General features: G+C 37.9%; 2 protein-coding genes across 3 annotated transcripts in view; both read right to left on the bottom strand.

Annotated features, from left to right (window-relative positions):
• Window positions 1–14,258, bottom strand: part of lpar1 (lysophosphatidic acid receptor 1) — a 25,339-nt gene extending 11,081 nt beyond the window's left edge. Inside the window, exons 1-2 of one of the 2 annotated variants that reach the window (XM_026942578.3) lie at window positions 13,968–14,258; window positions 669–1,420 (exon numbers count right to left, since the gene is read on the bottom strand). In XM_026942578.3, coding sequence (XP_026798379.2) covers window positions 669–1,404 — 736 coding nt within the window. In that variant the 5' untranslated portion in view covers window positions 1,405–1,420; window positions 13,968–14,258. The remainder of the gene's footprint in view (window positions 1–668; window positions 1,421–13,967) is intronic. The other variant, XM_034312272.2, reaches the window with a different exon arrangement.
• A 56,089-nt stretch (window positions 14,259–70,347) lies between these two features.
• On the bottom strand, window positions 70,348–127,324 carry LOC113544058 (ephrin type-A receptor 5). The gene is made up of 17 exons (XM_026942673.3): window positions 126,989–127,324; window positions 122,983–123,047; window positions 116,401–117,064; window positions 100,021–100,176; window positions 98,767–99,102; window positions 88,942–89,066; window positions 87,223–87,382; window positions 86,586–86,688; window positions 83,332–83,399; window positions 82,563–82,688; window positions 81,984–82,169; window positions 81,569–81,630; window positions 80,236–80,445; window positions 79,435–79,584; window positions 75,879–76,072; window positions 74,793–74,948; window positions 70,348–73,332 (listed from the first exon to the last, which is right to left on the bottom strand). Exons 1-17 carry the CDS (start codon window positions 127,083–127,085, stop codon window positions 73,227–73,229), a joined length of 2,964 nt encoding a protein of 987 aa, XP_026798474.1. The 5' UTR covers window positions 127,086–127,324; the 3' UTR covers window positions 70,348–73,226.
• Window positions 127,325–144,179: the final 16,855 nt, after the last annotated feature.

Genomic DNA, 144,179 nt, shown 5'->3' with positions numbered 1-144,179 from the left:
AGTGTTTTTTTCAGCCTTTCAGAACTTACACAAGAGCAAAGTCATGTACGTTAGCTAGCATGGGAGCAATGTCGAAGTGATTAGCACTACATACTCCAGTAGTGTGCAAAAACTAAGAGAAACAATCACAACTTCCAATGTTAGTTCACAATTAGTGCCATAACCTTTGTTAGTTTAACTCAGTGAGTTGTTACCCTACCTTTTTTAATTGCTTAAATGTGGCTAAAATCAAAAAAAAAAAAAAAAAAAAAAAAAACAAGGAACAAAAACAAAGAAAAAAGGGAAAAATTATTTCTTAGAGCTCCGTTAAATATATGTAGGATGTATAGATTAATATGGTAATCGTGCTAAATTGTTGGAAAACCATCTAAAGTGTTTTGTTTCAGTTATATGGCTAGAAAACAAATAAAATATGGTCTTAACATAAACTAATAATTTTCATATGAAGGGACGTCCTACCATGAAATTGGGACAAAGTACAAATTCTGCCTGATTGCAGAAGTAGATGAACGGTGGTAGAAATACCATGACAGCTAAATACTTCCCTTTATCCAAACCTTAACAGTTTGGCATCAAGTTGTGTAAATACGAACACTTGATAATTGCATTTTTGGCAAACCTTCACAACTCAAACCCGACAGAACTGGTCAGTGAAGAGAGACACTTACCAAGGACAATCACCACTGTCTTCAGCAAGCTCATCATGGTATCCCTGTTGCGCCGCTGACCTGAGCTATGGCGAGACATTCTCATGGTGCGCTGGCGGACATACATGAATATGTGGGCATAAAGCACCACCATGACCACAAAGGTCACCAGGTTGAAGATGGCCCAGAAGACGAGGTACGAGTTGCTGTAGAGTGGTGCCATGTTGGAGCAGGTTTTGATGGCACAGATACAGTTCCAGCCCACGCTAGGGATGGCACCCATGACAATTGACATAGTCCAGATGATCACAATGACCACAACCACACGTCGGTTACTCATGCGCGTGTGGAGCTGCATGCGGAAGACTGTTATGTGGCGCTCGATGGCGATGGCTAGTAAGTTGGCCACAGAGGCCGTCAGGCTAGTGTCAATGAGGCCTTGGCGTAGTAACCATGTGCTAACAGTTAGCCTGCGGGTGTTGGGCCCCGTGTTAAACATCAAATAGAAATAAGCCAGTCCAGCGAAAAAGTCTGCTGCCGCTAGGTTAGCCATGAGATAATAGATGGGAAAATGAAATCTGCGGTTGATGTAGATGGCCACCATCACCAGCAGGTTAGCCAGCATGATAAAGATACATACTGTAAGCCCAAGTCCCATCACCAGTCTGCTGACAGTATTCCACTCTGTGGCCAGGTACTTCCCACTTTCATTGTAAAAGAAGGCAATGCTTTCATTGTAGTAACACTGTCCATCCATCTTGAAGGTTATACTTCTGAAAGAAAAAAAAATCAGACTTAAAATCAGACTATTTACAGTCAGTTCACATTTTGTTTTGACATTAAAGTGCCCATGAAATGGCTTTGAAGCCAAGATTTGATTCCAGATTTTGGAGAGGGAATGAGTGCAAACACACACACACACACACACACACACACACATATATATATATATATATATATATATATATATATATATATATATATATATATATATAAAATATTCCATCACTTCATAACACAAGGAATGGTTTGGAAAGAGGAGTAACATGTATGAAGCTACAAGAACAACAAATGTTTAATGCTAACTAGCAGCTATTGCAAAGCACTATCTACAGTTTGTTTATGGGGGCGGGACATATGCGTTACAAAGAGCATTTGATAGGACGCAAAGTGGACAAGTACAGGATGAGTCCTCAGAAAAATTTCGTAGTATTCCTGGAAATTCTAAACAGCAAAGTGGAAAAAAGAATATCTACAAAACACACTTTTGTCATAAAAAAGGCTTATTTGTGTCCAGGGAGTTTAAGATCATATGAGAGGTTTTATAAGGGCTTTGTGTTATAAGCTGATGCTTTTGGATTATGCATGAAAAATGTGCTTCAATGAAAGCTTTTTAAGATATTTAAGCTTACATTATAAAATCCAGAATCCATTCTGAAAGACACTGGACTACAGATGGGCATATTAACAAAGCTTGCATTATTTAGCATCTACAGTGACCACAAACAAACACTGTTGAACCCTGCTTTGAGAAATGAACTCAGATGGATATTAAACAGACACAAACATTTTGGCATCTGGCCAAACTTTCCTAGCGGTCCATTCTATTGAAAATAATGAAAGAGATAGCTAACCAAACAAATATCAACAAACAAATTGAAAGTTATCGCGCTGTCACTTTGTTATACTTTTTAAACCAAGTATTAGTCACATCATTGCTGGGACTCCTTTGAATTTGCTGAGTATCTTTTCCAAAACACTGCACGCAGGAAATTTAAGCACTGCATGGTTCTGCTAGCGTTTTTTTTTTCTTTCAAGATCTTTCAAGATAACATTTGTCAGCAAAGTGTCTGAAGTAGCAATTAGTCCTCTAATAATTATTTACTATTAGGTGGATATGGATTGATTTGCACTATATTGCCAAAAATGTGTGGACACCTGACCATAACACTCATATGTGCTTTTAGTATGTCATTCCATATTTATTCCCCCTTTGCTGTTATAATATCCTCCATTCTTCTGGGAAGGCTTTCCACTAGATTTTGGAATGTGGCTGTGGGGATTTGTCCATTCACCCACAAGGGCATTAGTGAGGTCAGGTGCATTCAGCATTCCAGTTCATCCCAAAGGTGTTCAGTATGGTTCAAGTCAGGGCTCTTGTGTTCTTCCACTCTAACCTTGGCAACCATGTCTTCATGGAGCTCGCTTTGTGCACAGGGACATTGTCATGCTGGAACAGGTTTGGGCCTCTTAGTTCCAGTGAAGGGAAATTGTAATTCTACAGAGTACAAAACACATCCTATACAATTGTGTGCTTCCAACTTTAAGGCAACAGTGTGGGGAAGAATCACATATTGGTGTGATGTTCAGATATCCACATATTTTTGGCCATACAGTGCATCAACCAAAGCATTACAAGTCCTATATGCAGGACACAAATATACATGATGCATATAAAGATAAAGGTAAGTGAGTGCACTGGCAGTTTTTCTTATATCCATCAGTGTAAACTTCTCAACTTAGTGAACATAAATGAGTAACGTTACATTGCTGTGTTTTTTGCTCTTGAGCCACTACTGAAAGACAACTTCACAACAGTTTCCAATCATGAAATCCTTTGTTGCTCGCATAAAACGTTTCATGCTCTGCTAGTTGCCTGTTATCAGCTGGTTAGAACTGAGATATCAAGTAAAAGTGAATAACCTTTTTTTTCTCCACTGCTTTTGTGTGTTGCCTCAGAAGTGCCAGTGAAACAGATGCTGGCATTGTGTACAAGTTTTATCGTATAGCCTCAGGCTCGTGGTTTCATTGAGCTGAAACCACTGAACAGAACATGGTCTGTGCTCTCATGTCTGTGAACTTCCTTCTCCCTCGAAATGAGTGCTAGGTGAAAGAGTATGTGTCTGTCCATCTAACACCCCCACCCCCACCCTTCCATCACACTGACGAGACCACCCAGCACTGCGGAAAACCACAGCTTTAGCATTTATCAGAGCACCCTTCGTCTATGGTTAAATAGGCGCTGAAGCAAATTTCAGTCAGGCCTACCCATCAGCATGATAACACTAGAGCCGTGTGGGTTTCATTAATGCTATGAATCATCAATGACCTAAAACATTAACATTTTAGGTTAACTGAGCTAACTATAAAGCGTATAGTCTAATTAAAAGTTTACATTCTCCTAGGTGTTAATAGTATGAATAGCAAACCTGGTCAGCAGGGGAGGCTTCCAATATTTCTGTGAAGGATAATCTGCTTGTCACCATGTCTATAATTATTTCAGAATATGGTTCCAAAGCTATACCTAAAGTTAGCTAACAAAGTTATATGCATATTGGTTTGCTGACCTAATGATATTCAGCCCTGTCAGTGATGACCACAGTGTTGTAAATGGTTTACAGTTGAATATTTTGATTCACAAGGATGTACTATTTAACTATTACATCATCTGATGAAAATATACGACCTGTTTTTCATTTCTTTTGCCTGGATTTTGAAACAACAATCAAATAACTATGTTCTGTTCATGTCATGAAAATAGAATGGCCAAAAAGTACACAGACCCATTTGGTATAACAGTATTGACATTTCATTTACATAACAAATTGGATGCTTTATTAAAATGGATATGAAAAATGGAATTAAAACATAGTACTGGACATGCATGGATATGTTTCGAGTGATTGTAAAACATAAAAGACTAGAACCTTGGGCTGAAAAAAAAACATACATGAGTGTAAATTGTGTAAAGTGTAAGGGCTGCAGAAAACATCGTTGTTAATAATTATTGCAATACATTGCAAATGAGCCCTTTGGCCAACTCCTAAACGTGTTATTGAATGCCGTGATGATCCTGAACAATCTCAGATGCAATAAATGAGTGTTCGTGTGTGTTTGGATGAATCATGGCACTGACGTGATCCAACAAATGGAAATAATTTTATGAAAATCAGGCAGACTATGTCGCATCAATAGTTTATATACTTCAAGGCTTATTGTAATGGCAGTGTATCAGTATGACCACAGTATGATATTGTTTCCATATCAAGCAGCCATTATCTACTTCCTCTCATCTGTGCATGTTGTTAAAAATAATAACCCCTCTAACCCTATATGTTAGCTATTTAAGCAAATCCTCTACTGGTATATTTGCTCCAGGGTCAGAAACTTAAGTGTGCCCTGAAACCTAATATCAACAAGAGGAAGTCAGCATGTGTAGCCAGAGTTGGCAAGCAACATCAAACACAGGCATCTTCTCCAAGAGTACACGCTCAGGTTGTGAGAAAGCAAAAGGCACAAAGCTCGAACCGTTTCAGCGCTGCCTGTCTGAGAACACAATGAGGCCATTGTTCAGGACACAGCCAGTAAAAAGTAACAGAAAAGCATTTCACAATGAATAAATTGTTCACATTTTGTGTACGGCCCTGGTGAGGCGGCACACGTTAGCGAGTTTCAAATAAAAATATGTGTTTAATTTATCCGGCTAATTAAGTACGTCATCTAAAAGCAGTTTGAAATCTGGACCAAGTGATATTATACATTTAGTTAGACAAGGTCTGTATTATTCCACACACTAATTCAAGGAAAGATGGCTTGCACTATATTTCTGTATGTCATAAGCGGACAAAGATACATCTCAGAAGATGTTTTATTCTTTTTTTTTAGATAGGTATTTTTCACTTTCCAAACAACAACATCTGTCCAATCCAAAATCCAAAACCTCCTCCTCCTTACTTCTCATGATATACCTTCACAATGACGATTCAAAATACAACTAGACAAGCATCAACGAATTTAAGTTATTTCAAGTTTGTGGAAAAACTGCTGGACTATTTTTGGCTGATCTCCTTGTGTAAATCCATCCTACTGAAAAGAAGCAAAATGCAAAAGCGTCTTTATGTGAAGTGTGCTGGTCAGATGTCACCATGGTTCAATTCTGGCACACTGCCAAATAAAACCCAAACAAACGAAAAAGACGAAAAATTGGGTTTTGACCAAAAAGTGGATTTTTCTGGCTTTAAAATATTATAACATATGAAATAAAATAAAAAATATATATATATTTCACCAAAACAACATGGAAACAACAACATGGCTTTTAGTTCATTTTATTTAATCTTGCCTTGGCGTCTGCCTGTAAAGGTCATACTGTTGGGTACGTTTAATAAAGCCAGTTTAACAAACACGTTGGTAAAAACAGTCAGTCTATTTAAACATGTGTGAAATCTTGCTAGCTACATATGGAGCCCCTGAGGGGACATGGTGATGGAAAAAATATGAGATGGAAGGAAAATGTATATTTCAATGCTTTTGTGTTCACTCGCTAAACGTTTGCATTCCCCCGAGAAACTTTGCCTTCGTTTTTGAGAGAGAGAGCAAAGTTTCTCAGGGGAATGCAAAGGTTTTGCGAATGAATGCAAAGTTTCTCAGGGGAATGCAGAAATTTCGAAATATAAATTTTCCTCCCATCTCATATTTTTTTCCATCACCATGTCCCCTTAGGGGCTAAGCAGCTACCTGCCGTAGTGAAATGGAAATTAGCCTAATTTCTTCAGTTTGTAACCAGACACTGACTATAAAAGTATCTGTGTTGTTCCTGCACTGCTATAACTTTCACAAAGTTGAAACATTTCAGTACAATGAAAGTCTCTAGTTTTCAGAACAGTTGAAAATGTCTAAATTTCCCCATGTAGAGGGTTTTCTCAGGCCACATTTTGTACCTTTAATAAACATAGACAGTGTGAATATTTCTTTCCAAGCAGAGAAATGACAAAAACTTAAAAACCTCATCAAAATCACACCAGTTCTTCAAGTCACCCTTCCAGAGTCACGGCTATTAAGACACCAAAATCTGAGTCATGAAAAACTCAAACTAAATTTTTTGGCATATTTACACTGCAAGAACCTATTCATGAGCTTTTCATGAAGGAGGAGCTTTTTTGTCACTTCTGTTATTTTACATTACAGCCACGTTCTCTATAGTACAGCAGAATTTGTACATAAACGGTATAGTTCATGTTCATGGTAGTCAATTCCTCAAAAGGAACTTCTGCCTTTGTGGAAGTGCACGTTGTGACATTGAGGACATCAACATCAACCTTTTTGGAGAAAAAAGGACAGAAGTGCTTATATCTGGAGTGCCTTAAATAAGAAGATTGACACAATTATTTTAAGAAAAATATGAAAGTAGAGGTGGAGGATATATCACTAATATTGTATTGCAATACATAAACATGATCTATCATGATAATTTAGATTCGCTGCAAGCAGTGCCAACCAAACAGTAAGAAAAATCTGTACTTAATGGTATTTTTATTTAACATTTAGAACAATAAATAATTTAACATTGAAAACAAGAAAAGAATTGCTCCAATCGACAAAAACTCATAATTCGGAATTTCCGACCCCTGACTAGGAAAAAAACTAACGAAACAGCCCCTCAACTCAGAATTCCTACTCGGAAACCTACTCAGAAACCCGGAAAAAAGTCTCCTCAACCTAGAGTTCATCAAGTGAAGTCAAATCAACATGCTCACAGCATCAACAGTAAACAAAGTAGCACTTCTTAACTGTAAAAGTTTTATGCTGTATATACAAATATATGCTTTAGATGTATCAATATAAAGATTTAGTAGTGTGTTAAATCTATAACACTGACTTGCTGTTTTGTGGAGGAAAATATACATCACTCATCACAATTAGCTGGATAACTTGTTTCTAATAAAAGACAAACATGGAGGCATCCATGGTTTTTTCCCTACTTTGTAGCTCGAATGCAGAGGTCTAAAATGACATCATTCAGAGTCAAATGCAACATAACAGTGATATAAAAGTACTGATGACATTTATGGTGTCTCATAAAACTTTACTGTATCATGATTCATATAATCATAATCATATTCAATAATACTATATTGTCATCTCACCCAGAATTATGTGGATATACATCAGGAATGGGTGTGAAATTCAGATATGAATATGAGTTCCAACTGCCAGATTTCCAAACTTATCTTATCAGGTCAATCGTGCCAACATTTGGCTGCCTGACAACTGATCCTACACTTATAACTAACAATACTGATTTCCTAATAAATGTCTCAGCTGGCAAGATATATAGCACCTCAGTTCAGTACTTGTTTATGCTTTTTTATACTATCTCATTAGCCAAACATGCTGTTTATTTACGTACTGGCAAAATCACACAGATGGAATGCGGCATACAGTGTTTTCAGTTGGAACTGAGAGAAAACAAAGGATACGAGCAAGACAGAGCAGAAAACTGCCAGAAGACCTGCCCTACATCCACATGTTTATTTCAAAACCAGTGAAGTGCTTTCCTTCTTTCTTTTTCTTTTTTTGCATAATCAGTGCTTGCTCAGTGAGAATGTCAGCCATTCACTTTCCACTGCTCCATTATGACCTCTTACTCAGCAACATAACTGTGGAAGAAATTTCCAACACATCAGTAACCCTCTGACTTAAGACTAATATCAGTGTGTCATACTCATACAGCAGCAGATACTCCGAGAGCATTTATTGTTTAAAAGCAAAGCACACAGTTTGGAAATAAAATCAGCACCATCCCCTAAAAATAATTACACGGTATGTGAAGTTGATTTCAAATCATACGTCATAATGACTATATTTATTCTAATTTATACCACAGTGCTGTTCATTCTGATTGGCCAGATGTTGATTAATTTTCCATAACAGCAGCTCTGGCAGTAGTGCAACTACTGCTGCATGGTAACATGGAACGCTGCTTTTTGTTTGTGTCATTAACTTCAAGAGAGAAAGAAGAAGGTGGTGACAACTGATTATAGCTGTTACAGCGTAAATGATAATAGGAATTAACACGTTTCACAGATGGCCTATGACTTAACCAAATGAAAAGGAAAAAATGTCATTCTTCAATATATAAAAATTTGCAATAATTGGCTAATTGCCGTGGCGTAAGACGAATAAAACATTTCCAAACATGCTGTTACTGTAAAATAATCAACTTCAGGGTGGTAACCGTGTTTCCGCTCTGCAACTCACTGATTTGTTTTTTCCCGACAACAGCACACCCCTAAGTATTTTATTCCTCAATACATTGTTATGTAAAAATAGGGAGACGAAGCAAAGTTTTATCAGATAGTAAAGCACTAGAGAGACAAAAGAGATGAAAAACAAAAAAGCAGAAATAACCCCACACCCCAAGTTTCCGGTGTTAAATGAGAAGCCATGCTGCGATAACAAGAAGCATCTTTGGAAATGCTTTTGTCGTGACCCAAAAAATAAAAACAGAAACTGCACACACATATGGACAGCAGACTCACACGCTTCTGATATTACTACACAGAACAAGCATTAGTTATAAGCAAGACCTAAATCACTTACTGAAACAAAATGCTCCTTTCCTGGACCATTAAACATGTCTTGAGAATTTATACCTAGTCAATCTCATGGAATGTGCAGCAGGATTGTTAATACACCCAGTAAAAAGTTGATTCATGCCAGTTTAGGATTCCTTTGTATTGACAGATCTAGCCCAAGTGCCAGACAACTGAGATTGAAGCAAGCTGTGAAAAACTATTTACCACTTAGGCTCCAGAGGTTCAACATCACATGAATGTAGCATTACAATTTTCCTTTCACTGGAACTAAGGGGCCCAAACATGTTCCAGCATGACAATGCTCCTGTGCACAAAGTGAGCTCCATGAAGACATGTTTTGCCAAGGTAGGAGTAGAAGTGTCCTGCAAAGAGCCCAGACCTCAACCCCACTGAACACCTCGGGGATGAACTGGAACCCCGACTGCACACCAGGCCTCCTCGTCCGACATCAGTGACTGACTTCACTAATGCTCTCGTGGCTGAAATCCCCACAGCTACGCTCCAACATCTAGTGGAAAACCTTTCAGAAGCATGGAGGTTATTATAACAGTAACAGGGAAATAAAACTGGAATGGGATGTTCAACGAGCACATATGGGGGTAACGGTCAGGTGTCCACAAACTTTTGGCCATGTAGTGTATGAGTGCGACAATGAACAATTCTGATCTGCTTCTGTAACAAATCAAACCTGAAATATCAAAGAATTGCAGCACAACTTAACATACAGCAACACAACAAACTTCACGAGAAAATCAGACTCGCATATCAAAATGTATACCCTGAATGACTTGCATATCAATATTTACAATCAATATGTAATCTTCCGTTACGCAAAAGATTTCTTTTATGATTGAATTCTACGCCATCTTGGTTGTCATCTTGTACAGTAATTCAGCGCAACTGTGTCTTTTTAACTGTATTGCATTCTGGAACTCTTAACGTCGCCGGAAAACGGTGAGTGAGAATATACTCTTGCTAGCTTTTGTTTTTAGGAGCTAACACCAAAACAATCACAAATATTTTAGCATAAACATTCAATGTCTTTTAGCGTGGCGCTTTAAGTTACCATAACAACCATTTGTGTAAGTCATGGTGATGGATATGTAGCATAGTAGAGTGTTTGGGCAGATAAGTGAAGTGCTTCAATGGAAAAAAGTGGTTACCTGCTATCTTTAAATAGGACATTTGCCTTAGAGCATCTTCAGGAACAAATGTGCACTCCATAAATGTGATGTGAATACAAAATATAGTTATGAAAATCAATAACTATAGGGATCATGTAAAGGACAGTACATCTACATTATATACTCACAGACATATATAGAATATGTAACGTGTCACATATTATAAACCTAATGCAGCAAAATTCACAGGATGTGGCTTTTGCACTTAACCAGACAGGATATTAAAGGAAGTCTAAATATAAGTGCACTTGCAATGAGCAGTAGTATAACAGATTATTCTGTCTGGACTTATCAGCCATTTATTACACATTCCAGATCCATAGCCGAAAAAAAAAAATCCCAAATTTAGCCATAAACATCACAATAAACTGGTTTATTTATACCCAACTGACCAAGCCTACACACACGGAGACCACACAACCACACAATGGAACAAACCATTTACTGTAGCAGGTTGTGACTGCATGGCCCGGTCCATAGGGACTCATTTTTTTGAGAGAGCGCCACTCCTTAAATTGAAGGGCACTAAACACATTTCAGAGTTTAATTTTTCCAGTCAGCACAGGACAGGAAGGGCAAGACAGCTGCACCCTACCTAACCTGGGAGGTGACAAAGAAATGTGTGTGTGTGTGTGTGTGTGTTTCTTTTCCTGCCTAACTAGCCCCTGACCACTTTCTCACCAAGTTAAGCCTTGAACACTAAAAATGACATGGTTATTCATGCTCACATTCAATACAATGAGTGGATTTTATTTGTTGCAGCATCGCTCTATGGAATTGTGCCTGTAACTAAGTACTTTGCTGGCGATTAATTCAACCTGTGATGCAATGGCTGAGAATATACCCTAAGTGATCTTTAAGCTGCTTACTTACAAGGGAGGCAATGTTTATAGAAGTCTCCATGCAATTCTGGTAAATTGCAAACACACACTGAAATCACTATGTTCCAGGAAAGCAAAAAAACTGAAATCACTATGTACCCACAAAGATCTACTCATTAGCCCTATCTAAATTAAAATGTCAGTCCTTCACTTATGTCCCCACCTACTTGTAAAGCAAAGTGAAAGGGTTTGGGCTTAAGAGTCTCTAATGAAGCTAGTCTGCCTCTTTTTTTTTTTTACATAATAAGAACCATGATAAAACTGAGCTGGAGCCCCTGGGTTTAATTGGAAGTGCATCTGTGGTGCAATATATCAAAAGATGATGAAATAGGAGGTACTTCCTGAAAAGCTGAAGGAGAGCTTAGCCTTGATGTAATTATAGTTAGTATTGTGACCAGATGATTAAAAAAAACATAAGCAATGATAACAAGGCTTGAATAAATGCTCACAGAGAGGCTAAAAATATGCAGGGGCATGGTCATGTGGGTGGAACAGGGAAGCAGGTACCACCCTTACACCCTCAGAAATAAATGTACCAAACTGCACTTTTCCTTGTTCCTGGGGTGGTGCTATCAAAGGCTCATCTTTTGTACCATTAGTATATATCTATTACATGGGAAAGTTCATGTGGTGAACCTTTAAATAGCTTTTAGAGTAATGCTTTAAAGCCTTAAGATCCAGTTATCTACCTTAAATGCACAACATAGTCACATTTCCAGGTTCATTCCCAGGAGCAAGGAAAAGTATAGTTTCATACCTTTACTTCTGTGTAAAAAAGGCCTCATCAGCTCAATTCTGGCCTCAAAATATACCTCAGTAGTCTAATTATTACATTCTTATATAGCTCATATTTTTAATTATCATTGTATCACTGACTAATCAGCATTTTGATCAAAACCCCTGAGCATTATGAAACTAATACAGTAATGCTATTAGGTGATCATTCCCAGATCATAAGTGATGCCAGTCTTTAGAGTGTCATATTTTGACTGAAAATCTGGCCACAGCATTGAAAGTGTGGCATGAATGATCTCCTTTAGAGAAAGAACACGTGATGTTCAGGCTTTCATGTATACCTGTGTTTGTTTGTAATAATAATGATAATAATAATAATAATAATAAATATAACTATATATTTTAAATATAAAACTAAAATAATATTTTAAATAGGCCTATCTCCTGTAATATTAATATTTTAATGTATTTCTAATGTGAATGTGTCCAAAACCCAAAACAGTTTCAGCTTCATTACGTGACACTGCTGTTAGGGGGCGTGGCTACAGAAGTGCAGTTGTCGCCAGGCAACGGCTTTTAACCAGCTAGATCAAACAGTGTCCATCTGCTGGAGTGGCCTTGACATTCAAAGTTAAATAATAATAATAATAATAATAATAATAATAATAATTATTATTATTATTATTATTATTATTAAAATATTAATTTAAAAAACTGGGGGAAAAAACTGCTGATCAAATGTACATTAGATTACTGGATTGAGCAACCTTGTTTCTAATAACATAACATAAAATAAGCAGTTAAAAACTGGACAAGGTGAGGAGCACAGGAGTATGGGTGTATGCATGAGGGGGATAAACATGTCTCTGGAGGGATGTGGCAGCTGGATGAGGAGTGCAGCCCTCCACCCTGAGTGTGCTACATCACTCTATCTAAGGCGGTCACTGGGCTCAGTCCAAAACCAGCACTCAGCCTTTAGCATATTATCACGCTGTGCGAGTCTGCCCTGCCTTCCACACTAGCAATTAGGATTTAAAACTGGAATAATCTGCAAAATCCTGTTGATTCCAAGTTTAGCCCTGTATCCTTATGCGGAAAGAGGTTTTTTTTTATTATCTTTATTTTTATTTTATTTTATTTTATTTTATTTTATATATATATATATATATATATATATATATATATATATATATATATATATATATATATATATATATTTTTTTTTTTTTTTTTTTTTTTTTTTTTTTGAGGGGAAAAGAGAATGACACTGGGTGTAAACACGGGATTTTTTTTTTTTTTTTTAAGGCGTCTCACACACACACACACACACACACACACACCTCTGGGGAGACACACTGGAGTTGTGATGCTGTCTCCCTCTCAGCGCTTTATTCATTAAGTTCACCGCAGGAGAGCTGCAGTGACGCGCAGCGGCCCAAACCGCGTCCCAACACATCAGACTTCTTCATGCATTTATTTATTTATTTATTTATTTATTTATTTGCATAGGCTAAAGGAACCTCTATCTGGAATTCATATCACTCTGCAGTTATGAGTGGTTAATAAAAGTGCTGAGAGTGACCAACCCCTCAGCACTGTTAAAGACTGCAATAAATAAAACTCTTTTTTTGCCTCTCTCTCTCTCTCTCTCTCTCTCTCTCCGTCTCTCTCTCTCTCTCTCTCTCTCTCCGTGCCACGCGTTATCACCACCACAGCCCAGAGGTTGGACTGTACTCCACTACCCTGGCCACTCCGCATTTTATTTTACACCCACCATAAAAGCAAAAGGCTCCTGGAACACTTTTTATGTGTTGTTGTTGTTGTTGTTGTTTTCAGGTTGTAAAAGTGGTGCAAAGATTCCCGAAACACGAATGATTCCTAAATGAACCCCAATTTTTTTCAAGAGCCCCCAAACACACCCCTAAACGATCCCTCTCACTTTTTACAGCATTACGCACCCTTTACGCACAAGTACTCAAGAAATCACAGAGCCGATCTGTCACCTAAAGCAATCAGTAGGCATCGTACAGGCTACTTGTGGTTTTTTGGAAAAAAAAAAAAAAAAAGAACACCAATTCTGAAAGAAAAGTGCTCTTGTGGTGTTTTTTTCAACCCCTAAGAGCTAAAGAGTGCGTTACTTACAGCTGGAACACTTCCAGAAAATGAGCCGTTTGATTATGTGAGTAGCTCCAAAAGTTTGTCCCAGCAAGATCAGTCGAGGTCCGTTTCTTCCAATAAAAAGAAGAAGAAAAGAAGAAGAAATATCAAGGACTGAAGGAAGGTTTTGCGTCGTAAAGTCCACAACTGTGTTGTATGTTCATTTTACATCCACGGAAATAACGCGCGTGAGACGCGACTGGAATAGTGATCCACCTTTCCGTTAGATTTACGCAGCAAGAAAAAAGCGCCGCAGTCGGGAGCGCGCCGAGTCTGGGCGTGACGTCACGCCAGCGACACACACACACACACACACACACACACACACTTTCTGCGTGGAAAATTGAAAACACATTGTCATTTGAGTCTCAGAGTTGAAAACGGGACAGACTTAAATGAACAGCTTTCTATCTTTAAAACTGTGAAACAAGAGCTATATTCTCAACAAGAGTTTTTTTCTTACAATAAAATATCACAGTGCAGCGTAATATGAAATTCTTAGTATGATATTATTGGTTATGCTGCTTGTGTAGCCTGTATGTGTCTGTGGGTGGGCAATCTGCATGTGTAATTCAAGCCAATGTTAACTGAAAAGGGCCTAACCTGTAATAGTCTAACCTTAAATCTAACTTTAAACCATAGCAAAGAAACACTGTGCAGTCCTCCTCTTTACTCTTTCATAAGAGGGTCGTTCGCTATACTGGAAATTGCTTTTGGACTATTCCTGTCATCACTGATGCATCAACTCAAGAATTTAAATAGCTTTGTGTTGGTCTTGAGGTAAGAAAAAGATCAGGGAGAACTGCACAAAAATAACACGTACCACCCGAACTGTCTGAAGCGAAGTGAAGCAATGGCCTTGTAGATAAAATAGTAAAATAAAAACTATGATTCATGTGTCTCATAAGTCATAAGTCAAGCACTTGAGGTAACATTGCAACCAGGGAGACATTTTTCTGGACACTTTCATCAATACAGTGTTTGTTTAAATATGACAGCATCAAGGAGAAAGTTGTGGAGAGGTGAAAAACCCTTAAACCGCAGAAAAATCACAAGGCTGCCACTACTGATTCAGTGCAGCACAGTGGTGTAGCAGATATTGTTGCTGCCTGTGCAGAGTTTCACGTTCTTCCTGTGGTCACATGGGTTTCCTCAGGATTCTCCAGTTTCCTCCCATCTCCCAAAAACCCCTCTGGTAGGTCCTGCTCATGTCCAGTGCTCCCATCAAACATCAGAATGGGGAAACATGATTTCATGACTTTGAGAGTGGAATGGTTGTTGGTGCCAAACTGCTGATTTACTGGGATTTTCACACATAACAGTCTCTAGAGTTTACAAAAAAAGAGTTGTGTGGAAAAAAAACAACACCCAATAGCAGTTCTGTGAGTGGAAACTTGTTTCTCCTGAATCTCCCGATGGACAGTCCGGGACTGCTGGCAACATCGGGAGATTGACATGAAACCAGGGTCTGAAAGTGTGAACTGCTGTGAAACATGTCAGGATGATATTATAGGGAGGTGATAAGTGGTGTCATAGAGCTCTCTCTCTCTCTCTCTCTCTCTCTCTTTCCCTCCCTCCCTCCCTCTCTCTCTCTCTCTCTCTCTCTCTTTCTATGTTCAGAGGAATACCCTTTAGGTGCAGGTTGACAGCTGAGTTGTGACTGGAGGAATTTGTGCTTATGAAGTGTTTTTTTTTTATTTAATCAGTGTTCAAATCTGAGTTCTTCACTGTACTCCATAAATTATTTCCCTCCATTTATATATTGGTTTCTGGTCTTCAGGCGTAAAATTAATCTGAAATCCTCTTGAGCTTTTGTGACACCCCAGCATGTTCTTCTGTTGTACATCAGCTATATTTCTTGAATGCAAATCATCTGTATTTCTCTGCTTATACAGGAACCTTGAAATTTTGTTTGATTTGACATGTATGCACCTCTTACAGCATAACATCAGCTGGAGCTAATTCAGACCAAACGTCCTAGAAGAATTTCTACACCAGCATGCCACACAGCTTATCTTCAACATCTCGTGAACCAAATGAAAATGCTGTAGGTGTCAAATTGACAAAAGTCACACTCGTGTTTGTATAGATTAATAATTTGTAGTTGATGTTGGTTTGAGGATTTTGTTGAGGCCAATCTCTTTAGTCTCTTTTCCCAATTTTATTAAAAATCAGACATCGGGGCATTTAATATTATGTCTGATTTTTAATAAAATAGGCGAAAAGAGACTAACGAGACTAAGGAGGCTTATGTTAAGCCTGTGTTTATATTTGGCCAGTCTCAGTAGGTTATGTCTGCCTTGTGATGGACTGGCATCCCATTTCAGGGTGTATTCCCGCCTCACACCCAGTATTCACAGATAGACTCCAGATCCACCACGACCAGGATAAAACACTTACTGAAAGTGAGTGAGTAAGAAGGATATTTCCTTTATTCGATAAAACTTAGCAACTGCCTCTGGTACTGGTCTCAGTCTGATGAGCATTTGTTATTTTAGCATTGTTTAACTGAACTATTAAATTGTCTATGTAATATTCAGTGGGGAATCTTCATAAATTTGAGTTGACCCATTAAGTACTTGATCAACCCACACACTCCTTCCAAATGTGTCACACATTACATGAGACTGTTGCAGTAGTTTTGGCTAATTCGAGAAGCACTGAGACAAACAGAAAATAACACCACATTAGTAATATCCTCAAAGTGAAAGTAACATTCTGTCATCTGCAGACAGCTAGTCTAACAGAGAAAACACAGCTGCAATATGTGTGTTTTGCTCCAAAATAACCAACAACACTTAAAATTCTTAGTTGATAATATATATTTTATATTTTAAAACAGCTTAAGAGCTGCAGAACAGAACCAAAAGCTCATAGCACATTTTTCAAGTCTCTCGACACTCCTCTAGGCTTTACATGACCCAACCTACTTCTTGCACTCAATATTACTTTTGATTTGCTTCTCAGAGCAAGCAGAGATATTTCTACACAAGCTTTGGGAGCGCTGGAGAGAAGCCAGGGGGGATTGAGTAATGTTTGATGGTTTCAGTATTGCTAGAACTCTCTGGCCTCTGAGCCAGAGTTAAGAGGAGGAGGATGACAGAGTGAGAGGAAACAGTAGATTCACTGGTGGAGAGACTGGGAATGAAGGGTTAAACAAGCACAGATGGAGGTGAGGAGTGTGTTGTACCAGTATGGCCACAATGTGAGAAACGTAATGACTTATCATTACTATTTGTGATGACGTAGGATTAAAACATTCTCATTATAATAAAATATTTTCCATTTTAAGGGCACTGAAAATATTGGCACACCGATGTGGGATGCTAATTGATTCATGTTTATAATCCCCTTTCCCTGGTTGCACCACTCCCAAAGCAAATGGCTTAAAATAAAATAGTAAAAAAAAAGTGACAATTATGTGAATGTACAAAAAAACAGCTTTGAGGAAGCATGTTAGCATGTGTAGGTCATTTCCCGCTCTCAACCTCCAGTAACTCCCACACTGAGACAGGCATAACGAGCTCATTAGATGGCAATAGGATGATGTCTCCAAAGATCTCCATGTCCATTAGTGGCTCTTTCAAGGGCTGGACTAAAGATGTGCTTGTATTGTAATCTGCTTTTAATTCTAAGTGCTTTATCTTATGGTGTGCATTAGCAAATTCGATCTAGGAACTGGATGTTACTCACAAACTAACCAAGGCAATCCTACAAAAACACTAACATCCTGAAATCATGTTGACTTGGCACCATCCAAAAAGCAGCTTTTTTTTGGACTCTTCTTTACTAGAGTGCATTTCTGCTTGCCCAGGCCGAACCTGAAAGGCACTTCACAATGATATGGAATGTGGCCTGTCACCGAAACCAGGGTGGCCTAAATGACCCTTTTGTTTTCTTTCCTAAATGGAACTTTTAGGAGATGAGCTCCTGGCAAGACAGGACTTCCACAGAGTCACTTGGCCCCTCACGGAGACCCTTTCTCCAACAGATGTTTGTTGTTGAGGCGGTGAGGTCAGTAATCACATTTTCCCTGGGTGTTAGCAATGCCTCGCCAGTGGTATGGCCTGGAGGTCAAGGGGATCGGGAGTTGCCTTTGAAGCCCTCAGGATCACCATCATTCCAGCTTACTCTCATTCAAAGGAATTTCAGAGTTAATGTCTTCCATATAGGAGAATGTATCCTGGAATGCCACAATATCACCTGGCTGCCTTTCTCTTTCAGAGAACGATGAATAAAAAAAATATGAGAGAACAGAAAATGGTGTCTTCAAAGACTTCAAAAATATGCTCTGTATTACTCCAAGTATCTAGATATCCAAATGCTTTGGATGAACAAGCCCATGTATGAAACTAGGTGCTGTGCAGCCATCCAATAAACTTTTTAGGTGGATTATTTATTGTTTGTACTGCTACTGATCACTCCTCTCAAGCTGCCATCCAATAAACATTTTAGGTGGATTATTTATTGTTTGTACAGCTACTGATCAGCCCTCTCAAGCTACCATTTGTTTGAGCCATCCAATAAACTTTTTATGGGGAATATTTATTATTTGTTCAGCTACTGATCATCCATCTAATGCTACCATTTGTCTGAGCCAACCAGTCCTGAACCTTTGAATATTTTCTCTGTTCTCTTGCATATGGAAAGTCAGTCAGTCTGTCGTCAACAACTTGCCAAATACTTCAGGTCTACCAGATAGCAAAAGTGGAAAATACTGCTTTTCTATTCATACATAGCTTCTGGATGGTTACAAAAACATACATTGATTACAACAAACACTGGTACAATTTTGTAAAGTAAGCAAGAAAACAACTTGACAAAGACAACTGTCAAAGGGCTGACTTAATATAGTAACATCATGACGTGATTTATGTCATATTAGATTTGTTCAGCTTATTTGTGGGAATGTTTTAGGGAGGATGAGACACGAAACCTAGGAATGTGAGCCACTGATCAAAACATCATCTCTCAGAGTACTGCTTAACACTCCATCAGTGCAAATGGGAAAGCCATTATTTGAAAAAAAAGGGCCCATTATGTAGAGATGAGTGCAGCTTGGCATAAGGAAGCCATTACATTACTATTCTGTCCTGACCCCCCCTGTATCCCACACCTCTCTCTCAGTCACCCTGGGGCGTGGCAGTGGGCATAACAGCAGATTCTAAGCATTAATGTATATACAACTATATGAATAAGCATTCTTCTTATTATTTTTCTCATATTTGATAGACAGTCTTCAACTAACTGATTGAATGGGGTAAAATTGGCGTAGACTTCATTTATTGGTTGATAAAAAGAAAAGGCTTGCCCTGCTTGTAAATCTTACCTAGATCTTCATTTTAGACATATTCTTCCTTGTCTAAAACGGAAGAGTTTATTCAGAAATTAAAAAAAAAAGTATTTTATGTATTTTCCCTTAGACTCTATCTTGTCCATTTCCCAAATATTTTTTAATCCTAAGTCCTGGGAGAATTATAAGAAACCATCAGAAAAGTGTAAACTACACACTCTAATGGCTTTTCAGTAGGTACTTCATTGTCACCTGTGTTTCAACCAGGTAAACATGTTTACAGCAAATGTGGCAGGTACAAGACTAGACCCTGCTCCGACCTCAGCTACTGTGACCATATTTCTGTTATTTTATTTCCAGCTTATACATTGCATACACATGGAAACCTGACCAGATTGAGCCATCTCAGCCTGAAGATTGTTCAGGCAATATAGCACCTCTAACTAGTTACATCAATGATTGTATAGGTAATGTAACTTCAAGACAGTGAAGGTGTGTGCTCTGCTGAAAAGTCAGACTACTTTTTTTGGGGGGTGACCAGGCAGTCCTCAGGACAACAAGATCCATTCACATGACTATAAACTAACACTGTGTGTCTGTAATGATAAAGTTTCCCTCGTACATGCTGAACTACTTCTATGAATTGCACAGAATGACAAGCCTGCAAAGAAGCCCACCCTTTCTCTCAATGACCAGATATTCTCTCTGTCGACAGATGATATCAGAAGAACCTTATTCACAGTTGGCCCATTTGTTGGACTTGACAACATACTTGGCAGTCTCCACAGCATATCTTTGAGCCAGATGGTCATCTGTGCATGTTTTGAGACCACCACCATCATCCCAGGACTGAAGAATTCAACTGTGCCCTATCTTCTGACTACTGACCCTTAGTACTTACACCAATCATCGTGAAGTGCCTTAAGAGGCTAGTCATGAGGCGTATAAAGACCAGACTCACCATGAGGCTAGAGCCTTTTCAGGTCACATACCAGCCCACCAGGACAAAAAGACATTTCAAAAGGACATTCAGTATCATGTTGCAGAAGCTGATAGGTAAATAAGTCTTGTTGAGCAATAACACCTTCCTCTGCAACTGAAGTCCAGCATCCTGGAATCCCTGTACTAGACCTCACTCAATCAGTCAGGGGTTGGCAACATCAACTCATAACATTGTTACACTGGATGACAACAAATATGCTGATGACACAACAGTGGTGAGCCACATCAGCAACATAATCACTATACATTGAGTAGATGGGGCAATCACTGAACCAGCAATCTGCTATCTAATGTGGACTCCCTCCTTCATTTTGGAAAAAGTCAAATGTTCCATGTTTCTTGGTGTTCATATTGCAGAAGAACTACTGGACCCTCAGCATTACTTTCCCAGCACAGAAAGGTCATCGGTTCTTGCAGAGACTGAGAAGCACAACTCTCCTTCCTTCCATCTTCACCACATTGTCCAAGGGAAGCATATAGAGCATCCCAAGCAACTGTCTGGTATGGGAATTTCAACATCTCAGACACCAAGAACATCCAACTGGCTGAGATCATCATCATCAGGGTCTTTAATCTTTTCTGCATGCAGAAAGCCATCAGACACATGAATAACTCTCTCACCAGTCATCTGGCAAAAGGAACCAGAGCACCTGGATTATTACTGCCAGACTATGTAATAGCTTCCACCCCCAGAAATGCAGACACCTTAACTCCCTGCTGTCACCACCCAATGCTGCTCTGAACAAAACTGAAATGAATTAAACTGAACAAAATAGCCCCTGCTCTTCTGTGTAGTTAGCCTTGTGTATTTATTGCATTGAGTTGCACTGGAACATTTGTTTTACACACTGTTTTTCCAATTTGTTAACATATCTTACACTGTAGTCCTGTGCACTGCACCACTATAATATATTTTATACGACATTCCTTGTCTTGAGTTGACCTGACATGCTGGTATCAGTGTGGGAAACATCAACATGGGATAATAATACTTTTTCACATGTGAAGCCTGCCATACCAGACCACTTCCCATATAGGAGTATATACACATGATGGAGAGTGCTAAGAGCATGACTATACCACACAACATTGGGGACACATAAGGATGAATTTCGTGGAAGAGCGACCACTGACATGCTATACTGCCCAATCAGAATGTAGTTAATTGCATTCTTCAAGCCATCAGGGGCCCAGTGACATAAAAACACAGCTGGAGTCCCATCTCCAGACATACCACAGCACTGTACAAGCGTATGTATATCATAAATGTCCTGAGATTTGACATTTCAAATTTGCTTCATGCAGTACACAGACATTTTGTACTGGCACTCTCTGATCAAAGTAATGTGAGGAAAGCAATCCATGACTTAATCCAGCTTTCCTATAACTAGACCAGAGAATCAAACAGTAGTCTATAAGGATAAGCACTTTTTTATTGATTTTTTAACTTGTCTTTCTGTGCTTTATATGAAGCAAAATTGTTAGCATGGGAAGTGTTATATATGCATGTGTTATATACTGTATATTCTTGCGTAAATTTGCGTATAAGTGCAGGCTCTTAACCTCTGGACATATGTCCTGCAGATGGTCCAGCAAAAAACACATATTGTATGGTAAAGTTCAGAAAAGAGATATGTGGAAAATTTGGTTGGGGGGTGTCTCATAAAGAGCCTAAATGCTTTCCTCATGGGCATCATGTCACACAGTCTAAATTTTACTGATGGGTCTGAGGGTAACCGAAACACTGGTTGAATGCATTTCCCCATTTGGTTTTTGGTTGATTCTGTCACTCATGGATCTCATTCACAACCCATAGCAACTGGTTACTCGGTGTCATCTCACCCAGGTTCAAATGACTGTGGTCCGCCTTGTGTGCTCAAAGGCACTCTCCACTTATAAACAGTCATTGTGGGCGTCAACTCCGTTCTGTTCTATTAAATTCTATTAAGTCAATGGTATATGCTGCCATGCACTAATTTTAGGTTGTACTATACAGTAATTTCCTAAACATAGTCGTTTCCTGTTGCATATGCACTGAAGACAGAAGTTAAAGGTCAGACTATATTTCAACTAAACAAGCTTTTGTAGCCTTATATTATCAGATATAAGGGGGGTGAGGGTGGGGGCTCAGTTTGGAAAATCACTTTCCAAAGCAGAAACATTAGATGTTCATAGCGATTGGCCAGTAGCAATGTATTAATGGGAGGTTTGGTGGATTAGTGGAAGCTCTGACTCTGCTACTGTCACAAAATGAACATGAAATGAAAATGTTTTAAGGAGAGGTTGTACAAAATTTAGTGTTGGGTAGTAGCTTGTCTACAAGTGACAGACCTATTAAATAAAATCTGTATACACAGTCACATTCTTTTATTCAGGTGAACATTATAGAGCTCTTTCTTATGTATTCAGTGAGTAGGGACTGTTTTTTTATAGAGTACACTTTGAGTAGGTTTCCCACCACTTCTCAGAAGATCTGATCCTATATTGTCTTCCTCAGATAAGCTTTCAACCATTTTCACTTATTCCATTCCCTTGTTTGATAGTCATCCTGCAAATATCTATGAATCTCCTACTATTCTGAAACAGTGGGTTGGGTCTCTCTTAGAAGCAATTCTGGCATAAACCAGGCTGTTGGAGAATTTAAGTCATTCTTGATGCAGTAAAATCTTAGACAGCTGGAACACTTCTCCTGTTGTTTTTTAAACATATGAACACATTTGCATTTAAACAGGGATTACATACACCCACACCCACACCCACTCAGCAATTTGTGAGTTTTGCCTGGTGTCTTACTATGCACCACTGCCAGCTGACACTTTTACTCCACTACATGCCATTTCAAGAATTTCCTCGAGCTCAACTTTTCAAGCACTGACCTAATTCAATAGTTGCATGTGAAGCATTAGTCACCACAAAAACAACACATGTAGTGAGCCGCCACTCTGGCCAAGCTGAAGAGAACAATAGGGGTTCATATATCTCAGTTGGATAAAGACTTGTTTGTTTAGTGACTCTTTGGAGAAAGGGAGAGGGAAGGATACAACCAACCACCTATTGAGATGCGATGCTGACTAAGTTGGCGGCAGTCTCCTCTCAGCTATAAAACTGTTGGACACACGTGTGAAAAGAGCTGTGGGATGCACGCATGAAGGGCGGAGGGCTTGGAGGGAGGGGGCCAATGAGGTTCACTGGGGCTTCTTTCCAGCAACTTTTGCAATCCATATGCGGATCTCCAAGACATTTACACCAGTTCTCTTCACTGCTGCTTTACTTGGATTTAACATTATGAATCCATACAAAGTCTCATATAAAAAAAACTTAATTTCTGATTAAATATTCTGATTAAAGCAGCTATTTTTTTATCTCTTACCCAGAAGTGAAGACGTGTGTACTTGGAGGTCAGTACGGCCGCAGGGTTATAAGTCACACTGGACTCAGAAACAAGATTTGGGGTCATTATCAGTGGAACGTTGTCTCCCCCACATTCCTGTGTGTTCTTGGACAAATAGCTGGCATTCCCTGGCTTGCTTAGAGGAAAGCTTAATTGTGTCTCTGCCGTGCACTGAGGTGTCCTCTGTTAACCTCTTTCAGCCTGAGCGACCTGCTGTGACGTAAATTTAAGACTGGCTCGTTGGTGGCCCTCTCTCTCCTCCTGGAAGAGACATGTCAAATGGATGTTTCACCAGAGAAAAGCCTTATTATTTAAGTACACAAGTGCTCTTTCTATTACTATCTGTCCTTTAGCCACTATGTCTTTCTGTCTCTCTCTTTTGGTCTCTCTTGATCCCATTCCTGCACTTGCTTGTTTTCTCTGCCCCTGCTTTGGCCTGCTTTAGTCACCCCCTCCAAAACCAGTTTATTTGATTTATTGTGGAGTCGCAAAGAGACTCAGGTTACAGCTTTGAAGTCACGACTGACTGTGGGACCCTTGGCTTACACCCGCACCTCCGACGTAAGCCAGTCCAGAGAAAGAAGAAGGACTGCCTTGTTATCCTGCTAAGACCTAAAGTTTGTGCTCAGGTTTTTCAGTCGTTTCATAAATGGAGATCTTGGCAGGCTGAGGTTTTATAAAACGTGGTCCGTTCCTGTGATGTGGACTTTGCAGGGGTTGGATCAAATGCTGGGGTGAAAAAGTTACGTTTGGAAACTTTTTTTCACTGCGGCTGAAGAGGAACAGGGATCCAAGGGGAGCATTTTTAGGTGAAGAAAAGCCTCTTTGGAATGGCTTAAGTACAATCATTTGTGCATGTCACATTTTATATCTCAAAATCGTATCCAAGTGTGCACAATCTAAAGCACATGGTTGCTGTGTCAGCCTCTGATGAAAATGGGAAATCCATGATCGTGATAATGACATGAGAATATAAAGTTTGGAAGTGCACAGTCATGGTCAAGATGCATTGTTCACATATTCACATATTTGCATTTCGACCAATGATGTTTGCAACCAAGAGGAACAATTTAGGTAAATTTGTAGTGTATTCGCAGCCCCGCCGTGTCTCATGACTGTACCAAGTGTCACAGGAAGTCGTTTAATGTCTAATCTGACACCAGGGGTGCTTGTTTGACATCAAAGCCTCGCACCTCGCACCTCTGCTCTAATAAGATCCTGGTGAGTAATGTAAATCACTGAACTATTTCAGGATGAAGACAAGCAAACATGGTGTATTTTCCTATAAATCTGACCTGTACCTAGACCCAGGGAGCATAAATCAATCTCTCTCTGTGTATTTCTCTCTCTATGCAGTTCCCTCTCATAATGTATAATTTTATTGTTCAGATCTTGTGATGCAGTTACTTCTATAAAACTAAAGACAACCTTCCCTTAAAACAAATTTAGTATGCATACCAACACATATACTTTCTCCAAAAGCAATAAACAGGTATGAAGCTATCTTGCTGGATTCATTCAGTATTCTGTGTTTTTTGGATCACTACAGCTAAAAATATCACTTCCGCATAGAAAATAAGTTTTCCCTATTTTTTAAGGAGTAAAGGAAATCACTTTTCAAGAAGCACCCTTTCACTGTTGAAGACAAAAAAATGCTGATAAAATGATGGCTGCAGTCAAACCACATGTCTGTCATCTCTAGGCTAATAAATGTGAGAAATGCTTTTCCTATGCCGATTTCTTGCCAGAAGCAACAACGCGCTCCAAAATCCACATGGATTTAGAGGTAATACGTTTTGCAAACAACTTTTGAAAATATTTCATTCCTTTGTAGCTTCATCACATACAAAATTTAAGCTCTGGGAGTCTCAATGTTCAGAGCCAAAATAAGGATCAACTGCATGGAAGTTACTAGATTTTCCTTTAGGGAAGGTGCACCATAATTTCTAATGGCAACACAAGGCGGAGTGCTACTGTGATCGCTAAGCACCTACGACAAACACTAAATCTCTGAATATAATGTGCTATAGAAGGAAACCCACGGACACCAAAACAGCATGAAGGCTCCACAATTACACCGATGACTAAGCGTGGAGACAAAAATACGAAGGGTTGTGGCCTCTGCGTTTGTTTGTCTGTTTATGTGGAATGTTCCAGCTTACTATCAGATGGTCAGGAAGCGTAATGAGGAACTTTCTCAGGAACAGCCAAATGTGATATATGTATATATATATATATATATATATATATATATATATATATATATATATATATACATATACATACAGAGAAAGAATATGTTACTCTACTCTAAATTACTGTGTATTTAAAATGTCTTTTAGGGACCCTGGGCTAAACTTTATCTGATTGCACATCACAGGCGATGGCTTTAAGAATACATAGAAATGTGCCTATATTATTCATCACTCTTAATGAAATTTAATATTTTAGAGAATCAAATGATCAAATATCTCACTGCAGTATTGCACCGTTTCTTCATTTACTGCAAACTTCTAGTGGACAGTGCAGCCTTCCACCTTTTATGGGTTTTGCATGGAAATAAAAGACCTCGATGTTTATTGGACGATGTGCTTATTGCTTGTCCCGCTCAGACACACGGCTTCTCTGATTGGTAGAACTCTCTACAAGGTGGAACCTCATAACCAGCTGCCTGTCACTGAAACGGTAATGAACATGACTGACGTCTCATGCTTAAACATATCTGCACTAGTCAGACAGAGCGCGCTTGGTCAGTAACCAATTCCATAAAGGATTTAAACATAAGTAGTATAGCTTGTTATTTATCACTGTAATTGGTAAATATTGTAAATAAATTGCAAGTATAAAATTATGTTTGATTATTTGTGTTTTTTCTATTTATGTCACTTCCTTCTGTAGTGAAATTGAGCTAGATAGTTAGCAGCTTAGCTGTGTTTTACACAACATGCTGAACACTACTAATTTGGTCAGCTTAATTTTGGAAAAGTCTTTTGATGCTCTGTCTTATGACAAGAGACGGAGAATGAAACAGGAGGCCAGACCAACAGATGAAAAAGAACACACACAGATATAGACTTCAATAACTGCCACCTGTGCTGTTTATGAAAAAAAAAACACTGCTGGTCATATGCTTATCTTATTATTTCCTTTCCCCCAAAGTGAGTGCAATTACATGCCATCAGGGGTAGCTAAAATAAATAGGCTAGCGGTGCTAAGCACCCCCTGTCTTTCAAAGATAAAAAGACATCAATATAATATTTAATTTTTTGGCATCACATCAGACTATTTGATGTTAACCAATCAATCATTTGTTTGATTTTTGCTTGGATATTAGGTTTTAGACCTCCCATCTATTATCACAACCAGCCATCACTCGATTCTGTTGTTCAGCTTGAGTCATCTTGCTCTTTGGTCTTACAGAGTGTGTTTGGTTTGGTTTATGACCTGTTTGACATGTTTCCATCTGCTCTCTTGTTTATTTAGTCCTAATCATTCATTGTGAATCTTTAATGATCTGCCTACATTTGCTTCATTCGTGACGCAGGAAACCTTATGTTAATATTTATCCTATAATTCCTCTACTGTCCCACCAACTCACACATTCTAACCTGAGGAGCACAGGATGAAAATTAATTGTAATATTATTAAAGGCATTTATATCTGGACTACAAAGCACATACGCGTCGTCTACATTAGATATAAAAGCCGTTTGCCAATCCTAAGAACACAGGTCGTTTTTAGAAATGTAAAATTATTAATATTTATTTCAGGTTCGTCAGTTAGTTAGGAGTGGCTACGATGTTGCTTTGTGGTAGAGTGTAAATGAATTGGGTGCTGGAGGAGACGCAACATGTGGGCTTTTATGGCTTCTGTTGCTTAATGGCCTCACAGAGAGACTGGGTGATGTCTACACCACATCATAGAACAGTGTGCACGTGGGTGTGTGTGTGTTCGTCAGTGTGTTTGCTGCCTCCATGCCTCTCATCGTGCCCAGATCCTAGACATTGTTTTCATTTCCAAGGCCCCAGTGTTTGTGCCCTTTTCCCATGAAGCAGACAGATCCTCCACCGAGCCCTTACTAAATCCTTTTGTCTTTACTCTCCTCCTCTGAGATCTGCAGTCATCTGGAGTTTCTCTCAGAGACATGGCAGACAGTTCAGGTCGAAGTGCAATACACAAGTGGCCATGCATAAAATTACAAAACAAGCACCTCACTCCCCTTTCCCTTATTTGATGTTGACATCACTGATGTAAAATCTGCATGTCTTGTTTTGTTTCAGGGCTTATGCATTAATTTGCTGTAAAATCAGTGCTTTTTGTGTCTCTCCCTACACCGTGTTTAAGCCAAAATGTAAGCGACCCTAGCAGCAAACTGTTAACTCGAACCACCACGTTACAGTGCCAAGGACAACAGATGCAACCGGTAAAAGACGTGGCTTTTGTGGTGTACATGAAGAATACAAATCCAAGCTCAGGCCTTCATACCATTGTTATCAAGTGTATCAGGGCTCACTCTTGTATCCTCTATGTGGAACGGTATGTTGTGTAACTAATCCCAACAAACATTCTGTGCCTGATTTTTTCACTGTAGATCTGAGAAAATAAGAGCTATTTTGTGGACTTCACTATCATTCTCTAGAGAGGTTGTGGCCTGTGTTAGTCAGTTCCTCTGTACGGAACCAAAACAAGGCAATGTTTCAGTTTCTTTACTCAAATGAGCCGAGTGCTTATGTAAGAAACACATTACACAGATAAGGGTTAGTCATTGACTAAATATCAACATACTAAGGGTGGGAAAGTAATCTTTTTTGTTTCTTTAAATTCTTTAAATTAGTTGCATTTAAACCCTTTGATTTGAAACATTTTGCTTATTTTTGTTTGTGTAAAGCATTAATGTCCAGGTGTGTAACATATAACAAATAAAGAACTTTGTGTCCCTGTGATTCAATGTGCCGGCAATGTGACTTTTTTTTTAACTGTGGAAAAAATCAACAGCATAAAACCATATGCTGCTTCAAAGACAGCGTCTCTGACTGAATCATTTCTTGCCATGTTTTTTTTATTATTACGTTTCAACCTCTGTTCTAGCCGATGTCTAATTGGGAAAGATGAGATTGTCTTCTGGAGCTTTACACTTTCTCAGTGTAAGAAGTCGTCTGTGAAGGCAGTCACAGCGAGCTCGGGGTTCAGGCTACATCTGGAAACAACTAGCAGACAAAATTCTTTTCCGTCCTCAGGCTGAGGGGAGCGGGGGATGGGCAGCCAGGTAAAGACGAGAAAAGCAGACCTCAGAAAAAAAGGAGGGAAAAGAGAGAACAAGTGGCCAATACACACACACAGTTGTTTTTGGATATAATATTAGGGAAAATCATTAAAGTTCGTCTGTACAACATCTTAGCCTGTAGGCAATGTGCTTTTAAAGTGCTTTTAAAGTTATGGGCTCATATTTAGCCGAAATGTAAAGTTTTTTTTTTTTTTTTTTGGTGCCAGTACAACATACAAACATAAACTATAGCAATTCGTATATACGTAAAACTAGGGGAGAAATCTGAAAGTGTATGGAGGGTTGTTGGGAGTGTCAATCTGATATGAAGGACTTTTTTCAGGCTTCCTGTGGAAAGAGTGAGGTAACGTAACTCCAGCCTTTCACACGCTCCTTAATGCATCATTTCATCAAGTGTGCTACAGATTTGTAATGGTGAAAGAGTGTTTGGACTGGGCGCCTCTGGTCATCCAGCTCACTTTTGCTGCAACAAATTCCCCTCCCAAAACAAGATAAACACAAAAGACCCCATTCATGGTGGGCTAAAGTGGCATATTGCCATTAGAAGAATGGCTTGATTGAAAGGATTCTGTTCCTCTGTCATGGAGATATGGATGTGTAGATATGTAGACACTTCCACTCAACAGCTGGTTTATAGAACTACGTCTCAGATAACATTTAGTCTATGTAAAACACAGCCGTGAGAAATACACACTTTGGCAAAGACACACTTAAGCCATTCAGGCAGAGTTTAAAGTTTATGCTGGATCACTATTGTATATTAATAAGACACGCTGAAGCTAAAATACGTTGATGTTGTATCTGTAACATTAATCAGTGCCAAACAAATTGTTGTGAAACAGTGATATACACTTTTTGTGTATAGTACGCTTTTTGTATATCCGGATATCTTATAGCATGTACATGCTTTCTAACAATCACACGCTAACAGAACGCAGAGGATGTTAAAATTTGCACTGAATCTTCAAAAATTGTAAAAAGTTAATTTAATTTCAGATTTTAAAAAAAAATTCTTCTAATTTAAAGATTATTTTTCAAAGAATATTACTAATTACTAATATTATTAATATTACTACTACTGCTACAACTGTATCTTCAAAAAATTGTAAAATGTTAAAAATGTAATTTTTTGGGTTTTTTTATTCAGTAAAAAACCCAGTCAATAATTATTTAGTGTTAAATAATTTATTAAAAATATTATTTTGCTTGCAGTTTGTTAACAAAGCTAACAAATACATTACATTTTGTTTATTGTATAAATGACCAAGTAATGTGTATCGTGTAAAATTTTTAATTACTATGAGAAATTACAGAGTCACATTTGTTTAGCGTTCTAAAGTAGAACAGTAAATTAGCACACATGCTGGCTTTCACTTAACGAGACACACCAGGATGCCTTTTCCCAGACAGCCATAAGTATGAATCAGTCTCCAACTCACACACTTTACTGCTGTCTCTTACTGTAATTAAGCATCAAACGTCTGGGCCCAGGAGACAGGCTAACTCGTATTCTTACATTGTTGTCAACTTTAGTCATTTTTTCTGTGCAAATCTCAAAGAGCACATTTCCTGAATTCATAAAATAATGCTTGTGGAGGAAAAAGCCTGCTGTTAATCCAGAATAGCAGTGGGAAGGTGCTTGGCCGAGCCTCTTTTATCTTTAGAGGCTTCACCTTGGACTTCACTTTTAGCTGGAAAGAAAAAAGGCACTACAGTGTTGCTGAGGAAGGGCTGGACTTCAGAACCACACCCGGGCCTCAGAAAGCCAAAACTATGCAGGTGCATTGGAAAGCGTGAGACTTTAAATATCTCTGTGGACCTGTAGAGAACATTCAGAGTTGAATAACCTCCTCACCTCTTACTGAACGGCACTTTGACGCCGTGTACGTCACGTGTGGCTAGATGGGTTGGGCTCCTTACTATTTCTTTCATTCTACAAGAATGGGTCTAGTGTTTCAGCTAGTTTGTTTTGACTACATCTTAAATTATCAACAGATGGCTCAGAAACAGATTTTCCTTCATTTTCTCCATTGAAACCCGTTTTCTGAATAGTTTCCAAATCCTGGAAGGGTTAAATGATGACTGGAGCTAAAAGTGTTAGACAGAAAAAAATATTTTGCCTCAACTTGTTTTAACTTTGTTAACTTTGTTTGTTTACAAGATTTCTAATGAATATACTATGCATATATACATTTTAAATGTAATGAAATCATAAGTAAAAGCAAAGGAGGTCAAGCGCCACTTCATCCTCCCTTGACTGTAGGAGTTCCCCCACAGCTATGACTGACTTTCCATGAATCTTCTCTGCTTGGCAAGAGAACAACAGAGTCATCCTCTGTGGCCTTTTCCCCATAAGACAGTCCCATTTGTTGGGTGGAGAGGAAGGCCTTGTGTCCTGAAGCATTATACTGAATCGGTTCTAAAGGATCTGAAGAGGCTAGGTCCACACTGCCATTAAAAAGCTTAGAAATGATGTTGAATGGTAATGGCCATTGATTTCAATAAGAACAAGACCAAATCATGGCAATGTGTGAATATGTAATACATAGTCCAAAGAAATTTAGCTTTTGATGAACTCTACCGTGATCCAACATTGCATCAGTTAGTAGGAGAAGGTCTGGGGTGGGGCTTCAGTCATTCAGGTGAATGTTGAGCAAAGATAATGGAGAAACTCGTGTAATCAAAAATCTACAAGCACAGCTCACGACAAGCCTCGACTCTCCCCACTACCAGTCTGCTAGTTAAGTATGGACAGAATAGTCACCTTTTACATTAAGAAAGCATTTTACAAGCTTTATAATAGAACAAAACAAAATAGAACATATTGCAAAATATGGTATTTGCAATCCCAAATTTTACTAAAAACAACTTAAACAAACCTGCAACACATGTTAATGTGTTTCCCAGTGGAGGGAAATTGGACACATGAAAAACAAGTTTGAATGAATAATGGTGATTTGGTTAGATTTTGTTTGTTTTTGTACAAAATAAGTAGTAGGAACATTAAAACTGCATTTCATACAAACTAAGAGTAAGACAATATAGTATTAGAGGTATAGCAACATATCCTTGTGAACTCAGCTCAAGGTTAAAGTCTCTGACAACACAAAATGAATCATGTTTCAGTTCAGATTTTTCCCTTTTTATTTTGTTTGTTTGTAAATGTTTTTGAGGATCATGCTATATATGTTCTATACACTCTTTGGTCATCTCCTGCTATACCATTCAAATAAAGTCCTTATTACCTTTATTTGATTGCATATTGTAAGCAGGAAAAATGTGTTATTTCCATTGGGATTAATGGAATTTTTGTGTTAAAAATGACACCTTTTTTACACCTTTTTGTGTTAAAACTGACATGAATTGCTTTGTAAGAATAATTTATCAGTCTCGCTGAAAATAATAACACATCCATCCAAATAGTGGGAAAAGTGGTTGTAATTTTTGCCTCCGTAGTGCTGCTCTGGTTCAGCCCTGCTATAGATGTCATGCTGCATCATGGCAACCAAGTACTGATACACTCAACATTATATTATGCCAAATTATATTATATTCTACAAAATTATTATAAGTAATTTGATAATGCTGTGAGGATGAATTCATAGTGTTATGATTACTCATACATAATAAGTCAGGGCAAGAATATTTTGACAGTGCTATAGCTGTGCATATAGATGATCTTTTCTATTACTCTATGGACAATTAATCTTTGGATGTTTATCACCTTAACGGTTATAGACAATGTAATAAATACTATAAACAGTTACTAGTGGGCTGATTCTTTTATTACAATATAAACACCTAAGCTAAGGGAAAAACATGGTTTGTAGCATTCTCTGATTACGAGTTTCTCTTCAATCTCCATATAAATCACCAGGAGCTGCATGTGCTCCCTCAGGCGGATGCTCAAATTGATAAGGCTGATTCTGGGCTGACTGTTTGCTCATCCATATTATTATTATTATTATTATTATTATTATTATTGCACATTGTTATTATCATCGTGATTCAAATTATCTCTCCATTCTGAAACTGTTCTTCTGCTGTCACAAGTCTTTATGTGTGATTTATGCTAACATTGACAACACCTCCCTCCATCTGTTACCACATTGCATACTGTACCCCACCTCCGCACACACTTGTGACATGCCCCCCTAAAGTGCATGTTTCAAATCTGCAAAGAGGGCAGGGACTAACAAAAATCAGGGGTGTAAATGCTATGCAATGGCTAACATTTAAAAAATGTCCAAACACACCCCAGCTGCTAATTTAATAAATATGATTTGTAACTCATGCTTATTAGCCATCGCACAGGGAATACCAAGCAAATCCTAATGATGAATAGAGGTGTGGGACTTGTTGGCCAGCTTCACTGAAGCATGGTAAAGTGGACATTTGAAATATTTCCAATAAATAAAAACAACTGGTTGCAGAGACTCGACAACAGTGTAAAACCACATGTACCGTTACACCGCGCACCAGTCTCCCAGGGTGAAAGCACTCAAAGCATGTTAATCCTTTAACTGAGTGAGTACACACAAGTGTTTCTGTTGACTTCAAAGCATCTAAACCATTTGCTCTTCGATACATCCAAGAAAAACACTTGTGTTCAAATTCTTCATATTGATTTTCCATAAATTCATCTATAAGAATTTATTAACCTGACTGCAGCACCATAGCACATGGTATGTTCACACAAAATCTGTGCTGAAGTACAAGCTTTCCAACAACAATCAGGCTCCAAGATATGATGGTAGTGTGACTTCAAAAGTCACAACACTTAATTAGAATAAAGAACATGCAGGTACAATGTGAGATTGTTCTGTTCATGTGTGTTAGCTTAGAGGGCAGGAAGTGCACGTTGGGTCACTTGGGAATGATGGGCTACAAGCCTGCCCACATCTGTTAAAATAAGAAAGACCTCGACGTTTGACAGGGAGGCAAAAAAAAAAAGTCACTGAGCGAGCTGTGTGTGTATACACTGGCCTGATAGGTGCTTTTTAGGAAAAAAAAAAGGAAGGATAATATTGAATGAGCGATGGACATCTCTGTTCAGCTTCTATCGTTGATCTCAGAGGGTCATAAAAATAACTGGCGTGAAATATCTAATGGCTTGCAGTTATGCTGGAGAAAGATATGATTGTTTGAGTGTGTTTTCGTTCTGGGTTCACAAATTCCCTACGGCCAAAACAAACTAATTATACAAAATTACATTAGGTGGATCAAAAGCTCACACAGTAATATAAATTTAATAGCAATTTTAATAAAATTCAAAAATGTAATTAAAACAACCTTGGTTTCAGTTTTAGAAACATCTACTGTACTGTAAATCCTCGGCTCTATGCATGGTTAAAGATCTAAAACAAAGTTAGCGACACTGTGCCCGATGCCATGCGAAATTCTCAGAGTGCTGAGAAACAACGAGCAAAATTCTGCTGAAAAAGATGTGGCATGCTTTGATCGAGCAGCTGCCTCTTCTCTTGTGATGCAGAAACAGATGCTCTCAGCATGGGCCTGTTGTCCTGAGGAGGTGAGTTCCTCACCCACAGAGCTGAGCTCTCTATTTACCCAGACAGCTGGGACACATGCATGGAGACGCAATGCATGCTGGGAATCCACCTTAGTCATCAAGCACAGGTTAGCTTTAAGCCGATTAATTTATTGTACCTTAATTTATTACAGCAGAAATAGTCATAATCTTATAATCTGCAATAATACCCATAAGCTCCCTATATAAAATAAGGTCAAAGTGAAACTAACCAAGATTTTCAAAAGTACAATAGTGTTAGTACAATGATTTGATTAATTACATAGCTTTGAAGTATTAGAGACAATACTCATGCTATAATGCTACATTTATCTTACATAATATTTCTATAATGTTATATATCTATTTTATTATATAATTTCAACTTACATTTGAAATCAATCTTAGCTAAAGATTATATTTGCAAAGAATATTACTAAAAGCTGAACAGCAAGTACTACTATTGCTCCAAGAACTACTACTACTACTACCACTACTACTGTAACCCCTATTTAAACACAATCTTAGCTAAAGATAATCTTTTCAAAGAATTTTCCTTATAACTGATGTACAATTAAAACAACAACTACTACTATAACCCCCATTCAAACACAGTCTTAGGTAAAGATTATCTTTTCAAAGAATTTTCCTTATAACTGATGTACAATCAGAACGACTACTACTACCACCACTATACTACTACTATTATAACCTCCATTAAAACACAATCTTAGCTAAAGATTATCTTTTCAAAGAAATTTAATTATAGCTGGTGTACCATTAGGACTAATACTAGTGTTACTATTACTAATGTGACTACAACAATTACTACCACTACACCAACTATTATAACCTCAATGTAAACAGAAGCTTAGCTAAAGATTTTCTTTGCCAAACATTTCACTAATAACTGATTACTTTTACTAATAACTGATTAGAACTACTACTACTACAGCTACTATTATAACTACTATTATAATCTCTATTTAACAATCTTAGGTAAAGTTTATCTTTGAAATTAATTGACTGGTGTACCATTAGAACTACTACTACTACTACTACTACTACTACAGTTACAATCATATCCTCCATTTAAAAATAAGCTTACCAAAGAATATCTTTGCAAAAATTTTAAAAACTGATGTACCATTAGAACTACTACTGCAACTAATGCTATTAGTACCACTACTACTACTATTAGTACAACTGATACTACAACTACATGGGCTACTACTACTACTATTATTATCATTATTATTATTATTTTTAATAATAATAATAATAATAATAATAATATCTCAACCACACTCTGATGATCTTAGATTAATCTTTTTTGTGCAGTAGTGCTTTTTTTCAGACATCCGTTATTCCCTCATTGCTCTGTGCCAAGTCTAGATAAAATATGAGATGTGTCAAACAGTTAACTCTGTAAAATAATTCACCATTACTGTCCACCTGCTCTCGTGGAATCCAAAGAGTGGACCATGACTTCCTGCGACACCACAATCAGTTAGTCAGAGCCAGGGAATGCATTTCAATGTTCAGACTACAAGGACACACTGTTTAGCCATGTAATCTGTGTGAAAAGTGTCAAGATGACAAATGGTTGATGGCAAATGGTTGATGATGAAAAGAACTTTCAGAATACAAAGAAAATTGAAAGAAATTCTGCTTCAATAAATGAGGGCCAAAGAAGTTAGACAAAGCATATGCGTCAATATGTCTGCTCACTGCATGATACAGAACAACTGGGCTTTCTCGTGGCACTGTAAATAAAATAAACTTGTGTTTGAATGTTGAGAGACAGGCTTACCTTTCAGTGAAATACCCTCAAATAAACTTTTTCTAGTGTTACAACTAGGAACTGAAATGGATTTAATTGCCTTTATATGTCATGAATGTACAACGAAAAGCCCCATAATATTGAAAAGGGGGTTAAATCAATATTATATGTACAAAAATATTGCATTAACCATTTAGGAATTACAGCCATTTTTACATAACCCAGTTCCATTAGCAGCCATATATGCCCATGCCATAACGCCTCCTCCACCATGACAAATGATGTGGTATGCTTTGGAACACAAGCCCTTCCTTTCCTTCTCCATACTCTTCTCTTCCGATCTTTCTGGTGCAAGTTAATCTTGTATCAGATCTGGTCTTTTTTTTTTAGTACAGTCTAATCTGGCCTTTTTGTTCTTGAGTGTTAGCAGTGGTAACTAATGAGGTAAACCTTCTGTATTTATATTCCTGAAGGCGTCTCTTGATTGTAGACTTTGACAATGATATGCCTATCCTCCTCCAGAGTGTTCCTGACTCAAGGAAAGAATTCTGTGATCATCCACTTTAGTTGTCTTCCGTGGTCTTCCAGGCCTTTTGGTGTTGCTGAGCTCACCAGTGCATTCCTTCTTTTAAGAATGTACCAAATTGTTGATTTGGCCACGCCTAAAATTTCTGCTATCTCTCTGATAGGTCTGATTGGACTGCATAGTTCCCATGAACAGCTACAGAATGCAAATTCAATGCTTGGAATCAACTCCAGACCGTTTATTTCCTTAATTTGTCATGAAATAAACAAGGAAACAGGTCACACCTGGCCATTAAATTGCTTATTAGTCAATTGTCCAATTACTTTTGAGCCTTTGAAAATGGAGGGACTATGTACAAAATGGCTATAATTCCTAAACGGTTAATGCAATTTTTTTCTTAAACCCCTTGAAAGTCTACAATTCAATCACATTTTGATTGCTTCATTTTAAACCCACTGTGGTGGTGTACAGAGGCAAAATTGAAATTGAAAATTGAAACAGAGGCAAAACGAAAATTGTGGCTGTCAAAATACTTATGGACCTGAATATATATAAACCTAATATGGATTTAACCCCCTTTTCATTATAGGGCTTTTCATTTTACATGTATATATATATATATATATATATATATATATATATATATATATATATATATATATATATATATACATGCACACACACACATACACACAGTATATATGACCTGTTATACATTTGCAAGTGTGAAACCGTCTTGGCTGAGTTGGTAGATCTGAAGCTTTGCACTGACCTAATCATACAGTGTACTAGTTATTCTAATTACATAAATTTCTTACCATCTGTTTTTTTTACTATATAACAGTACATTACTATTCCTGCCAAAATACCCAAAGATGACCACAATTAAAAGCCCAACTAAACCAAATCCATATCTATTTACTGGGATTAAATCTGTCCAAAATAAGTCTTGGTTTCTAGATCTGTGTCCCAAGGAAACCCCAGAATTCACCACAGAACTCAGACGTGAGGTGTCAGTCCTGCCGCCTGACACATCTACAAGGGCAGAAGGAGTCCAAATGCTTACTCTGAGGATGTGGAAAGACTGCAGGGCCTGATGACTCCCAGCTGGCTTCGCTTTAGGGAAGCTGACTGTTCCACAGCACCACCAGCATAAGGCAGCACTCGCTTTGCACGCAAGCCCTGCTTTCGTTAGGGGCACTTTTTTTTCAGCACAATAAGTACACTTACTTGGCCCACGTTCAAAAGAAGACTTTTAGCTACTAAGTGCAGACCTGGCAGATTTGTATGTTGGCCTTCTTTTTGGATTTATACTAATTGTTAATGGAGTTCCATCAGAGCTGTCCTGAAGTAGCTGTATTTTGTAAACCATGTTTGTCTTGCCACCCACTAAGAAACTGTAAAACTGTCTTCCTGCAAGCTATGTGAGTACACTATGTCCTGTACAAATGATCATACCCCCCACTCCTGCATTATCAGTCATTTCCCATGCAATAACCACATTAGGCTGTACCTAATAATGCAGTCTGTTCGTAAACTGCTGCCTATGAAAACTGTTCCACAGTACAATTTAAATGTACCTAAATATTCCACAATACAATTAAATGTACATTAAATATATCCACTTTCTGGAACAGATTTATGCATGATGAAGCCTGAGAAGCATTAAACATGCAACTCTGACTTTGATCAGCAAAATCATTGCCAAAACAGAACAAACTTTAAGGTTTATTACAACTTTTGTGCTAACAACCAGTTACATTTGGCTAAGTAATTACTGTAAATAATTCATGTTTGTTTACTGGCCACAGTCTCATAGTGTGTGGATGTGATATCCTTTTGCTCTTTGTGTTGTAAAGGACATGACCTTTTCATATTCACAGGCACAGTGAATGAGCAATTCAGCGATTTCTGTCACCAGCACTGCTTTAAACAAAGACATAGCCTACAAATAATGGGTCGAGACTGCGGGTTCTTATTTTTCTCTTTTTTTCCCCATCCTAAGTGACTACATAATCACTTGACTTGTGGTTGTACTTATAAAGCACACCACAGACAGCAGCCTATCGGAGACCTGTAAAACCTAAAGGGTTGTCTGCATGAAAAACAAAACAATACAAAGATTTAAAAGGAAAGTAACTCATGTTTACACAAGGCCAACTCTTCACTTAAAACTTAAATAAAGAGCTACAAAGGATTAGCTTTAGGCTATGTCCTTGTGGAGTTCTAGATAACAAAAAGTGTGCTGTCATAGGCAGTACAGCCCTTGTGATGAATATCATAACACCAGTGTGAGAAGTGTAAGTGAGTCCAGATTTACAGTGTGTGCATGCTCTCCGTCATCGTCTGCTGAATAATGGGAATGAGCAGCCCAGGGTCATGGATCACATGACTCAAGACCTCTCTTGGCTCTGCTGCTCCATCTAGTGGACCATAATGTAGAGGAACAACTTCCAGACTTCATTTTTCCTCCTCATTCTGCCAGTGTAGAATGCCTAGGACCCTAGGCCACTGGAATGTTTATCGCCTTTCTTAATACACTCTCAGAAAAAAAGTGTGCTAAACTGTAACGTTCCTTGTCGCAAACCCATTAATATGTAGTTTTCACCTAGGAGGGTGCATGTAGCGTTCCTTTAAATCTCTCCTCTAAAAGGAAATTATGGTCCAATTGTGTACCTTAAATCCATGTGAAAGATACATACAATATGTGTGCATGTGTGGAATGCAAACTACATTCATATATACAGTATGTTGTCCAATATATCGTACTACACTGAGCCTTCGACTTCATTGTCATTGCACATGTATATGTGCTACTACAGTGAAATGCAGTTTAGCATCTAACCAGATGTGCACCAGTCATAATGTATAGAATAAGAAGATATGAATGGCAAGGTATACTACATGTACAGTGAGATAGGTATATATAGACCCAATGATGAATATACACTCACCGTCCACTTTACTGTCCAGTCTGGTCATTCTCTTCTCATATCTCTCATCAGCAAGGTGTTTTACCCTGCAGACCTTCCACATACAGGATGTTTTTTGTTTTTTGCACCATTCTGTGTAAACTCTAGAGACTGTTGTGTGTGAAATTCCCGGGAGATCATGAGTTCCTGAAACACTCAAACCAGCCCATCTTGTACCAACAACCATGCCACGATCAAAATCACAGAGATCACACTTTCTCTTCGTTCTGATGTTTCAGAACATTGTGAACATTAACTGAAGCTCTTGACCTGTATCTGTGTGATTTTTTTGCATTGTGCTGCTGCCACGTTATTGGCTGATTGGATAACTGCATTAATGTGCAGATGTACACGTCCTAATAAAGTGGACGGTGAGTGGATATAGTGTAAATAAGAAATATATTTAAAAAAGCTAAGTAAAAGATGTAAATGAGGAATAAGTACATAAGAACAATATTATAAACAAATGTCCTGTTTGGAAACTGTACAAAGGAATATGCGCAACTGATTACGTGCAAAAAATATTATGTGGAGAAAATAGATATTTGCAATACAATTGATGTGCAAAAATGAATTGTATGAAAGTATGTATATAAAAAAATAAACACAATTTACAATTTTCTAATGAAATGTCTCTTCATCAGCATCATACGTAAACCACTTAATCTCCAAGTACCCCTCAATGGAACCAGACTCAGTCCCATAACCTTTTTTTTTTTTTTTTTTTTGGTAGAATTTAGTGTTCCCCGAACACTTACAGTGATTACTGGTAATAAAAAGATCACTTTGCAACATCACTTGACACCAAGATTTTGCTAAATATATACTTTTTGGTAATTATATAGAAAATAGAAGTAAATTTGATTCAGTATAACTTCAGAACCACTTAATCATGTATAGTTTTAAAGTAAAACAAGATTTTACTTTAAGTAAGGGACATGAAGCAATAGATTAAACATATCTAGTCTGAATGAAGAAAATACGTACGGGTTTAATTAAGAATGCTGATTTACTACAACACGTTTAAAGTCTCTTATTTGTATCAAATGATAGATAATGTAATACAAAAGTGCTTTATAGAGATGTAGAAAGGCTGTGTAATGGTGTTCAGGGTTATGTTAAGAAAACATATCAGTCACGAACAGGAAACTCTATGCACACCTCTGGATCCTGATGTTCCACAGCTGCTTTAACCCTCAGCTAATGTAAATCTCACATGGAAGTGCACCACATTCATGTCCAAGCCTCTCTGTCTCAAACTTATGTATTTCCAAATGCAGCAGATACTATTTTGGTCCTTTTTATTGAACTAGTCAATGCTGTTTTGACTAGGAGACTTGCTAAATACTGTTTTCACTCCTTTGAGGAATCTCACTCTGAATAGATAATCTCACTCTGAATATTGAGGTGTTTCTTTCGATACAGTAACTGCTCATCAGATTTGTTTTAATGTCACCCAGACTCATTAAAATCGTCCGCCATCTGCTGTGTGTTTCATAACCAAGAGCATTCTCAAGAAGAGTTTCTCTGCTTTCTGTGTATTTCAGTTTTTACAGTGAAAAATCCATGTGGTTTTGGCAAGACATAGTGAGCACTTCTCTCAGCAACCTGCAGATCTTAGAGTGAAAAAGCTCCAAAGAAAATATTGTCACTTATTTTGTTTCAGATATTTTACCCAACTCACAGAACTAGGCAGAAAACTTAAGCTAAACCTTCATTTTTCTTTTTATACATGGAATGAATTTTTTATTTTGACCATTACTGTATGTCGTCAGACTAAAAGGGAAAAATAGATGAAAAAGTTGGAATACAAACTCTGTGTGCCACTGTTCCCTCCGGCACTGGCCCGGTGTCTGTTAATTGGTGGCGTGTTTCATCTTAACTCAGCCGCCATTTTCCTCGCACAGTTAAAGCCGATTCGATTAAGCTGTTGCTCCATTTTAGTGCCGTGAGACACATCAGGAAATTTCAAACAGGAGAATAAGATGAGAGGAGATGGTGAGGGTGAACAGAGAGAGGCAGCAGTATGGGGAGAGGATGAGAGCTGGGAGAAAAAGAGAATGATGATTTGAAGGTTATGCCATTCAGCCCACAGCTCACACTTCTTAATTAAGTCAGCTGGGACCACCGAGCTGAACACATTATCCACGTTTTTTCTGGGTCAAATGAAATGGCTAAAGATTACTGCTGTTCGGTAGCTCTACACGTCTCAGGTTTGCATGTCATGAATTTTGAACATTTTTAATCTTTACAGATTGTCTGTTCAAACCCGATGAATGATGTACGAAGGAATTTGATGTTCAGAAATCTGTCCACAGTGAATCAGGCCTTCCTTTACTACAAAGTCCCTAATGTTGATTTAACACCTACACCTGTTACAGTACTGCATTAAAGCCTACACATTAACTAAAGTATTTGTCTGTCCAGCTAGACCTGATGGACTGTAAGTGCTAATTGAGTATTAAGGGATTTTATCCCATAGAGAAATTTAATAAATTGTATAGAGCTATGGGAAGGAATGAGGAATAAAACAGGACAGGACATGCTGTTATGGGAAAATAATCAATGTGCCCTATGTGAAGTGGAGTTACTGTTACCACCACAAAGTTGATTATTTTCCAGTATCACATCCCAAAGTGTTTTAGACTGTAGTCTTATACTACAGCAGTTTGCGACAATTACAAATTTTCATTTATTAATGAATGACATGTTTATAATTTCATTTAATTTTGTGGAATGTCTATAAACAAGTTAGTTCCTGTTATCATTTACCTCATAGAAGCTATGAACTGCAAACTGTTGCAGTATAAGACTACAGTCTAAAACACTTCTTAAACAGTTATTCCCTCACCATGCTCTCTGTTTTCTCTCTCTGGAATTTAATAAGACAAAAAAATATACTGTTTGTCATGTTATTGAGAAACCGGAAAGCACAAACTCCCCTGTCCTGAACACTTTCCTGTGTCAGAAAACTTACTGATCAGTACAAAGCTCAGACACTGGAGACTCCTTCAGTAAATGTTGAATAAACTTCTTCTTACAGAAAGCTTCACCATATCTTTTTTAAATAAAACTTTGTCTATTATTAGCCTTACTTTACATGGTCTGTCTGCTGTACAAGTCCCTGTGCAAGTTATTACGCCAGAAAATACGTTTATGAGCACCTTCGGAGCAATCAGATTCAAGAATTCAGTAGCGCTGTGGTATAAAGTACTGTATATTTGTCGTACAGTTGATACTAACACTAGATATGACCCTTTTATGTATAGACATAGCTATGTCCATGTACAACTGCATTAAAATGTGCAGTGAGTGATTTTTAAGTCAGAACATTTAGTAATATTTGGTATTCAACTCACATTCTGGTACTTGATATTTCTGGTAATCTGCTTAGGCAACAAATTCTGCAGTGCACCAGGGCTGGGCTCTAGGGTCTGGACAAGGCTCTAAGGGTCAAGATTTGAATTTTGAGTTACAAAACAGCTAAATTACACCAAATAACTGACTATAACACTATTAACACACAACTGAGGAACTGAGAATTTCAATCTGGAGGTTCAATGACCTTTGGAATTGAAAGCCTTGATGTCAAGATCTTGGAAGTTACTATTTGACTTTTTTTTTTTTTTTTTTTTTTTTTTTTTTAGCAAAATGATTTAATGTTATTTATAAGTCAGTGAATATATAGTGTATGTGAGAAATTTATAAATATAAAATATAAATATAAATATAAAAAAGAAAGATAAAAACATGTACCTACTTAATTGGGTGTCAAAACATTTTGGCTCAATATCTAAAAATCACAGAAATGACATATAGAACCTTCTATGTCCAAGGTCTCGAGGTAGATTCAGGTGTGTTCGTTCCCTCATAGACACTACAATGTCCTGTTCTCCAAAAATCCACTACATCACCATCAACATCATTATCATCTTCATCCAGTATGTGGAACCATCGTCTGTTACTGCTATAAGATAAGAGAGGTCAGTCACTCAGTGGATTAGGTACACTGGATACGTTTTCTAATTAAAATGATCTATTAAACAGAGCGACTCTCTGTCTCTCTGTCTATTCAAGCTCTTCTATTGTATTTATTTACAGCTCTGTTCTGCATGTGTGAATCTCCTGAATGCTCCCTCATCCAGATGTCCCTAAGACAACAGCTGTTAGTACACAGAGCTGTATTGTCTCAAAGCATTTATCTTGCCGACACCTGATAAGCATGCTATTATTGCAAAGAGAGCCGGAGTGCCTTGTAAGACAATGGCTTTACACACCTAAAACCTAATGCACCCATTTTATTCATTTCAAACTACTTACAAACTACTTTAGACACATCTCTGGAGATCCTTATTTTCACACACAGCATCTGTAGCACTGGTATGATGGATAGGATGCTACGTCTGGAGTACTACTATTAGTAAGCAAATATTGCTCCAAGTAGAAAAAGCAACACTATTTTCAAACAAATAAATAATAATTTTGTAATATACAGTATGCCCATCTAACTACAGAGCTGCTGACGTGACATTTTAATAAGTTGTGGCCACAAATGAGTGTATTAAGGCAATAAGTTCAGTTGCCTTAAGAGATCTATTTGGTGACCATTAAACTGCTTAACTCGGGAAACTACTGTATTTTAAATGAGACAGAGAAAACAATCGAATTAGACCACTGTGGCCACAGGAACCCAAGTATTACACTTTATTACAATCTTGGAATGGTGCATAAAGATATCCTGAAGTCACTGGCATTAGGACATGGATATACCATTTGCCTGTATTACCTTACGCGAATTCTTAAAGTGAATAGACTTTTTTGCCAATTCCTCTTAATAGTTAACTTGAGGCCATGTATAAAGTATAAGTTAAGTCAAGTGAGTTTTTATTGTCATTCCTCTATATAGCTTGTATACATTGGAATGAAATGTCATTTCTCCAGGGCCATGGTGCAACACATAACAGTATGCAAGACTAAAGTGCAAATACACAACAGTGTGAGATAAGTGCAGGACAATAAATACACAGAAAAATAAATACACAGTACATGGGCTGTAAACTGTAAACTATTGGTAGGGTAGCAGCAATAGGTTTAGTGTTCCATAAAGTGTCTGATGCAGCTTTGTAACGTGTGGTATACAGTGGTATTTAGTCAAACTGGGTTAAGTGTTTGACTAGCCCAGGTGAGCATTGGGAGGCAGCAGAGTGTTGAGTAATCTGACTGCCTCAGGGAAGAAACTGTTGTGGCGTCTGCTGGTGGTGGCACGGATGCTCCTGTACCTTCTGCCAGATGGCAGGAGGGTGAAAAGTCCATGAGAGGGGTGAGAGGGGTCGTCAGCAATGCTGGTCACGCTGCAGATGCAGTGATTGTTGTATGAGGTGTCAATGGTGGGTAGAGAGACCCCGATGATCTTTTCAGCTGTTCTCACAATCCGCTGTAGCGTCTTTCACACAACATATAAAGTCAGGAACATATTAAGTTACACAATCCATGGCAATGACTTTGATATCTCATGGTCAAAACAATACTTTGTCATGAGATACATAGTTTATGGTCTTAAAATGTTTACTTGTGGTCTCAGCATATTAACTTGTGGCCACACCTTATTAAAAATATAACAATCATGTTACTTCAGAGGCAATGCATCTAGACATTTCTAGAATGTTCAGTGTATTCTGTTTTTATGTAACATTTATAAACGTTCCTGCAACCTTACTGCAATATTTTTAGTTGTTGGACATATAGTCCCATAATGTTAATTATGTTCATTTCTTTCTGATTGGGAATGTAAGCAAGCTAAGCTATATACAGAACAGGAAAAGCAGGAATGTTATTTTCATAATAATCTATAACCTATCAAATACATCGCTAAATGTTCTGAAAATGTTTTCCATTATTTTAACATTAGGGGCCAAACTATCTGAGCAAACTATCAAAAAATTCAATAATACTTACTGTTTGAGAAATTCCTGTGTGTAGTTGAGATATATTTGAATACTCTGTTTATACACCATTTGTTTCATTATTCAAGCAACTGTTGGGAAGATTTAATTTAGATGGCAGTACTTATGCTCATTTGTGCTAATTGTCATTGTCTCATCATACGTCTCTAACACCTGATACTGACTCAGTTATTTGCAGTCTTATTGCAGTGTTATGGATTCTCGTCCCTGCAGTTTTCATTCACTAAGAACCACGGGTCTTGTAATGGACACTGTTTGGAGCGGACTGAAAAAAGAAATTATGATGTTACTGTCTTTGATAAAAGTTCCAACTAGAACCCTTCAAAAACCATGAAAAATATTGGCATAAATATACAAACCCCTTATATTAACATCTCATCAGTTTTGTATTAGTCTTTCTGTCAGTGTTGTATATAAATTACCAAAATCATGACTTGATGAGCTATGACACTATGGTATGTCGTAAAATGGGGAAAACACGACTTTATCTACGGATCAATATCTACAGAACCCTTGTGTTTGTCTTCCATGTTGAATCATGGTCCTGAAGGCATAATATTTCATCTTATCATATATTTTTACTCTAAATCCATATAGTTGGTTTGGGGGTGACAATTAAAAACCTACTTGAAGTGAAGAAAAACAAAGGCTGCAAAGAGGGAAAGAGAGAAAGTTCACCATACACAGAATCAAGGGCTCATCCAGTAGGGGGAGGCATTAGCTGAGACCCATAATTGGATCCTCATTGAGTGTGTGTGCATGTCCGTGAACGTCTGTACAGGAGCCTAAGCAGTTTTAGTGGGGTGCTATCATGTTTGTTTATGCCAGACGAATGGAAGTGTAATTAAACAGGGTAAGTTACACCATGCTCTCAACACTATCGATCCAGCTCTGCCAGAACGACTGAGGGTTTTAGGTTCCTTCCAGTTGGAGCGCAGGTTTCTGTGTTTAATGGACGTATCTAAAGCTGGTGCATATGATCACAGCAGAGAGACCACTACGGTATTACAAACTACAGCAAAAAGCTCTTTGCAAAGTATGAAACACTGAAACACCACCCAAAATATTCCTCTCGGATCCTTCAGTGCAGGATGTGTGGGCCATTATCACACAGATTTGATTAATGACAGCGGCCTGGCGCTTGTAATGGGCATGAGCTGGCAATTTGAGAAGAGCCCACCCTTGTTAAGAGGATACTATCATTTATTATTTGTCTGATAGAGCTGAACGGGATGGTGGCAGGTTAGAGGACAAGGAAGGTAAATACATGCAAGTAGAGCACTTGGGATTTCTCTTTGCATTAATGTTCAGTCCCATATGAGATCTAATGATGATAGGAGCCAGATGTTGAATTATCTGCAAAAAAAATGCTCCTGCTGTTTTCATATAGCCTTAATTATGGATCAACACATAGAACAGATACATAAAATTTGCATATAATTATAAATACATAACGGTGTAGCACAGGGGTGCCTGACTGCAGTCAAGAGCAATTTGGAGATTTCTTTGCCAAAAGATGCCTGATTGAATCTGATTGGTCAGAAGGTGTTTATTAATTTTCAATAACAGCAGCTCTGTCAAAAATCTCAGCTATAATTTAAATCACATGTTTATGTTAATGAACTCATTTTTAATATGGTATCGTTTCTATAGTAACAACTCATTCACAGGGACTTGTATGATGGACACTTCACATAATCTAAACCTAATAATAAGCAGATTTTGAAAATGTGCTTTAACAAAGAAAAACATCATTGGTCTGCTTTCTGTAAGGAGATGTTTATGTTACATACTGTATATGGAAAGAGTATCCAGTGTCAGTGCTCTGTAGCAGTCAGGAAAGTCTTTCTATCACAGGAAAGTCTTCAGGACAGATACCTTTGGGCTTCCCTTTTTTGGTGACAGCCAAAATGCAAGAGAGAATATAGAGGCTAGTGAGGGAACTGTACACTATATGGCCAAAAGTATGTGGACACCTGACCATCACACCCATATGGGTCTTTCCTTAACTGTTGCCACAATGTTTGAAGCACACAATTGTCTAGAATGTCTTTGTATGCTTTAATATTTTGCATTAATGTAGCATTAATATTTTCCCTTCACTGGAACTAGCCTCTATTTTTGTATTTATAAATATTTATTATAAATGTCAGTACATCAACTACTTCAGCCCGATGTTGTACAGCATTATATTACATGTACAACTGCACATATCTGCACTTTGTTCATATAGTCCATACTTTTTCTGCCTTCTATATTCTTTATATTATATATTTATATTTTTCTTTATCTACTTGAATGCAAGTAAATTCTGGTTTATGTAAACTCTGGATCTAGGTCACTGGACAGTCGTAAAAAATTTCACTGCATGTCATACTGTGTACGGTTGTGTGTGCACCCAATAAAATTTGAATTTGAATTTGAACTAATGGGCCCAAACATGTTAAAGCCTGACAATGCCCCTGTGCATAAAGCAAGGTCATGGTTTGCCAGGGTTGGAGTGGAAGAACTCGAGTTTCCTGCACAGAGCCCTGTGGGATGAACTGGAATGCTGACTACATGTCAGGCCTACATCAGTGTCTGACCTCACTAATGTGGCTGAATGGGCAAATCCCCACAGCCACAATAAAATAAATCTAGTGGAAAGCCTTCCCAGAAGAGTGGAGATTATTATAACAGCAAAGCAGGAACTAAATCTAGAATTTGATCAACAAGCACATATGAGTGGGATCATCAGGTATCCACATACTTTTGGCTATATAGTATAGCTGCTATAACACACATGACAAAAAGAACTTGTTTCGTGGATGTTCCACAACATTAAATGTAACTATAAACAAATAAAAAGAATTATGACTTTATTTAATTAATAGAAAAGTATAATCATTAGCTGTTGTATAAGAGGAATTAAAAAACTCCAGAACATGCTGTTATTTGGAAAACAATTACCTTCAGGGTTGTAATGGCATCACACCACCCCATTGTTTATTATTTTCCTATAACAGCATGCGCCATTGTGTTTTAACTTAGATCATTTGTGGATAATACAGATGACTATGCAAGTGTAGATTTTGAAAGTCGTTCACATCCCTGAAGCTTCCATAACAACAGCACAACAATGGACACTCCAGGTTTGCTGTTATAGGAAAAAAATATATTGTTTCACAGTGGTATTACATGACCACATTGTTCATTGTTTTTCTTTGTCCATTTATTTCTTTCCTTGATTTTACATTGTTTTTGTTTGTGCTGGTGTCTGGGCACTACTGGTTTTCAGCATTACTCTATTTAGCTGACACACTTAGTATTCTTATCTTTATCCAAGCTGAGCAAGAAAATATTCCTTAAAAGGGAAAGTCATATAATCATTTGGGAGAAGATTTGCAAAGTTGCCCATTAACATATATTTTAAAGTTTTGAACTTTATGAGCTTTATTGTGCAGTGCTATCTGATTATGCTTTGTTGCACAAATGTGACTTTTGATTAAAAAAAAAAAAAAAAAAACGCCTCCTGTGATTGTGAATGTCATGTACAGTAGTTAAGCTCAATTACTGTATCTATTCTGAGTCCTCACCACTCTGCCTATGACAAGAATAATCCATTTGGGTCTCATTTCTGCTAATTAGCATCTACTATGCTGAAATTATAAGAATATCATCCAATTCCGTGGCTATTAAATGCTGAAATATAAGAATGAATAATATAATTAAACAGGTAAAGTAGAGCAAGATGTGACTTCTAGAAGAAAGATTAGATGACAGAACTTGTGTTACATTCTTGAAGACTTTTTGCCTTTCATCGTGAAGCCCAGTTGTATTATATTCTTGAAGACTTTTTGCCTTTCATCGTGAAGCCCAGTTGCCTTGGATGACTAAAAAGCTTTACAAAGAGCAAGCTATCTTTTAAGTGCTAGAAATGAAATGTGTTTGAAATCCAGAACCATTAGCTAAGCTCAGTTTATTTCCTTTTTGAAGCATCTCACCTCCTCAATTGTTATATATTGGATAAATATTATAGTCTTCTTCTAAACATAGAAAGTCAGCATCCTAATTGCCTAGCACAAGATTTTTTTTAACACTTCTTCTGTATTCGTGAGATTACACCACGTCGTGACAACTATTGGCAGCACTCAAGATGCAAATGACTTAGCCAGTGTGTGGTGGATTTAGACGTCATGCTGCAGTTCTGTCTCTCACTGTAAGACACGCTCGGCTCGGCACTATCTTATTACCATCATTTCAGGCCAGACCCAACAGATTTTTTATATCTATGCAAATTGGGATTATTCATATTTCTTGTCTCATTTTATCCTCACATTTTTGTCAGGAAGACCAAGTCATACCCCATATCAGACAGATAATGATGTATATGCTTGAATTTTTTTAATTCCACCTTTTTTCTTCTATTATTTTGTCCAATTACCTCTTCAGGGGGAATTAATACAAGAACATCCACAGAACATACAATATACTCTGGATCAAATCGTATTTCACATGTTTAATGATATAGAAATGAGCATCACATAACCAAGCTTCATTTCTGTATTGAAAAATGATTGTGAGGCATCTATGACTAGTATGGCTATTAGAACAGAGTTAGATTATGAAGTCATTTTCTACAAGCTTTAGATGTCTCACTGACTTGTCAAGCATGAAAAATTTCATTCAGAGTTCACCGGTTTTAATTAATAATCCATTTTCATGAATATCTAATAAATGTAACAGGTATTCTGTCATAGAGTTAAGATTAGCATAACTCAGACTGTTAAATATCTTACAGTGTCTTAATAATATGTCTTATTAATAAGTCAGTGGTAAGTCAAGTGCTCCCGATTCAATCCTCAGTTACGGTAAGGTTACTGTGGAGTTTTGCATGCTCTCTCCTTGTTCATGTGGGTTTCCTCCAGGTTCTCTGGTTCCTTCCACCTCCCAAAAACATGCCAGTATGTGGATTGGTTATGTTAAATTGCCTTTTGGTGTGAATGTGTATGTGCATGGTCCCTGCCTCATGCCCACTGTTCCTGGGATAGGTACTGGATCCACTGTGACTCTGACCAGAAAAAATTGGTTACTGAAGATAAACAAGGGAATAAATATGTCTTATTAATCTTTTAATGGTGTTGCTGTGAGCCTTTCAGAAAAGTCATTAAGGAGTATAGCTATTTATATATTTTTCTATTCTGAATCTTACAAAAGTGAATTTAAGTGATGAACCCAACCTGATCTCATAGAAAATCACATGAATTTGAATGAACAACAGCAATGTGGTGCAATTTTATAAATAAGGTCATTGTTAACACAACCTTAACCCCTTGCCTTAAACTTAACTTGCCAATCTAGCCAATCATGGGCATCTATAAGCTCATGTGTGCAGAAGAGGGTAGATAATGCTGTCCTCCTTTGTGTGCTACACTGCACTGTGATGCTGCAAGAGCAGCAGCTTGAAAAGATTTGGAGGCTGGCGTTATGTGTCTCAGAGGAAGAATATTTTTGCCACAACAGGGAGAGTTGGCTAGTGGGTGGGAATTGAAAACACAGAATTGGAGAGAAAATTAACAAATAATACACCCTCCCTCTAAGACTTTAAATCCTAGAACACATGGTTAACCCTGGGCAGTGTGGCATGGCTTGGCTCTGCAAATTACCCATAATCCTCCATTTTGTCCCCATGTCTACCTCCACTTGTCTTACCTAATTACCCATGAAAAATTTGGTTACCCTCTTGCCCAAGTGCCATGCAAGCCAAAAAGGGACACGAGTGAACTAATAATAGTGCAGATCATTGACTGGTCAAATGCAGTTGCACAGATATCCTGATTCATTTCTCTGGAACTGCTGTCACACAAATCTTCAGTAAAAGGCTAGTAGTTACTGTCTACTAAAGTTTCTTCCTCTTTTCATAAGTTCTTTTTCTCCAGCTACTTTGGTGCTTGGACATCTGATAAACAAAAAAAAACGTTATCTTTAAAACATACATACCGGAAACTTTACCAAGTTCACCAAAACAGCAAAAGGTCACGTTATAGTATGTCACATCTCGTAAACATGTTTCCAGAGTTTACCTGCACTTTGGGAAACAAAGTCCTGATTAGTTAGACTTCTAAAAGTTTAGACTTCTTCTCTCCACTGGCATGTAAAATATTTCCTCTTTTCCGCTTTTCACACATACAATTTGAAATGATTAGGATTCATGGTGGCGGCACATAATGAAAAACTAATCGCATCAATCTTTTCATTGTTGCCAGAGAAACGGCTCATTTACAGATGGTCATTCCCCCACCTGCTCGGAGAGCCAGCAACAGCTGAGGCCTCGTGCTGCCGTGCATGCCAGTGATATACACACACACACACACACAATGTCCAGGACGTAAATACCTCAGACAGGGACTTAACAAGCTTTTGAATTTGGAGCAGACAAGCATCTCATTGCAAAACAATAGTATTAAAATGGGCTTAAAGCTGTAGAGAAAATGAGAGAGAAAATCTTGTCTCAGGATGACTCTCTATTCGGTAATGACATAGGTCAGGAGCGAGAGGTAATGATAGTGGTCAGGAGCGAGCAGTAATGAAAGTGGTCAGGAGCAAACAGTGCAATATGGAAAGCACCAGTCAAATAGGAGCAGAAGTGCAAGAGTGTTAGAACACACTTGCGAAATCCATCTGTCAGACGTGTTAGCAGGTCATCGAGCAGCAGGAAATAGAAAGTCAGTTACAGTGTGCATTAGTCCAAATATAGGCTAAACGATAACAGAGCACCTGCTGAAAGGTGGCAGAGTGAAGGGTGATTTTTCAACTGCAATACTTTCTGTCTTTTACACTTTCCAGTTTAAGCCCCACAAAATATTTGCCGTTTTCTGTCATATGAACAGTTTATGATGGATTTCACTGATGTAATCTCATGTAACACCAGAAGAGTAAAATGTGCTTCTTTTACTCTATGCTTCTCATGTTCTACTCTTTTGTTACGGACATTGCAGGGATGTGACCGACTTCATTACATTTATCAAGTCGGCTGCATTGTGTGCTGTTATAGGAAAATAATAAATAATGTGGTGTTGTGATGCTGTTAACACCCTGACTATGATTATTTTCCAATTACAGCAGGTCCTGAAATATTTTATACCAAAGCAATATACCGATTAGAGTATGTGTGTTTCATTTATTAAAGAAACAGGTCATATTTTGTATCAGTTTATAGTTATATTTAATGTTGTAGAACATTAATGAAATAAATTAGTTTCCTGTTATCTCTTATGTTAAGCAGTTATAAATATAAAATGATATGATGATTCACTTGAAGATAATAAGCAAAAAAACAAACAAACAAACAAACAAAAAAAACACCAATTGCTCTATCCTGAAGACTTTCCCATACATTCCCAGTCTCACTGGAGACTCCTTTTCCATAAATGTTAAATAAACATCTCCTTACAGAAAGCTTCACCATATCAATTTTTACACATTTTTATTTGTTAAATAACAACAAATTTTAATCCATTTATTATTAGATTTAAATTACATGGTGCCTCCAGAAACATGTTTATATGAACATAATCCATGCTGGATTATTTTTGTATAAACACATGGTCTGGAGTGTGTTATTCCACTTATACCACAGAGATTTGTCAACAGTAAAGTTTAATGTATTTAAATTAAACATTATACACACATTGCGCAGAATGGTTTATGATTAGATTTAATGTTGTGGAATGTCCACAAGACAAGTTAGTTCCTGTTCTCACTTATATTATAGCAGCAATAGATAACCAGGCCCTGAAAAGTATCTCACTTTTTTCTCTCTCTCTATCAAAAAAACGCAGCTTGTCCATTTTACAGAGAAACCAGATAGCGTATGAAGACTGAAGACTTCCCTGTCGGAAATTCTGCAAAGCACTATGACTGAAACAAAGCTCTGACACAATGAGACTCCTTCCAAAAATGTTAAAGAAATGTCTCCTAATAAAAAGTCACCACATCAATGACTATACTGTACATTTTTCTTTCACATTTTATTAATCTGTTTATTATTAGTCTTAGATTATGTGGAGTGTCTGTCGTACAAGTCCTGGTGTTTGAGCTGTTACTACAGAAACAATAATGTATTTAAATAAGTACATTAATATAAACCTACTGTTCATGTTACAGCCGGGACTACTGTCTGAGCCGTGCGGCTATATAAAAATAATGCACACCTTCAGACCAATTAGATTTGAGAATTCAACTGCATTGTGGTATTAAAGAAAATCAGTCGCACTATCAGGTCATGTTCAGATCATTTTCTTAGGTTACCTGAGAGTGACAAGGTGAAATAAAAGTGTTAAAATGACTGGTGTTTGTAAATATGAAAGAACAAATACATTTCCAGTGTGCTTTCATGTAGAAAAAATGGTTCTTATTTTCATGTCAGAAGGATCTCCAAGCATGAGAACGGCTTTTGCATGTCTATGTCCATAAACACTGCAATTCACTGACATACAGTTACAGCTGTATTTTTAAAAACTTAAAAGAACTGGCCGTGGTCAATGGGATATCTATTGTTATGTAGTGAACAAAACAAGGGCACAGTTATTGTTTTGCTATCCATCCTCCAGTGAGGTGTGTGTGTGTGTGTGTCTGTGTGTGTGTGAGTGTTTGTGTGTCTGTGTCGTGGCTAGCTGTGTGTGTCCAGCGGAGGATGCTGTAGCCAGATCCCACGTGTTGAGCAGCTGTAGGGTCTTCCTTGTCTCAGCCTGCAGGACTGTGTTTGATCCCTGTGTGGGGCAGATGGTAGTGTCTTTGTGCAGCGGTGGCTGTTATTAGCCATGACTTTCATCCATATGCTTGAATGAGAGGGCAGGTGGCCAGGGAGATGAATTTTTTAAGCAGGTATGACTCTATCCGCAGTAAAGTCTCCTGGAATAGACTTCAGCAGCCCTATTTGACAGCTCTATTGGATTCATCTCAGAAGAATTTCAAGCTCAGGGCTTTTTTAGAAATAGCTCCATTGTGAGTCCATGATTGCCTGTTGAAAAGGCACTTGTGTAAATGTCCCTGAGTTAAGTTGAGGTTGATAAGTGTTTGGCTTCAGATCTGCACAGACTTTTTGACATACTGATGCTGCCAGATTCAGTGATTTTAATCATATACACTAACGTCTCGTGACCAAGAAAATGTTGATGCGACTCTCCCACATAAAGATGCAGTTTATAATTTGTAAAAGTGTTTCTAGACCAATATTAATCATGCAATTTTAAATAAATCGTAGAAAAACTGTAATTAGCAACATTACCATGTGGTGGATCTGCCTAGTGTCTTGAGATCAGTCTTCTGTTTACATTTTATGGCCCAGAAATAACATTTATATTTATGGCATTTGGGAGATGCCCTTATCCAGAGCGACTTACCGAAGTACTTCGAAGTCTCTGTCAATAAATACGTCCTGATACTGGTTCACTAGGTCAAGGACTAAGAGTACTATCTAGCTAAAAAACATTCACTCTTTAAAAACTCTTTAAGCACTCCATGAAGAGGTAGGTCTTTAGTTATTGTCTGAAGACAGACAGTGACTCGGTTGTTTGAATATCTAGGGGAAGTTCATTCCACCACTTAGGTGCCAGAACAGAGAAGAGTCTTGATGCATGTCTTCCTTGTACCCTGAGTGATGGTGGGACCAGTTTAGCAGTGCTAGAGGATCAGAGGGAGCTTGGAGCAGATAAGGGTGTGACTTAAGTAGGTGGGCGCTGGTCCATTTCTGGCTTTGTAGGCAAGCACGAGTGTTTTAAATCTGATGCGGGCAGCTACAGGAAGCCAGTGGAAGGATCGTAAGCAATGGGGTGGTGTGGGATAACTTGGAGGTTGAAAACAAGTCATGCAGCTACATTCTGGATCAGTTGCAGGGGTCAGACTGTGTGCTGTGGCAGACCTGCCAGGAGAGAGTTGCAGTAGTTCAGTCTTGAAATGACAAGGGACTGAACAAGCACCCGAGTGGCCTGGGTGGATAGAAATGGATGAAGCCTTCTGATGTTGTAAAGAAGAAATCAGTATAAGGGCATGGGATTAGCAATGTGAAAGGAAAAGGACAGTTGATTGTCCATGGTTACCCCAAGGATGCTTGCAGTGACAGAAGGTGAGATCTGAGAGTTGTCCAGGGAGATCGCAAAAACCAGACATGAGAATGCATCACCTGGGATGAACAGCAGTTCAGTTTTGCTGGGATTAAGTTTCAGCTGATGAGCTGCCATCCATGATGAGATGTCTGCCAGGCATGCTGAGATCTGAGCAGAAACAGTGTCTGAGGGAAGGAAGGAGAGGATAATTTGAGTGTCATCTGCATAGCAGTGGTATGAAAACCCATGTGAGGATATGACCACACCAAGAGATTGAGCATAGAGGGAGAACACAAGAGGACCAAGTACTGAGCCTTGTGGGATAAGCTCTGCTTCTCAGCTGCAACAGAACCACTCGGCTCTGAATCATTTCTTTTATGGACAACTCACGATGCATACATAGTTTCATCACAGGGTGTAGGATCGATTGGAGGAAAGTGGAAGGTGGTGGATGTTTTAATTGTAATTGCAGCATACCTTGTAGCCAGCAGAGGGCTCTAGATTTTCTAACCTGCTCCTTTAAAATTATGTGTCTTTTTTGGAATGTAGATTTTGTGGATATAACCTATTTTATCATACTTTTAATTTGCTTTTTAAAGTTGTCAAATTAATATATAAATGCCAATGTGTTTGTTAATACAGTGCACCCTTCTGTATAGTAAAAGTGACAGCAGTTTACACTTAGTTCACTTAGTTCATAATTTTTTTTAATAAAATTCAGTCCTTTAGATAATTAATGTCTCTGATTAAGGTGCCATCTCCTCTGAATTTCTATGTGCAAAAAAAATAAAAAATAAAAATTTTACAGGGCCAAAAAAATTAATTAATTCAATCATTCATTCATTAATAGTGTCATATTTATGGGTTTAATATTGCTCTAGGTTTTTTGTGCTTGTATTTACAGCATGAAACATGAATTTCAGCTTGACTTATTGTGCTTACATCAAACTGTCAGACAGTAGCACTGGTCTTAATACGGCTTCTCAATTGAGCAACAAGAAAAGTCAGAATCACACATAACTGGGATGAGCACAGGACAGATTTTATGATTACGTCACCAGTTCTTAGAAGATACAATAAGATAATACTAATAGTTTCCAATTATACACAATAATAAATAAATAAGAGTGAGAGCATGAATTAATGTCAAACTTTCCACTTTTTTAACATAGTAAACTGCAGTTCTCACCAGAAACTGAAGTCTGGAAGAGTGCACTGGAAGTTCACACTAAATATTCATTGTACCTCATTATAGACTTGAGTTGTACTTGCCAAAATGTACGATCCAAAAAATATCCCTTACTAATTATGCATGATTGGGAACTTGCAAATCTACAGCCATCTAATCGGGGATGACTGATTTGTGCTGGAAAAGATGGAGGGAAATAAGCTTTGTGAATTTTTATTTTGTCAGCCGTCTGGCATCTGTGTGGCCAATTTCTCTCCGAAAAGTGTGTGTGTGTGTGTGTGTGCACGCATGCAGGCAGTAGGGAGGAGGAGAGGAATCGATAATAGAGCTGTCATGAGCCTGACAGCAAATGCTGATTTCACTTCAGGAATCTGTGCTTTTGTCAGCTGCTCTCTCTCTCTCTCTCTCTCTCTCTCTTTACCCCCGTCAGTCTTTCACACTTTCTCAGTATCTCTCTGTTATCAGGGCTGAATTGTGACTGTGCTGTTGACCCCCCATGAAGAGTCAAGCCCCTGCTCATCCCCACATGACATTGGATCTTTCTTTTCTAAAGTACTGACCTTCCTACTTGCTCAGACTCTGCAAAACAGGAAAGAAAATGTTACACTCTTCTCTTCACTACATAGCAATGGATGTCTCATGACCTGACCTCATTTAAAAAATAAAAAAATACACAAAACAATTGGAAAGTTTATATCGAAATAGCTTGCTGTTCAGGAAATGGAGTTCACCCATCATAAACCAGAATGTTTCATTGTGAGGATTATGATTTGCACATAAATAAACACAATGCCAATTTTAAAAAGATGAATATGAAAAAATATAACTAATGAAATATGGAATAAATAATTGAATGAATAATTGTATGAGTGACATTTGCAGTGCCCAACTGTTTTTCCACCCCTTCATAAGCTTCAAAGCTTGAAAAAATATTGTGTAGTTAATAGAGCTGGGATTTTAAAAAATAAAATATTTACATATTTATATATTTTATATAGCAATTGCCAATAATTCATTTAATAATTGCCAATATCCTTTACATAATGTCATAGTATTAAATTTATACATGGAGAATTGGAACACTGAAAATTCACTTACATAACACTTGTCTAAATTTTGTGTTGACGTGTCTTTTAAACTTCAGTGGCCAAACGGTGAACATGTTGCTTACTAATCTTGATTGCGTGTCTATGCATAGAAAGTGTAAATAAGAAATGGAATGAGTAGCACAAACGAGTCATGTTTTAATTCCACATTTAGATAACAGTCACTGTCACCACTTCCTGACCACGTTACTTTCAGGTCAAAAATTATATGAACGGTATATACTGAAATGCTCATTTTGACAGCACAGAATATAACATTGGAAAAAAAATGGCATGATACATTGAGAACACACTGAGGCTGTGAGTGATCGCACTGTAAGACAGTGAGAAAAAGAAAAAGCTGTTAAAGAAGCAACAGAAGGAAGCTGTTGTGTCAGTGAGGTGTTAAAAACCTGTTCACACTTCACTTTGCTGTGTTTTTGTAAAACACCAATTATAGAACAATGATGACTCTGTGTATCTGTCAGGAGATTTGCGTAACTGTTTATTTGCGTATTTATTTATTTATTTTAAATCATTTTGCTCAAATGATACTGAAATGCCAAAATTCCAAATAGATCATCGAGTCTAAAACCTGAAGACAATGTAGCACTCAGGCTTTTTTTTTTGCACATTTACAAGTGCTTGGCATTTATTTTTCCCGGTTTGGGGATGCTTATTTTAAATGCAATATCCTGTGCAAGGACCATAAAAGATACACCCTCTGGACTTTTCACCTTTTCTATTTCTTGTGTAAATCAAGAAATATGGACCAAGAAAAATCAAGTCTTTTATGGGTGAAAACTCATTTATGTTTTATGAGGAGCTAAGAGCGAGATGTAGATAATAGAGGCGCTAGCACAGGTGCGTTGTCTTTCACTGCTCTGATTTCATTACATCACACGCTTTAACAGGAACATCACACAGAGGGGGCATGTCTGTGTCTCTGAGGAACTACTAAATAATACCTCTGAACTAAATGGTTCAAAGTTCAGCCTAGTAAGAGAACAATGTGTTGAAAATAGATTAAGAATTCTGGGTATAAAGCTCTAATACTAGTTCAGACTACTTCATTTTGAGGAACTTCTATACGGAGTCTGAGTAATTCTCTATGAATGGCATGAATTTTTACATTCAGTATGTAAAGCTGCTGGATACAAAGTCCTCCAGGGCAGAAATATGATATCGGGAGCAGTGCTAAACATTTTGCAAGAACTGCGCAGCTCCAAGGCTGATAGTAGCAAATTAACCTGCTTACTCTAGTTAGCTTGCTAAAATACAAGGTGAAGAACAAAGCAATCATGTCTGGTCCATTCTACTGTGTATTTATACTACCTAATTTCCGTTTTTTAATGTATTTTATTAGGTACTTTGTGTATTTTGTTCTCCAGTTTGTCAAAAACATTTGCGACTAGACACATAAGATTGTCAAACAATTAACAGAGCAGAGATTAAAAAGCCACCAATTAATAAAAATACACACACCAAGGGTGAGCAGGTGCCTCGGATGACTCGGTTTGACACAGTATAAGAGTTTAAGGTACAAAAATACAAGGATACACACAAAACACATGCCATTATCAACTAGCTGGCTATCATCAGTGTTATAAGCTCACAACTGGGTAATGATACAAATTTCTCTACAGATGACTATCATGCACTACCTTCCCACAAATTTAAAGACCAAATAAATACCAAGACAATAGAAACATAGGTTTAAAAAAAAAACACTTTTTTTTAACAGTATTAGATTGAATTCTCTTTCTCTTCCCTGATTGTTTCCCGCCCATCATTGTGTAGTTGGACTTCTTTCATGCTTAAGGCAGAATGTAATCAATGTGATGTTTGACACATCTGAGATGGCATATAATATACAGGTACAAAATTCCCACCGATTCTGTCCTGAAACACCCAGCACACCCTTGATTGTGAATTAGTATCACAGGATTACAAGGTGACTCAAAGCAGCTCAACAACATCATATTATGGTTGTTTTGTTTTTTCATTTTTAATTTAAAAAATCCTGCATACTATAACTTTAACTTAGACTATAACTAACTTGGTTAACTTTGTGCTGATTCCAAATCTGATCATTACAATTCTGTGAAGCTGTCACTGCAATAACAGAAAGGAAAATGAGACTATTAACAGCATGTATTGATAAGTGTGGCTGGGGTCAAGACCTGAAATGTAGGATTTTAGACTTTGTTGGATTTTAGACTTTGCAGATATACAAGTGACAAGTGATATTAAATAAATAATTAAATCCAAAGTGCTTGAGTAATTTCATTTTTAAAATGTATCTATTTGTTGCAATTTATCTGTGTTTTTCCCTCACATTTCAAGACATTTTAACATTTAAATAAGTGTAGCAAGTGATATGGAAGAGAAAAAGTCACTGCAGGTCTTGCTGGAAGTGCCACAGTTTTCTGATGATCGATTATGGTCATTAGAGGCACTGCTGTAGAACAGAGCAAATACAAAGAGTGATGAAAGGCCAACCTTCCTGTTCGACCCACTAGTACATGCCGAGTGCATTTCTCACTGTCACTTCAAGGTGAATTAGTTGAAAGTTCACAGATAAAGTGCTGATGAACAATCATAAAGCCTCTTTTTTTATTTTTGGCCAAAAAAAAAAAACATGTATTGTCAGTGAGGTTCATCCTGCTCTCTAAATGCTTTAAAAGGTGTAAATTCTGTGCTTTGATGAGGAAAGCTTGAATTTAAGATATTCTATAGCATCTAGCTGTTTAAAAATGTTGTTCTTCCAATTTGCTGGCCTTTCAAAACATGACATGAGGGAAACATGGTTCATCCATTACGGAGTAGATGAGTTTTGCTTTGCTTTACGAATAAAACTTCTCTAAGCCATTTGGTGGATTCCACATCATTAACCACTTAAAAGCCAAATCCATCTTCCAAGAAGTGGTGATAAGATGAGTGTCATCTGTGTCATGGTTAGAGGATAATCCATCATCAAGCGTTTGGAAACATTTACATAGGCTACATTTCCATAAACCATAATTCCTTCAGTATAGTTGAACTATTATACTCAGTAAGTATCATAATTCTTGTAGTCAGAAATGCAGTATGTAACTTAAACTAGGTTACAGGATTCACATAAGGAATTTACAGGAAGTCATGGTAAAGAATCCAAAATGATTGATTAGATAGATAGATAGATAGATAGATAGATAGAGTTGCCCAAAACAGAGCGACAGGAAAAAAAAAAAAAAATTATATATATATATATATATATATTTATTTTTTTTTTCCTGTCGCTCTGTTTTGGGCACATATACATTATATATTTATATATATTTATATATTTATATATATATATATATATATATATATATATATATATATATTTATATATTTATATATATATATATATATTTATTATATATATATATATATATATATATATAATAAAAATCATACAGAAGCATCCAATACTAAGCAAAAGCACAAGCTAAACTGAGAGGTATTTAAGGCTGCAGAGTCAATTTAATTGCTGATTAGTCAATGAGGTGCAGGTGAGTGTGATTACTATGCTGGTGAACTTGGTTGGCTGAGAAAGGGGCATGGTAGTACAGAGGGGATTCTGGGAGATGGAGTTCCTGGAGAATATGGCAGCCGTTTGTCATCTTATCATTTTATCGTGCACAAAGAGCTAAAGGATAGTCGAGTCATTTTAAATAATTACACTGGCGAGCACTTAAGATGCTTGCCTCATGACAACAATCAGAAAAAGAGCAAGGAAGCAACACTGATTTTTTTTAAGTTACTCAGCCGACCTAAACATCAGTAATGATGCATTTCACTTACCAAAGACAAAACTAGAAGGATCTTTCTATGCGTGCAGTACAGGCCTTGCAGAACATTAAACAGGTCTAATGATGTTTGTGCGTCACAGAATACGGATAGTCACTGACTGCAAAGTCTTTGCAAAAAGAAATGTTATGTAAATGCTACACTGAAATATCTTTGAATTAAAGTTGACAGTGTGAAATCTAATACACAGACTGTGTCACTGCCCAATTACATTTAGTCTGCAATATTATTTTGTTACTTGCTTGATAGCGCATCAAAGCACAGAGGTTAGATTCTTCACATTATCTCCAAAAAATTCCCCAATTAGAGTGACTGTAGAGGAACACTGGGTGATCTAAATTTCAAATATTCTTTAGGTTATGACTCTATACTATGATGATTATACATTTAAAATTAGTAAGTCATGACCAAGGTGTAAGTAATCACCTTTCATAATCTAAGTTTTGCATGTCCTGATGTTAATAATAATAACTAATCTCTGTCTAGAAAATGACCCTAGACATATATTTCCTATAGACATATCAAGTTTGATTTATATACAAGGCTTGTCCTCAATTAATTACAGGCAGGTGAAACCCAACTGAATAAAAATTCACCCACTCGGAAAACGTACATTATAGCTGATACAGACATATTAAAACATAACCATTATTCATCATGGCTGAAAATCACATCTTGTGCATCCCTGATTGCTGTGGAAAACGTGCCCATCTGGAGGGAGAGGAGGAATGACAAAGTGGCCGTGAGCAGCCGGGCTTCGAACAGTCCCCCTGCTCATCAGCATAATGAGGGGGATCATTTGTGAACTCACACCATCACCACAGCATTCCCGTGACTCCCAGGAACACCGCTGATGAGACAAGATGAAGTAGGTGTTTCACAGGGTGCCAAAGGCAGGCAGATATAAGTGCAGTCTTTTTATTATTGTCCTCATAGTCTTATTATCCATAGTAGGGGAGCAAGACACTGACAGATATGGACAACACGGTAAAATTCAAAATCCATGGTTTTGACACAGGCAAAGGTCAAAACTAGAGAAAACAAGAAAAATGAAAAGTATGCAAGAAACAAAAAAAATGAGTGACAAGGCAACAAAGCTCTTAGACACATCTTAGACAAAAGTAGAATCATCCAAGAAGTAAATGATAGAGGGGAGATGGAGTGGGAATAAGTGAGTACTTCATTTTACAGTTTCTTCTACTCTTAAGTTCAGAAAGTTGTTTTCAGAATGTTTGTATTTATGCTAGGAAAGTTCCTTGTATTCAGAGTCAAGTTACACAGGTGCTTTTTTTTCTCATCTTTATTAAATTACCTGCATGTAGCTCATGCCACTGTGGTTTCCAGATTTGTCTTGAGTAGAAGCATCTGAGATGGGTTTTTTCAATAGACTGCATTTAAACACTTTAGTTTGCACTTGCCTTTAAGCCTCAAAAAAAAAAAAAAAAAAAAAAAAAAAAAAAAAAAAAAAGCTAGGAAATGCAGTCTAGTCTGGAGAATTAAATAATGTTTTTTTTTCTTTGCTGTCAATTATAATATGATGGAGTGTATATATATATATATATATATATATATATATATATATATATATATATATATATATATATATATCTCAATTGTAAAATGAAATGAAAAAAAAATAATAATGTGATGACAAAAGGAATGAGAGGATGGCAAGCAAATAAACATCTAATAGGGGTCTGGTACACTATATGGCCAGAAGTATGTGGACAAATCACTATCACACCCATCTGTTTGTTGAACATCCCATTCCAAAACCATGGGCATTAATATGGAGTTGGTCAGGACTCTGTGCAGGCCACTTGAGTTCTTCCACTCCAACCTTGGCAATCGATGTCCTTATGGAGCTTGCTTTTTGCACAGGGGGATTGTCATTCTGGAACATTTTTGTGTACCAGTGAAGAGAAATCTTAATGCTACAGCGTATATTCAATTAAAATACATTCAACTGTGTGCTTCCAAATTTGTGACAACAGTTTGGTCAGGTGTGCACAAACCTTTGACCATAAAGTATATACTGCCAATATACGCATAATAGTCCTACTCATGTTAATCACTGCATATTTGGTTTACTTTAACTATATGGCTTCCACCCTCATTATCTGGCAGCTTATAAAATAGCACTTGATCCAGCACAACCTACTATTATGCATTTTATTTTTTAACATTGTGCACACAAAGTTTAATGAAAAGTAAGGCTTAATTACTGACAAAAATGTTACTTTGGATGCTTGTGTCAAGTGCTATTGTCATCATCATTGTACATGCATTTTGAAAACCAAATTTGAATGAAATATAACAGTAATTGTGACAGAACTGCAAGAAGTCATCCACTGAAGCAAGACATGATTGTCACTGGACAGTAACTGTTTTCCAAGCTGTAGAGATTAGACCATGAACAGGGGTGCAATTTCAAAGGACAGAACAACAGGTCATATTTTTAAGCTTTATTAAGTTGTCTGGTGAATTGCACACAGACACACACACACACACAGAGGTCAAGATCCTGTTGTATATCAGATGAGCAAGAGTCCTTTTTAAGAAGGAGTGCTAGCTTAGCCCAGAAAGCCGCACTGACAGTGCTCATTATGAAGAAATAATGGTTGGGCTTACACATGCTGGCCGTTATTAATATGCCTTTGCTTGGGGAGGTCGCAGGTTAACTACTATTCCATCTCACCTTGGACGACCTCCAGGAAAACGTGCCTAATAACCCTGTCAGCTCCTGTGCTGACAATAGCGATTTAGTGAACTTGGGTCTACAGAGGAGACTAGTACGGCTTTAAAACACACAAGACCTTGGGAGAGTCCTCCTCCAGCGACAAACAGGATGACCCTCAGCCCAAAGGCATGTTGTGCTTGGTAAAGCACTCTGAGGAGGTGGCAGTGGGCACATTGGAGACACAGGGCAGCTTTATTGGGATCACATACAGCAGCTGAGATCAATACGGTGATGTAAGCTGGTGAAGGATGGAAAAATAAAGCAGGCGCCCCGCAGCAAAGGAGCAGATAATTGCGCTGGCCATGTGGCTCTGGAGAGCTGCTATCTATTCAAACACATTAGCATGCAGCAGACAAAGGGGCCCAGCGATAATTGGTTGGAAGAGATGAAGATGTATCATACTAGGGCTGCGCTGGGACAAGGGACACTGTTGACATCAAATTACTTTGGGTTACAGTAGAGATACTAGGGAAAAGTCTTGGTGTCAAAGGGAATGGAAAGTCACAATGGAATGATATTGCAGCTGGAAATAACCATAATATAACAGATTATGGTACCAATGATACAATGGAAACTTATATAATACCATAGAACACTTCATAAAAACATCACAATTATGCCTCAAAGAAATGGAATAGTATGCTTTATACATTGAATACAAGCAGAAAGAAGCTATAAAACCCAAATATTAGAAATGACAAAGCAAAAACATGATAACAGACTAACTTGTAGTTCCTGGTACTTAAACTGCCTCAAATTAGTTATTCCAACTACACGTCAAACCAATTATGTGAACTTCAAGCTTAACCAGACATCAGAAACTGTGAACTAATTAAAGGATTCCTAGAAAATGATTCTAAGAAAAGATCTTGAGAATGAGCCAAGACATATGTAATATATCAGGAGTCCTTTATATTCCAAAACTAAGGAGTATAAATCCCCCACCCTGGCTGCAACAGACGCCTCTGATGAAGGTCATTCATAATGATTAAAATCGAAATGATTTGTAAATGACTCGTGGGACCGGGAGTCCAGTGGCACCTTCAGACAAGGAAATTGCATTAGGAGTGAAGGGCACTGTCGTGGGACTCACACCTCCAGCCGCGTTTCCACAGCCTCTAGCAACATGCCTCCAAAAGACCTGAGTGCAGCATGAGCAAAAGCAGCCGCTGATAAATGGTACAGACGAAGCTTTTTTTATTGCTGATATGGAATTTCAGGCCATTTCGATATATTTCGCCCCAGAGGTTAGAAAAACATGGATTGATAATTAACACCTAGAGCGATGTTTAGAGGTGCAATTTCCCACGAGAGCTCAAGGGTTAAAATGAAATTTTGTACCATAACAAACAACCGCACTGGTGTGAAATATATGAGTGTATGACATTAACATATATAGTAGATGTGTTGGGGATGAGAGTGTGTGTCTGTGTATGGTGAGAGGGGGTCAGAGTTCGATTAAGGTAAGACTGCTGAGGAAATGGAAGTGTCCAAATCCTCAGACTTCCATTTCAGTTCTTCCTGGTGCTGTGGGGATTCTGTTATATTTTATATTTTAAGGCAAGGCACTACACTAGACACTTTAGAAAAGACAATTTTGGGCGTGTCAATCATTTCTCAGATTTTTGAATAAATTGCATCTATGGCATGTCTTCTGTTACAATAAAATTATCAAAACTCAACAGAAAAATGTTTATTTCACCGTTTCTGTCCACACAAACACCGCATTATCAAAAACATAGTAACTTTGAAGAAGTCTTACCCACTTCACAATCAAGTCATGCATTCCTGAAAAGCTTGTTTCATGATGTACATTTCAATATACAAGTCACAATGTCAGATATGTACATTTCCTTTATAAACCTTATTAGAAACTAAGCACATGAAATCACATTTTAAATCATATTTGGGTTTTTTTTTTTCCATCATCTTCCTTCCAATCCCTCATCAAACGACATTACAGAGGAATTTCCCAAAATATTAATTATTGTTGGATTTAAGTTAGATTTTATACTGAAAAATGGCATAAAATATAAATATACAATATATAAATGCTGCAAAAAAGTGTCATTATAAAAGACGTTGCTATTGGGGAAGGTGAAGGAGCCACCTTCTCAGGGACAACATTATTAAACAACACTAACCAATGGAAAAAGCTACAGAGCCATAGCAAAGACTGCAAACATCCCTGTCAGTACAACTGGTTTAATAATACGCAGGTGGAAAGTTCATGCAACCACAACGAATCGTCCCCAGACAGGTGCATGATGCACGATTTCACAACGTGTAAGAGAGTAAAAAAGAGTTGCAGGATGACCTGAAAGCAGCAGGAACAACAGTTACAGAGAGAACAAGATAAAAAAATTAAATAAATAAAAAACTCAAAATAACAAAAAAAAAAAAAAACAATATTGAAGGTAAATTGTAATGCTACAGAATACAAAGACATTCTAGACGATTGTATTCTTTGTGGCAACAGTTTAGGGAAGGACACATATGGCTGTGAGAGTGAGGTGTCCACATACTTTTGGTCATATAGTGTATCTTTGTAAATGCTCATGAATGCATACTTTTTTGTTCATAGTTATTCATCATTATTGTAAATTTGAAGAGGTTATATGTACTGGAAGTATATGAAATAACAAAAACAATAGTTTCCAAATACTTATTTCCCTTCACTGTGAATGGAAATGAAAAAAGTTTCAAGGCAAAAATGATTTCTAGGAAAATCATAAATCAACTGGCAAAGATTGACTGGGATATCTGTTATTATTATTTTTTAAATCCCTATTCACCTATAGTGTCTTGTCTTAAATATATATATATATATATATATATATATATATATATATATATATATATATATATATATATATTATTTTAGACAATAATAGCTTAACCACTGTATCCATCAAAGTAAAAACACTAGCAATATTTGAATTTGATCCATTTCCTACAGGGGTAATTGCACTGTGAGACTGAATTTGATGAAATTATCCATGTTGCTAAGTTATATTTGCTATAATGAGAATCATTAACTTTCGCACAAAGGTGTTCTAATATTTTTCTCAACATGAGAAACAACAAAATATTGACACCAGTCAAGCACTCACAAACCTCACAAATATTACAAGCAGCCAAAACATTAAGCCTATGACATTGAACAACCTGACAAAGCTACGACCAAATACAGGAGAGTCGTTCCATTGACATGTCTTTTGATAGATGTTACTACGGCACATAGTTCTCCAACAACTTGATCAAAGCGCGTTACTCACTGTGTGAGAAAATCACACTTACCTAACAAGGTTTAACACATCTGACTCTTCTTACCAGTGTTTGTTAAACTGACTACATACCCAACATGATCTTTGCAGGAAGACAAGATTAAAAAGTAAATAAAAATATTTCCATATAGTTTTGATGAAATATTTTTAAGTTCAAAGTATATAATTGTCAGAAAATAACAATTTTGGCCAAAACCACATTTTACGTCTTTTTGTCTATTTGCCAGAATTCACCCACAGTTTTTTCCAGACTAACACATAATTCTGGGATAAAATATGAGCTGAGGTCATGTAGTTGTGGCACTTGGTCATGAAGTAATTGTCTGTCATTGTGCAGTCTCTGCAGACTGTAAGCTGCCTCCTCTGAGATCACTGTGACTAAGCATAAAATGTTCCATGGAAAGTTTTACATTTTGCTGTTTTGTACTGGCTTTAACTGACTTAATTGAAAAAGTGCATCCACAAATTTAATGTTGTGATACTCAATCAGTACTCTCACTGTGAATACAGTGTATGTCGAGTCGAAATCATTTTAAATATAAGACCATTTTTTTGTTATCCAGTGATACATTGCATTCACTAACCAAGTGCCTGTAGCCTGGATGGTTTCTCCTATTACACACACCTATCAATCATCTAAAACAACTTTCTTTGTTTCAACTGTTTCAGTTTAATTACAATACACCTATTAATAGCAAAGCAATTTACACATTCGAACAAATACAGGCTTCAATCACATCTCAGTACAAAAGTTTGCTTCCCCCACAGTTTCTGCCTGAAATAAGAAAATGCATCTCTACTTTACAAATTATCTATGTTAAATTTGGGACAATCCTGCAAAATCGAGAGAAAAACAACTCAGAGACAGAACTCAAAGGACCAACTCTGTCAGAAGATGGCAGTCTGGCAGAGTTACAATAGATACATCAAGAAGAATGGGGGACTGAAAGGATTCAAAAGCAGCTCAGAGGATATGGTTAAATTGAAGATTTCTTACTGTGGAGATTCCGCAGAAACTTTGCAGTAAAGATCAGCAACATGTCGCTTTATGGAAGGTGTGTTTTACTTGCAATACTGAGTTGGCCATTGGAGAGAAAGAGAACAGAGGCTGTTAGCCTCACGTCTGGTGTATGTCAACTGGTCCGATGGCAAGAAGTTATATTGGATAAGAAACAAAGCATGGAGATTCACTGTAGCAATCAACAACTGTGAGATTCCACTCAGTCAGGTAACATCCTGGCTATTAATCATCTCGCTTCAAAGGATAAAATCAGAAACGAACAATATAAAAGAGGTTCCAAAACTTTTATTTGATTTTTTTTTTCACAATTAATATATTTAACTTACACTATTTCACTATTTTTCCTTGTCGAAATGAATGAACATTGCTAAAACCTAGCACACTAAATATCTTGTTGCTCTAAATTACATTTCTTTGTCTTCTTCATTTTGCCCTAAGGGTATGCAAACTTTTGCACTCGACTGTATCTCATCTAGAAATATTCAGGTCAGCCACCCCAATATTCAGCCCACACCTGCGTACTTCAGCCAAACTGTGGAAATGAGAACAGGCACAAAAAGCAGCAGATTGCTGTGTAAGAGTGCAGCTTCACATCAATGACACCGTGAGGCTTCGGTTAATCAATTTGTTTCGTATTAAATGACATCAAACAACGGTGAGTTGGATCAGGTGTGGCTCCAGCCTGGATGGAATGAAAACCCACAGCCAAACCGGTGCTTTGTGGATAGAAATGCATACTCCTGACCTAAGACTTACTAATAAAGCAGGGCAAAAGTTTTGTAGGACCAAAAAGTGGAATGTTCCTGACTAGCCAAATCAATCACCTGACCCGATCCCTACTGAGCTACGTTTCACTAACTCCAGAAAAGACTGAAGGTAGAAATACTCCAAAAAGGCCAGGAACTTAAATCAACTGTACTACAGACCAGGAAAAAACATAACCATGGAAACTCACAGAGTCTGGTGAGGATTATGGGTCACAGACTTGGGCTTTCATCAACTAGCATGGATTCCCAACCAACTAAAAAGAAATGCATGATGATGTTTAAAAAAAATTCAACAACATATGGTTGTCTGTAATCATAAAAGAGAAATAAGAGAATAATAAGAGAAAGAGGATAAAGAAATAAGAGACTAAGAGAAATTGAAAAAGAGAAATAAGACTGCCCAGAAACAATAAACACATTTGTGAGGTGGTCTGGGAAAACCCATCAGTCGTTCTGGCTGAATTCTGGGATTTTTTTTTTTTTTTTTGACCAAAATTAATTTATATATATATATATATATATATATATATATATATATATATATATATATATATATATATATATATATGTATAGTGCAAAATGTCAACATTTCACCAGGTAGAAGGTCCCCTGTCACCCCCAAATTCTGTTTCAAACACATTTTGCAGTGTGGAGAGAAATGTAAAGTCACGTAAATAAATGAACAGTTCTGTCCACTCCACTCTGTTATTGCGTTGCAGAGTGCTGTTTTTGAGTGTTATTTCCTCTGGAGCAAATTTGAAAATCTAAGTCTAAACTAGTCCGAACTATGTCTAAAAAATGTCCAAACTAACGTAAGTGCAGCATTTTACTGTCGCAGAATATAAAAGAAAGACTTAGGCCAATCAGATTTTCTTTTGAATTTATTAGAAAAAAATATAAAATTTAATATATTACACTACAAAAGACATTTACACAAACAAAACACACAATAAGAGGGAGTAGACAAATAATCACAACAGCAACACAACATTTTTTTTTCTGTGCTTGTAACAATTCTGATCCTAAAATATTTGTGGCTTATGACAGGCTAAAACATATTTATGTTGAGAAAACGCGTTTGCGGAAACCTCACCTCAATATCATGCACCTTATATCATTTCTGTTCCTTCTGAATGTCTGTTTCTCTCCTAGATGCCAGGGTTAATAAGGAAAGTCTCATGGTGGTCTGTAAACCTTCATTTTTGTTTGAGTCACATGATCAGTGATCAGATGGTACAATCTGTCTCGCTTTCCTGCAATTAAAAAGGCTCACAAAAAGTGTTTTGTTAATGGTATGAAGTAATACTCATCCACATTGATATCTTGCCTATAATCTTATAAAACTAAATCTGTAAAGTTTATGCATATTTTATAATCTGACTTGATCTTTCAGGTTGGTAGATGCCTATAGTATGCATGTATCTTAATCCCCTGCAGTGTGCATGCTATGTTATCCTTAAGGAGAAAAATAATTCTTGTTCTTCTTTCAGGAAAACTGTGTTAAAATTGCATCTTTCGTGATTTTACTGTGCTTTAATGTCTAATTAGAACTATGCAAACGTTAGATCTAGGAACAAAACCAGTCCAAATATACGGAAATTAAAGGTCATTTTAAAAATAGAGGACCGCTCAATTTGTTCTTGGCCCTTTTGTAATCAAACTAGTTGTAATTTGAGTAATAAAAAATACAACTTAAATAAAAACACTGAGCAGAACGTGCTGCTGTTTAAAGAGTGGATGTTCAATACAAATGAAGCATCAGTAGAGAGGTTATCTAAGGTGCTCACAAAAGAAAATAAAAAAAAGAATAGCAGACTTCACATAATAGTTTGTAGCACATTATTGTATTTGTATAAATCCTCTATAGTGTGTGCTGATATTCAGTTCTCCTTCACATCCCTCTTAACAATCTTTTCAAAAACTTCAACAGTTAAGCTCCATGTATAATATTAAATAACACATTACTCATAATAGCATATGAAAAATTATCTTACAAGTGATTCTGATGTCTTTCAGTTGTGCGGCACTGCATAGCGCACTAAAATGGTTTGTTCTGTCATGTTAGTTTTGGAAAAATGTGTTATATAAACATAAACTGAGAAACTCTTTTGTTTAAACTGATGGTATTCAACCCAGCACATTCAGTTAGCCTAGAAAATGGTTTATACCAACTGCTAAATAAATGGAAGCACTTAGAAACTAGGTGGAAGATTAAATAAATAATGGCAGTGTGCTTGCAGAGTCTCGGCACTGTTTATAATACAAGCTAAACTTCTCACTAAGCTGTTTGAACCTGCATGATCCTCTTTCCTCAACTGACCAGTGTGCTCAATGCACAAAGCACTTGTAACAGTAAACATAACCTCATTAATCTATGATGCTCATGTGATGCTTTGGTTTGACTACAGTTTCCTCTAGGAAGATTTTATAATGACCATAAATTAGAAAAATCATGAGCGGCCATAGCAGAACTGTTTAGCTGTACTGACATTCAGGGAAAATACTGATTTCAATAACTCGTGTTCATAAAGATACTTAGAGCTAGTGTTTTTTTTTCTGTATATTTGTATTTGTAACGAACTGCAGACAAACAGTAGTAAAATGATATGCTAGGAAAGTTTGGGTAGAATTAAATAAATAGAAATCAATAGCACAAAGCCACTTGTAGAATTCACACATCAAGTGTAAAATGACCTGCTGTTACTGAAAAGCACTATAAACATTTCTCATTTCTATGTCAACATCTTATTACTAATGTTTTCCAGCTAAAAGTATATGAACCCCACATGGACTTGGATGAATTGCTTTAGCTAACTGTACACTATTTACACATACGACTTTACCGCAACTAGAGCCAAATGTTTTTGAAGCCTGATACTTTTTTATGTATTTCCCCCTGGATTAAGACACATACTGTGCAAATGGAAACTGTACATACCCAACCATTTCTTCTTCCACGTCCAAAAAGAAATTAAATCAGCATCAAGCTTGAAATCTAATATTGCTTTGTAATACACAGCCACTTCTTTCTTCACCGATTGATATTGTTTAAGTCTTACTGCATGACCTTTCCTCCGAGTGAACATGTGGTATAACATCTGTTGATGTAGGTAGACTGGAGATTTTGTGGATTTCTGGAGGTAATAATATTGTTGCATGAGGTTTTGAAAAAGTGCTATACATTCAGCCCAGAGACTCCCACCAGCCGTTCAGTGGTCCCACCTGGAAATGTGCCACACTTTTCCAAATGTTTCATTGCCAACACATCTGACTTGGTCCTGTCAAAGCTGTCAGGAGGCTGACGAGCTGTGCATAAACACACACCCACAAACAACTCTCTGTCCAGCCATCGAGCCAACCCTCATTTTGTTCCTCAGGAATATTGAGTCATTTCCCTTTAAGAGTTTAATAGTCCCATATTCAATAAATAAGTGTCCCTGGTGAAAAAGTGCTAGGCTACTACTGTAGGTCGGGCAGCTCTAAGAGCTGCCTCAGACAGGAATAGTGGCATTCGTCATCTGGACTCGCATCTCCTGGATGCTGTTGAGGATCTTTTTCTGGTGCCCAGCCAGAGTGACTCCAACCCTCCTCACATCTCTGTAAAACAATCAGTAGTATAATTAAACACCTCCACAGTGGTAAAAAACATCAGCTGCTATTAAGCAAGGAACAGGGTGTGCTGTTACAGGTGTGATGTGGCCTGTAACAAAGCTAAGCTATTCTTACTCCTCTGAAGATGATTATTTTCCTATAACAGAAGTGTTTTATTTATCTTGTACCATAGCAATTTGCCAGTGCTATTTTTTTAGCATTTATTTAAGAATGTTATACATTTTATCTGTTGATAGTTACAGTTAATGTTACAGAACATCCCCAAAACAAGTCAGTTCTTGTTTTCACTTACATTAAAACAGCTATAAACAGTTGCTCCCTCGCCAGCCTCTTTTTTCTCTCTCTTTTGAAATTAATAAGACAAAAAAAATTGCAGCTTGTCATGTTACAGACAAACCGTAAATCCCTCCATCCTTACAGTTTAGTAAAGTTACAGTTTTACCTCTGACTGTTACAAAGCGCTCACACTGAAGCCTCCTTTCAAAAATGCTAAATAAAAATATCCTCACAGAAAACTTCACCATATCAATGATGACACAATATAATGTTTTTTAATCCGTTTATGTGGAGCATCTGCCATAGAAGTCTATGTAATTTGTTACTATAGAAAAGATAATGTATTAAAACAAGCTATTATTATAAATCTTGCAGCAGGCACCACTGTCAGAACTTCTGTTATAGAAACTCAACACGTTCCCACCAATCAGAACTAAGAATTCAACAACTAAGGTATAAATTATTTTTTTTTAAATAATATATGAAATAATTATTAATATCACTACAAATTCAAGATATTTAACTATATTTTATATTTGAACTATATTTTAGCATTTGTATTTAAATGACCTTATTTTAAATACACTAACATTTGAAAATCTAACCCAGGAATAGATATACATGAATCAAGAAATGTTTATTATTAAATGGTTAGTGACTTGAGAAAATAATCTTTATCACTGTAATTAGGCACTTGTTGCACACCATATATTTCTGTTTTACAGTTAATACTAAAACTGTCTGAGCCTTTTATCTCTAGGCTTAATGGTTTTACCATCCATTAACAAGTGTGTCTGCCTTTAGTAAAGCACTCTCTTAGATTACCATTAGAATCTGGTCCTTATTTAATTGCTGTATTGTATCATTTGTTTGTATGGTCTATGGGAATAATAATGATTAACGTGTAGTAAAACTAAACCTGTCAGTGTAGAAGTTCAGCCTATATTCACAATTTTTTTTATAATCTTGATGGAATTGAGCAAATAAATGACAGTGAAGAAAAGTCACTTGTCATGTTTTACAAAATATTTGCCTCCGACTGCAGATGCGAAATTGTGCAATTAAGAGCCCAAATTAAATCAAAATCCTGCCACAATTAAATGGCTTTAATGCACATCAGATGATACCCACAACCCCACTGGCAGGAAATGACAACAGGGGGGACTTACTCTAAGGTCATCTGAGTGACTACGTCCAGTGAAGTGTATCCACTTTCCATGAAAAGCTCGGTGTATCGACCCATTTTTATGGCATCTAACCATTCCCCAACAGAGCTGAACGCACAAAGCTCTGCACTGCCATGCTCCACTAATAAATTGGACACCCTGTGGGAAAGACAAATGGACTGTTGTACAAATGGATGCATAAATCTAACATTAGTATGCTATATGAAGACTGTACAAAAAAGATGAACACAAGCCTAAGTGGATGTTTCTTGTGCATGCATGGAGTGCCTGAATTATGCAAATAATAAAAATAGTTGTAAAGTTAGTACAGAGGTTTAATTGAATTATTCTTTCAGAAAATTAATTTTTTAACTGCAATGTAATATATAAACAACACATTAATAATGCTCAGTTTACTATTGGACTTTGGTGATATAGACTATTATATATTTTTATATTATTATGTTTTTTTGTGAAAATAAGTGCATCTATTACCATAACTGCAAAAGAGCTCAATTGAAAGATTATATTTAGAACCCACAAAATAAATCCCCTCACTCAAAATCAATCTTATTAAATGTAACATAATTCCATAAGACAATTACAGAAAATAGATTCCAGCATGTTAAAAAAAAAGTACAGAGTGATTCGCAATGCAGAAAATATATTTGATACCATGTAATCACCATAATTGGAAGTCATTTGTACGCTGTCACTTCCACTTAACTCGGCATTAAATCATGAAGTACCAGCGCTTATTTGTTTCAAGTGTCATTAAATCTTGATTTTCTGTGTCAGCCATGTAACAAAAGCTGTTAATGCTGCATTATTAGCATTTTGCAGACATGACACGGTTTTTGTGCTCGCAGTCGCAATGACAAAATACCATAATTAGCATTTACTTTAAAGAGAGCTAGGCCTGTGCTTATACAATAAACAAAACAGGGATGAAAGGCACACAGAGACAGAGAAACAGAGATGAGAAGCAACCTGAGAGAATGGAACAGATTTTTGAATAAGAGAGCACACAATATGCCAGAAACTACTGAAGTGAATAAACGCAGTGTAAGCAAGGTGTTGCTTTGGTACCTGTTGGAGGGATTGACAAGGCTTTTCAGGCTGCTTGGGTTGCGTATGAGCTTGTCCAGGAGGCTCACTATCTCATCAAACTTGGGCCGGCTGTTCCTGTCCTTCTGCCAGCAGTCCATCATGAGGTGGTAGAGAGCTGTGGGGCAGTCCATAGGGCCTGGCAGCCTGTAGCTCTCCTCTACGGCCTTTATCACCTGATATATACAGACAAATACTTTACACACCATGCACCATACTAACACCACACTAATGTGTTTTTTTCATCCATTCATAATATTTTTATTCAATCCTGCTTATGTTAAACTGTTAGAGTAAACCAGCAAGCTGTTTTTGGCCTTTACATGTATTCATATGAATTGAAATGAATAGAATATAATCCAAGCATATATGACATTCAGGAAGGATAGCGAGGCCAATAACTAAACAAGGTAGTTGGATCAAGTGCTAATACAAAGCAAATGAAAACTACAGATAATGGTTATAATGACAAATAATACTCATAATAGCAACTGCAATGTATTCTGGTTTACATTAAATGAAAAAATGTTCACATGGCAAAAGACAACTTTTCACAAATATACACACTTAGAAGGAAAGGTGTTTTGTTTCCAAGCACTCTTGGAAAATCTGAGTCGTCATATATTTTGTAGAGAAAATGAAGTGAGAAAAGTCTGGTTTTACTCTTAGTACCAGACCACCAGATAGACCACCAACAAGGTGCTAGTGCTGGTCCAATCTCAAACTGCTCTGAGCTTTCGTCCCACAAAAGAGAGTGTTCCCCTCATCAGGCAAAAGAAGCTGCTCAGGGGGTAGGCCTAAATAGTCAGGACATGAAAGCCGTAATGACATACTATTTACTATAGTAGTATGCTATTTTGGGATGTAGTGCAAATATTCCCCACATAATAATCTGATGCCATAAGGATATTACAAAAGTGTTGCAAGAATATGTAAAAGATCAAAACAACTTACATTCAACAACAGAGTTTCTTTTTAGCCATCAGCCACGAATGAAATGCACAAATCAGGTATGATATAGGTTTGAATTTCTAATTACACAGAAACACTGCAAACACAACTAGTTAGCTACCAGCCAGTTATCATTATCTGTTTAGCCAAAAAAGTTCTCAAATAGTAGATACGAATTCCACAATGATAATAAATCAGATGACCCCATTCCCATCTGTTTTTCAGTCTATCATGCTCTTACTCTTTCTCTTCCATGATTGGCCGCCTGTTAAGGTGTACTCTGACTTCTTTCATACCTAAAGTTGGGATGTGATTATGTTTGACATCTGAGCTGGCGTATGATGAAGGCGTGCAAATGTCCCGCCCATGACACAGCGCTGATTGTGAATTACTATTACAGGATTGTCACAATGACTCAGAGAAGCTCTGAATTTTTTTTTTTCAGATTATTTATTTTGTCCCCTGATTTGATAATCTTTTTTTTTTTTTTTTAACAGCAAAAAAAAAAAAAAATCAGCATGTGCACTGTAGCTTTAACAATATATTTCAAAAATGGCAGTGTGGACTTGCAGATTGTGCCTATAATTATAGTCTCAACACACAAGAGCAAAAATGGCAGTTGAATTATTTAAGTGGTTAGATGAAAAACAATGTTTTTTTTTCAATCTACAAAGATTTTCACCTAATGCACGAAACAAATCTTATATTGATTACACACAGTTAGATTGAGAGGTCTGCTGACATGTTCTATGTTTATTTAAGGTTCAGAAGCCTGCAAGCAGCTAAGATCTGACTACTGCACTGGGCGAGAAGCCAACCTCTCATCTCTCTCTTACCCTCTAACAAAATTCTCTCACTATGCTGGCAAAAAGAGAAAGCCAAAACAAGAGCAGCTCAGAAACCAATCCCCGGCAGCAATGTCTAGCAGAAAAAGAAAAAGTAGAGAGCAAGAGCAAGTGTGAGAAAGACAGAGAGAGACATTGGGAGAGAAGAAGAGACAGGGTGGGAGCAAGGGAGAGTGAGTTGAGTACAGCAGAGAGAGAGATAGAGAGATCTGAGGCAGCTCTCATGAAGGCCTTAAATAAAACATCAAATAACTTTCTCTTTCCCAAGCGTGTGAAACAGATTAATGATGGAGAGGAGAAGAGGATCTGAGGCGCGAATGAAGTTGTCACTGGCAGGCTGGGAGGGGGGAAAAAGGTCAGTTCTGCTTGACAACAACATGACTTGAAATTGCACCTCCTTTTGGGACCTTCTCTGAAAAATTCTGCATTGTGTCCTCCTTTTTAATGCTGCTCACACATACACACACAGACATTATACTTCTAACATGACATGAACATCCATATAACAGAGAATAAAGGAAACAGAGCTTGTGTAGCACATCTGCAGCATTCAATTATGTGACTGATAAAAAATAGAATTAATTAGTAGACTAATTAAAAACTGTCCCCCATCAACCACTTTGTGACTTAACCATGTTTTATGCAGCTTCATACTGTTTTTCGCAGAAGCATTAAAAATGGATCTTTACTTCCAACAGATTTGAAACTCTCACACCTCAAGCAAAGTTCACTGAGTTCACTGCAGTCAGAACTCCAGCCTGATTCTGACTACATTTCCAGCGATCCCCTGCATCCCTGTACTGTTCATAGACTGGCAGCCTTTGACTTGCCCACTGGGTGTTCGACTATTGAATATCACACCCCCTTTAACCACTCTCCATTGTTATCAATGCAACTCCCATCCCCACTAACCATGCTCAATAATGTCAGCTGAGCCCACCATTTGACTGCTATGCACACAGGACCCCATTTTTCAGCCTCCCTGTGGCAGACCACATCTCAAATGCTATTCACACACACAGTTAATATGGCTCGGGAAGACAATTACGACATCTCCATGGTGGATGAATAATTGGTAGTCAGTTCTCACCAAAGACTTGGCACAGAATACATCATACACTAAGATGTCCTGCATGCATCTAAAAAGGAGTAGGTTTGGTATGTTTTTAACCAAAATACACCAATTAACTTGTCTACGTTCACTGCAAATTATTTGAATAATTGGGAAGCTACCAATTTCCATGTTGTTGTTATTGTGGCAATGTTGAGGTGTGTATCCGTGCAGGAATACATACAAGTGTGTGAAAAAAGTCAAAGCATATGTCGAGATTAAATAAAAAAACTTTAGTTATACTCCATATAACCTCTCTTAGACCTGATTCCAGAAAAGGGATGCTTTTAACAAACAGAAGTTTGAAAAATATTATAATTAATTCCTAAAGCAAACCATTTGCATCCTGAACAAATGCATATTATGAGACTGCAGCAAGATTATACAACAAGGAGAACAGCTTTACACAGCAAGACTCAATAAATTTATAGAAATGCTGTTTAATATCTGGCCTTCCAGTAGAAGTCTAGAATGTCAAAATGTTCATTTCTTATGACATTTCATTATTTATGTTTACACGATGGAAATATTTCATTTGAATACAATGTGCTTTTATGTGTAATTGCCTATTTAAAGGGATAAACTGTTTATGTTATGACAGATTTATAGAACACCTAGGTAATAAACTTACATCTTGATTGCTCATCTCCCAGTAGGGTCTTTCACCGTATGACATCACCTCCCACATGACGATTCCATAGCTCCAGACGTCGCTGGCTGACGTGAACTTCCTGTAAGAGATAGCCTCCGGTGCTGTCCATCTGATGGGAATCTTCCCTCCCTAGACGGCATGAGAAACATTCATGAGAAACATTCCTTGTCAAATAGTCTTTATGAATATTTCTCACTTTCTATTCACAGCTGGGAAAATTAGCGTGTCAAGTGGGTAAATATGGTAATAGGAAGAATGCGGCACATGGACGTCTGCCATTCTGAAGCTCTCAGAACCTATTAGTCAAGTACATCTCAATTTGCTGCTCCATAGTCTGTTCGCACACAAACAATCATACACATACTACTGTGACATGCCAAGGTGGAAAAGGGAAATAATAATCAGCCAAATTACAGCTGCTGACACTGAGCTACTAATTATCTCTCTTTCAAAGCCAGCATCATTCAGTTCTGTGTTTATTAATGGCAAATTCAGACTGGAGCTTAAAGCTCTGCTGTAGACCTGAGCTGCACTCAGTACAATCACAACAAAGACAAACATTCACCTAATAGTATTATGTCCTCCTACCATTTGTTGTAATTCTGTCAGAGAAATGGTGAGCTCTAGTTCAATACACAGTACTGACAGAAAGAGGAAAAGCGAGCAGTATTGAGCAGGAGTGTGCTAGAGTCTGTTCTGCTCTGACATAAATGGATGTGGAGTGTTGGTTAATGGCAGAGAGGTCAGCCGGTTAGCGGGATAGTGCAAGTCAGCACGTACGCGGGTGGTGTAGGCCGCCTCCGGGTCGTCTTCTAGCACTCGAGACAGGCCGAAGTCGGACACCTTACACACCAGGTTGCTGTTGACCAAGATGTTGCGGGCGGCCAGGTCGCGGTGCACATAGCCCATGTCAGAGAGGTAGCGCATGCCCGAGGCAATGCCACGCAGCATGCCAACCAGCTGGATCACTGTGAACTGCCCGTCATTCTTCTGCAGGGTGAGACATGAGGAGATTTGACATGTAAGAGGGAGATACAAAAAAGAAAAGAAAAAAAACTTGTACGATCAGAGACACCAAGCCAATTTGCACAAAATGTTTCTGATGCATTTTCAGTTGTCTCACTGAAAAGAGGCACTTATATTTTAACCAAATCTTAGCACTTTTAACCAAATTTTCACAGAGCTAAAAACTTTATGATCATTGTAGCCATATGTGAGAGATAGCGAGATAGCAACACAAAATAGCATTCTGGTGCATTGGCCTTGGTGCAATATGTTGTTGCTGTTCTTTTCTCGGCTGCTCCCGTTAGGGGTCGTCACAGTGGATCATTGGGCCGCATGTTTGAGTTGGCACAGGTTTTACGCCGGATGCCCTTCCTGACGCGACCCTCACATTTTATCAGGGCTTGGGACCGTCACTGAGAGTACACAGTGACTGGGTTGGCCTTGGTGCAATATATTGGTGCAAAAACTTAGACAATCAACAAATGATGGATGTTTTAAAATTTATTTGGGTTTACATGACATACATTGTGTATTACTGAGCCCACTAGAAGTAAAAACAAAGTGAGCCAATAAGCATAATCTCACAGGCTCATTGAATTGGCCATTGTAATGACAGCAACAGCTGCTTAAAGCATTTATATTCACACATGCCACAATCATGATTATAGTTTTCTATTAAAAAAATTATGATACAAAGTAATCATATTGCCAAGTGTCTCAATTTTGTATGAATTGAACAATTTGTATGAATGCTCGTATGAATAAACACCCACTATGAACGCTCATGGCGTGTTCATTTATAAATCTCTGGAAGTTTGATCATAGCAGAGACATTATTACAGACACCACATGAGAACCTGGTTTTTAGAAAGCGGATCTGTTCAGCCATGAACTGTTAGACATAAGATTTTTAATGGTGTTGGTGTCAAAACCAGGTTTATCAAAAAGTGGTTGGGACACAACACCAGTATAAACCTATAATGCCTATAATAAGCTATCTCATAACACTATAGTCATACAATACAAACATGAACATAATAAAATAAATGCAGAAAATGCAGCCTCATTGTAAAAAGTATTTATAATGAATGGAAAGAGAAACACACACCTTTAAAAAGGTGTCAAGAGATCCATTCTCCATGTACTCTGTAATGATCATCACTGGCTTGCCTTAAGGGAGTAGAAACAATAAAGCATACACATTACTTTTAGCATAATGGATGAAAGACTCATTTTATTGTAGAAAATAGTAAAAAAAAAAAAAGCTCAACACATCATTTTGATAAAACAAAATTAATTTTAAAGAATACTCTAAAACTGTTCAACCTAGTCTTTATCTACTACATCTGTAAATAAACACAAGTGCAATTGCTTCTTTTAAAAATAAGACAACTTTTCCACAATACACTTTTCATACAGTACAGTAGTAGATAAAACTATATTTAAAAAATCAGATATAGAGGGCTCATTATTAATCTTTATAGCATTATAGGATTTATACAAATATATACAAATACACTTACTTTTAGTGACCACGCCCTCCAGGTGGATGATGTTAGGGTGATCAAACTGGCCCATGATGCTGGCCTCGGCCAAGAAGTCTCGTCTCTGCTTTTCAGTGTATCCTGCTTTCAGTGTTTTAATAGCCACCACAATCTCTCTTTTCCCTGGCAGTCTCAGTGGTCCACTACACACCTCTCCAAACTCACCTGCCAAACAGGATACAGTCAACAGCGATAACACCAAGACAGAGAGGGACAGATGAAGATGCCTTATCAAGTTAACATGCATTTACCCTTTGAAAGAGAATGTGGAAGATATACAGCAAGTCTGTGTCAGCGCCAAACCATTTGAGTTCTCATATGTCTACTTTACACCACTGAGTTATGTTCAGAATATTTTTATTGCAAGTTTTGGCTTGAGCTCTATATCAAGTTTATGTATATCCTTGACTTTATGGTACAATAAACCAAAAGCATCATTCTGTTTATTGTATACAAAAAATGATGTGAAATCTCAGAGCAGCCTTCCATTTTCCAGTCACTCAATCTGCAGTTTAATTCGACTTCGCTTTTAGAGCCTTGCTGTTTTTTCTCACTCACCAGCTCCTATCACACGCTCTATCGTAATGCAAGAGACATCAATCTCTTTAGCAAACTCGTGGACAGCTTGGTTGGGATCTTCGTAGGTGTGAGGATCAATATATGTACGCACTCCAGGGAATTTGACTAAGAGGAAAGTGAAATAGAGAGAAAAAAGGAAAGAAGAATGTAACATATGCTTTTCACTTTATAGCTTTTTCTGAACAGAGGTTATGTAAAACAGCATGACGGAATGGAGATCTGCTAAAGCTGGGTATAACACAAGATCTCAATACTAAATCTTACACGCATACTAAATCTTGGAGGGTTTGTGTTTCATTCTTTTTTTTTTTTTTGGCACATTCAAGAGAACTATTATGTTAAAATCTACTTTGAATTACCAGTGATCATGATAGTTGTAGTCTAATCAGACTTTGGAGAGACACTCTGTCTTCACTGTCTTCACAGTTATAAGATAAATTTTTAAAATCTCAAAGTTCAGCAATATTTTAATTTGTATTTACATCATTTCTAGACACAGTGCATGTTTATTACATGCCTTTTTCACATGTGCTTGAATGGGTTTTAATTGAAATAACCTAATTTCCTCTACATGTAAGGAAATATGGTTTGGTGATGGAGATTTGCTGTCATAACAACGAACAAGCAAAAAACAAAAAAAGCTTCTTCAAGAAGAGCTGTCATTAATTCAATTTGCACTACTGATTGGTATAAAACAACATGACCAGGTTCTTAGATGGTCTTTATGTGCTTTTCTGTGGTGACTTACTGTGGCCATTGTGGAAGTGCATCTTCTCCTCATCGGGATCCTGCTTTGCTTTACTGTAGCCACAGCGTCTGGCAAAGAGAACAACATTCACAGCTGAGAATGGTGGTCAAATATACAGAGACATGCCCTGCTTGTAAAATCTTATAATCACTATCTCTAGCTCTTCCATCTGCCCCACTCCTTTTTCTCTTTGGATGCAGAGCTGCTAATTGAATCTGCTCTGACAGGTATAAGAGGGACTAGTGGACAGAGAGACAGGTGATGGACAGAGACAACAGATAGACCGTTAATGGCTTTATCTGAGTTTCAGCACATGTGCGCACACACACACACACACACACACACACACACACACACACACACACACACACTCTGCTAGGTTTTTCTCTCAGTGATGCAGTGTATAAGTGTGTGTGTTTGGGAGGCTTCCTGGCATAACACTTGGGCATGTGTGCAGCACACAGCAATGTTTCAGTGTCATGACACTGACAGCTCATGGTGAGTTACACAAGAGATGACCCCTGAAAGTACAGCAGACCACTGAACTGCTACTGGCTGCCTCTCAGTGACGTACATACCTGCACAAATAAAATTTAATGGCACACATGCAGCATGAACAAACAGGATTACATTTTTTTTTTATTTTATGGGAAACAACTTTAAAAAACTTTATGGTCTTTTTAACAGCACAATCCTATTTTTTTTTTAACTTTTTGACATCAATCATTTAAAATTAAAATCATTTCAATAGCACAACACAAATTTTACCACTAAGTCTTTTTTCATCTTGTTATTACTAGAAGAAAAAAAAAACATCCACAAGCATTTTTTGCTAGTAACTAATAGTAAAGCATCCAATTTCAGCTGGATAGCCAAGAAGCCAATGCTAATTGAAGCACTTCTCCCATGTCAAAGAATAGTGTCATTTCACAGTTTCTCATGTTGGTGGGAAATGAACTAGAATAACCTGGAACCAGAACCACTGGTTCTCATTTCTTTCAGTTCTTTTTTCTTTTTAAAGTGTGAAGCAAAAAACACCTACTAATTTGCTGCTAGCACACAAACCTGCTTTACCACCACTGCTTTCCTATTTCAAAGCAAAAGGAGCTTTTGTTTCCTCTTTTTGAGCTAGACAGATTAGTGTAGTGTTGTTGATTGTTCTCTGATGGGTGCTTTGCTGAAGAAAGTACCTTCTGTAATCCTACATGATTTATTCAGCTCTGACCCCAGGTAGGAGCACACAGACTGCTGAGTTGAGTGTGGCTGGTGACTATCTGAGTAGTACACTTAACCTTTAGCCTCCTTTACAAAATCCCTATACCTAACCACCACATCTAATTGGACCAGTGATGATGCACACTTTGACCATCAGGCTTCAATATTTTGTACGAGAGGCGCAAAAGAAAAGCATTCGTCCTATCATTGGGAAATTGCGAGGGTGACACTATCCAATCACAGGTGTCTGTGAGCTCTTGTATGCTTTCCTCTGAGTGTGTTCTGCTGCGATGTGGTGTAGTACAACTAGCAGTTCTATAGGATGCAGTGGCTGGCTTTACATGTCTCAGAGGAAGCACACACTAGCTCCCATCCTCCCCTGTTGATAGCTGTGTGACAGTGTCTTATGAATTCTGATGCAATGTCACAGTTTGATCTTACTAATTACGTTTAAAGATTCTGCTTCTCTGAGCAATGCCTCATGCTCGAATGCTAGGTGACTTCATAGACATGCTAATGTAAACAGAGCTGATAGCCCCAGAAAATGAAAGTTTTATTTTTCCACAAGAGAAGGCACAGTAAATAATTACACAGAAAAGTGTGATATCAGTATTCCACTGACAGGCTGAATGTGTCACTGATTCCTCCCAGGCCGTCTGACTGCTCATGTTCAGCTGTAACGGTCTCACAAATGCAATATAGCTCATTCATGAGGCCAAAAAAGGCTATTAACTACTCTGATAGATTCCTGCACCAGTGTGGGCTTCCAAGTTATACCTTAGAGATTAAAGGTCAGTCGAGTGTCAAGGCTGGGGCGAAAATGATACAATGATACAGCTCAGGAGTAATTGCTTCAACGTACTCTGTCCTTGAGGTGTTACACAGCACCTGCTTAAACAATCAGGGCTGCCTCTCGTGAAGTGGTGTGAAGGATTGTTAGAAATTCTGCCTACTGCTAGTGTGTGTTTTTGTGGTCCTCCCCCAGTGGCTGGCGTAAATCTTGCCAAGGACTTGACAGCATCGAATTAAGGGCTGCAGCGCAGTTCAAGGGCGGAGGGCCAAGAAAAAGGACAATGATTGCAAGAGAAAGGCAAGCAGCCTTCCAGTCAGATCGCAGTTCTGGACAAGCCCTCAAGAGGGAAATTCCTTTGTTTTATTTTGTGACATAATAGGTATTTTTAATAATAAAACCTGTGATAAACATGTCTGATAAAAACATCTCAGGCATGATAAATTCAACTAAATTCCTTTTCCACCTCTCTCAAACCTGTTATTTACAGATCTACATCTGACTTATGAAAGTAGTTACCAAGACAGTATGTGTTTTGAATACTGAATCCCATTTCTGATCAGCATATCACTTCTCTGTGTTCTAAGACACATGGGTGAATGTTAGTATCTCCTCTGAACACATTGTGCCTGAGATGCAAAGTGGGACAGCATGTCTGAAACAGGATATTGTCGCATTGCCACTTCCTGCTCAGCTATTGTGACAAAGCCACCACTGGGATATATGTATTTACCACCACAAAGCTGGATATAATGAACAGAAGCAGGGACGTAGACATGCAAGTAAAATATCTTATATGCTGCAGCTTGAATGCTTACTATGTAGCCATGCCATGAATTAGTTGATTAAAATATATGTGTTAAATAAGCAGTACAGCATATGCTAATTATAAGTGACAGGTTTAATCATAATAAAATGAAATGCAAAAAAAAACACTTAAATATATGTCATCACTTAATAATATTACCACGTTACATACATCGGTGTAATACTTCGATGCATATTATGAGTAACAGCACAAATTTACTGTACCAGCCCATTAGAACAATGAGACATTAATTAGTGTTTAAAGAACAGTAGATGAGAGTATAATACAATATTATATTAATGTGATTTATACCACAGCACTTTTGTATCAACTGTTGTTGATTAATTATTTATAGTTTTCTATCTATGTTAATAGTTTTCTATGAAAAAACCTGTATAATGGTATATCAAGCTGAGCGATAAAAATCAGTCACGTTCTCACCTGCCACTGAGCAGAAAGCCGGTGATCAGCGCCAGCAGGATGATGCCCAGTGTAACAGCCACAGCAATGACGGGCACACGGCCCTGATCTCTGGAGGCGGACACTACAGAGAAGCGAGAGCTATGAGCCATGCATATTTTTTTTTATGTATTTATGTATGTATCATCACTGATACCTGAGTCTGCCAGCATTGGTCTCTTTAGACTCAAACCAATCTGCACTAGCTTAAGGAGATGTTTTCCAAGTAAACAAACAAGCACTTCTGTAAGTCACTCTAGATAAGAGCATCTACCACATGTAGTAAATATAAATGTAAATGAGGAGGGGCACAAACTCATAGTCACAACTGTTGTCAGCTTGACACCTGTCACCTCCAACTCTACATTTAGTTCTAACCATCTGAAGAGTGTCCCAGAAGGAATATGGCCAAAACAATCAGTGGCCAATACATTTTAAATATTAACTGATTTTATTTCATGTTATTTTTTAATTACTTTAATTAGCCAAATGGTGTATGAACAGACTACATACTCTAATCATTCAGCATTAGTTTCATTTATATGACTATTTTGTGACTGATCTAATGTTTAGTGAATGAATGTGGCACAACAGTGCTTGATTTAGTACTGTGACTTACAGTAAGGACTGGTTTCGAACTCAAAGCGTCGACTGAAACCTCCGTAGCCTGCTGAGGTGCGAGCTCTGATCTGAAAAATGTATGCTGAGGACGGCTTCAGCCCATCCACCACAACCTCTGTGTCCTTTGACTTGATGATGGTGTAACTGGTCTCCTGATCCTTCGGGACACAAAGCAAAATGAGAAGGAAGCATTGTTACCAATGATGTAGAAAATTACATAAAGAGAGTAAAATAAATGCTGGTGGGATAAATAAAGAAGGAAAGTTGCATTCTGATGTCCCATGTGAGGCAGTGTCCGTGAATGGGTAAGTGTGTCTATGGTGTGGGATCACTTTCATGCTGCTCGGATGCATGGTGGTAGAGCTTTGTGGTGATGACTCTATCCATTAGGGGAAGGGGCACTTTTCTTTTAAAAGTGCCTCATATCAGTGTTTCCCAGACCAGACCACTGCACTGAGGTCATGCAGGAGGCTGAACCACTTTAAGCACAATTGTCTCTTTAAATGGCCTGAACAGTGGAGCCGGTCAAAGCCACGATGTGAGCAGCAATCTGAGCCACGCATCAATGCCAGGTCTGGTTTCAGCCTTTTTGTGAGCTTTGTCGCCAAAGGGAGACCTGTTTCCACTGCTCGCCATGCTGCCTGTCACATCACTGCACTGAAAACACTTTCACTTAACCTCAGGTTTTAGGACAAAAACTAAAACAAGTTTTAGTATGTGCATGTAATGTAGAGGTCCAAATGACTTCTGGATTTCTGGACTTTTCATTTCAATGGAAATCTCAAATAGCAGGCTTTGTCAGCTGATGGACTATGATACAAATGTTAATCCAGCAAAGTATTTCAGTGGACCAAGCAAACCAAGCAGTCAAAAAAAACTGTAGCACAACTGATCATATTTGGAAAATCTGGCTGTAGCTCACCAACTTCTTTTTTCTAAACATGAACCAGCTCAGCTCATTGAGAAAGTGATGAGTTTTCTGGCTTTCATAGATTTACTCTCTCTTGTCTAATTAGTGAAGTGACAACATGACTTGTAAAAAAAGCAGACGAAAATAGATTGGAGAGTAATGTATGTGCTGATTCTCAAATTCAAAACAGATGAGATGGATCTCATGTGTCTCTGTGTCTTATTTGTTCTGAGTCCATGGCACTAGTGAATACATGCAATGTGAATTGCCACTGAAAAAAAAAATCACTTTAAATTGATGTGTCTTATTTAGAGCCATGAACTAATTACGAATGGTTAAAAATTAAAAGGTGACTTCTTGTCGTCATTCAGTCATATTATTTGCTTATCCGGACTTTTGTAAGCAAGCAATGCTATGTATTTATACCTTCACATCCTGATATATAGTGATATTCAAATTCAGACTCAAATTGTCAAAAACAGTATGAGCAGAATAAGTCAAATTTAGACTTTTCCAACACACACTTAGACCTTACTTTACAATGAAAAATCCAAACTCACCCATGTTAACAATCTAGACATAAGAGAGGTTACCAAACCAAGAGCAAACCAAGGTTTAGCAAACCAAGAGGTTACAGCTAAAACACATATTTATCTTCCACATCCATCTCATACCATTACAACTAAATCTGTCTTCCGCTATGCATTTCTTACCAATGCCGACATACCAACACAGCAATGAACCATATTCAGCTTATTTATATCAGCCCTCTTTCTCGAATGGAGTGTGTTGTGCTCCTGTAATCACCTTCTCAAAATACTTGATCTCGTACTCCAGGATGATGCCGTTGGGTCTGTCTGGTTCCTGCCATGACACGGCAATGCTGTTCTTCGCCGTCTTTCCTCTCTTTACTACAGTGATGGGAGATGGAGCTGAACAGAAAAAAATAAGGGTTTTGTTTTTGTTGACTCCTCAGTCTAGGTGTAAAATACTCTTGATGCAATGCAAAGGTGTGATGCAATTTTGAGTAACTGCATAGAAAGTCATATGATGGTACAGATTTACAAGGTTCAAGGGGAGCTTTACACTTTTTAACAGTTTGTAATCATAGTGTGTGTGTGTATATAGATAGATAGATAGATAGATAGATACTCACCATCCATTTTAATAGGAATACCTTTTCTGCTCACCATGGATGTAAAGAGTGATTATATGAGTGACTGTATGAGTTACTATATCCTTTCTGGCAGCTCAAATCAATCTGGCAATTTTCCTCTGACCTCTCTTAGCAACAAGAATATCACATTTTTCCCCATTCTGACGTTTAATGTGAACATTAATTGAACTGATTTTATGCATTGTGCTGCTGCCACATAATTTGCTGATTGGATAATTGCATAAATAAGCAGGTGTACAGGTGTTCCTATTAAAATGGATGATATATATATATATATATATATATATATATATATATACATACATACATAGAGAGAGAGACATTTAATATCACTTCACAGGGTTCATATCATTTATTGTCATCTTTATTATCCTTAAAAATTCTTTATCCTTGAAATAATAAATAAAACATCTACAACTGCATTCTGGCATTTGATATATGATTTAGATCTACAGTGTTTTTCATTTTTAACAGAAAAATTATGTGTTGAATAAATTATGTTGTCAAACTTTTGAACATTTGTGCATGATAAGATTGTATTATATAGCCAAGAGGCAAAACCTACTTTTCATTCATGCTTTCACAAAGAACAATAAAGCGCATGTTGTAAAATATTCAGAACATGAGCGGTAAAGACAATTAGATGAGGTGCTTTAACACGCACTTTTGTTTCAGCTGCTTGATGAGAAATGAATTCAGTGTTGAAAATGGCTTTGGGAGATGACATGGTCTGACACTGTTTACACACTCCATTTACTGCGTATTAAAACAATCCTGCATCCGGTTACAATCTGTCTTCAGTCACAAACTTCCCATTACTGTCCACACACTGCATCAACATTAACAAGCATGAAATTGTTTTATAGAGCATGCCACGAATACAAGTGTCCATAAAGTAATTCAATCACCCTCCATTATCTTACCTGTAACCATCCATTGTGTTTATGCAGTGTTTTAACTTTTGGTTTTTTTTTGTGTGTGTGTTTCATGTATACAGCCTCAACTGCAAATTTCTGTATGCATATTGCACTCTATAGGTCCTTGCACACCTATTAGTCTATTTGGTTTGATTTGGGTTCAATCTGCACATAATTACACAAACCAAAAATTTTTAAAAATGGCTGAGGAGCTTGTAGGACTGAAAACGTACTTATAAACTCTTTCTTTCATTGAATCGAAACACAGAAACAGAAAAGGGTTAACAGTACTTTGCAAGTGTGTGTAGAATTCACAAAAATCATCTGAACATGGAGAACACTCAGCCAGTGGTAAATAAATGATTAGATAATTATAGAAATAACTAGTTTAAAACATTTTGCATGTCACATATGACAGCGAGACAGTGAGCTTGACTGTAAACAGACCAAAGACAAGGGGATAATTGTGAGTTTTTGTTTTTGCCTATAGTGAAACAGTTTGCTAACAAAAGCACTTAAGCCCTCAAGGAAAGAAACAAAAAGACAGTGCTGCTCTCTCCAAAGCTCCCTCTCTGCTTACCAGGGTTCTCTTTTTGTTCATCTGTCCAAATTTACAAAACACAACGCATTTCACCAGCCCTACAGCTCTGTCCTTTTGTTTAGTTTGTACATTGTGGGTCAGTGTACACAGCCAGTGATATTGTAGCAAGTGTAAATATCTTGAATATGGGCAAATGTATTATTCAGAATTTTTTTAGATGTGTTTATTGGCAGATCATTTAATTTTTTTCTTGAAATAATTTAGAATAAAGAAAAATCATAGGACAAGACTATTTCAAGCTTAGAATTAGTAAAAAAAAATTTCCAGAAAAAGATTTAACAATCATATATTTGGTTTACTGTAATTTTATAATAGGAGATACTAGGTAAATTCGACTATACTGACTATATATAAGCTATTTTCATTTGCTAAGCTTGCACCCCCAAAAAATGCTACAACCCAAAATACAAGGCAGGTTTGATTCACTTCCTGCACTTGGGTCAATTCAGGGTCAAATCACTTTCAAACTGCAATTAGTTGAGACCAAAACCACCTCACTAAGACAATCTCGGACTCTGCTCAAAAGAACCATATAGAGGGGAAAACGCAGCAGGATTCAATTCAAACAGACTAAACACTGCATATGTAAAAGTGAAGGGAAGAAGAGATCTACCATTTGCAATTGCAATTAATATATTCTATATTCTCAGTGCTCTCATTTTTCTGTTTAACAAAATCCTGTAGCGTGTCTTCCACACACAAGCCTACTGCCACCTATCTACCCACAAAAAACAGAAATGTGAGCCAGATGTGTATTCAAGAACAGAAGTGTCAGACTGTAGCCGTGAGATAAGGATTATTTAAGCATGTTCAAATGATCCCAGAGGTGCCGATATAGTAGCCCGGTTGCACCAAGGCAGCATTTAGAGCTCAATAGGGTTCAGTGATAGGGGGAGCAAAGAAAAGTCTTCTCGCCTCTTGAAAACAAAGAGTAACCGTATCCCTCCTTTCACCCAGACAAAACTATAATCATTCCTATCTTAAAAGCCTGAAACGGAATACTTGGCAACCCGATCTGCAGGCTGGCAGGCAAAGAGCTGCTTTGTGGAGGGTGGCTGGGCTACTTAAACAGTCTGGCAGCCTGCTAAATGGTTGACTTTCAGTCGGGCAGGAGACACAGCTCCTTTGAGTTATTGATTCACAGTAAGCTTTAAGGCTTTCCAGGGGAATTTTGATCTATATTTCTGATGACAGAATGACAGGAAACAAAAACAGCTGCATATGAGTTGGGGTCAATCCAAAGAAGAATATACACATAAAATGGGGGATATCATTTTAATATTAATGAATTATTCAGAAAATTATATAACATCTTTATAAATGTCAATACTGTGTAATAATTTATTAAAAAAAATTGTGCTACCTAGAAAGAAATGTGGTTCTGATTAACTGATTAGGTGCATTTGATATAGTACCCTTCATGATGGAAAATAAACAGATTCATCAAATCAAATATCATAAATAATTCAAAAGTTATGGAACTAATCCAGCAAATTTTGGTGTATAAAGTGAACTCAAATAAATCAAGTGCAAACAAAATCCCTGTGCGCTCAGCATGGCAGCATCTCCTAGCCTCTCTCATTAGCAGATGGAACACGTCCGTACTAGAGGAAGTGTGGCAGAGAAAGTGTGATGGTGCTCTGATTAATAGCTCCGATTGGGAAGTGTTGCCATTCTGTAGTGCGTGAATCTGTTAACACTGCACCGTTGCCAGCGAAGGAGCTGCTAACGCCAAGCAGCGAAGCATGTCACTGATTCCACACTTAGATGTACACCTAGATGTGTTAACTTTCCTATTTTCAGTAAGAGAGATCACACGATTACACGCTAGCAGCGACTTCGATTAATCACTCTTATCTAACATGCATCATGCTGCGTGTAAGCGCCATTAGGAGACTTTGCTGCTCTTTGGTGGCACAAGACTGACGGCAGGCAATATTGGTTTTTTTAACCAAGCTCTTTCAGGCAGACACTTGCATGTAATTTAATTGAAGCTAGCATGCTGGGTGTGCAGTTTTAGTGTGAGCAGGAAAGGTCACTGTTTCCAATCTGACCTGGTCTCAGTGCCAGGACGAAGCTCTCAGCAGGGCACGTGTTTGTAAACAAGTATTGCTGGGGGGAGTCCTGCTGAGAGGCAAGATGAAAAACCTCTGGCAGGGCTGAGTGGCCCGCTGGCCAAAACCACCGCTGAGGTATGACTCCTGCCAACAGGCTCCCATGCCAATGGAGGCACGGCAGGGAGAACATGGGTCTTCTTAAAAATCATGCAATGCTGCATGAGGAAACAGAGGTTCCACCGCTGACAAAATGCTTATTGTTCCTCTGATGCACTTAACAAATCATATCAGATATCAGACAGAGGACATATTAAAACAAAGGTTAAAAAAGATCCACCCTTGGATATCCAATGTGGATATCAATGTGTATAATCAATATGTGAACTTATAAAATAAATTGTGCCCAAGGCTTATTTTAAATTAAATTCTAAGTTGAGCTGACTTTTTCAGTTTAACCTTCTTTTATCAACAAGTTAGTGCATTTTCACAAAGGGTTATCACTTACCCACAATGTTGTTCTTTCAACTTGAGCTACAAATTGGGAAGAAAACACTGATGCCTTCATGTTCATCTTTGCTTATCACAAGCTAGCCAGCTAACCGTTGTGAGTGATGTATATTTTCCTCCTCAAAACAGGGAACTGTATAGTCGATGTTATAGATTTAACAAGCTATCAAGCTAACAAGCAACAAGTGCTACTTTGTTTACTGCTGATGCTATGAGCAGCCATTTTAACCTGGCATCACTTGCTGAACTTGGAGTCGACTGGACCATTCGGAGCTCCTGAATGTGAATTACACATTGAGAGGCTCTTTCATTGGTTTTTCCTTGTCGGTGGTTGGAAATTACGAGTTACAATTTTTAGTCAAATACAGCAACAGTGGCTCCAGTGGGAATTCATCTCTACCTAACAAGAGCGATGCAGCAGCTCTTTAGTCCTTTAGTGTACCCAGGTTTCGCATATCATCTGTACACTCTGCTCAAATGGATCAGCTTCCAAAGCTTCAACTTCAGTACTAATGCCATCTTCAACTCTATCATCCTCTTCATCTCACAGATCACTAACTAGACGAATTGTGTTAGTCCCGTAAATCTGAGCAACTGTGTCGTATACAGGTGCATTACTTTCTGGAAACGTTTGTTGTCTCCACTACTTCTATGCTGGATTAATATGACACAGGAATAGTGAAACTACAGCACATACCAACAAATCAGCAGCGTCAGCTTCAAACCTAGTTAATGTTTTCCAAGGTGGAGTTTTTTTCCTTTAATGGTAGAAAAACAGTGTCAGAAACACTAATAACGTGTAAAAATATGCCCACATAAAAATTAAGAAAAAAAGCGCATTTTATTATTGTATAACTGTCTAAACAAATAAACAAAGTTCTCATTCAAAAAAGTTTTTATCTGTAAGCCTTTGCCACAATGGCCTGAGCATTTATCATGTGGCGGAAACGTTTAGAAGTGACTTATTTAAATCACTCATTGGGTCACCATCTGTTAAGCTCCAACTGCTGATAACACATAGCCATGCACTGGTGACGAATGGAGCAAAACGTAAAATCTCTCAACAGCGTCCCAAAACCAACTCACTGGGAGTAATTAGGAATATTGAGTGTGGCAAGTCTTTGCAGGCAGATATGTCAATTACTCGCTGTGAATGGGCAAATATTAAAAGCTCACAGAATAGCTCTGCAAATGCCACCACTTATGTGCCTGTCGACGTTCATTGGGGAAATACGAGCACACTTCAGAGGCACATGAAAGACTAAAGCGCTAATCACTTGCACCTGCGTGCTATTCAGTTTGTTTTGAAATCTAGTTCACTTGAAATCAGCGAACATTTGATCAATCTACACAAACTGCCCTAGTTATGAAAATCTCAAAGCAGAAACTGTGAAAAACAGATTTCTTCCTCCTCTTTATAGAGCAGGCTTGGAGGCTGTGCTTCGTTTGCCAGTGTGACGTTAATTCCGCACACACTGCTTGAGCTGAAGCTGTGTTGAAGCAGGCTGTCTTGGGCTGCTGAATCGTTCTTCTTGTCACCATTAATAGTGCTTTAAAGACCTTAAACCTTCTGTTGATCTCAGAGCACCTTAATGACTGAGGCAGATGTTGAAGCCAGTTATTCAGCGGAAAGCAGCATACATTGCTGTGCCATCCCTGTAAAATAAATTAGCACCTTGATATTGTTTTTTGTGTACTACTTAAGTGCATAGGTGGTGCGTTTGGTGACAGAGACATAGTAGCAGGGAAATAAGTGCAAATATTATGTTAAATATTTCACCCTAAATTAGACTGGAGCAGCGGCTCACAGGGGTTGTGCAAAAGGCCTGGGAGTTTACAGTAATGGATTACACAGAAGGGAAGGGGAAATAAATGGTTTGGCTCCGGCAGCACCTGTGCCACCTGCTCCTGAAGTGAAAAGAGAGTGGAAGCATGGAGCAGGACACAGTCACCACCACACAGAGGAATGCTTTAATAAGCTTGGACGAGCCTGGGTTGTTACAGAAGGAGCAGTGTTTGCTTTGATATCAATCTACAGAAAGATCCAATAATCATCTGACAAAAAAATAAATTAGAATTAGAGTTGTTACAGTGACTCCTTAAAAATTATGCAACCCATCTTGGCTCCTCCTCACCTCCATTTCTTGGCACAGCGAATGCGACTGCACTGAAAACTCTTCTTTTGTAAACACTAGGCTTGTGCGATATTTATTTTTCTCTGTTCACGATTCATCATAAAAAAATTGTCACAATTTAAGGAGAGTAAAGGACAGGAGTAATAATGTTACACGCTGTGCAGTCGGAAACTGCTGGCCAACAGTGGCAATTACAAAAACGCTGCTGCGCTGTGGATTTTAAGGTAATTCTGCAGTAACGCACAGTAAAGAGTAAAAAAATGTGGCTTTTGGAACCCATACTGTGTCTAATATTAGCTAAGTTGAACATACATTGATAGATTTTATTTCACATTAATGAACTCAAAACATTCTCTGTTTACAATGACAGAATGTGACTGTGCATGAGACTGGGGGTAGGTGGCGGGGCTTCCAAGCAGTTCCAGTGAATATCGGAGAGTTCAAAAACCTGCACAAATCATTCCAGATTCATATGCCGATTAGCTCATCTCTTGTTTTATTGGGGCGTGAGGAACTGCTCTTTTAAGGTATCTTTGAGTGATAACTCATACTAGTGTATTTGATCTTGAGCTCCTAAGCAAAATGCATAAAGGTTGGCAGGTCTAGAAATAAAATATAATATAATCGGAGTAATCATCACTGGATTTCATGGCAGTGAAATAGTGTGTAGAGATGATTAAATCTTTATATCGCACCAGCCTAGTAAACACATTACACTGCTAGATTTGCTGCCACTCCTGGCTTGTTCCAAACTTGACCATACATGAGAGCTATTAAACGCTCAGAAGAACACGCAATTGCTGCCCAGAACTAAAGGAAACAACTATCTATTTTTGAGTAAGCACACTGCCTATTTAGATTTTTTTATATATATAGAACAACAACGTGATAAATGCTGACAATGTAAGAGACTTTATAGAAAAATCATTCTCAAAAATATCTTACTAAGGACCACAAAAGATTTAAAGCAAGCAGTTTTCACATTTCCTGTAATGGAACACAGCACAGTGAATCCCAATATCATAGTGCTTTCCACTTTTCACACAACAAAGGTTTTAACAACACCCTACCAAACACGGTGCTTAGCCTAGAGCCAGCCAGTTCACATTAAACATGACTGCCACTTGATGCATCGACCCAAACAGATTATCCTGAGCGCCGCAGCACAAGGCAAGCAGGTGCTCAGTATTCTACATCAGTCTCCTCATAGACTATGTGAAATCCCTTATTTCAAGGCTGTCTTACCATGGCTGAGCCGCTTCATACACACACACACACACACACAGCAGCTGTGCAACAGGCTCCTTCTTCTCTGTCACCACGTGATGATCTTAATTACAGACCCTGGTTCAGATAAAGCAGATTACACATCAATGAGCCTTCATTACCTAAACAAATAGTCAGTGGCACACACTCTGACATGAGAGATGTACTCATCAAATACTCAGTATCATTATCGAAACTGATACAGGATTGTTATCAGATCACATTTTTAGAGATGGACAAGTCATGAATTCATTAGCTAGTCCACAGGGCAAGTAAAAGCTCCAATGTGTTGCCACGTTATGCTTGCCCAGGAGCCCAATTAACTAGGCTAAAAAGTGGCAACTAAACTAATTTAAATAAAAAGTCCTATGAGCTAATTATGTGCACATTAATACACCCTTTGGAAAATAAGTGAGTACTTGAATCAGTGAGAGGGGTGACTTTATGTAGCCATAGTCTCTCTTCTCATTCTCGTCACACATAAACACGTTATTTGAATTTGCTTAGCTTCTTTATTTTCAGCTGATGAGAGTGATTAAACACGAGGTACTGAGTGCTGTGCTAGCACTGGAGTAATGTAAATTTTGCTCAGTTTTGTCACTGTTTCCCATTGTAGCCCAGATCCTGTAAAGATTTTCTAGCATACATTGAAGCTAATTAATATGGCTAGTAAAAATAGTTCCTACCAATAGCCTCGATTCAAGCACGCAGTGCAGCAGGTAGCAAGGTTTGGAGAAGAGTACTGCATGCCACAGCTATTTGCAACACGGAGAAATATATGAACCAATTAAAGAGTGTTATGTTTAAATAAACATATAAATCAAATGAAAAGTTATGTTTTTTGAAATATCAATAGAGAAGAGGTTTTTCCTTTGGATTAGTGAAGCATAAAATCACTGGTGATGGTTATATAGCCTACTGAACCTGAAAAAATGATAGTCCCAATATGTAATCTGCTTGTCCCAGGGGCCCAGGCTGGTAATCTGTCCACCGCCGTGTTGTGACAACAATGCTGTGAATGTTGTTATGTTACATGAAAAATACTTGTCCATCATGATTGTGATGGTTTGCATATCTTGGCAACAGAATCTTGCACTGAATGCACTTAGTTATTAAGAGTTAAATACTGAGACATCAATACTGAGTTAGTATCAGGTATCGACATAGTTCTGATATCAATATTGTGTTGAAAATGAAAAGTAGGATTGGGACATCACTAAAAAGAATGTTTGTGCATTTTTGTTTGTTGGTGGTGTGTCACTCTCTGCTATAAATATGTATAATGTCTCCTGGTGGACAGAAAAAAAAAACAGAGAACTGGAATTTATTATTTAGTTTAGGGGATAAATTCTGTCATCATAGAGAACTACAGCTTTTTTCCTGGTAAAGTCCACCACAAAAATTCTGCAAAGCTTGGTTAATTATCATGTTGGATTGGTATCCTCTTATATACTTAGGCCACTTAAACGGCACCACTGTAATAAACACTGTTGTAATAACAGTTATGAACAGCCACACTGACTCTCTGATGTCCAGAAATTACACGCTTTGTCCATGTTGACATTTTTTTCCTTGCAATCTTGCTAAGCTTCCATGTAATGCTTTTCAAAAAAATTTTTGTTCAGCAACCAACCCTGACTTCAAATGCCATTTGATTACAATGACTCCAGGATGGAGGATCTAAAGGCCATCCTGCCTGTACGTAAAACTATTTAAATGCATTTTAACTGCTGAGTGGACTTCACCATATGATTTCGCGATGCAGGGGGTCTCATCACTGACGCTCTAGTCATCGTAAACATCTCCTTGTACAGGCTGAGAGCTAGCAAGCTGAAATATGCTTGAAACCTTGCAAACAAAGTTTGGAGAAAACAGCCTGCATATAACTCATGTTCAAAGATGGAGTCTTTCCTAATACAAACGCATGGACACAAAAGCAGAAGAAATGCACAAACCTGGCCAGTCTACTCACCAGCCTGGTTGGTTGTGACATTAAGAGAAACGTATTGGCGCAGTGGTTTGGTGAGCTCAGAGACACCGTTCACAGCCTCCACCTCAAAGGTGTAGTTTGTGTGGGCAAGCAGGTCGAGCACCATGACTGATGTGTTGCTCAGGCCCGTGCGCTGGGGAAGGTAGCGCACGTGGCTGCTGCACGGCTCGTGCTGCTTCGACTCGGCACTCATCTTCCTGCAGACCACGCTGTAGGTCACGTCCTTCCTGCCACCCGTCTCCTCCGGGGCGCTCCACTCCAGCAACACGCTTGTCTCGTTTACATTTGAAATGGCGTTGCGTGGGGCTGAAGGAGGCTCTGGGGAAAATGTAGAGTGAAACTATTACAAGCACATTCATGCTGTATGACAGAGCCATTGAACTTATGAACTGAATCTGGCTCATTTCAATTTTTCAATGGCCCACATGTGGCTTACAATTTAACCCTTGAAACATACAGCTTATTATCATTTTTTCATCTGAAAGCATACTTTAAATTAATCTGAACCTGCAGGTCCTGGGTGTTGATAAGGGAATCTATATATTCTACTCTATAGAATCTTTCAGGCTCAAAAATTACCTTACTGATACATGTAAAAATGTTCCAGTCCCTAAGTGTTACACTGCTGTGTTTACTGTGAAACCAAAGTTTGGTTATTATATAATCTACAAGAAGAGCAGCATTATATTATTATTAGTGTGACATCTGGTCTATTATGCTATATTCTAGCACTGTTCATTCATAGGCTTTCACTGACAAAGTATTCTGGCATTTCAGGTCTGCATGTGAAATATAATAATTTCTAGCTTTACACAGTAGCTCCCTCACCACACTCTCTTTTTTGTCTCACTCAGACTTATTAAGGCAAAAATTGCAGCTTGTCATGTTCCTGAGAAACTTACCTTTTTTTATTATACTTAGATTTTATTATTAGACTAGATTATGTGTAAAGTACATTATAAAAGTCCCTGTTAATAGGTTGTCACTATAAAAATGATAACATACTTGTATGAATGCATTAATATAACCGTTGCAGCTGGTACTACTGTCTAAGCTGCCGTTACAGAAAATTAATCAACACCATGCAACCAGAGAATCGAGAATTCAACAATGCCGTGGTCAGCTTTACTCAGCAAAGTTTGCGATGTATTTCATTTTCATGTATTATTTCAAATAACTATAAATTTGATTTCTTATTTCAGATATGAAATACAAAAAGGCATGCTGAGTATTTACTTGTGCAGGCCATGTTGGTGGGGTCTGTGTCTTTTCTGTAGTAGCTGTGCTCACACTGACAGGAAGTGGAGCCCTCTGTTTTGGTGAAGCTGTGAGGAGGACACTTACTGCATGTCCTAGTCTGCAGAGCAGATCTGTAGAACCCAGGCTTACACACTGCAGATAACACACACACACACACACAGAGCACAAAGCAGAAATGATTACATTATGAATGCAACTGATCAATGCCTTTGTACCACTTATTTGGATTTGATGAGAAACATTGGCTGTTAAAGTCAATCATTCATCTTCTTCATTAAAAAAGAGCAGGTGCTCATATCAATGGGGTTTAGATGGCTAAAATGCAGAGCGCTCATTAATACACCATACTGTGTCCCTCATCATCAACATTTCTAGCACAAATAAAACCTTTGATGTATTTATAATTTCACTCCCTTTTTTAATGTGCATCTGATGCCGAGTAATTAATATATTTTCAAATACATTTCCTTGACTCAAGGTGGTTTTCTATGACTATAACTCAGTTAGAGACACTAAAGAGTGGAAGACTGAATGATACACACTGAATTGCTTATCTGAAAGGCTTTAGAGAGAACTCATCGAGCCTTACAACTCATCAACATCCACAAAACGTGGATTTGTAAAAGAATGGGATTTAAGATGTCCGTGGGACAGTGAAGATTGACGGAGCCTGTGCGTCTCAAGTTTATGACTGTTTAAAGGACTTTCAGCTTAGCACTGATACTTCTGCACAGCAGACACACTGACACTGCAGAATACATTCACGTAATGGATTGCTGTGGATAAAGAGAGACATATTATCAATGGCCTCTGCAGTACAAAGTGCACACACAGACGTTAATTAAGGCTACCTGGGCATGCATTAAGAAGCTCTGTAAATTCAATCCAACACCAAGCTGTAATAAAAACTATATTTTGTATCTAAAAAAAGAGTACTTATAAAGCTCTGTTTCTCACAACGTACTTTAAAATGCTGGATATTGATTTGTATTCGGGTCTGGGACTCTCAGAAAAATGAGCTGGCTATAAAGCAGCCTCATAACCGTCTCTCCTGCATGATGAAGACACTCAGATATCTGTCATTCACAGCATGCCGTGCTCTGGCCTCCACATTACATTTGCCTCCTGTCTGAAGCTCTAAATATACCTCTGCAGGGTTTGGGGTTTTTGGCAGCATCAGGCACTCTTATCCATACACAGTCCAAATGGCTTGCTTGTTTTAATGGTGCATAGCAGCAACAGCTAAGGATTTGCTCTCCATATGAAAATCAGGAATACGAATAAAAGAAAATAAGCAGTGTATCACTCTCAGCTCTGATCAGACACAGCACACTAATGTCTGTATGTAATTACTTTAATAGAAACTCTTCTTGACACTTAAATCATCCTTTACATTTGAGCCACTCTGACTCAAGATCATTTCCTCTGCTATGTCTCAGAGTCGGTGTGCTCATAGAGAATAGACAGCCCCATACCGTAAGCAGTGCTGCTGATGGACAGTAAGTGAGCGTACCTCACTCAGGTGAAGCTGTGTTTCTTTTGAACCAAATGATAACAGCAAATACTACTGAAGCATTGAAAAATCTTGGTTGAAACCAAACCCAACATTCAGAAAACTTTGGACTGAAAACCTAAAACAACATGATTGATTATTCATATTCTTATTCTTCTGATCATTATTAATTGAAATTTTTGCATTTGTTTATAAACAAACTGAAATCATTTAGTGAATTGTATATGACAACTATGACAATGCATGCCTACTTGATTTCGTTATTTACATTTATAAAGCAATTTACTTTCCTTTACAGAGAGAGGTGTGTGAACCGGCTATAGATGCATAGCATGACACATTCCTGTAAACAAACTGGAGGAGACTGTATGAGAACATTATGCAGTGTTTGTAAAAATCTATCTGACTTACTAATCAAACTATCTAAAAACATAAAAATCATGTTAAATATTAGATAATATCTTTACATGAGGAACCATTTTATCAGTCCACAAATAAAGGTTAATATACACTTCATGTTAACATTACGTAAAAGTACATTCAGTTGACAGTTTATCAGGAACAGTTTTTTGTTTTTCACCCCACAGAATGCAGAAAGTCATGGCAGGGGGTTTAAGGTTTTGGAGGACACTTCTGGCAGCCAATGTGCAGTATATGGCTAAAATTATGTGCATGTATATATATATATATATATATATATATATATATATATATATATATATATATATATATATAGCATGAAATAATAGTCAAGCGTAAGGATCTGAGTGACTTGGACAAGAGCCAAATCGTGATGGCTAGATGACTGGGTCAGAGCATCTCAAAAACAGCAGGTCTTCTGGGGTGTTCCCGGTATGCAGTGATTAGTACCTACCAAAAGTGGTTCAAGGAAGGACAACCAGTGAACCAGCAACAGGGTCATGGGCCCAAGGCTCACTGATTCGCATGGGGATCAAAGACTAGCCCATCTGGTCCAATCCCACAGAAGAGCTACTGTAGCACAAATTGCTGAAAAAGTTAATGCTGGCTATGATAGAAAGGTTCAGAACACACAGTGCATCGCAGCTTGCTCCAGACTGGTCAGAATGCCCATGCTGACCCCTGACCACCACCGAAAGCACCTACAAATGGCACGTGAGCGTCAGAACTGGACCATAGAGCAATGGAAGAAGGTGGCCTGGTCTGATGAATCACATTTTCTTTTACATTCTGTGGACAGATGGGTGCATGTGCATTGCTTACCTGGGGAAGAGATGGCAGCAGGATGCACTATGGGAAGAAGGCAACCCGGCAGAGGCAGTGTGATGCTCTGGGCAATGTTCTGCTGGGAAACCTTGGGTCCTGGCATTCATGTGGATCTTTCTGTGACACATACTGCCTCCAAATTCCCCAGATCTCAATCTGATCGAGCATCAGATTCCATGCCTCGATGGGTCAGAGCTTCTGACCCATGGGTCAGTTCTGGCAGCACAAGGGGCACATACACACACACTCACTGAACATTGCTGCAGACCAAGTACACCCCTTCATGGCAGTGGTATTCCCTAATGTTAGTGGCCTCTTTCAGCAGAATAAAGCCCCCTGCCACACTGCAAAAATTGTACAGGAATGGTTTGAGGAACATGACAAAGAGGTCAAGGTGTTGACTTGGCCTCCAAATTCCCCAGATCTCAACCCGATCGAGCATCTGTGGAATGTACTGGACACAGCACACCTTCAGAGGTCTTGTGGAGTCCATGCCTCGATCGGTCAGAGCTGTTCTCGCAGCCCAAGGGGCACATACACACACACTCACTGAACACTTTATTAGGAACACCTGTACACCTACACTTCATTTATGCAATTATCTAATCAGCAAATTATGGACCAGAATTTCAAAGGAATATTTCCAACATTTTGTGGAATCCATGCCACGAAGAACTGAGGCTGTTTTGAGAGCAAAGGGAAGCCCTATCTCATATTAATATAGTGTTCCTAATAAAGTGCTTAGTGAGTATATACTGTGAAAGCATATTGTGCTTTCACATAATGTATAATAGCTATAGAGGAGAAGTCCTTGACTGAAACAGGGATACATTCTCAGCCATTTTACTCTTTCGATCTACTTAAAAACTAAAAATTTACCTGGTGGGCTATTGTCGACTTTGCACAAATTTCTGGCAGAAATATAAACCTTTTTAAAAGAGATTTTGCAGGAATTAAAAATATTTTGTGAAATATAATGATACTTCATCAGCTTGGCATCATGCCTAACTCATAATTCATGTTATTAACAATGTAAAATTTGAAGTCCCAACTTCTAGCTTCACGATTTCACCACCTTTGTCTCATTTATTATAGAATTCTCTAAAAGACAGCCAAATATACCAGAATGAAACCACCTATAGTACTTGAGTAATAGGTTTATCATTTCATAAAAGGTTCATTTTTAACAATTTATCAGTTAATACACTACAAGTTCATACTGCTAGCGTGGCATCTGCAGGCCTTTCTGTCAAACAAAGACATTTCTCCTTCCAACATGAACAACTAGTGATTGTGCATTGTACAAGCAAAATGGCTGCAAATATTTTAAACATGAACCCCAAAACATTACTCCTTAGGAGGAAAAAAAAACACTACTGTACTCTACTTCAACTTACAGAGTATTTGTAGTGGCCTTGCAATTGCCATTAAATTACCTCCCACTGTGAGAATGACAAAGGCTGATTTAAATGTCAGGCTCTGAACCGTCTCATGCTAATGGAGCTGTAGTTTATCTGGATGGCTCTTAAATACCAGGCACAGCATAGTAGTGAGAGTTCTCCATGAGCAAGTGAGTGAGTGTGCATGTGTACCTCAAATCATTTAAAGATTCACATTTTGAATCCAAGTAAGAAGAAAAATCCTATTGTTATTCTGGCCATTTCTCTTGCATATGCTAGAAATTCAGCACTGGAACAGTGTTCTGCATATCACTGATCTCTGATCATGGTGTAGCCTTGTGCTTCTCTTCCACTCTATACTATGCCTGAGAGTTCAGCCTGCTCTTACAAGACACTTCATTTAAACAATCTGTCGTTTGACTATGATACATTTTCTGAGAATGTTGAGGATTACAAATATGGATCCCGACATGGCCAAATCCATTTCTCCACACTTCAGTCAGGCCCCAGCCGAGATAATCCCACAGGACGAGCAGCATTATGATATGAAAGCAAATCTTAATGGAAACAAGATGAGGTTGGATTAAATAAAGGACTGGAGATGGGCCGCAGTAATGGTCCTTGTACGAGCCTGTGATTGGATTACACCAGGGACTGGTGTGAAATGAGGACTTCCTATATAATTCATCTTCTATTAAACACACACACGTAACACAAAGAAGTGGATTATTATCTACCAAATTATGTTAAGGTGTAGTACCTCTGCACCTTAAATAAATACATCTATTTTTTGCAAACCATTTAGCACACACATAGGAGGAGGTATATACAGAGTCTTTAAAACCAGCATCTAACTGAATGACCTTGACAAAAACTTGGGTACTCTATCATGCAGAATTTGACTTACATCCTGAGCTCTTGTCTAGCCAAGCATGAAGCCATGTTTGCTATCTTTCAGATGTCTTTCATTCTGCTTCCATGTGTAAAGTTTTAGCATTTAAATAGCTAATCTGTTTTTGGATTGATTTTTAAGCAGTGAATATCATCACTACATTATTACGATCTGAGTGCACTGATTTGCTTCCTGCATGCATAATAACAACGACATAAAAAGGAGCCACAGGTAAACGAAGGCGAAATAAAATTCAAAATCATTCTCAGCTGATATATGATAAAATTGAGACTCGAGTATTAATCTCCAATAGGCTTTAAAACTAGTTTACAACATGAAGCTTTCTGCTGCTTTAGACCAACCTAGACCCCAAACCTACTCAATGGGTAAACATTGAATTAATCTAAACTAAAACACACCAATAGCAGCTTTTTTCCACAGTTGTCTGGTGGTTACCATAAAACCCTGTATATACAGTACATGCACTCTAGTTTCTATTGTGACAGGCTTGACCCCGCTGTTACTACATGACTACACTGACCAGTGCAGGAGGGCAAGCAATGTTTTAATCTATACCTTCTTTTTTTTTTTTTAATCCCTTCGTATATATTTTTATGTATATATTTTTCTTTATATTTAATATATTTCTATATTTTCTTATTTTATGTCGGAACAGTTGTATAAAGCATTTCACTGCAAGTCGTACTGTGTATGGTTATGCATGTGACAAATAAAATTTGAATTTGAATTTGATTTTAATTTTTAATTATCACTGCCATTAAAATTACACTCATTGGCCATTCTAATAGAAAGGCTACGGTCATTCAAATAACCACTCCATTCAACTGTGGTGTGCAGAAAGGCATCTCAGAATGCACAACATGTTGAACCTTGAGGTGGATGGGCTACAACAGCAGAGGACAGAGTTCCACTCCTGTCAGCCAAGAACAGGAATCTGAGGCTGCACTGGGCACAGGCTCACTGAAACTGGACAGTTGAAGATTGGATAAAGACCAATTTTCAACCATCCAGTTGAGTCTTGACCAGTCTGACCATTCTTCTCTGACTTCTCTCATCAACAAGGCATTTCTGCCTGTAGAACTGCCGCTCTTTTTTTGTTTTGTTTTGCGCACGACTCGTTTTGCGCACGACTGTGTAAATTCTAGAGACTTGTGTGTGAAAATTCCAGGAGATTTCTGAAATTAATTACACACACACACACACACACATATGTATATATATATATATATATATATATATATATATATATATATATATATGTGTGTGTAATTAATTTCATATTTTCTGTATATATTACCATTTTTGCACAAATGTTTTCAGTGCCATCCCTAGTTAACTGACGTAGACTTGTTCGCTGTTAGCTAAGTAAAACATACATTGATAGATTTTATTTCACGTTAATGAAGACAAAACCTTCTCCATCTACCTTGAGAGAAACTGAGGGTGCATCTTTCAAGAGAATGTGAGATGGTGGAAGGAGGTGGGGCTCACCTGCCATTTTTTTCATCAGGGAAAAAAGAAACTGCTTGTAGCAGTGTACTTCGGTGGAGATCCTACGCAAAATGAATGAAGGTTGGCAGGTCTGCTATTTGATAAGGTGAACATGATGAAGAGAGACATACATACACAGAAACCACTCTGATGGACTTTATATCTAAGATCTTAAGATTCCATTTGTAAGGTTTTTTTCTAAGGAATTGTAAGAAATATATATAGTTTCTACTACATGTAGGCAACTGAGCAAACAAGCACACAGTCACTCACTCACACACACACGCACACACACACACACACACACACACACACATACATATACAGCAGGATGATAATTTAATATTCATCTCTGTGTGGGTGTGTCAAATGTCAGTTTGTTTTTGTTTGCTGTCTCATATTGTTTAGCTGGTCTTAATTTCACTCGAAGGTCTTCAGCTGTCAAATTACTGTATGGGAATAAAATGCATTTTTCTCTCAATCATTATATTTCCACAGCTGATACTCAAACATAAGTCAGAGTTTTTTTGTTTGTTTGTTTGCTTGTTTTTTTTTTTTTATTTTCTTCACCAATGTGAGGTTGTATATGAGTATTCAAGACGATTCTGATATCTAACACAATATGCTGCACCCATACACACTGTTACATTTCTATTTCACTACATAATAGGAATCATCATAAACATGTTATCTGTGCTTTTCATTCTGAGCATATACCTGGACTAAAATCAGCTATTTTTAATCTCACCCACTACATCTTACAGTCTTCCTGTTTCTCCCTGGAGACCTGTATGCACTATCCAAGGTTCCACCAAAAATTCCTGGTAAAAACATCTGGCAAATGAAGTTAATTTACTTTAATTTACAATACAGGTAAACTGTAATTAAATTCAAACATGAATAAACATGAATAATAATAAAATGAATGAAACCATTGAAATATCTCTGTTTTCCTGGCAATTTTCATAGTTCTAAATATGAGATGGCACAATACTGGTACCAATACTGAAACCTTGAGTATCAGGTGATGTTGATACTCATTCAGTATTGTTTCTTTAAAGCCTACTAAGCTTTCTTTTCACAGTTAAAACTCTTAAAAAAGAATAAACCAAAGAAAAAAACAATGAAGTCTCTACATAAGCAGACATTTCCAGTTCCAAAAAAATGTGTTTTCCAAACAGAATTCAAATCTTTGCCATTTGTTACAAAGATTAACATATTTGTTTGACGTGTTTTCTTAATCTAATCCACCATTTTTTTGCTGGTATGTGTCCGATATGATATTGGGTATTGGATTGGTGCCATCCCTAGTAAAATTATATTATTTTAACCATCAACAAGGTATTAACTTACAACCTGCACATAACATTTACACAAACTTCACATAACTGCCAAATAACTTTTATATAATCTTTATATGCATGGACATTAACTAACCCACAGGACAAATAAAAGCTCCAATGTGCTGCCCAGTCAAATGGAAACCAAACTGATGAGGCTTAAAAGTGGTATAAAAGTGGACATAATATAATAACAATAATAACACTAATAATAATATGGGCATTAATACAGACTATAGGGAATGAACGAGTATATTATTAACCTTTTCTAACAAAGTTTCTAATGTAGTATATCATGTTTACGTCCTTGACAGAAAGTCAGCAAATTGTTGTCCAAGAATTTAGCTATTAGCTCTGGTGTTCTCTTCTTCACATATAAAAAATAATACTATTATTTGACTAGCATCCTTTACTCAATATGTTTAACCATGAGCTGAATGTGTGCAGTAAGCAGGAGACGTAGCCTACATCGAAATGCATCATACCACAGTTAAAAACATTATGATTAAAAATACACACCAACAGAAACTTTTGTTTTGCCAAAAAATTCAATAAGTAGGTTTTATTTCTGGATGTTGAACCCACTCATCCACAAGGTAACTATGAATAAAAAATTAATAACTTAGACGTGAAATCTGTTTGTCCCCGAGTTCTAGAGAACTTGCACACAACCTACAGACAATCTTTAAATGACATCCACAGCAAACGTCTCCACTGCTCCCCCCATCACATTTAAGCTAAACTGTGAGCCTTAAATCATTTCATGTCAGCCTTGTGAACTGCTTTTGTCACGCTCGACCAGGACGGCTGCTTGAGGATGCAAGGCCGACCCCTCCTGCTGCTACCTGTGGCATGATGTCTCTTCAATGTCATGGTGGAGGGGGAGCTCATAATGTGCTGCACAAAGGCTAATCCCTCATTAATATGCAGCTAACAGTGGTGGGCCTGACAATTAACAAGCTAGCGAGAAGCTTCATATGTAGTCCCTCTAATGGAGGACCGTTTGGGATGAAACATGTTGACTGATAGGACTTTACTGAATTTACTAGAAACAACTTCAAACATGGCAAAGATGTCCAATAATTGAAACCACGGGGCTCAGATAGGAACTGAAATGCAGCAAGATAAAGAAAGCCAATCAGTGAGAAATAGCATTGCTAATGAAAGAGCCACATAAATGCTCTGACAAATCAATTGGGTGCTAATTAGATGAGGAATCCGGTTGTACTGAATTATGGGAACAAATAGCAAATTCTCTTTATACGGATGCTTTTCAGTGGCTGTATCTATAACACTGGAGAAAATCAACCTATTACATATAATGAGAAATTTAAATTATTAATCAAATCAAATGAAACATCATAAGAGTTAGTCTTTTCACAAATATCAATAGTACATGGATATAGACAGCAACATGAACTACTGCAACAAAATGTTCTGTTTTTTTTTTAATAAAAAGATAAACATCCTATTTCTATGTTTAGTTTCCCTCATGTAAACTCACCCAAAAACAAAAGCACACAAGTGGCAATGTGCAAGCGGGTGATTGGCAGCATCCAGTGTTGGTCTTTGTGCTTTGCCATTGTTGGAGCTGGAATTATTTATTTTCCCTCAGCACACTGTTTGAATAGCGGGGCGGACCAAGCCTGATACTTGGCAACAGCAAATCCGCTATCTGAATTCCATTAAATCAATGACATGTAGTTGGAAATCTGCTAATACACTCAACACAAGGATTCTGGCACCATCTCAGTGTCTAACATGAGCAATGCCCAGATGCTCCTCAATATTCCTCTTTTCTTTCTGCTATGCAATTTTTTTATTCTTCGTGGTTATGTGAAGAAAAAAAAAGCAAGCAAAAAGACGAAAATACTTTGCTAATAACTGATGTGAGATCTGCACGATTCAGTCAAGATTAAAAAGGGTACATATTTAACCTCCTTACACATGAGTCATCTGATAAGAATTGCTGAATTAGCCAAATTATAAATAGTGGAAACTGTCAGTCAATTTCAGGACAACTTTAAATTATATGGTGTATTATACTGCATCTAGTATTGTATCGCATCATATCATATAGTTCTATACAAGGCCTTCGATTCAATACATCTGTGTATCAAACAATACATTCAATAGCCTGCATCATAAAATATCACTTATATTACCTTTAAGAAGTTCTCAGAAAGAGTACGACACTGCAGCCAATTGGTTCTTGGACTAAAAAAAAGGAATTATATATTATGTTCCTCATTTAAATATCAAAATCTGACTTGCATACCTCGTGATTATTGCTTGCAAATGCACTTTATTGTAAAGTTAGGTTTCTTGTGCCAATATTAAAAAATCTGATTTGTTAGTTGTTACATTTATAATTTCTCGTTTTAAATTATTTGAATTTGTAAACATAACTGAAACAGGGTAATAGTGATTTAATAGTTGGTTAATAGAAAACTGTGATATGTATTTGTAAAAAAAAATCTTTTTGAACTTGGCTCTTAAATCACAGAATTGTCAAATAAAACTTTATATGCTCAAGGTCATAAAATATCTAAAAGGAAAGAGAAAAGACTTCAAAGCAGTTCGGAACCCTCATCTTGATATTGTTGTATGATATCTAAAACAAAAACAGCGGAGGGTGGATTAAATGCCCTAATACATGAATTGCTCATTAACAGGACTGCTAACAATATTATTAGCTGTGGAAGTGGTCAGGTTGGTCCTCTGAGGGCCTATGACTATTTAGTACCGTTGACTGAAAAATAAGACGAATATGCCTGCAGCGTGCAGGCAGAGTCACCGAGGTGCAGCGTTAATCAGCATGCAGTTAGAGTCAGCCTTACATAATACAGAGTGAAAACACAACCTTGTACAGCTTCATGCTTGTGAAATAGTGTCTTTTACAGCAAAAAGACTTTTTGCATAGAGACGATGAAACCCTGCAGAAAGGGTTTTTTTTTTTCTCCTAGCTAAGCAAATGGGCTAAGTCAATGTCTGGATAATACTGTGTCTTTATGTTGCTCCACTATTTCCCTTTAAGACTCGCAGCTCTGCAGTGCAGTCTCTGACGCTGCTGTGAACACCAGCACATCACACGCACACGCTTAGGCTACGACAACTGCTTACAAATGACCCCGTAACATCCGACACTGCAGCCCTGATTAGATCAGCCTTCTGTGAAAGTGTCAAACAGTGACTAGAGTGGCAAATACTCCCCCTTTTTGCTTCTCAGAAGAACTGCGATTGACACATGGCTCCTGTTCTTTCATTACTCCAAATGTCCTGATTATCCTCGCCTGCTTTGCTTTAGTTTGCCTTTAGTAAGATAAACTGACTGTATATTTATTTTGCCTGCCTTGTGGTAAAGAAAGAGCGTATCCTTCTCTGTGCTTTAGGGTGGGAAAGCTTCCTGACATCTCTGTCGTATCTTCTTTTGGCAAGTGAAAGCGTGCGGCGAGGGACTAGATCCAGTTTGACACTTCCTCCAGTTACAAATGACAGTTATGAAAATAGTGGAGCTCACGGGGGGGTATGCCTCGCACCTCCAGTGTTGGGAGCTCCAAGGTTGTGTGGAGTTTGCATGTTCTCCCTGTGCTCCGGGGGTTTCCTCCAGGTACTCAGGTTTCCTCTCCCAGTCCAAAGACATGCGTTGTAAGCTGATTGGCATCTCTAAATTGTCCCTAGTGTGTGAATGGGTCCATGAATGTGTGTGTGATTGTGCACTGCGATGGATTGGCACCCTGTCCAGGGTGTCCCCCGCCTTGTGCCCCGAGTCCCCTGTAATAGGCTCCAGGCTCCCATGACCCTGTGTAGGATAAGCGGTACAGAAAATGAATGGATGGATGGAGATCACAGATGATCCAGCTCTTTCAGGACACACTCATTTGAATGAACCTAACCAAGCAAAGGTGTATCCGTTATCCCACCCTCTCTCTTTGTTTATGTTTCTCTTCTGTATCTGTCATACTGTCCAGATCAGTCTGGCAGTTGACTCAGCTCATCACTGTCCATCTCAATGAGCTGGCATTTTCATTCTCTGCATATGACATTCTGTCCCTTTAGTCATGAGAACTTTGGCTAAATTTGCACTAAGTAGCATTTCATGCATTTGCAGATGACAAACATTTTCCTCTGGCTGTCACATGGCGAGCCTTGGGCTTCAGGATTGCAGGGATTTGTATTCCTAGTAAGTTCACCAACCAGAGAAAGTATCAGCATGTAGCTATGTTTAAATGTGGTGCGTTTGTAACATTAGCACATGCCTCTCCTTCTGAATCCCATAGCCTTCTGCACTACACACATCAGCCAAGATCTGGTGGATGACAGAATGATTTTAACTAGGCAGATAATTTTTTCAGAATACAGAATATGCAGGCATGCACAAACATTGATGAAACGAAGCAAACTAAAGATCAGCGCAAAGCCATCACAATCTAAATGTCCTGCTGTCACCTTGAGGTTAAACACAACAGAAAACAAAGATGATAGCTATAATAATATTTATTATTTTTCTACTAATATCTTTTACATGCATTGTGAGGAGACAGACAATATATCAGCCAATAAATTGCTGCCTTTTTGTTGAAGGCATGATCATATACTCATTTATTTCACTTAGCTTGTGTTAATGCACTTATCTAGCTAACCAGTCAATTATGTTTCTGGGCAACTAAATCATGGGACTGGGTAGCACACTAAAGCTTTTATTTTCCTAGTGGGTTATATAGTGAATTTAAGATTTGTCCACCCCTTCAAGGAATAGCTGTATTTTTTAAAAGAAATTAGCTAAATCAGTTTAGAGACAGAGGCACGCACTTTGCCTTTACCAAAACACCTGAAAACAGCGCTTTCAGAACTGACAGGCAACAGGATTGACAGGCGAGTAGAGACGCCTTGTGCCGATTGGTTGGATGTACAGTTGGCGGTCTTCATCATTTGTTTTTCTTCCATTTACAAAGCCTGGGTTGTGACAGATATTCGACAGATCATTTATAGACAGATATTTTATTGTATATTTTATAAAATCGCTCACTTTATCCATCTCTACACACCGTCCTTATCAGATGTTAAAATGTACTTAGTTAAGTAAATGTAATATTGCCCCGCATTGTTCACATGGTCAGTGGTAAGATTAAATAAAATAAATAATTAATATTTCTGGTATCTATTTTCTGTTTTTGAAAGTCAATATTAGTTGGGATTCACCAAAATATTTTCAGCTTAAAAAGAGCCTGAGAGTTTCAGATTTTGTCCAAAAATCTGAAAATTCTAATCAGAATAGTTGCACTGTTTTCCTTTTTAAAGGATTAAACACAAGATGCTTTATAAATCATTTCATGTGGCACAGATGCACCATGTCTGTGCATTACTTTTTAAACATTTTCAGGGAGTGGCTGATGACAAAACTTCTGTATTGGCACATTTTTCCGTGTTAGAATATGAGCTTTCATTATTTGCTATAAAAAAAATAATATGCTAATCTGATGCTTTGTTCACCTTAGAATTTTTTTATGAAATCTGAGAAGAAGCACTGAATTATTCACATAAGTACCTGTTTAAAATCACATGTGTGCTTTAATTTATCCTAGTTTAGCCAAGTCCAATGATGAAAATACAAATGCATTTAGACACAGTCTTCAAAAATAACTCAGTGACTGCTGTTTCTGTGTTCTGGATATAAAGTGTCTGTGGATGGCGTCAGATTTGTTAGTCCATAAACAGAAAGCTTTCGCTGGCTCTCACAGAAGGACCCTTGGGAGTGAGAGTTGGCCACTCAGAGGAAATGTGACCTATATTCCTGTAAGGGCATAAAACGGAACACTACACCAAAGAGAAGTCACATCTTCATCCATCAACAGTCAGTGGTACTCCATCATCCATATCAGACAGGCACATAAAAAAGAGCCATGCTATAAAACTGACATTTCTGGGTGTTCATATTTTGGAGGTTAATTTTTTTATGGGTGCTACAACTGAGTGTATTCCCCAAGCTGTCTCGACCATACTGTACCTATCAGGTACTGACTGAGCTTAGACGAATGAGACATGAGATCTGTTAATCGGACAGGGCAGGAGTATGAATGGAATTTAAATATGTACACCTTTTACTTCCCTTTGGACTTGTCATCATATTCCTGTGTTACTCTACACAATTTAAACTGTCATGATTTCCTCTCTCAATCTAATTAAATTGCTCTTGTTCAAGTGACGAGCAGGATGTAATCAGGATGTCTCCCTGAAGAGTGCGTGGCTCCTGTCTTGTGCATCTCTGGTGGATTCTGCTCTTGTGTTTACAGTCATTTTGTAATTGCATGCAACAATCCTGTGAATAAGGAGTGGCACTGTGTATACTCCTTCTGCTTGTTCGTCTCATTAGGAATGGGATTGTAACGCTCTCTCGCATCATGCCTGCTGAATGGGGGTCCTCCCACACACGTTTGGGCAAAATTCATTTTCAACGCATTGCTGCCTTGTCTGCACGTGACCTGGGCAACCGCACAAAAAGCCGCAGCCTCCAGTGCAGGGCCAACGGGCGTTCCCTTAGGAAGGCTCAATGGAAATTAATTCACACAGAAATATCACACCATGCTCCAGAAGAAAAAAAAAGGGGGAGAGAAAAAAGTCTTATCGCAAAGCACCAACTCGGGAGCCAGACAAAAGGAGCAATCTGTGGAAAGGAGGGAAAAGAGGGAGAGGGACAGAAGAGGAAGGGCCCATATCGTTCACAGGACACATTGCCCTCCTCCACCGCTGGAGCGTGTAACCATCGCTTCTCTCCTCTCTTCTCCTCTGCTCTACCATCCCTCTCTATCCCTCAGTCCCAGCCATCATTATAGCCTCCAGCTCTGGGTGGGGGCTGCGGGGGAGGCTGATCACCAGTGTGGCTCGTAGGAAAGAGAGAAGCACCTGATGTCGCACTGGAGGATAAATGATTAAATGCCTGCAGAACAGGAGTGTGAGAGCAAAAGAGAGACAGTATTTGCAAGTGTGTGTGAGAGAGAGAGATGGCTGGATGGCTGCACAGCCCTCTGTATGTGTGTGTGTGTGTGTGTGTATGGAAGAGAGAAGTGAATTGCTGGGGTTCCATCATCACACGGCACACTGAGCAGCCAGCACTGATAATCTATGAGTGGCTCGAGGAAGAGGCTGAATTAAGGACACTGCTGAATTACTGTAGGCACGAGACACAGTAAGGATGAACACATGGGAATGACTTTGTATGCCATAACTACTGGACTTGCTCCTAAAAATTACTGCTGCCCGTTTCCTGCACGGTGTTGTTCATGTCTAAGGAATGATGAGAAAAGGCACAACATGCTCATCAGCTGTGAAAACTCTAAAGCCGACTTTCATCCTCTTCCTGCAGTGTGTCTGGCTCACATTTGGGGAAAGTGTAAAAATTTTATATCTCTGAATGTCAAAGACTGAAGAGAAGTCTCTAGTTGCCATAGAAACCAAAATGAGGATGTACTGTATTTATCGACTCCAGACACGGATGGGGGGAAAACAAAGTTGAGTTTCCGTTGTATGAAATGTCTATAAAAATACAAGGTACAATGGTATCTCACAGAGGAGTGTCGCTACAAATAGGAAAACACCAGCGAAATCGAGCGGGGAGAGGTTGCTGTAAACATCTGAGAGAGTATGACTCAATCAATGATGACACTTCTTCAGTACAGGGAAAGTAACGTCTACATTCGTTCTGTCAACACACAGGTCAGAGATGCTTGTTTCAGTAAAACTACTAGAATCTTTTGCATACCAGTGAAAATCAGAAAGCCAAAATTCCACTGATGATTTCAAAACAGACTGACGCAAACTGTCTTTGCTCAACTGTCTAGCTAGAGGCAGAAACGGAGTAAGCATTTCTAAAAATAATGACTTAAACTGGGTCAAAGCCTTTTCCATCAGCCTGCAAAGTCTAACAACTATATATACAGAATTCATGTTTCCAGGGAAGATCTTAATGATCTTAATAACTGTCCCTGTGTAGGCAAATACAGCCTAAAACAAAGCAGGGTGCTGTGAGCTCTGGGTTATTGTGCTGTCCAGATTCTATGATTCATCACAGGAGCCACTGCACCCTCCGCCAGCTGTTAGATAGTCAACCCATCACACACACGCATCTCTTCTCTTTCTCATCTCATCACTCCCTCCAACCACTGAGCCATGCAAAGAGTTTCTAATAAAATTGGCAATATTCACAACACTACTCCTCTTCCAATGTCCTACATAAATCTTTTTTTGTTTCAATGACCTATAAATCGCGTGGCATACGACTAAACCGGGATCGTGTTAAGAATCTGAGCTGAATGTCACTGCACTCCCTGGCTACGCAAAGGGCGTGGACAGTCTTCAACGTCCGTGACATTCATAGGCTTGGTTCAAGGAGGAACGTTGAACATGCGGTGCCATTTGCCAGCCTGCATTTGCATAATAATGAAGATGTTCACCAACCTTGACAGGAGCCATTAACTTCCTCATGGCCTGCTTGGCACATGCACCTCCCGATGGGCACCAGCCACTCCCCCTCGGCGCTGCAGTGCATTCTGGGAAGCTCCTCGGCCACCGAGTTATTCACGCAGGTCCCCAACACCTCCAGAAGCTGAGAAGAGTCTGACCCGGTAATGGTATCTGGGAAGACGGCCAAGTTCTTCACCACCATGGGACACTTTTTGTAAAAGACCCGCACAGACACGAGGGCGATGCAGGCTCCCAGGTCTTGGAAGGCCAGGTAGAAGCCTTTCTTAGTGAGAGGCCCAACATCTCTTACTTCAGTGTTTAGTTTCATCACTCTGTCACCCAAATCCAGCTCAGTGAAGCTCTCATCAGCCGCGATGGTGTCGATCTTAGTGTACTGGCTTTCACGAATGTTCCTGTCATCATCGTCATTGGACTCGTAGTAGTAGACGTTGAAAGTCTCTTTACAGGTGCCCAAGCCACCGGGCAGGCTGTTACAGTCCCTCAGAGTGAACTTGAGCTCCACGAACACTCGCTGAGCACCTTCATTTAGGATCCAGCTCGTCTGAAGCCAGTTGTTCTGGTTGTGCTCCATCACTCTGCACACCTGATACGTGTGAATAGGAGCATAGTTTTCATCCACCTCTCCGATTTCTTCCCACTGGCAAAAGACAGAGAAAATTAAATTATAATTCTGCTGAAATGATAGATAGTATTTATTTGTAATTAGGTAAATGCATTTAGTATATAAGCAATCACATACTTCTTGAATTATGTTTTTGTGATAAGAATTACACAATAAAAGCAGCATATAATACCAGATTATATTGGTTTCCATTCTACCATAACACTGTTGAAGACAACAAAGCTATTACTTTTTTTATTCTTTCTTGTGCTCTCAACCAGAAAACACCCATAACAATATATCAGGCAGCTGAGAGATTGGAAAAACAATGCTACCTGCAATATACAGTCAGGAAAACTATAACATGGCAGTTAACAAGGCAGGACCTCTAAAATGTAGCCCAAGGGCCCTAACAGGCCTGTGTGTTCTTCAAATGTGCAATCAATGACCACCGTGATCCTCCCGAGGCATCACATTACCACTGGGCAGGGACCAATGTGACACTCGCTGGAACATGCAGAACTGTGCACTAGGCTGAACGGCCCAACGCAAGAGCAGTGCAACTGTAGCACCGAGGACTCATTCATCTCACACAACTATTTTTGTCTCTGACAAAGTAGAGGCTGCAAACATTGGATCACAGTAGATATGTTACTCACTGGGTACATGGCACATTGTAAGCCAAACTAAGAGTCATCCCAGTCGGAGCCAGCAACTACTTCTGTAGTTCAATTCCAGTCAGACGAGCCCTCTTGACCACATGTGCTGAGCTGTGGCCCTAGCTTGAGGCTTAACTGAGCTAATTGCGTTGGGAGTGTGTTACTAGAGCTGCATGAAAAGAGCAGAGCTGCAGGCTCTGAACTTTTCATTCTGATCGCATGAGTATGAGTTTTCTTGCTGGTCTCAAGAGTATCCCAGTGCCATCCCCCCCCCCACCCCCCAAAAAAATCTGTGTACCCTGACTTTCTTTGCATTGGGGATTTGGAAAGTACCTGAACAGCACAATCCCCACAAAGAACATGTGGAGTTCAGCACAATACTGTAGATTTACTGTGGTTCTGTCTGGTGTTTAAATACAACAGTGCCACAAGAGCACAGTAGTTTACTGGAAAATGCACTTTCAAATAATGAGATAAAAAAATTCCAGCTTTAAAATGCATCTCCATAGGTAAACCCATAATGGCAGCATTGACACATTACCCTGGCTATTTTTCATGGATGCTCTGACTGTATCATCTATTACTCCACTTATAGTCAAACCACATTTCCCCCTGTCAAGGTGGACCATAAATGTGGTTCAGAAAACGCATTAGCAGCACCCTTTTTTTCAGGCTCTGTTCACGGCAAATTTCCATTTCATTCCAGGCAGCCAAATGTCCACATAACGTGGTTTGAAGCTCACTCAGCCATAAATGATTATATTCCTCTAATAAACACAGGAGTCCTTTCAGATGGGTTGCGTTAATGCACCAAGCAGAAGGGGGTGATGGTATGGGGGGCACGCTTATAAAAATCTGAGTGAACCACAGCAAATAGGATCCTTTCATATTTCCATAATGTGCTGTTGTTAGCTCGGTCATGATATGCAGATACTGAGAGAGTCACTGCAACACTGTAAAAATGAACATGTAAGGAGTAAGATCACACAAGTCTGCAACAATCCTGGTCAAAACTGATGAGGAACCTTTATTGAAAGCACTGAAGCTTTTATGCGTATATATAAGGTGCCAGTTTGGGTTGTATGTGTCTCCTTCTTTTCTCCTTCTTCTTCTTCATTTACACATGCCACGGGAGTTCATGACAGCCCATAGAACCGTCTGCATGTCGGTTTTACACACTGAACTGGTATGGTCTCCTGTGCTGTGTCACCAGGTAGCATAACACACTCGGAGGAAAGTGCCATCTGCCCTCTTATGCACACATGAACTCACAGATGCCCACAATTGGCTTGTGTCACTGTGATTGACGGTGGAGAGAGTATGCTATCCCTCCCTCCCTCCCTCCCTCCCAGAGAGCATGGCCAATATTGTTCTCTCTTTTGTTCTCTCTACTCCATATAGCTGTTGCATTGTCAGTATTCAATCATTCAATTCTCTGTTGCACCACACCAGAGCCTTCTCAACAGCACTGGCACCCTTCATTGGAAATGAGCAAAAATTAATATATAAAAAGAATAACACATGCAGTAAGTTATAATTTGACCTCACGCATATAAATCACTAAGGACAAAATGTAACAAGATTAACAAATCTAAAAACACTTAAATTAAATAAAAAGTTAAATTTCATTCAAATTGAAGACATTTCACGTTAAGCCCCTGTTGAATATCGAGCATCTCTAGTTGCATGTGCAAGAAAGAAACATGTGGAGGGTCCAGGCTTGAAAGGGCCTTATTGTACTTTCACATGGGAATGGCTATCACTTAGGGCCAATATGCCTTTAGTGAAGTTGCCAAGCGCAGAGGCACTCCAGTACTTCAGGCACAATTTAAAAAAAATGTTTGAATCATCATCATCCTCTGCTCTCAACTCTTCCAAATCCCCAGACCTCCTTTCTAGCGAGTCTCCTGCTGAGGCGCTCTCTCTGTTCCCTCACCTCCACTAACCCACACCGCTTATTTGCAACCGCTTTTTACCCTGCGAAACGTCAATTCTCCCTGTGTGAGCTCTTGTGTGCCTTAAGCACAAATTTACCCAAGCACTTCAAACTCTGCTGGCATTGGCCCTCTCTCCCTCAGTGTAGAAGGTGCACCATGCAGAGAGGGAGAGAGCAAAAGCACTCAAGCCTTCACACACAACCTGCTGACTTTAAATCAATAACCAGTCATTACCTCCCATTTCCCAATGACCATTACTAAGACACCTGGCTAACCCCTGTCACTGAGGCCTACCATTCAGCAAAGGAGGAGCTACACAGACCTGATGAGCATGGGTAAAACTCATTCCCTGTGGTTACAACATAAAAAGTGTGTGTGTGTGTGTGTGTGTGTGTGTGTGTGAAAGTGAGTCTTTCCAAGCAGGTTGAAGCCAGGGCATAATGATCCTCTACTGAGGGTCACATAAATGTCTCTTGGCTTTTGGTGAAAAAGAGCAGTGTTTGAAACTGGAGGTGCTACAGGCCAGCACAAAGCCTGGATTTAGCTGATCTCCTGCAAATCGCTTCTTTGGTCCAGTGTTCTGACAGCACTTAAAGGGGCAAGTGCTAAAAACAAACACATTTAACAGAAAAAGTACTAGTCTCTCTCAATAGATACTGCTGAATGTAGGCAGGAAAGATACTCAGACATTTAGCAGAGCCAGACTGTCTCTCTAAACAGCTGCTGAGCTACACACTCATTTGGCCTAATTATACTAGAGACAGTGTAATCACGCACATAAAAGGTGATTACAAATCAGCCGCCTACAAGCTCTTGTTGTTCTAAAGCTGCTTTTCAAATTCATGTTCAGCAATTTTTTGGCATATTTTGTTAAACAGACATAGACACAATACTGAAAATTAGGATGATTATACATTAGCACAGAAATAACACAAAAATGAAATTATAGCCAAATATTTGTCTAATATTTAGTATCTGTCTAAGCTAATAAAAAAGATCACAATTTCCCCTGTATATCCTGAGTTAGAATTCAGACAAGCATTCAAGCACCCAATCCATTAAAGACAACATAAAGCAGAGAACAGAAACACATTTTTATCCATATCATGACTCATTTCCTACTGCTTGCTGTTTTCACTCTGATTGCTGTTGGGGTGGGGGGGGAGGTTTGGGGTGGAACAGTATAATGCTGTGACTTAATGTTATTTTTTTCCAGATGCTTTTAAATGATTAACAGTGATGTATTCAGTGCAATACGACCCAGGATCTACCAAGGTAAAAAAAAAAAAAAATCACATATATTTTTTAAAATTATCACTCCATTCTGGAGAAAACTCTAGAGATATATAATTAAAACACTACAATGCATGGCTTTGTATCATTTACCACCAAGAGTGACTTAAAAAGCTGCCTTTTATTTGGCACAGATTTATTTCTCCCCCAGAGCAACGAGCTCGATATCAGGCGAGGATATTTGTATTGCTATCTGAATATTTATTTCCACACCACGTGTGCCAGGAGAGTTAAGAGCTTATTGTTGGGCTGCACTGTTGCAGCCGAGGGCAGGTGCAGGTAAACACAATGCTCGAGTTCTCCCTTCACTTCACCACGGGAAGCTGAATTGAGCCGTGACTGCGCACTGTCAACAGCGACTACAGGCTTGGCACACTCACAAAGACCACTGAGCACCCCCAGGGTCAGCTACTGCTGCATGCACATACAGCGATGAGTGAACGTTCACACAACGCACAGATGACACACAATGCTTGTGGAACTGGCTAATCTGAGTGAAAACAGAGACGTCATCTAAACATAAGGCAAGGCTTTTCATATCGTAGAGTGTTTATATATGAGTCTCGGCATGCAATTTTCTTTTAAGCATTCTGACTGTGAGTGGATATAGGAAACACACTCACACAGACACACACATACACACAGAGTCCTCTAACAGATGGCCCCATACATAATCATATGCAATGCTTTGTTAATGAACTGTACTACCACACCAGGATATGGGCAAATGGTGATGTCATTATGATCAGATGTTGTGTTGATGATGTCCTTTGTTTTACTGTGAATTAAAGCTTGTCTGTTACTCGCTAACCATGAATGGCTCATGAAGCTGAAAATATGATGTTCTCATCTTGAAGATTTCAGCCCCATCCACGTGTATACTGGTATTTCTGAAAACACTTTTTTCTCTCTGCGTTTTGGCCTCCACACAAAAATGCTTTTTTGGGTCACTGAACACAAGCTTTTAAAAAACTCAACCTTTACTGTTTTTGTGTATGGCATCAACCTGCGTATGACCATTATGATTTTGCGTGTGTTGCATGTGATAGGACTCTGTTTATCATGGCTGTTGACAAGGCTCTTACTTTGTAGTCTGTAATTTCTTATTTGATAACATGTTTGCAATTTAATTATACTTTGCTTTATTATTACACCCTCACGCAGATGCGCCAAGATATGAGCTACACTGTACTGCTCCTAAATCCACCAGTCCGGTGCTTCAAGCCACACTGTGAACAGAGATTTTGGATAATACTTTGGTCTCGTTGACTTTGTATTCAAATGTAATTCTAAGAAGTAGTCCAATCTCATCATTAGAGCACACACAGAAATATCTAGAGAGTGTACAGAGTTTTGGCCATGTTGGTGTTTTTCCATGTTTCGCTGTCTCTAATGCTCTATTGGTCTCTACTACTCAATACACAGCTCGTAATGTTTATTACTGAGGCATCTGACATAACAGTTTATGAAACACTATCACTGGGCTGGTGTGCTCATCTACATGTTTTTTATCTTGTTTTTGTATCGTCGTGTGGATGGAGGAATTTTAAAAATGTTTTTCATGTGAACTGGGATTTTTTTTGAAAACTAAAACTAACTACATTTTCGAAATTATCCTTATATGTGTGGGCTTTAGTTTATACAGAATAAATAGTTCAGTTTATTTTGTTATAGTTTATTACGTTTATACAAAAAAGTATGATATATTTTCCCAATGAAATTTTACTCCTTCACTTTGCTATTGCTTCATTCAGTTTCCCACTTTTACACAGGTTTCAAAATCTAAGTGGTTATAAAAATCCTCTATATAACCTCCCCTAATTATTCAGCTTTGATTACATTCACAGTTTTTCTATGAAATTAGAACAAAGAGTAGTCTCTTTCCCTTTAAGAAAAATAAATCTCTCTCTCTCCCTCTCTCTTCGTGTCTCTGATGTGTTCGTGTTCTATTATTTTTCACTTTGAATCTGTCTTTGCTACACTCAAGGGAATTGTGAGACCTTGAGATGTTATCCTGGGCCCAATCTTAATGCAGTGTTCGGTAGTGAGGGAGTATATAACTCACCCCGTTCTTCGGGTAGGCTATCCATCCGAGGTCACCCATTATAGAGCGCGAGTCCAGCAGGTTCACTGTGGGAGAGCAGGACACAGGAGAAAGGCATGTTATTAGGATACTGCAGGCTTTCAGAGTATACAGTGATACAGCTATACAACAAATTGTAGAAGAGTTAGCACTAGAAAATGTATTAATCTATTAAAAGTCAGTGCATATCATGTAATCTTTATTATAAATCCATTTCTTAAAATTAATGTTTCATTACTCATTCATTTCATTAATATTTTTCAACTGGGTATGACACAATCACTTGCAGTGTGTATGTTCTGCAAGCAGAAATGTGACTAAATAACACTGTGTCATCTTCACATCACCTCTGAATCACAACACGTTGGCTACAGCTGGAGAATTCTACAAATGAATAGGGCTAGCGTTAATTAGATGACCTTTAGAGTCTGTCTGATCATCAGTGAATTGGACTTTAATCAGAAGTTACGTGGCAGCGCCATTTAGCATGTGTGAAATCATTTACAGGCAACAGCAGGCAGCGTTATAAAACAGCACAGCAGCTCAATAAAAAAAAAAAACGCCTAGCTAATATTATAAAATGACAATGACCGTGAAAGGAATGCGGCACTTTCCAGATGGTGACCAGGATAACGAACAGGGTTCAGATTTTCAGAAATTCATTAACAAAACTAGACACAGAAAATATAAAGCACGCATTTGCCATGAGGTTGATGGAAAAGATTCATTCCTTCACTACAGCGTCACATTCTCTTCATGACAATTAATCAGGGTTTCAGATGTGTTCCACTTGAATGACAGATATCGGTGTACATTGTTCTACTTAAGATGAAATATATCCTGGGGAGAATCCCGTAAATCTAATTAGGACAAAAAGTATAAAGTATAAACTGCTGAACTAGATCATGTTCTAAGGTTATGTCCGTCCTACGGCAAATACAAAGGGGAAAAAAAAAAAAAAAACGTCCAATGTGCTCTTTCCTGACATTGTTCTTTAACTGAATGACAGGCTATCATGTAAGAGACAAACAGACCCAGTGATCGTGACCTAACAAGACAAAAACATCCGTATAATTCAAGGGCAAAAAGAAAATTTCAAACAAAGGAGCCGAGACAAACTAGTCAGAAAGGTTTGACCTGCCTGGAAAAGAAAAAATGAAAACTCTGTAATCTGCATGGCAGGTTAGAATAGAGGTCGGTGCTTGGCCAGTGTATTAAAAGTCTGCCAGGGTTAAGGAATTGTGACTTTTATCCTTCCTCATGTGCCGTGCCGTTGTGAGTGCCGATGGAGGCACTGAGCCGCCTGGTGCCCCCACGCTGCTCCACGATTCATTGTGCCACAGTCAGCAGCAATCAATCACACACTCCACGTACCTGTCATGCACCATCCATATGCTCACTCCAAGCAGTCATCTGAACAATTTACATATTCTATATGACAGCGTGAAAGCACTTGGACTGAATGACAAATTAGAGCACATCAATTATAATTAAACAGGAATGGTTGGCACTTGGCGTGGTGAGCGGCTGTGCTTTGTGTGTTTTGTGTCGGTTTAAAACACTGCAATGCTGAAGAACTGAGAGTACAAATGACTACTGTGTATTTGTGCGATGCAGAAATTGATGAAGAGATGCAGAGATGTCAGTGTGTGTGTTACATGCTGACAAACCTGAATGGCTTTCCTTCTTCACCTTTGTTTCATCTCTTGATCTCTTAAGGGTTTTTTGCTCACTGCCATGTTCTGACTTCCACACACACTTTTTCCAACTCAATCCAAAGTCAGCGAATTCTCACCAAAGACACTGTTGACTTTATTTTAATGTAATTTAATATTACTACATTAGTACTCATGTGACATTCTGCCACCTCATTTCTAGGCTTTTATTTATGCAAAATACTTCAGAAAATAGGCTTGTATGCAAAACGTATTTTTTTCATGGACACTCTGGATTTTAGATTTTGATCTAAAATTGCAAACAGCATATTACACACTGGTTTTTCATTCACAGTTTTGACCTATCAAGTCAGTGAGTGGTCTGTTGCAACATGTTTTGATGGGATCACCAAGTGTATAGGATCAAAGACAGATAGATAGAGAGAGAGAGAGAGAGAGAGAGAGAGAGGGAGAGCACTCTCATAAAGTAGTCACTCGTCTATCTGCAGAGACGAGCAGACACAAAACAATCTTAGATGCCCAGGGAACAAAGGCAGCAATGTGAACCAAACAGAGACAGAGCTTTACTTTTTCAGAAGGCTCAGAAGTCGACGAGAAACAAATGTATAGCTGTGAATACACCAAATTTAATAATCTCTGGGATATTATTTTATCTATTATGGGAATGTAAGGAGTGCTATGCTCTCCTGCCACCGTCACTGACCACGCCATTAAGTGTACATACACACACACACTCACAAGGTCTTACTATCCTTGTGAGGACCTTCCACTGACATAATTATTAATTCAGCTAATAAATGGTATGCCTACACCTAAATATAAAGCTAACTTAAACCTCAGTAACCAAAAGGAAACGTGGTTCACTGAAAAAAATGCCAAAGTAAACCAAATGTCCCCACAAGGTCAAAACTGTCAGACAGTCCTATCCTTGTGGGAACATTTGGTCCCCACCATGATATAAAACATGCCCAAACACACACACACACACACACACAGAGAGAGAGAGAAACCTAGACATACACTACAGTCACAAACCCTACCTTTTTTTATTTTTTCTTGCTGCAACATAGAGCAGCAAGAAATTTCCTTTTAAGTTTCTTTTCTGTTATTTTTTAAAAGTCATAGACGAGCCAATGCACAACATGTTTGTTAATTGTTATTGCAATACTGATAACGCAATATTAAAATAAGCACTCTAACACAGCAGCGTATTTTATTTTTTTGTCAGCATTCTCAGTGTCTAAGGTTTTCTGCACGGTTTTCTGTGGGTGGTTTGATAAATCATGGTGTTGGCATGATCCTAAATTATGATGATAAAAATTTTGGTAAAATGAAGATAGGCTAATCATGCATGCGACACATCATAGGTTTACGAGTCTGTTGTAACATAATATACGGCAAGGCATATCATGATGTGTAGCAATTAGAGAGCGAGAGAGAGACAGAGAGGGAGAGAGAGAGAGAGAGAGAGAGAGAGAGCAGTATCATGCTGATAGCATCCTGATAATATAGATTATATAAATTAGTTTCCTCCAACTTAACCTTTAAATTTTTGAACTTTGAGCTTGTTTTTAAATGCTGGCTGGATTAGTGGGAATTTAAGGACATCTTCTTTCTCAGAAAAAAAGGGTACTAAACTGAACCTTTCCATGTCGTTATCTTTTTGTACCTTTACCTTGTATCTTATAGTGGCCATAGTGTGCCTTTTGAAAAGATTTAAGCTACTAGACTGTAATTACCTTGCATGCAAAAGGTAATTAGACATGCTAAGTAAAAGACATGCTAAAAGTACAAAAGGTGTACTCTTCAGGGTACTTCAGGGAATAGTACCTTTTTTTTCCTAAGAGTGTGCTCAGATCTATAGGGAGGACCACGACACGTGGTGACATGAAGAACTTTTTCACATGGGGTTGTTTACATTTTAAACTAGCTTCTTTAAGGATTTGTGTTTTACAATCTGTTTCACATTCAATAAAGAATAAACAGCACTGAAGGGATGTGAATGTGGAGCGTTTTCCAGACAAAATGTAACTAACACCGTGACACTGTAACAATTTTTCACGTCAATGAAATTATAAAATTTCATAAAAAGCATAAGAAGCATAAGAAATGATCTCTTCTTATAACAGGTAGCTTACATTAATGCTGATAGACTAACAGAGAGCTCGCGCTTCATCCCACTCACGGCTAGGCTAACGTTTTTGGTCTGAAAAGCCACACTGAGGTACTCTGAGGTACTTTTTCGTCTCTTTGGTATTACATTACGTAAAATTCACTGAATTCTTATCAAATTCGTCAAATATTCTTCTTACCTTCGTTGCTGGGGGCCCCCTGTGTGGCAAAAACAGCAAAACCGAAAAAGAAAAGGCATGTTATTTTTACAGAAACAGAACTCCACCGCGAAACCATGCTCGTCTAAATGACTGAGGTTGGTGAAGAAAAAAAAAACGTTTCAAATGACTGTACTGAAATTCAGGCTCAGTACTAAATCCGTCCCACACTCCGTTCCGAAGACATTAGCGTAACGCTAGCGGTAATTACGGCGAAATAAACTCGCATTTGAGCGGCGCGCCAGTCGCGAAGCTGGAAAAGAAACGCTGAAGTGCTGAGCGCCGCGGCTCGTGCGCGCGTGTGTGTGTGCGCGTGTGTGAAGCTCGCGAGCTGTCAGACGCCGCGCGCGGGGGCGGAGCAGAGCAGCGCGCGCTCTTCCACCATAGGCTCGCGTGATAAATAAAGACAACAGTGAGCGCGCGGGTGACAGGAGCCAAACGAGGACGCGGTTCTGAGGGTTGCATTTAGACTCGGGAGAGACGAATGCATGCAATTAATCCAACAAAATCATTTATATAGTCCTTGAGAAAGAAAGAAAGAAAGAAAGAAAGAAAGAAAGAAAGAAAGAATGCATTGGGTAATTTCACTTTTTTAACCAGTGCTCATTGCTATCTTAATCAAAAATCTTATTACATAATAAAAATCAGTATTAAAAGAGTTTGTAAAGACTTCCTCAGGTTCCAGACTTGATTCGTGATTTGAAGGAGGCATGAACAAAGGTTCAGACGTTTAAACATACACACTCACTGGCCACTTTAATAGGAACACCTGTACCTCTGTTTTATTCATGCAGTTACCCAACCAGACAATGTGGCAGCAGCACAATGCATAAAATCATGCAGATACAGGTGAAGGGCTTCAGGTAAAGTTCACATCAACCATGAGAACAGGGAAAATGTGATCTCAGTGACTTTGACCGTGGCATGGTTGCTGGTGCCAGACGGGTTGGTTTGAGTATTTCAGAAATCTCCAGTGAGTGGGAGTTCTGCGGGTGGAAACACCTTGTTCGACCTGGCAGGAAGGTTCAAGCTGACTGGAAGGTTACTGTAACTCAAATAAACTGCAAAAAAATGACATAAGTGAAAATATCTTGAATACAGTCAAATATATCTAGTATTTCCTATTATAAGATTACAATAAACCACATATAGGATTATTAAACCTGTTTCTACAGGACACTTTTACTCATTTCATGCTTGAAATCATCATGTTCTATTTGCAGATAATCTGTCTAATTTTAAGCATTTATTTCTAGAAAGAAACAAAATTATCTGCTAATAGAAAAAAATTAAAGCTTGAAATGAGTAAAGAATCTAAAAACAGGCTGAATAATTTAAGAATTTTATTTATAATAATCTCATAATAAGAAGTGTTAAATGAATTTGCCCATATTCATGATATTTTCACTTTCTAAGGTATAATTTTTTACACTGTAACCACTCTTTACAAGCATGGTGAGCAAAAAAGCATCTCAGAACAGACATGTCGATCCTCAGTGCAGATGGGCTACAACAGCAGAAGACCACACTGGGTTCCACTTTCAGCCAAGAACAGGAATATGAGGCTACAGTGGGCACAGACTCAAACTGGACAGAAGTTTGAATACCAGAAGTGCCTGGTATTTTTCCAGTCTTCAAGTCTAGAAACAGGTGTAGGTGAAAATCCAAAGAGATCCACAGTTTTGGAAATAATTGAACCAGCCCACCTGGCTCCAAAAAACATGTTATGGTATATATGCACTCACTGGCCACTCTATTAGGAACACCTATACAGCATTTCACCAATTTTTTTGTGATAATAAGGAAAAAAGGAACAACTGTGAAACGCATAAAATGTCCTGTTACTATTTGTGTCTGTGTCTTATTCATTTTGTCCTACAGGTATGCAAACTTTTCAACCGTATCTCTAATTAAGGCTAGTCTAGACAGGTGAATTTTCCGGGAAAACAAATATGTTCCCTAATCCAGCCTGTAGGCCTGTGGGTTATACTGAGCTCCAGAACAACAGCTAACTAGCCACTTAGGATAACTTCTTGCAAATAAAGGTGTTAAATTGTCTCAGCTTACTAGATAGAATAAATAGAACTTAATGTTTAAGTTTTTTAACACAATATTTTTGAAGAATCTAAAAAGTTGAGTTAGAAAGACAACATGGACAAAATAATGAATTCTAATACAAAATATAAATTAATAGTAAAGCAGAGTGCCAGTTCCTCTAGGTGTTTATGGCTGTCATCTTGAATTATTATCATCTTTACCACTTCCCATTATCCTGCTTCCTCTGTTTCTCCTCTTCCTGTTTTCTCTTTCTGTTTACCTAATAGGTAAGTCCTCTTCATTTTGACAGATGCACTCATGCATTCATTGTAACCAACCTGAGCAAGTCAGTAAGATGATAACAAGACAGGGGTACTTCCTGTGATGCTGCTGTGATGCACATTGCTTATCAAAGCTTTCAGAGGGCTTCCTGCATTTTGTGATCAGCCTTCAGGGGCCTTTTTAATGCTTAACATCCATGGGAATTTTCTGCCTTCACTTAACATATAGCTACAATTATGTTATGTCATCCTTCACACTCATCATTTGTTAATGTTTTCTCATATGTGAGGTGTTTTTCTATTATTCTCCAATGCAGATTACATACTCTGTAAGTGAACTCCCACACTTGGCTCTGCTCCATTTAACTTCTCTCACCCATTTGGCCTTGCTGGTCATTCCAGATATATGCTCCAGTCTAAGCCATGCCATTCTTTTCACTCTGTTTCAGAAGGATTCTAACCTTGCTATCTGGAAAAATGAACTATATTCAAGCTAGATCAGTTGGCTGTTTTCCTCTCTCAGGGACTCACATCTGATATCAGTCATGCAAATGGTTGATGTCTTCTTTAGTTTTGTACTGGAGCCCTGAGGCTAAAATAGGAAACAAGTATGAAAAGCTCTGTAGTTTAGCATCATGCAAACTTCATTCATTACTGCCTAAATCATCAAACACTCATCTCAAAATATACAACTTGGTACAAAAACAGGTGCATTAACTTGCAGAAAGTTTGTATTAAAAAAGTAAATGTACTAATTATATTGCAAGAATATTATCATCCAAATGATTGCTAACAATTCTGCCTTGTATTGTAACCAAAACTGACTGTATTTTAGGTTATGTCCAAATTATGGACAACCTAGCAGTACCAATTACTGAATCAATTAAAAATAAAACCTTCCATCATAATATACTGATTTAATGTCTTCTGAGTCTTGGCTATCACCATCAACCTCTGGGAAAGGACAACATATGCTTGAGAGAAAACCATGGCCTTGTTTCACTCAACAAGACCTAACCAAAGAAAATACCAATGGTTACTGTTTTATGTTGGAAATCTAAAATCTACATCTCCTACATGAATCTGGTGCTTTACATACCAGTGAAAGTGATTCCAGGTTCAACAACACAGTCACTACTGTTTTAGTACTATGATGTACTTTTGGCCATTTTATTTACAACAGAGTTAGATATTATCTGTTACTGACAGATACTGAACAACTCAACATGGTTTGAGAATGTGAACTTGTGAAACTGGCAGCTATAAGCTTCCCTTTGTTAGCTTCATGTCTTGGTTGTCTGAACATGTCTTGGATGATTGATTACATATTCAGGTAAGAGGGAAAGTGTGTAGATTTCAGTTTTGACCAACGATTCCTTGACACCTGGCAACAAGCTGGAGACAGTTTTCATCTAAACGTGTTATGGACACTAGCTGCTGTGTTTATATACAGCATATGTACTGGAATGCTTGAGCCTCTTATAGGATATAGATTTTTCCACTCATATCCATGGACACATATTTGATTCACTTTGTTCTATTGTAGTCAGAAATATTTATGTCTCTGTTTTTTTTAATGGCATTTCTGATTGTAAATTCATTTTAAATGTATTCCCTATACTCTTACATCTGAAAAAAGAAACACCTCTTGTGATATTGATCCTGACTTATTTTCTCTCTTTTCTCTGAGCTCTCCTGTCCTGATGGCCTGGTTTACCTCTACAGTGATACTACTGCTAACACAATGATTAAATAACATGATGATTATGCCCCTCTAAAGACCAGGCTGGTCTGAGATACTTGCTTTTCTCCATGGTTCTGCCCTGAGCTCATAAAATAAAAAGCACTTGATCTTAAACAAGATATATGCCTCATTTACTATCTGCTTTACAGTGAGCACATTCCTGAGTGAAGGAATGGCCTTAATGTTCTCCTTTCTACCTTCTGCTTCTTTATCATATATGTTCAACTCAGGTCAAGTAGGATTTATTGTTATTCCTTTCATCACAGACAGATTTAATGTTGGGAACAAATCATGGTGCTATGTTTAACATGAAACAGTCACACAACAGTATAAGCCAATAAATGCAAACTCTATTGTACAGTAGTGTTTTGATTAGGTTATGCATCATTACAGATAGTAGTATCAGGTATCAGTGCAATACCATGCTCATTTACTCCTATTTCTAATAAATGCTCTGATACCAGCATCTTATATTGTGTGATACTACAGAATGTGACATAAGCCCAGTGAACTTTACTGCAGTAATGAACAGATGACATTAAATAATAGTGATCTGGATGTGCTGTATTTCGTGATTAATGATCAAAGCAAAAACAAATCAGACTACAAACTGTGCTCTGTGAAAATATCAAGAGTAGGAACTAGAGCATCTTTCTACGATACAAGTAACATGATAAAACATCATATGACACTTAAACAGTATCTGTAATAAAGAGAGATGTGAGAGATCAGTGAGTATGGTCATTAACAATGAACATAAGTTGCCATGAATTGTGTGAACGGTATTTGTGAGTGTGGAGCAGGGAAGAGAGCGTGCAGAGAAACTGTTGCAAGTGAAAGAAATTCAGTTCTGCTAGCACGAAGTGCAATTTATGGCACCTTGTGTTCATTTTTAATTACCACTCTTGCTGATACTGCTCTGCAAATTCAAGTTGGCCACCCTCACTCTCTCTATTAAAGTGTTTAAATGCAATAATATCTTAAACATACAGTTCAGGACGAGGAGTTCATTACTAGCAGCACAAAGCAGCAAACAACATAAACAGAGCTTAATAAAATGTTCCATGATGTCCTTGAGTGATTAACACTAAGTAGCTTACTCATTTTGCTATCAGTATCAGTGCTGGTATAGGTAATTACCAGAAACTCAAACCTTATACTTAGTTTGGAAAAAAAATGGTATTGATGCATCCCTAGTTTTCTTAATGCAAACTGTTAATAGTCCTCAGCAGCATGAACATCTGTATGAACATCTGAAGTAGCTTGTGAGTGTGGATTTCATAAACATAATGTATCTTGTAAAGTGACTGAGTGCTTTGGGTAAAGTGGGTAAGAGGAGACTCAGAATGGAATGAAATGAAATGAACTGAAGCCCTCAGGCAGATCCGTTGAGGAGTCTGATGGCCTGTGGGAAGTAACTGTTGGCATATATCTTGGCAGATCTTCACTCTGATCCATAAACAAACTCCTCCAATGCTCTTTTCATGCTCTTTGAAGGACTGTTTTATGACCTCTTATGACCTACAGCTTTCTGTTGTAGCTGATTCTCTTCGTATTCTCATCCTTCTTGATCTCAGGGTATCTTTAAATACTGTTGAATTTAATATACTTCCTCCCTGTCTTCTCTCTGTTTGTATGCCATTACTATGCTGATAAAATTCAGACATACTGTATGTAAGCATCAATTTCTCCATCACCACTCTAAAGTGCTACATGAATATTAATGGACAATCCTAAAGTTTTGCTGATTGGCAACAAAATTTTCTTATCTAAAGTGTCCTTTTTACTTTAAATTAATATTTTCTGAGATTCATGTAATTTTCCATTTACCTGAAATGTAACGTATCAGCCAGGACATGTTTCTCTACCATGTATTCCAAGGCTATAACATCATGAGAAACAGCTCTGACATTTAAACAACAATAATAGACAACAGCTAGAACTCCTGCTTTCTCGTTCAATCATGGTTCGGATAAGTAGATAGGCCTATACCCTGAGGGAGTCAGTATATTTAGTCTCCATGTTGTTGCCAGGGTTGAAGGAACAGCTCAGCCAAACATTAAATTTACTCTTACCACAAATGAAACTTATGTACTATGGCATGTTTTTGTCCAACATTTACTCACACAAACACTTGTTTAAAGCAAGAATCCTTTAATACATGCTTTAAAAGACATGGTTAATATGTATAATTTCCTTTTTAAACAAATGACTTTAAGCTTTCTGGTACAATTTTGCTTTCAAACTGTGACAAGCTAAATGATTCCAAATTGTGCCAAGTAAAAAAGAATTCCAGTTATACAAGATGGTCACCTTCGGCAACAAAGATTTGTTTATGTTTGTAGATTACAGTAAGTCCTACACCAGATCCACAATCCATGACTAAAAACTGAATATGATATGACTCAAATGGGTTAGATTTCCATTACTTATTACTTATACCTAGCGTAGAGTCATCACGTAGAGTCATCTGAACCGGATAGCAAATACTTAAGTAGACTGAGACTGTGATATCATGAAAAGATGTCTGGAATCGTCAGAAGACTTGGACCATGCTAAAAATGTTGCAAAATAATTGCATTAGATTTCATACAAATAAAGTAAATAACAGAATAGATTTGGTTAAAAAATAACCTTAAATTTCGGTAATCGTGAAGCTGTGAAGCCTTGTTGCCATAGCAGATTCTATGTCCGCAGGGTCAGAGGCAGAGTGAAGGCTCCCTGTAGGCAGCTATAGTCGTGCTGTTACTAATGATTAGCAGTGGAGCAGTTGAGATTGATATGCAGCAATGTGCTGTTGAAAAAACAATGGGTTGTAAATGACATGGAAAACTGCATATGCAGTAAATTGATTAAATATATCATATGCAGAGCCAGGTGAACATGGCGTCCGTCAGCATATCAAGCTGTTCTCGAAGATTGTGATTTTAATTTACAATCCACAAAATTAAATCAATCCCCCCCCCACCACCAACCACACACACACACACACACACACACACACACACACACAAACACACATTCTCACATTTTGTAGTTACAAACTGGAACTGAAATGGACTAATTGAGATTTTATGTCATGAATCTACACAAAATAGCCCATAGTATTGAAGTGGAGGGGGAAAATAAATATATTCTGTAAAATTACTTTAAAAAAATACAATAAAAATTACAATTAAAAAAATTTAAAAAGATGTGATTGCATAAGTGTTCACTCCTAATTTATTTCTGGTGCAATGAGTTGCCATCACATATAATAATTAGTTGAATTGAGTCCAACTTGTGCAATGAAAGTGTCATGTGATCATGACGTCCAAGGAGCTATCAAAAGTCTAGGTCAAATTTTTGGAAAAATATCAATCAGGGTCTGGGTATAAAAAAATATCCCTTTGAACATTGTGTGGAGCACCATTATATCCATTATTAAAAAATGGAAGTCAGTGATCAGGTAAGGAAGGCATAAGTCAGAGAAACAACCAAAAGGCCAAGGGTCACTCTCAACATGATGCTACTTCCACTATTCTTCACTGTGAGGAATGTGTTCTCAGGTTGATGAACAGTGTTGGGTTTCTGCCAAAAGTAGCACTTTGTGCCAAAGCCAAAATTTTCCATTTTAGTCTCCTCAGATGAAAGAAACTTTTTTCCCACATGTTTTCTGAGTCTCCCACATCCCTTCTGGCAAATTCCAAATGGGATCTTATATGACTTTTTCTTCTTGCCACTCTTCCATAAAGCCCAGCTTTGTGGAGAATCTGGGCTATGGATGTCTGGTGAACGCCTCTAACATCTGAGCCATGGAGCTCTCCAGCTCCTTCAGAGTTACCCTTGGCCTTGTGGTTGCTTCTCTCACTAATGCCCTACTTGCAGTCACTGATTTTGGTGGACAGCCTCCTCCGGGCAGTGTCACTGTTGTGCCATATTTTTTATTGCTAATAAAGGCTTTGTGGGATTTTTAAAGTTTTAGAAATTTTGTAATAACCAAACCCTGACTGATACTTTTCCAGAACTTACAGCAGTACATTTTTTATACAGTAATGAATTCAGGGACATCCGATTAATTGTCTGGTTCTTACTTTACAAAGTTAAATGGTAAAATTTCAAAGTCTTTAAACAAAAAGCTACAGAAGGGAAACCAGTAAAAAGTCCAGCATGTATGTTTGCTCCGTGAACTCCACTGAACTCCCTGATATCACAGTCACACTGTTTCAATGATCCTTCATACTTCTTTTCTTGAACTTTAACCAGACTGAACCGACTGGTCACTTGCCTTTGCTGGATTTTTTTTTTTCCTTCTTTACAAAGAGCCTGGCAGTGTTGCAATAATGAATAATGCTGATTGATGTCTTCATTGTTACATTGTTCTTCTGATCAGACATGAAAACAAGAGCAGTCAGAGACTCCTTTGAAACTCTTCCATAAAACTCTCTGAGACTGCATGTCTCGGTTTGTTTGGAAAGACCTTTGTCTGAAGTGTGTTAACTTTGTCTATACAAATTAAATATATATTTTTAAATTAAATGCATAAAAAGTATAAGTAGTACCATGTATAAGCATGGATTGTTGTGCATTCCAACATGTTGTGCAATTGTTCATTCATAAGTAAATGAAGTATTAAAAAAAGAATCTGTTACAATTTACAATTATCCCTCTTGCAGTTAATGATAACTGAAACACAAACATATGGCGATTGCATGGTCTGCATTGAACCAGCCACAATTACAATGCAAGAACATATCTGCAACTTAGATCTCTGGTACCTTATACATCCCAGCAGTATTGCGAGGCCAGTATACTTTGGCTACTTTTGAGTTGCTGCAGTGGTTTGGTCATTTTCCATACATCACATTAATTATCAACAATTATTATCAATATTTTGCTGATCAAATAGGTAAAAAATTAAGGAGAAAACATAAATTCATAGATTATTACTTGTAGTGTATGTTTGCTGTGGTTATGGTTAATATGTAGTAAACTAACAGGTAAAATAGTATATCAGTAGAAGTAAGGTATTGCTCTAATAAGTGCATATGAAATAAAAATCCACTACTTGTATTGTCTGAATATACCTTTTGTGCACTATTTTTTATTCCTAAAGTTATTTTACATACAATACATACATACTTTGTAGATTACAATATAGAGACAGGTTACAAATTAAAAAAAACAATATGAAACATCTTACTAAGGTATTGAACCTGATTGACAAGCAACCTAACAGTGACTGGTGAACAGTGCTGGTGCTAAAAAAAAAAAAATCTTTTATAAATGATAGAGCTGAGTCTGCCTAGTGCCTTTTTTTAACACTTTAGTGATGAATGTTCGTGGTGCATTTTGTTTGCATTTCTAGTGGCACAGTGTTCACTGAAAGTAAAATAAGGTAAGATTGTAGGTTGTGTGCACTTTATTGCAATTTCCCTCCTGGATTAAATGGATTAAAATGAGATTTACTTTCCTCTCATCAACTGCCTACTATTAGCTTATTAACCATTTAGCTCAGCAAGGCCATATTCACTTTGTTGTATTTCACATTCTATTATTTAGCTTGATTTTATAAACGGAATTTATTATGTATATAAAATAAAAATTCAAACTAAATGCAGTGTTTCTGTCCAATGCTTTTTACACACAAAAAAAGAAAGAAAATTAACATGGGACACTTTCGTTCTCATAGGTTCTGGAAGGTTAACAAGCATATGCAAAGTTATGGCACGCTAATCCTAAAAGAAAATCTTTTCAAACATCCCTGACCTAGGTGCTATATTGTTAAAATATTTTCCTATTGCAGAGAATAGTAAATTTAATAAATGGATCAAGCCTGGTCATATGAGGGTTAAGAGGAAGCTCGCAGGACCTCACTGAGCTCCATGATCCTCTAAACCAAATGATTTATGTCAGGGGTCAGTCAGCTGTCCATTAATCTGAAAGGAAGTCAGTGAGTCTGGTCCTGTCCCTAATTAACTAATTAGGACTTACACACAACATGTGCAGTGCAGGACAAACAGAGATAATGAAGTTGGACACAGTAAGTGTCTGTCAATTCCTTCAAAACAAAAACCTATAAAGAATCTTTCATATTCGTGGAAAGTGAGCATACTACATAAAATAATGTGCTGTAGATAAAGCTGTAAACTAGATGCTAATTTATGTAGATACCTAAGACAAGTAACTAAATACTACTGGCTTTAATGTGCCTATTTCATGAAGTAGTAAAAGGTATTCAGCTAATTTGCAATGGTAATAAGCCACTGCACTGTAAGTTTCACAACTGCGTGCTCGGCATGCTTTCCCTCTCTTGGTCTTAATTATGTGCTCCATTAAAGTGCCACTTGAAAACGGCATTAGTTATGGATGTCTGTTAACATAACCTTACATGTATTTCACATTTATTCAGCTGATAACAATCATATACTTTACTGGGGTTTCTAGGTAGGAAAGGTAGGTTTGGTTAGCCCAGCTGTCTGAACAACAAATCTTCTTTATCAAGGAAGGATGGGGGTTGGAAAAACAGACCATCTGTTAAATCAAGTCTGTGGATATGTATGGTTGGGTTTCATGTATCACTCTGCCTGTGCTCATGCTACAGACTTCATATATGTGCAGTAATGCTAATGAATTAAAATTTAGGCTTCTGATACATGCACAATGTCCTCTAAACTTTCTATTTAGCCTACCAAAAGAAATTGTCTTCTTTGTCTTGCTAGATATTTATTTATTCATATGTCATTAGAAAAATCAGGACATGTTATGAATGGATAGATGTGGATGGTAGATATGAAGTGATTTTATTTTTATCACTAACATAGACATGATATACTCTAATACAGCCCTGGCTGCATCCTGCATGTACATCAGGCTGCTTCCGCTTCCTCAGTTCAGATGTAGCCAAGACCCTGATCAGACCCCATACTTCTTCGAGCAGCTAATGATTTTCTGTCATGATTCTGGACTGAGACACACTTGTCCAACTGTCCAATTCCAGCCTTAATAAACAGTACCAGATGCTCATAAGTTCCATCATCTCAGCTGGGGGGGTGTTTTGTTTTTGGTGAATTTGCTTATGGTCTTCTTGTCATGAAAACATTTTCCAAGACAACAAAAATTGGCACGGATTATGAATATTTAAGGCTAGTCATGATGCAAGATTTTGTATGGACCATTGTAATACCTTGATATTTGGATCCAGAATAAACAAGCTTCAGTTAGTCCAGAATGTCCTTACTAGAGCCAGAAAATCGTACCATATTAGCCCCTATTTTAAACTACATTACATTCCAGTAAAATTTTGCATTGATTATAACATGTTGACCTATAAAGCACTGAATGGTCTCACACCACAGTACCTGAGCGAATTTTAAGTTTTTATTATGATCCGCCACGCCTGCTTCGATCAAAAGGTTCAGGTTATTTATTAGTACCTAGAATAATACTGACTACAGAGGGGGCAGAGCTTTTTCCTCCAAAGCCCCCCAGTATTCGGGACTCAGAGACAGTCTAAATCCTTAGGTTTAGGTTGAAAACCTACTTGTTTCATCAGGCATTTTGTTAAAATAGCTTATCTCTTAAATAATGGTGCAGATCTGATGGTTCGTTGGCACAGAGTGCGGTACTGTGTGTTGAATGCTACTTTCACACATACAAATAGACATTCCTTTTATTAAAAATGAATACATAATTTCTAAAACTTCTATATTTTTTTAGACATCTGCTTCTTTTTATCTACTAAATGTTCCACAGTGGAGGACTGCTGGCCTGTTCAAAAATCGCATAACATAAACCCGAGCAATCTTTAATTTAATAGGAACAATGAATATTTGAAGGTGCACATCACTGCCTATAGTGTATTGTTGATCATGCTGGGTCAAAACGATTGCAAATAGATGACATGAGGTCGTAATTACACCAAGTTCATAATTACCACATCAGTCTGCAATTAAATGTTTTTGAAATTGGCTTCCATGGAGGTTTTGCTCACATATACGTGATTAACACAGTGAGAACTGACTCTGTGTGAAGGTTTCAGTATGGCACTGCATGGCAGAATCTGATGCAACATACAGTAAGCGTCATTTCATTCTAGGTGAGTCGGGGCACGGAGCCGCAGATTTCAGCAGGTGTTAATTTACGGCTGCTCCAAGTGTATTCTCTTGATGGCTGCAGTCAAACCCAGCAGCTGGGTGATCTACAAAAGGCAAACATAACCTTCAGTCGTAAAGTCTGGCATCTGCGCCAGAACACGGACTGCATAGTTAAAAAGGAGGGTCACACAGAGTGAGAGGAATAGCGTCATTTTGTATGAATATGGTTGTGTGTACTTTTCTGGTGTATTGTAATCTGTGATAAGGATAAAAAGTCGCATGTGAGCATCCAGATTCTAATTTATGCAATAAGATCAGTATATTGTAGTTCTCCAACTTTCTGCAGCCAGGGACCTCTTTAACTGTAAAATAAATTCCACAAATCCCCCATACAGATTTATTTTATGAGCATAATTCAAATATTTAAATATGAGGCATCATGTAAATATGGACAACAATTGGGTATTTATTAGAACTTTTTTAAACTTTCCACTCACTGAAGACATTTTATTAAAATTGTCAGTAGGTCAAATTTAACGTTGTTTATTGACATATAACACAGTATACACTCACTGACCACTTTATTAGGAACACCTGTACAGCTGCTCATTTATGCAATCTAATCAGCCAATCATGTGGCAGCAGTGCAATGCATAAACCCATATAGATACTGTTCAAGAGCCAAAATAAGACAGCTGAAGATGAAGACCAGGCGACGCTTTTCCAATCTTCAACTGTCCAGTTTCGGTCAGCCTGTGCCTTCTGTAGCCTCAGATTCCTGTTCTTGGCTGACAGGAGTGGAACCTGATGTAGTCTTCTGCTGTTAGAGCCTATCTACCTTAAAGTTCAACATGTTGTCCATTCTGAGATGCTTTTCTGCTCACCATGGTTGTAAAGAGTGTTTAATTGAGATATTAAAGCTGTCTTGTTAGCGCAAGCCAGTCTGGCCTCTCTCCTGTCCTCAACAAAACAGTTCTGCCTGAAGAATGTTTTTCACTAGATGTTTTTTTGTTTGTTTTTCCACACCATTCTGTGTAAACTGTAGAGACTGCTGTGTCTGAAAATTCCAGATCAGCACTTTCTGAAATACTAAACTAACCTGTCTGGTACCAACAACCATGTCAAAGTCGCAGAGATCACATTTTCCCCATTCTGGTGTTTGACATGAACATTAACTGAAACTCTTGACCTGTAGCTGCAGGATTTTATGCTTCTGACACATGATTGGCTGATTGGAAAATTGCATGAATGAGCAGGATTTCACGTGTTCCTATTAAAGTGATTGGTCAGAATCAGTATAAGAATGTTTTTATTCGCCAAAGACAGGGTGTACAAGGAATTCCTTTTGGTGCAGTGTCACACGTAGTACAGGACAGCACATAGACCAAAAAGTACAATACAATACAATGCAATACAATACAACACAATACAATACAATACAATACAGTGCAATACAGTACAATACAGTGCAGTATAATACAGTCCAATACAAAACAGTGCAATACAATACAGTACAATACAACCAGATAAAATATGATGCAATATATCTGTACAGGAAGACAATACCAAAGTTTAATATGATATAAGGATGCTGCTGATAAAGCAGATTGTAAGATATAAATATTTGAGTTACTGAGGTTTGGGTTAAACCCATTCAGTTCACATGACCTGTCAAATAAGTTAATAACTCTAAAATTAAATAATAAATATAATAAGTTTGAAAATAGTGGATTGTGATTTCCATTGCTGTAACTAATTTTAAAAAATTGCAGACACCCTGGATATGCTTCATGAACCCCTGGCAGTCCCTGGACCTTTGAGAACCATGGCTGTAGATCAGGGGTGTCCATTCTTATCCGGAAAGGGCTGGTGTGGGTGCAGGAGTTCATTCCAACCAAGCCACACCTGAGTCTATCGAAAGCTAAGATCAACTGATCAAACAGGTGGAAACAGGTATAGCTCCTGCTTGATTGGAATGAAAACCTACACCCACACTGGCCCTTTGTAGAAAAGATTGGACACCCCTTCTATAGACAGGCCAGATAAATTGATACAAGCTGTAAAATACAATGTATTCTATAATCAGAACTTGACTGTAATTCAAGACCCTGTCTCAGTTTAATTGGCAATTTTACTAAACCAGTAAAGGAACAATAGCTGGACTAGACAGAGGAGGACAATTAAAACATCAAAGAGTGAAAAAGTGAAGAAAAAATAAACAAGCTTTTCTATCTGACAAGGCTGCCACATCTGTTTAAGAGCCGGCCAAAACAGCTTTGTTAGGTGCGTCTAACAGTTCCTAACAATGTCCATCCTCATCTCCATAATCCCTCTTGTCCAAGAGAGTGAGAGTGACAGAGAGTGTGTGAGAGAGAAGGGAGGTACTGGGTTACATGCCTGCCCAAGCTTAGTTGGCTGTGTCATTCCTGACAGCTTTATTAAATGCAAAAATCCTCAATTGCTACACACTAGCCAGATTCGCCATTTGGACTCGTGCAGAACTGGAGGAGAGCGATAGCGGTTGACCTCGCAGTACCCAAAGAGGATGAAAGGCACACGCCACCGATGTGAGCACACACATTCACACAGAGTTGATTAGAGCCGCCCAGATGGGTTATTGCATTTCCAATTTCTCTCACAAAACTGAGTCCCCTATGGAGTGAGGGTAAGTTTAGTCCCGTAACTCTAAAACTGTCAAATAGTCTTATCAGAGATGTATTAATCTCAGGAGCTGATCTACTATTACAATCATGCCATTTTATATAAATGAAAATGATTGAGATTAATATGAAAATGGCATGAAAAAGCTCAGAACTCTTAATTATGTCTTCTGACATTTTGCCTGAAATCTGCCTCCCTGAAGTGCTACTTTACACCAATTAAGCTCATGAATTTTCATTTCTCTGCGATCAGAATCATTCAGTAAGCAATGAAATCTGTTTTAAAGAACACATCACTTTCCAGGAGGCTTAATTTAGAGTGAAAGTCTGATTTCCTGATCCAGTCTTGCTCCAGTTGCTGTGTAATGACTCCTTAGTGAATCCTATAATAAAGTATTTGCCAGAAAGGGTGTGCATTTATATCAGAACGTCGTATCACTGTTCTAAGATCAGGTGCTAAGATGAAGCAAGAGACAGACTAAAGCAATAAGCCAAGAGAGTATATGTGTTACAGTGATTTTATCACAGATAGGTTTGTTGTATGGCACAACGTAAAGTGATGCCTAACAACACCCTTGCCTGTGAAAAATAAATCATTTATCCATGTTTAATAAATATTTAAATTTATTATTAATAATATTCACAAACAATTCTTCCTCCATGCAACATAGTCTATTAATAGTAAGCTTTGGTTGCTAAGCAACATAACAAACAAAAAAATATTCTATGGACAGAACAATGGCTGAAGTGTAACAGATTTATTGGTTCAAAACCTGGTAGAGTTTCACAAATTCTACAAATTCTACCAATTCTACAAATTCTATTGTGATGCAGTCACACAGGATTTTACAACAGCTTTGAACATGGCTCAGCCAGTCAGACTGTAGAATCGAATCTATCCATTTTATGATTTTAATATTAATACAGAATCAGACCTAAAAGAATTAACCTAAGAAATCTTTGGTACTTACTCAGTATAGGGAGAGTTATTAAAAATAACTTTTTATCCATTTATAGTTACATGTATTGTTGTGAACCATCCATAAAATAGTTCCTATTATCACTTACATTATAACAGCTATAAACAATCATTCTCTCACCACCCTCTCTTTTTTGTTCTCTCTGTTGAAGTTCATAAGACAAAAAAGCAGCTTATCATGTTACTAAGAAACTTCAAAGCACAATGGCCTATCTCTTAAAGTCTTTCCCATGGCAGAAAACATACTGACATTTACAAAGTGCTGACATTGGAGACATTTTTCTTTGTTAAATAATAACACTTTTTAATTTGTTTTTAATTGGATATAGATTAATTTGTGACTGATTGCATTTAAGTGTTTACATTTTTTGTAATCACTGCCATTAAAACGTGATTTCCTCACATCTTGCTGCTGTAGGTATTTCCTTAGGTTTTTGTGTTATAGGCCTTAGGGACCCCTGACCAGACTGTGATCTATGATGAATCTAAGAATGGAGTTTACCTTTAGGCCTCAAACCACATATTACCTCACCACATATCAGCTTAAAAAAGCAAGGGCATGTTTTGTTCAAGGGCCTCCAGACCTCTCAAGTTTCCATTACGGCGGAAGTCATGATAAATGGTGTTTTAATGTGTAACCTGGAACCTGCCCTATGCTGGGAGGAAAATATTACTTCAGTGTACCATAGACAGAAAAGTTAGAAAAAGCACTACTATATGGTCATATGAACTTCCTGCTTACTGTATCTTCAAGCCAAGTGGGTGAACATAATAGTATATAATATTGCAAGAGACAGTCTCTTCATCATGCATGTGCATTCATCCTTCAAGCCTGTAATTAGTTTACAAACATACAAGGGAAATTGTTCTCTGTTGCTTCATCTCATCAACACACTCTGGAGCCATCAGACTGTCTGAGTGCAGGCCAATATGGAGACGATTACTATCAACCTGCATCATCACTAACAGTAACTTGATCATAGTAAACTGATGCTCTTCCTCAGTCCGCAATGTACTGGGCATAGTAAGTGCTTCTATGTGTCATTACGCTACACTCAGTTATTGCACTATGACAATGGTAAGTGTTGTTTCATAAACAAGACAACTGTAATTGCATGAATGGCTGATTAATGGCAAGTTGAGCAGACGAGTGGAAAATCCCTTCATATGGTCAAGTTTTGTCATTTTCTATGCGGTTCTGAAAAATAAAGTCTGTCCTTTAACATGAGCCTCATTATCATATTTTCATTCCACTGATCTCTGTTCATGCTAACAGCAGTGCTGAAATAATCACTGATTCATTCAGTTGTTTCCATTTTGTCAGTTTAATTCCTTGTTATTAATATCTGATTTTTAGGTCATTTAAAAATTGTAATCTGTACAGAGTGTGTAATCGC

This window comes from Pangasianodon hypophthalmus, chromosome 17 (genome assembly GCF_027358585.1).
Source record: "Pangasianodon hypophthalmus isolate fPanHyp1 chromosome 17, fPanHyp1.pri, whole genome shotgun sequence".
NCBI classification, from domain to species: domain Eukaryota; kingdom Metazoa; phylum Chordata; class Actinopteri; order Siluriformes; family Pangasiidae; genus Pangasianodon; species Pangasianodon hypophthalmus.
This window is presented reverse-complemented; position numbering and strand designations above follow the sequence as displayed.

Coding starts and splice junctions, on each gene's coding strand:
- LOC113544058 (XM_026942673.3), bottom strand. CDS start 127,085: ATGGTTTCGCGGTGGAGTTCTGTTTCTGTAAAAATAACATGCCTTTTC. Junction 99,103..100,020: donor CACCAACATGGCCTGCACAA/GTAAATACTCAG, acceptor CATTTTCCCCAG/AGCCTCCTTCAGCCCCACGC. Junction 76,073..79,434: donor GGGAGATGAGCAATCAAGAT/GTAAGTTTATTA, acceptor TGTATATATCAG/GTGATAAAGGCCGTAGAGGA.